We start from the raw sequence: 144179 nt of genomic DNA, 5'->3' as shown, positions 1-144179 counted from the left end.
CATTGACTCTGTCTATCCTGCTTGTTATTTCCTCATAGAATTCCAACAGATTTTTCAGTCAAAATTTCCCCTAAAGGAAATCATGCTGACTTCAGCCTATTTTATCATGCGCCTCCAAGTACCTTAAACCTTATCCTTAATAATGGACTCTAACATCTTGCCAATGTCTGAAGTCAGATTAACTGGCTTATAATTTTCTTAATTTTGCCAACATCACTTATAGAGTGGAGTGACATTTGCATGTTCCATTGCAGATTCTAGTGATTCTTAAAAAATCACAAGTAATACCTTCACAATCTCTGCAGCTACCTCTTTCAGAATCCTGGGATATAGTCTATCTGGTCCAGGTGGCTTATCCATCTTTCAGCTTCCTTAGCATCTTCTCCTTAACAATAGCAACTACAATTATTTCTGCTCCGGACATTCTCGGATTTCTGGCATATTGCTGCTATCTTCAGCAATGAATACTGACAAAAACTACTTACTGGGATTGCTCACCATTTTGTTTCCCCTGTCTCCAGCATCATTTTCCAGTGATCCGATATCCACTCTCACCTCTCTTTTGCTCTTTATATATCAGAAGACTTTTGGTATCCTCTTTTATATTGTTGGCTAGCTTAGCTTCATATTTCATTTTTTTCTTTCCTTATTACTCTTCAGTTGGCTCTGCTGGTTTTTAAAAGCTTCCCAATCTGCCAGCTTCCCACTAGTTTTTGCAACTTCTTCTTGGTGTGTATCTATCCTGCTTCTTCCAAATTGCTTCCAGAAACTCCAGCCATTGCTGTTCTGCTGTCATCCCTGCTGGTGTCCCCAACCAATCAACTTTGGCCAGCTCCTCTCTCATGCCTGTGTAGTTACCTTTGTCGTTCAAGTGGATGGGCTACAGCAGCAGATCACAAACATACACTCAGTGGCCACTTCATTAGATACAGAAAGTACATAAAAAGTGGATACTGAGTGTGAATATGTAAGAGTAGCTCATAGACACAGACAGATGGTACGTACATAAAGAGATGCTAGGCACAGGAGTTTCTGTACATATGGTGACTCTGACAGGATATGATAGGTGGTGGGTGGGTGTGTGGGGTGAGTTAATGTGTGCGGTTCTTGATCAACCTGTTGTGTATGAAAATCCCAGGAGTTCAGCAATTTCTGAGATAATCAAACCACCCTGTCTGACACTTACATCGCATTTCTGATGTTTTGTCTGAACAACAATTGAATCTCTTGATCGTGTCTGCATTGAGTTGTTGCCACATGCTTGGCTAATTAGGTATTTGCATTAAAGGGCAAGTGTACAGATGTACCTAATAAAAAGGCCACTCCAGACATTGGTGGTGTGAGTTGAGAGTGCAGATGTATTTACTGTGTTTTTGGTTATGTTCTTTATGTTTTTTTATAATGCTGTATCAGATCTGGAGTAATAATCATTTCATTTTCGTTATACTTGTGTATTGAAGAATGACAATAAACAATCTTGAATAATAAACACTCAGGAGCAAATGTAGTAAAGAATGTCTTTCTGGTTAATGCACGATCTGTGGAAAATAAAATTGAAGACGTCAGAGCAAGACTGTAATACCAGAGGAACATCAAGGACTGCTGTGTACTTCACCCCCAGCACTGCAGCCCAAGAGCTCCCTCTTCCACTGTGTGGGCCAGGCAGTGGTGTCAGCTGAAGTCAGAGGTGGCGATATTTGCTTCATGCTGTGCACTGACCTGGTGATTCTACCTCAATCCCCTGACCTGGAACATCTAGCTGTCTGTTCTAACTGCTGAAGGAGATTTCTGCCGCCATCCTGCTTGTAGCGTACATTCCATCCCTGGCATTGGAGGAGCTGAGCACCGTGATGACCAGTCATGACGCAGTGTGCCCTGATGCTTTCCCAGTTATGTAGGGGACTTCAACCAGGCCAGCTCCAAAATGTCTCTGACCAACGTTAGCGAGGACTGTAAAGGTAACATCAAGGGGGGTGGAGATACCATACAGGAGGAATGGATCATATTCAGGGATTCATCTTTGGACCTGACTGAACATACCAGACATATCCAAACTAGAAGCCGTGGATGAACCAGGAGATATGCAGTCTGTTAAGTTCTAGATCTGTGGTTTTCAAGACCAGAGATCCAGAACTCTACAAGAACTCAACACATTTTATGCATTCTTTGAAAGGGAGAAAAACACTATACTTGTGTGAATCCCTGCAGCATCTGGAACCCTGTGATATGTGTCTCAGAGACCAATGTTGAAACATCTTTCAAGAAGATGATTTTGTATGTGGCAGGACACTGTAAACCTGTGCCAACCAACTATCTGGTGTTGATCAATATAGAAGCATAGAAAACCTACAGCACAATACAGGCCTTTTGCCCCACAAAGCTGTGCCGAACATGTCCTTACCTTAGAACTACCTAGGCTTACCCATAGCCCTCTAATTTTCTAAGCTCTGTGTACCTATCCAGGAGTCTCTTACCTGGATATCTTCAATTATTCACTGCCGCAGTCAGACATTCCCACCTGCTCCCAAAGGGCATCAGTCATACTGGTGCCAACAAGGGCAAGGTGAGATGCACCTGTGGCAGTCATCCACTCTGAGAGGTTAGTCATGGCTAGAATTATCTTCTGACAAGGACCTGGACCCACTACAATTTGCCTACCACCATTATTGGTCCACAGCAGATGTCATCTCACTAGCTCTCCCTTCGACCTTAGATCACCTGCACAATAGCAATACCTACATCAGGCTGCAGTCTTGACCTCCAGGCCAGGTCTTCACATGCTGCCACTGGAACCCCTGTCTCTCCTTCCCCCACCACCACTCTGCAATCCCATCTCTCTCAGGTCCCACCATCATCTCTTGGGTTCTCCTCTCACCCCACCATCCCTGAACATCCCAAACCTCAGACGAAACCAACCCTCTTCCCTGCTCCTCCCTCCCCCTCCGATCCCAGATCTCATTCATGCCGGGTCTTCACCATTCCCTCTGACCTTCCCCTCTCTGAGGCAGAACATTCTGTCCTCAGAAAGGGCCTCACCTTTGTCCCCCTGAACCCATGAGTTCACGCCCACCACAACACTGAGCTCTTCTTCTGTTGCCTCCATCTCCAAGCTTATTTCTTTGGTAAGAACTCTCCACCCCTCACCGATGACCCCTTCTCCTATCTTCAACCCTCATCCTCTTCCTGGACATCCCGCCCTGGTCTTCTGCCTCCTCTGGACCTTTTCATTACCTACTGCTGATGGGACATCAACCATCTAGAATTCAACACTCTTCTATTCCAACATCACTCCTTCCGACCGATTGGCCTCTCCACTCCCATCACACCAATCCTAACCTCACCATCAAACCCACAGATAAGGGAGATGCAGTAGTATTCTGGCATATTGACTACCTTTCTGAGGCCCAGCACCAACTCTCAGATCCTTCCTCTTACTTACCCCTCAAACAGGACCCCACTAAGGAACACCAGACCATTGTCTCCCACAGCATCACCAGCCCTATTGACTCTGAAGATCTCCCATCCACCACCACCAACCTCATTGTTCCCGCACCCCGCACCTCCCGTTTCTACCTCCTACACAAAATCCACCATCCTGCTTGTCGAGTTAGACCCATTGTTTCAGCTTGTTCCTGCCCCACTGATCTCATACCTGCATACCTCGCCTCTGTTTTATCCCCTAGTTCAGTCCCTTCCTACCCATATCTGAGACAATTCACACACTCTGGATCTTTTCAATGATTTCAGGTTTCCTGACCCTCATCATCTTATTTTTACTATGGATCACCAGACCTAACCAATTCCCCTCCACCACCACTCTTCTCTGTCTAGTGGAATTTGTCCTCATTCTAAATAATTTCTCCTTTGGTTCCTTCCATTTCCTTCAAACAAAAGAAGTAGCTATGGGCACACACATGGATCTCAGCTATGCCTGCCTGTTTGTCAGCTATGTGGTACAATCTATGTTCAAAGCCTTAATGGTGACTGTCCCGCACAGCTCCTATGCTACATCGACAACTGAATTGGTGCTGTTTCCTGCATCCATGCTGAACTCATTGATTTCATCCACTTTGTCTCTAACTTCCACCCTGCCCTCAAATTTCAAAGTCCATTTCTAACACCTCCCTCCCTTTTCTTGATCTCACTGTCTCTACCTCTGAAGACAGTTTATCTACTCTCACACCTACCTGGACTATACCTCTTCCCACACTGCTACTTGTAAAAATGCCATCCCTTCTTTCAACTCCTTTGTCTCTGCTGCAACTGCTCTCAGGATGAGGCTTTTCATTCTAGAATGAAGGAGGTGACCTCTTTTTCAGAGAAAAGGGCTTCCCTTCCTCCACCATCAACACTGCACCTTAACTGCAACTCTTCCATTTCACGCACATCTGCTCTGACCCCATCCTCCCGCCAACCTACCATATATGTATAGGGTTCCTCTTGTCTTCACCTACCACACCACCAGCTTCCACATCTAGCACGTAATTCTCTGAAACTTCCGCAATCTCCAACTGGATCCATCACCAAGCACATCTTCCCTAACCCCTCCCCCCCAACTTTCTCTGCTTTCCGCAGAGATTGCTCCCTATGTGACTCCCTTGTCCATTCATCCCTCCTGGCACTTATCCTTGCAAATGGAACAAGTGCTACACCTCCTCCCTCACTACCATTCAGGACTCCAAACAGTCCTACCAGGTGAGCCGACACTTCACCTGTGAGTCTGTTGGGGTCACATAGTGTGTCCGGTGCTTCTGGTGTGGCCTCCTGTATATTGGTGAGACCCGACATAGATTGGGAGACCACTTCGCTGAGCATCTACGCTCTGTCTGCTGTAACAAGGGGGATCTCCCATTTTAATTTTGCTTCCCATTCCCATTCCAATATGTCCATCCACGTCCTCCTCCACTGTTGTGATGAGGCCACACTTGGGTTGAAGGAACAGCACCTTGTATCCCTTTTGGGTAGCCTCCATCCTGATAGCATGAACATTGATTTCTTGAACTTTCGGTAATGCCCCCCCTTCTCTATTCCCCATTACCCATCCTTGTCCACCCATCACCTCCCCCTGGTGCTTTTCCCCTCTTGTCTTTCTTTCATAGCCTTCCATCTCTTTCACTAATCAACTTTCCAGCTCTTTACTTCATCCCTCCTCCTTCAGGTTTCACCTATCACCTTGTGTTTCTCTCTCCTCTCCCGACAGCTTTTAAATCTACTCCTCAGCTTTTTTTCTCCAGTCCTACTGAAGGGTCTCAACCTGAAACTTCAACTGTTCTCTTTTCTGTAGATGCTGCCTGGCCTGCTGAGTTTCTCCAGCATTTTGTGTGTGTTTCTCAGGCTGCTGTTCCTTGATTAAAGCTCAGCTTTAAACACCATCATCCCTTTGGTACGAATCAACAAGCTTCAAAACCTGGCCTCTCTGCCTCCTTCTGCAACTGGCATCTGGACTTCCTCATTGGGACACCACAGTCAGTGCAGAACTGGAAATGACGCCTGCTCCTTGCTGACAATCAACACAGATGCAGCTCAAGGATGCGTGTGTAGCCCAGTGTGCTACTCTCTCTTCACCCATGACTGTGTGCTCAAATATCATCTATAAATTCACTGATGACACAACTCTTGTTGGCAGAATCTCAGATGGAGTTGCAGAGGTGTACATGAGTGAGGTAGATCAGCTGGTTGAGTTGAAGGTTCACCAAGAACCTTGTATTCAACATCAGTAAGACCAAGGACTTCATTGTGGACTTCAGCAAGGCGAAATTTAGAGTCGTCATCAAGGGGTCAGTAGCGGAAAGGGTGAGCAGCTTCAGGTTCCCGGTTGTTAACATCTCAGAAGATTTATCCTAGTCCCAACATACTGATGCAATTAGAAAGAAAGTATGACAGTGGCTATATTTCATTAGGAGTTTGAACAGATTCAGTCTGTCACTAAAGACCACAGAAAATTTCTGTGGATGCACCATGGAGAGTGTACTGACTGGTTGCATCACGGTCTGGTGTGGAGGTGGCAACGTGCAGGATTGGCAAATCTTGCAGAGGGTTGCAGACTCAGCCAGCTCCGACATGGGTGCAGGCCTCCCCACCCTCAAGGACATCCTCAAAAAGTGACGCCTCAAGAAGGTGGCATCCGTCATGAAAGACCTCCCCATCCAGGACGTAATGTACTGCCAGGTGAACTGGTTGAATTAGATACGATCACTGCATGTACCAGGCAATTAGACACAGCATTAAGCAGGCAAAGCATAGAGGGAGGTGATCCTAATGCAGGTAAATAAGATTAATATAGATGGGCAAAAATGTCAGTAAGGGTTTTGTGGGCCGAAGTACCCATTTCTGTGCTCTATAACTTTGTGACTCTTAGGAGAAGAATTAGATACCTTTAAAAAGTAGGTATGGTTTGGATAAGAGTGGAGATGAATCAATGCTTCACCTGAAATAACAATTCGGGTTCTTGGGTAGAGGGAAGTGGTGACATGTAAGAGCAGACATTGATTGGGTGAATGTCATGAGGAAGGGAGTGATTATTGAAGGTGGATAACTTAAAACAGAAATCTGAAGAAATAGAACCAGGAGCAGACTGTTAGGTCCCTGTACTCTAGCATTCAATAAAATTGAGGCTCATTCTACATTTTTAACCTGAAGTGTTAATCCTGTTTCTCTTTCTGCAGATTCTGGCTAACTTACCATGTTTCCAGCATTTTCTGAGATTAGCTTTATATTGTTCAAGTAAAGAGTTGGCAAAGATATGCATGAATGGGCTTTAACTCCTCCTAAACCTTCTAAGGTTTTGCAATAACCTTTAGCTGAATTACTCTTGTGACTACATAGAAACACAGAAAAACCTTCAACACAATACAGACTCTTCGGCCCACAATGCTGTGCTGAGCATGTACTTACAATAGACAATAGACAATAAACAATAGACAATAGGTGCAGAAGTAGACCATTCGGCCCTTCGAGCCTGCACCGCCATTCTGAGATCATGGCTGATCATCTACTATCAACACCCGGTTCCTGCCTTGTCCTCATATCCCTTGATTTCCCTATCCATAAGATACCTATCTAGCTCCTTCTTGAAAGCATCCAGAGAGTTGGCCTCCACTGCCTTCCAAGGCAGTGCATTCCAGACCCCCACAACTCTCTGGGAGAAGAAGTTTTTCCTTAACTCTGTCCTAAATGACCTACCCCTTATTCTCAAACCATGCCCTCTGGTACTGGACTCTCCCAGCATCTGGAACATATTTCCTGCCTCTATCTTGTCCAATCCCTTAATAATCTTATATGTTTCAATCAGATCCCCTCTCAATCTCCTTAATTCCAGCGTGTACAAGCCCAGTCTCTCTAACCTCTCTGTGTAAGACAGTCCGGACATCCCAGGAATTAACCTTGTGAATCTATGCTGCACTTCCTCTATAGCCAGGATGTCCTTCCTTAACCCTGGAGACCAAAACTGTACACAATACTCCAGGTGTGGTCTCACCAGGGCTCTGTACAAATGCAAAAGGATTTCCTTGCTCTTGTACTCAATTCCCTTTGTAATAAAGGTCAACATTCCATTAGCCTTCTTCACTGCCTGCTGCACTTGCTCATTCACCTTCAGTGACTGATGAACAAGGACTCCTAGATCTCTTTGTATTTCTCCCTTACCTAACTCTACACCGTTCAGATAATAATCTGCCTTCCTGTTCTTACTCCCAAAGTGGATAACCTCACACTTATTCACATTAAACGTCATCTGCCAAGTATCTGCCCACTCACCCAGCCTATCCAAGTCACCTTGAATTCTCCTAACATCCTCATCACATGTCACACTACCACCCAGCTTAGTATCATCAGCAAACTTGCTGATGTTATTCTCTTACTTTAGAAATTACCTTGGGTTATCCATAACCCTCTGTTTTTCTAAGCTCCATGTACCTGACCAGGAGTCTCTTAAAAGACCCTATCGTATCTGCCTCCACCACTATTGCTTGCAGCCCATTCCAAGCACTCAGCACTATCTGCATAAAATAACTTACCCTTGACATCTCCTCTGTACCTGCTTCCAAGCACCTTAAACCTGTGTCCTCTTGTTTTAGCCATTTCAGCCCTGGGAAAAAGCCTCTGACTATCCACATGATCAACGCCTCTCATCATCTTATACACCTCTATCAGGTCATCTCTCATCCTCTGTCGCTTCAAGGAGAAAAGGCCAAGTTCACTAGCTTAAGGTGGTACCAGATATACTTTGGAATGATTACAGTATAACGGCTGGCTGTTTCTCAGGGTGAGAATATTACACTGAGGCGCCATCTATTATTTCATGTCTATGCAGTAACAGAAGGACAGAACTGATCCAGGGTTTTGACCCACGATATCATCTATCCCTCCCATAGATGGTGCTTAACCTGCTGAATCCCTACAGCAATGTGTGATTTTGCTTCAGATTCCAGGATCTGTGGTCTGTTATTTCAGCAGCAGAATTAGTCCTGATATGGCATTCCATCCCATCTGCTCTTCATCATATCGTTTACTTTGGTGTGTGCTGATTGACCACCTATACGATGAGAATGGCTACACTTCAAAGTATGTGTCGCAACTGACTGTAAAACATACTTTTCAGTTTAATGAAAGTATTTATACATTCACTTCTAATCTTTTAGATCATCTGACTCTTCACTCCCTACTGTCCAGGAGAATAACAAAAATATAACCATATAAACCATATAACAATTACAGCACAGAAACAGGCCATCTTGGCCCTTCTAGTCCGTGATGAACGCTTACTCTCACCTAGTCCCACCGACCTGCACTTAGCCCATAACCCTCCATTCCTTTCCTGTCCACATACCTATCCAATTTTTTTTAAATGACAATATCAAACCTGCCTCTACCACTTCTACTGGAAGCTCGTTCTACACAGCTACCACTCTCTTTTTTTTAATTGATTTTTTAATGCATTTTCTACAACACTACAAAGAAATCCCCAAGAACAAAATAGGAAATTAATACAGTGCAAGGTAAACATACAATGGTAATATAATACAGAATATAATAATTGAAGAAGCACCCAAATTAAAGTCGTGTAAAGTTAGTGTCCACCCCAACCCCTGCAAAAAAAAACTCCAGACTAACCACAGCAAAATGTAGGAAATATAAATCAGAACATTTAAACCCCCAAAACTGTAAATGCAATTAAAAACAGAAGATAATAATGCCTACTACCAAAAAAAGCTCTTTGCGCTCGCCACTGTCTTTTACAGTTTAAGATTGTTCATAGGGCTCATATGTCCAAATCTAAATTATCTCGATTCTACCCTAATATTAGTCCTCTTTGTGTTAAATGTAAAAGTGGCGAGGCTTCTCTCATGCCCTAGTCTAGAGAAATTTTGGAGAGATGTTTTCTTAACTTTATTTTGTATTCTGAAGTGCCACTTAGAACATAACCCTTTAATTGCTCTTTTTGGTTTCTTGGGTGAGACAGATATACATTTGAGTTTGACTAAACGTCGAATATTATCTTTTGCTTCTCTCCTGGCCAGACGCCTAATTCTTCTTAGATGGAGAGATGTTTCCCCACCCACGCACGCTCAATGGCTTAACGATATTATGTCCTGATTAGACCTTGAAAAAATTATTACTCAATTCTTAATTCGGACATAAAGTTTCATAAGGTCTGGGGACCTTTTCTTGAATATTTTCATAACTTTCCTTTTGATTAAGTTTCTTTTTCAGTCCCTTACAGCTACCACTCCCTGAGTAAAGAAGTTCCCCTTGTGTTACCCCTAAACTTTTGCCCCTTAACTCTCAACTCACGTCCTCTTCTTTAAATCTCCCCTACTCTAAATGGAAAAGGCCTATCCATGTCAACTCTATCTATTCCCCTCATAATTTTAAATACCTCTATCAAGTCCCCTCTCAACATTCTATGCTCCGAAGAATAAAGACCTAACTTGTTCAAACTTTCTCTGTAACTTAGGTGCTGAAACTCAGGTAACATTCTAGTAAATCTTCTCTGTACTCTCTCTATTTTGTTGACATCTTTCCTATGATTCGGTGACCAGAACTGTACACAATACTCCAAATGATACTTCAAGTATATATGAGACTTCAGGAGATATTTCAAGTTGAATCATTTTAATGTAAGTGAGCAGGTCAAATAACAAATCTGTTTCTACGGTTTAATCTGTTTCTTACCTCTCCATCTTGTTTCTTATGAAGTGTTGTCCAAATGACCTATTTGCTGGATCAAGAGTGAGTGAAGAGATTGAAGAGATGAGAAAATGCAAGTTACCCCACATGGCACAAGAAAATCCTTCATGATTTCTTGTCTAACATAATCGACATCAGCTGTTAGATTCAAGAGTAGTTTTTGTACTGGTACACTCAGAGTATTATAATTATATTGAAGCAGCTGTCTCAGTGGTGTAACACTTAGTGTTGCTGCCTCACCATTCCAAGGATACATTTGATCATGGCCTTAAATCCCAAGATGTGCCTTGTAGGTTACTTAGTTTATGTTAATTGCCCGTGGTGTGGGTGTGAGGTGAGTGGTGTGGGAGCAGGGAGCTGATGGGTATATGAGAGATAATAACTTAGTATGGCAAGAAGCAGGGAATTGAGACTGACAGGAATGCTGTGACAGCTAGCAAAGACTCAAGTGACTGAATGGCCTCTTATGTCTTGAAATAATATAAGTATGAGAAATGACACCCAATTTCAAAAGGTTCATGCCATAGCATTAATTGTAGGGCAGGAATAGGATGATAGTATAGTGAGCACGATTTTGGGCTCTTGAATTATTGAAACCTCTTCTAGAGCAGGGTGACCTGTGCAAGAGGGACTGGTGGCATCTAAACTGGAGGGGAACCAAAATCCTGGCTGTGCGGTTCCCCGGTGCTACTCAGGAAGGTTTAAACTAGTTTGGCAGGAGAATGGGAACAGAGCATCAGATACCAGATCAAAAAGTGGAGGGATGGAGAAGAAGGTGGATGTCAGGCCAAATGAAAACTTACAGGAACAAGTAGGAGATATGATGGGATGGATTGATTGGTATGTATTTTAATGCTACAAGTATTATGGGTAAAGGTGATGTATTTAAAGCATAGATCAGTACATGGAACTATGATAGAGTCACAGAGTCATAGAAAACTACAGCACAGAAATAGGCTCATCTAGATCGTGCTGAACTGTTTAAGCTGCCTATTCTAATCGACCTGTACCAGACCATAGCCCTCCTTACCCCAACCATCCATGCCCCCATCCAATCTTCCCTTCAACATTGAAATCAGGCTCACATACACCACTTGCACTGGCAGCTCATTCCACACTCTCATGATGACTTCTAGTTGGATTCCCACCCAACATCAGTGGAACATGTCTGCTTGCATTCACCCTATCTGTACCCCTCATAATTCTAACAAATCTCCTCTCGATCTTCTATGTTCCAAGGAATAAAGTCGTAACCTATTCAATCTTCCCTTGTAAATTTTCTCTGTACTCACACAATACTCAAAATTAGGCCTCACCAATTTCTTATACAACTTCAACATAACATCCTATCTCATGTGCACAATACTTTGATTTATGAAGGACAACATGGCAAAGGATTTTTTATGACACTATCTACCTGTGACGCCCCTTTCAATGAGTTATGGACCTGTATTACCAGATCCCTTTGTTCTACCACACTCCTCAGTGCCTGTGTAAGACCTACCCTGGTTGGTCCTACCAAAGGGCAACACCGTGTACTTGACTGCATTAAATTCCATCCGCAATTTTTCTAGCTTGTCCAGATCCCACTGCAAGCCCTGATAGTCTTCCTCACTGTCCACTACACCCCCAGTCTTGGTGTGAAAAGCAACTTTGTTGATCCAGTTAATCATATCATCATCCAGATAATCGACATAGATGAGAAACAACAATGGACCCAGCACTGGTCGCTGTGGCACTCCATGAGTTCGAGATGCAACCATCTACTACCACTCCCTGGCTTCTCCCACAAAGCCAATGTCTAATCCAATTTACTACCTCAATTTGAATGCCGAACGGCTGTACCTTCTTGACCAACCTCCCATGCGGGATTTTATCAAATGCCTTACTAAACTCCATTTAGTCAACATCTACTGCCTTGCTTTCATCAACATTCCTGGTAACTTCCTCATAAAATTCCATGTACAATGACATGCTGACAATCCCTAATCAGTTCCTGTCTATCCAAATACTCATATATCCAGTCCCTTAGAATAACTTCCAAATAACTTTCCCACTACTGATGCCAATTTTCTGTTTATTTTTATAGCCTTTCTTAAACAGCTGAGCAACATTAGCTACCCTCCAATTCTCTGATACCTCACCTGTCACTAAGGATGATTTAAATATCTCTGCTAGGGCCCCTGCAATTTCAGCACTTGCCTCCCACAGGGTCCGAGGGAACACCTTGTCAGGCCTCGGCGATTTATCCACCCTAATTTGCTTCAAGATAGCAAACACCTCCTTGTCTGAAATCTGTATTGGGTCCATAAAATCGGTGCTGCTTTGCCTCACTTCTATAGACTCTGTGTCAGTCTCCCGAGTAAATACCGATGCAAAAAATTTTTTTAACATCTCCCCCATCTGTTCTGGCTCCACACATGGATTAGCATTCTGATTTTCCAGAGGACCAATTTTGTCCCTTACAATCCTTTTCCTCTTAACATATCTGTAGAAGCCCATCAGATTCTCCTTCACCTTGTCTGCTAGGGCAACTTCATGCCTTCTCTTAGCCCTCCTGATTTCTTTCTTAAGTGTTCTCTTGCTTCTCTTATTCTCCATAAGCACCCCATTTGCTCCTTCCTGCCTGTACCTGCTATGCACCACCTTTTTTTTCTTAACCAGGGCCTCAATATTTCTCGAAAACCAGTGCTCCCTAAACTTGCTAATTTTACCTTTTATTCTGACAGGCAGATATAAGCTTTGTACTCCCAAAATTTCACTTTTGAAGGCCTCCCACTTACCCAGTATACCTTTGCCAGAAAACAGCCTGTCACAATCCACACTTGCCAGATCTTTACTGATAACCACCAAAATCGGACTTCCTCCAATTTAGAATTTCAGCCTGCAGCCCAGTCCTAACTTTTTCCATATTTACTTTGAAACTAATGGCATTTTGATCACTAGATTCAAAGTGTTCCCCTACACAAATGTCTGTCACCTACCCTGTCTCATTCCCTCATAGCAGCTTAAGCATTACACTCTCTCATAGAAGTTCTACGTTCTGATGAAGGAGATTTAATGTAATGTTGTTGCAATTACAGAGACTTGGTTGAGAGAGGGACAAGAATGGGTGCTTGATGTCCCAGAGTTTTGATGTTTTAGAGATGATAGAGAATGGGTGTGGGATAGTTGCACTACAAATTAGGAACAATATCACCACTGCACTTAGAGGGGACATAGTGGAGGGAGGGCTCGTTCACTGAGTCTGTATGGGTAGAACTCAAAAATAGGAAGAGTACAATCATTCTGATGGGATTGTACTACAGAACCCCCAGTAGCCACTGGGACATTGAGGAACAGATACTCAGGCAGATTAAAAACAATAGGGTTGTTGACATGGGGGACTTCAACCTTTCTAATATAAATATGGAACTTTTCTTAGTTCAAGAGGTTTAGATGGGGCAAAATTTGTTAGATTCATCCAAGAGGGTTTCTTAAATCAATATATAGATAGTCCAACAAAAGGAGGGGCTGTACTGGACCTGGTGTTGACTAATGAATCTGGTCAGGTGACCAATCTTTTAGTGGGTGAGCAGTTCGAGAACAGTGACCACAACTCCTTAAGTATTGATAGCTGTAGATAAAGATCAATACGGATCTTGCGGGAGAGTGTTACATTGGAGCAGAGTATTAGGCGGGAAGTAGGGAGAGTTAATTAGGAACAGCTATTATTGAGCAAGTCCACAGCTGATATGTGGAGGGTGTTTAAAGACCAATTGCACAGAATAAAGGACAGGTATGTTCTAGACCCAAGGCAAGGTAAGAGAACCTTGGATGTCAAGAGAGGTGCTGACTTTAGTCAAGGTGAAAAAGGGAAAGAATGTAAAGTTTAAGAAGGCAGAATCAAACAGAGATTTTGAGGATTAAAAAAAAGCCAGAAAAGAACTCAAGAAGGGAATTAGGAAAGCAGGGAGGGGCCATGAAAAGTCTTTGGCAAGTAGGATTAAAGAGAATCCCAAAGCATTCTATACATACATCAAGAGCAAGAGGAAAACTAGGGAGAGGGTAGGGCCACTCAAGGATAAAGGAGGAGGGATAGGTGCTTGGGTGCACAGGATGTTGATGAGGTCCTTATAGCAAGGAGAAGGACGTGGAGGAAAGGCAGATCAGTACCAAGCACATTGATAAACTCAGGCATTTCAAGGAAAAAAAAAGGTCATGTTGGATCTCTTAAAGGGCATTAAGGTGGATCAGTCACAAGGCCTGATGGGATATACCACAGGTTATTGAGAGAGGCGAGATAGCTGGGATTTTGACGCATATCTTTCTGTCCTCCCTAGCCACAGACAAGGTCCTGGAGGACTGGTGAGTACTGTTATTCCATTATTCAAGAAGGGAACAAGGGATAATCTTGGAAACTATAGACCGGTCAGACTCACATCAGTGGTAAGGAAGTTACTGGAGTGAATTCTTAGGGATAGGATTTATGAGCATTTGGAAAACCATAGCCTAATTAGGGAGAGTCAACATGACTTTGAGTAGGGAAAATTGTGTCTTACTAACTTGATTGAATTTTTGACAAGATGATAAGGGTGATTGATGAAGGCAGAGCTGTGGGTGTTCTACATGGATTTTAGTAAGGTGTTTGACAAAGTCCCTCGTGGGAAGCTCATCCAGAAGATTAAGGTACACGGACTCCATGGTGAATTGACTGTTTGGATTGATAACTAGCTTGTTCAGAGAAGACAGAGGGTAATGGGTGAAGAGACTTATTCTAGCTGGAAGTCTATGATTAGTAGAGTTCTGCAGGGATCTATACTGGGACCTTTGCTGTTTGTGATGTATATAAAAGACATGGATGAAAAAATAGATGTGAGTTTGTAGGTTTGCAGATGATATGAAGATTGGTGGTGGTGTGGATAGCGTAGAAGACTAGCAAAGAATACAGTGGGAGATAGATCAGTTGCAGATACGGGTGGAGAAGTGGCATGTGGAGACTAACCCGGTTAACCAGGTGAATTGTTGCACCTTGGTAGGTTAAATGTAAAGAGGAACTACAAGTGCCTTAACAGTGTTGATGAACACTGAGGGATCTCAAGGCCCAAGTTCATAGCTACATAGGTTGACAGAGTGGTTAAGAAGGGATATGGCAGGCTTGCCTTTAATAGTTGAGGCTTTGAGTTCAATAGTCAGGAAGTTATATTGCAGCTTTATGTAACTCTAGTTAGATGGATAGAAAGATATATAGATACTTTATTGATTCCAAAGGAAATTACTGTGTCACAGTAGCATTATAAGTGCACAGATATAAATATTAAAAGAGAAGTAGAAAAAATAAAAGGGAAGTTACCACAAGCAGTCTAACAGGAGGGGGTCATCATATTCCTGGCATCAGGTTGACTCTTTATGGAGCCTAATGGTCGAGGGTAAGAATGACCTCATATAGATCTCTTGAGAGCAGCGCAGTTGCCTTAGTCTATTACTAAAATTGCTCCTCTGTTCAGCCAAAGTGGCATGCAGAGGGGAGAAACATTGTCCAGAACTGTCAGGATTTTCCGGAGGGTCCTTTGATCTACTGCAGCCTCCAGTGTGTCCAGTTTGACTCCTGTAACAGAGCCAGCCTTTCTCATCAGTTTATTGAGCCTGTTGGCATCACCATGTTGATCCCATTGCCCCAGCACACCAGTACAGAGAAGATTGTACTGGTGACAATAGACTGGTAGAATATATGAAGGAGAGGCCTGCATACTCCAAAGCACCTCAGTCCCCTCTGGCCTTCCAGTAAACAACCTCTGTGTTGATGCTCCGCTTGGGTCCATCATCCCGGTACTTGTAGGTCCTCACCACATCCAATTTCTCACCATCAATAATAACAGGGGGCAGTGCAGGCTTAGTCTTCCTAAAGTTCATCACCATCTCCTTTGTCTTACTGATGTGGAGCTGCAGGTGATTCAGCTTGTACCATTTGACAAATCCTCCACCAGGGCCCTGTATTCATCCTCCTGTCCTCCCTTTATACTCTCCATTACTGGTGAGTTATCAGAGAATTTCTGCAGGTGACATGACTCAGTGTTGTATCTAAAGTCTGACCCATACAGGGTAAACAGCAAGAGAGCCAGTACAGACCCCTGTGGGGCTCCAGTGCTGCCTATAGCTAGATGTAGACCTGACAAAGGGTCTCAGCCCAAAATGTTGACAGTGCTTCTCCTTATAGATGCTGCCTGGCCTGCTGTGTTCCACCAGCATTTTGTGTGTGTTGCTTGAATTTCCAGCATCTGCAGATTTCCTTGTGTCTGACTCACAGCTCTGAGGCTTCTCTTACTGTAGTCCACACAAGTTAGGATTCAAAGGAAGTGCCAATCTGTGTTGAACAGAGCTTTTCCACCAGCAATGAGGGCTGTGTGGTATTGAAGGTTGTTGAGAAATCAAAAAACATGATCCTCACAGTGCTGCCCTGCTTTTCTAAATGGCCCTGTTCAGCAGGTAAATGACAGCATCCTCGACTCTAAAGTGCCGCTGGTAGGCAAACGGCAGGGGATTGAGGGCTGATCTGACCAGGGTCAGAGGTGAGCTAGGAACAGCCTCTCATGATGTGTGAGGTCAGGGCCACTGGATAGTAGTCATTCAAGTCTTATAGTTGGCCCTTCTTGGGTACTGGGACCACACATGATATTTTCCACACAGTTAGATCACATCAGGAGTATTGCATACAGTCTGGTCACCCCATTATAGGAAGGATGTCAAGGCATTGGAGAGAATGCAGAAGAAATTTACCAGGTCTCTGCCTGGATTAGAGGGCATGTGCTATAACAACAGGTTGGACAAACTTGGGTTGTATTCTGTGGAGCTGTGGATACGGAGGGAAGATCTGATAGGGGTTTATAAGATAATGAGAGGCATAGATAGAAACTGTCAGCATCTTTTTTGCCAGGTTTGAAATGCCTAATACCAGAGGGCATGCATTTAAGATGAGGGGAGTAATTTCAAAGGAGATGTGAGGTGCCAGCTTTTTGCACAGAGTGTGTTGGATGCCTTGAATGTGCTGCCTAGGGTGGTGGTAGAGGAAGATATATTAGGGATTTTTAAGGGACATTAATGTGAGGAAAATGGAAAGATATGGGCATTGTGATGGCTGAGGGGATTAATTTAGTTGACTATTTACTCACTAAATTAACTGTGCCAGCAGGACATTGTGGGCTGAAGGGTTTGTTCCTGTGCAGTACTGTTATATGTTCTACCACTACCTAGTTCTCTATGTTTTTCTAAGACAAAAGGTATGTTCTGGTCAACTGCTTATTATGGTGTGTCCAGAACAGAAATGACCTCATTTGTTTTAAAATGCAATTTTCATTTTAATACAGTCATTTTCTCCATTTGAGTTTCAAATTTCAAAGTGATATTTCACCCCTACTCTATGGACATTTTCTGTTGCCATAGTGATGATGATGAAGCCTGAGACATTATTCAAGAGAAACATCAGGCGAATCTAGTAAGCTGCAGATTGCATTCAGAAGACACCCCCATCAAGCTAAACATGGCTGTTAGAATTGGGTAAATTATAAAGACTAGGGGCCTAAGTACTGATCCCCAGGCAGACTGTTCAAATCTTAGTACAACATATTTTCTATTCTTCAGCAAGTTTCTTATCCAATCTCAGGGTTTAGCCTATATTTATACAAAAACAAACACAGCTATGAACTCTTTTGATGATTTATTGTTAAATGCATTCCTTTAGACACACCTATGAATTTCTTTGTACCTTGGTTTAGGGATCTTTAATGAATTACTGTGAAACAGTGAAATAATCATTAAAGTGCTTAGTTAGTGAAGCTACTTGCAATTTTTATAACACATTAGATACGAGTGAAGAATAAAGCAAAAGAGGTCTGATAAGAAAAACAGTACCCAAAAATCTGTATTTAAACCACAGTGCTTAAACATGGTGTAAGGTTAATTGTCTGTGGTTTTGACCTCAGCAAAAAAAAATTGCTACTTTAATGGTGTGTGGATTGTGTAAATGCAGTTCTGGTTTAATAGATTTATATAGTACGTATATTGTAGTTGTTTAATGTTACATTGATATGACATTTTCAAACCAGATTTTTTATGACTTCTCTGTGTTAAAATTAAAACACTTTTCAAAAATCTGAATATTTCAAAATTATTTGATCTCTGGTTGATAGATCTGTACATGAAATGAGAAATGACAGAGAAACATACTGAGCAAGAATGGAAATGAACATCACACCTTTCAAATGTTGAGCATAGAGTATGGTGCAGCTAACAATGTCCAGTTATCGTTCTCTGACACAGGTAAACATAGCAAACTGTTTGTACAGTGCATTGTTCCACAACCAGGTAAGTGGATGACACATTGAAAGTTCCCTGGTTTTATTCTTGGGTGAGGGGACCATCTTGTGAGAAAGTGATCAGAATGAACCATTGTCCTTAGAATTCAAAAGAATGACAGATGAACTCATTGATGTAAATAATAACCTAAAGGACTTCAGATAGTGGAGAGTCTAAAATTAAGGGACATTATTGAGGTTTGCAAATTAGGACAGAGGTCATAAACAATTTCTTCACGCAGTGATGAACCATTGGAATTCCCTTCCCCAAAATTCATTGAGTTACAGTGTGAAAGTGGGCCAGTTGGACTAAATCATCCATGCCAACCAAGTAGCCCAACTAGGCTAGTCACATTCATCTGCGTTTTTCCCACACCACTCTAAGCCTTTCCTATTCATTTACCCCTCCAAATGTCTTTACATTGTGCAAACTCTACCTAGCTCTACCAATTCCTCTGGCAGCACGTTCCCTCTGTGGGAAAAGGTTGCTCTTCAGGTCCCTTTAAATATTTCCCTCCTTTCTTTAAACCAATATCTTTCAATTATGGACTTCTCTATCCTGGGGAAAAGGCTGTGGTTATTCACCTTATCTATGCCCTATTAATTTTATAAACCTCCATAAGCTCAGATGATATAAGGTCAGTCATGTAGCAGTTAGTGTGATGCATTACAATGCTAGCAACCCAGGTTCAATTCCTCTGCTGTGTGGAATAAGTTTCCGCACTTTCCACATGACCACACACGTTTCAAATAAAAGAAAACGTTGCCTTTAAGAAGTGCTGACTTTTGTGCTCCTGGTTAGATGTGAAAGTTTTGGAGAAGTGAAAGTTCAGTATTTATGCCTTAAACAGTATTCCTGACACACATTATATGGCCAGTAACATGTTGTCATCTGAGGAATCTTGCTGTATGCAAATTCACTACTTTATTTCTGTCTTCCAACAATGACTAGATTTCACAAAGCTTCATTCTGAAGCTCTTTGAGATTACATGAGGTTGTTAAAATGGCTAGAGGTAAATGGTATTTGAGTGAAAACAAATACAAATTAAAATGCAAAATTTTGATCTTAAACTTGCATGTGAGAAGTTGTAAATGAAATATATTCAAAGAATGTGGATTACTGCAGAAAGCAGGATGATAATGAACCAACTTTAAGACCTTGTCAGTTGCATTTGGCAATTCTTGGAAACTAACATATACCTTTAATCTAAATCTTTGTGAGTCACTAAATTGCTGTTGTTCATTCACTGGACCCCCACCAATGCCTACACATTTTTTCTTAGATGAGGAGCCCAAAACTGTTCGCAATACTCTTAAGTGTGGTGTTATGAAGCCTTACAAAGCCCCCGCATTACATCCTTACTTTTGTATACTAGTCCTCTTGAAATGAAGGCTAACATTGTATTTGTCTTACTTACCACCAACTCAATCTGCAAGTTAACCTTTAGGGAATCCTGCACAGGGACTCCCAAGTCCCTTTGCACCACTGATTTTTGAATAGTCTACGTCTTTATTCCTTCTGCTAAAGTGCATGACCATGCACTTCCCTACCTTATATTCCATCTTCCACTTCCCACATTCCCCCAATGTGTCCCCCAAAGTCCTTCTGCAGACACCTTGCTTCCTCAACACTACCTGCCCTTCCACTTATCTTTGTATCATCTACAAATTTGCACACAAAGCCATCAATTTATTCATTCAAATCATTGGCATATAACATAAAAAGGGTGGTCAAACTTCTGGCATCAAAAACTTCTCAGAGGGGACAGCACAGACTCAAACCATATAACTCGTACAACCTAAATTAACCCTATCCGGCAACTTCTTTCCATCAAATTAGGTCAACACCACGACAAAACCTTTTAACTTTTTAGTGCCTACAACTTTTCCTCCCGACTAAATTATTTTTAACTTGGTCATGGATACAGTGAGACTGGGGTTCCCAACATGGGATCCACAGACCATTTGGTTAATTGTATAAAGAAGAATCTAGAGGCACTCCTGCAATTACTCCCAAAGCTGTTATCTTTCAATATAATTCAGAATCAGAATCAGACATACTTTATTGATCCCGAGGAAAATTGGTGTTACTTTTAAAGTTTTTAACCCAAAATCTTTCTCACATTGTCTATCTTTACAAAACACTAATAGTGCCACATATCTTAAGTCTACAGTTTTCCTAACATATTTTTCAAATCCTTAATCTAATCTGATTGATATCAGAAACAGATCCACATTCAAAACTCAGTAATACCTTAAACTCTTCCGTCCTTTTATATAAATCCTGTCTTCATTACCAGATGATAAACTTTTACAATCCTCAATTTGCCGCTTATTTTTCTGTTTCCCGAAAACCTACCTTTCACTATCCCCCTTACCCAATAGCATCTCTTGTCCGTTACCTCCATCTTCTTTATCACTTCCTGACATGTCAACCATACAATCCTCCAAAATCCTTTCCACTACCACTACTCAACTCTACCCAATCTCCTTGGTATGCAGCAGCTAAAAGGAGAGCCTATCTATCACACATGCATGGTGGTCAGAGTACAGTAGTGGTAAATTCTGAGAGAAAAACTCTGAGCCACAGGGGTTGGAGATCCCTGGTGACATTGCCCTTCATCTTATACCCCTCACTCCTGCTTCCTGTTAAATGCAAGTGTGCTAAGTTCTTCACTTAGTCCATGTTATATCGACACTCAAAGGCATTTGTGATTTAAAGCATCAAACTGGAAACAGTGCACATTAATGGTGCAGCAATTAAAATCTGGAGGTGATGGAGAAGCCAGAACTAAAAGAACACAGGGATTTCACTGTGGGCTGGTAGAGACCAAAGTCATGACTTAGAATAAAACTGGAGGAATTGGAAAAGGAAAAGGAATTTTGGGATGAAAATGTTTAACCAGGAATCAGACTAGATCAGCGAGCTGAGGGGAGATGAGCAAACAAGGGCTGGGGTGAGCTGGGACAGACTGTCATGGGATTGTTGGGCAAGGTAACTAAGGAAAGATGAAGTCTTCAATGGTAGGTAAGCTAGACAAGGATAGGAACCAACAATTTTAGGTGGGTGGACAGGCTTCTGGTGTGTAAGAACATTGATGGCATGAGAATAAAGTGCTTAGCAAAATTAGAAGTCCATGTTGTGAGCACTGAATGCTATATGGTCATGTGGAAGAAATGCAAACAAATCTCTTCAACTTTTTGATCCCTGGCTGGTAGGGAGGGATTAGATATAACTATAGTTGCATTGGAAGAATTGTCCAAAGAACAGTTGATGTAGATGGAATGGGAACCGGGGACAAGAACACACCTTTCTGAAGGTGAAGTAAAGAAGAAGTGTATTATTTTGTTGTAAACTCTGGATGATCCACAAAATGCAGAAACTGGTTCAATGGAAAGTGAGAATTGGGGAATGCTATCCTTTGGCCGGGAGGAGAGTAGGGTAGTGTTGGAAGTAGTTGAAAATAGTCAACGGTTTTGTCAAATTGGTGGTGGTGTGGGTGTATGATGTTTACTGTTGGGTCATGACTTGAAGAACCAGGAGCTGTCTGGTAGTTGACATTTTCCCTTGGTGAGATAGAGATCAGTTCATCAAACCACAATACCATCCTTGTTCACAGATGCACTTAGTCCTTAGGTTGAAGGAGAAAGGTTAGATTCAGTTGGCAAAATGGAAAAATTGAGGCAGCTAATGTCACATTGGGAGATAGTAATGGCTAACTCTAGAGGTGGAGAAGCTGTAAAGCGGAGGCCCAGAAATTATTTTGTGTTCAGCTGCAAATGTCATCTCAATTTCTGTTTCTACAGTGGCTGCCTGCCTTTGAATGTTACCAGCAATTTGTGTCAGAGAGCACAATTTTTATATCTGGGACCGAAGGAAAGTGTTTTCAGTATTATTGTCAGTGCACTCATTTCAGTCTCTGTGTAATTAGCACCTATTAAATTCATCCTGACTAATACATTTTTTCAAAGATGTATTACTATCTATTGTATTACTATGTATTAAATCTATTTTATATTGACTGTCCTGTTGCACATACTATTTATTACAGATGACAGATATTCAGAGAATTACCGTGCTGCATTAGTTATCAAATACCCCCCTCTAGTGTTTAAACTATTTACTATCTCCATTCGTATGTTCTTCTTTGATACTACTGCATTGCATTATGCTCTTAATTTGCATTCAACAGCCATCACTTTGCCCAAAATATTCAGGCTTACCCATTATTATTAAGGTCAGCATTTATTGTCTATTCTAACATAGTGGTGATGAATAATTATTCTCTTTGATTTGATGACTAAATTCCTACAGTGCTGTCAAGGAATTTCATTACACTTCGGGTTACTTTGGACTGCAACTTGTAGATAGTGATATGCCCATATTTTCCTCCTTCCTTGTTGTGTACATTTCAGTTTTCATTGTACCCACTTCTCTTGGAGCACCTTAGTGTTCTGCAAGTATTTGTAGAACTAATTGACTAGTAGCTGTACCATTCTATCATTCACTGTTTAAGTGGAGTTATTCATCACCTTTTATTAAAAGTATTTATTGTATCCTGCCTAGCAGCTGCCTTCTTTTATATCTATCTTAATCGATAATCTTAAATTTCACAGTCTTTTTGCTCAAATTTTATTTATCCATAGAATGCAGATCTTGACCCCACTGCTGACCTCGTATTTCACTTTGTGCTGAGTCGTCCTCCATCATGACTTATGCCCTGCTCCATTTTAGCCAGATCTTGGACTTAACTGCTTTCCCATTTGTGCTCTTCACTGATCACATGCAAAGGGAAACATTTTCAGACTGTTTTATTCAGCAAACCGTAACATTTTAGTGAATGTGTACACTGAATCTTACAACAGCTCCCCAATTGATGTACCTTTGCCAACATTATTCATTTAATAGGCCAATGATCTTCAATGGCATGGCCATCTTGTCTAACAATTTTCTTTGCTGCATCTTTCCTGATTGCCTTTACTCCCTGTATACCCATGACTGTGTCGCCACCTACAGCTCCAATCTGCTAATTAAATTTGCTGACGATGCTACATTGATTGGCCTTATCTCAAATAATGAGGCAGCCCACAGAGAAGAAGTCATCACCCTGACACAGTGGTGTCAAGGAAACAACCTCTCCCTCAATGTCACAAAAACAAAAGAGCTGATTGTGGACTACAGGAGGAATGGAGAGAGGCTAACCTCTATTGACATCAATGGATCTGAACAGGCTGATGAGGCTGAACAGTTTTAAGTTCCTTGGCATACACATCACTGAGGATCTCATGTGGTCTGTACATACCGGCTGTGTGGTGAAAAAAGCACAACAGGGCCGCTTTCACCTCAGACAGTTGAAGAAAATTGGCATGAGTCCCCAAATCCTTAGGACTTTCTACAGGGGTACAACTAAGAGCATCTTGACTGGCTGCATCACTGAGAATTGCACTTTCCTCAATTGGAGGACTCTGCTGACAGCCCAGGACATCTGTAGAGGTGAACTTCCCACTATTCAGGACATGTACAGAGGAAGGTATGTAAAAAAGATCTGAAGGATTTTTGGCGACCCGAGTCACCCCAACCACATACTGTTCCAGCTGTTAGCACCTGGAAAACAGTACCACAGCATAAAAGCCAGGACCAACAGGCTTCAGGACAGCTTCTTCCACCAGGCCATCAGAGTGATGAACTCACGCTGATGCAATTGTATTTCTATTTTATATTGACTGTCCTGTTGTACATACTATTTAATACAGATTACTATAAATTGCACATTCAGACAAGTAACAAAGATTTTTACTCCTCATGTGTGTGAAGGTTGTAAGAAATAAAATCAATTCAATTCAATCTATTCAGTTCTTCTTACCTTGTTTGAAGCTAAATTCAAATGAATTTGAATCAAAGACAGCATCAAGTTGGGAATTGAACCAGTGTGCAAGAAAACAAACAGCGCAAACACAAAAATAAATAAATAAGCAATAAATACCAAGAACATGAGATAAAGAGTCCTTGAAAGTGACTCTATGCAGTGGTGCTAGTAAGTTAGTGAACCCTATAGAATTTTATCTATTTCAGCATAATATGACCTAAAATGTGATCAAATTTTCATGCAAGTCCTAAAACTAGATAAAGAGAATTAAATAACAAAAAATATATACTTGGTCATTTATTTATTAAGAAAAATAATCCAATATTACATGTATTTGTTGGAGAAGTATGTGAATCTCTGGGGTAATGCCTTCTACAAAAGTTATTTGAAGTCAAGTGTTCCAATCAATGAGATGAGATTGGAGCTGTGGGTTGTAGAGAAGCCCTGCCCTGAATTGTAGAGAAGCATGAAGCTGGAAAAGGCTACAAATGCATTTCTAAAGACCTGAGTGTTCATCAGTCCACAGTAAGAGAAATTGTCTACAAATGGAAAACAAACCAACTCCTGCCTGAAAGGCAACTTAGACAGCAAATGCTTTCTTATTGGCTCTTCACTTAATTCGGGAATATATCGACAGCAAAGATACATACATGAAGATGCTCTGAGACCTTGGCCTCAATACTTCTTTGTGCAATTAGATCCTGGACTTCCTCACTTGCAGACTCCAGTCAGTGTGGATTGACATCTTCCCCATGATTTTCATTAACATAGGTACACCACAAGGCTGCAAGTTTAGCCCCCGCTTTATGTTTATGACTGCGTGGCTAGACATAACTCTAGTGCCATATTTAAGTTTGCTGATGACACCATTGTCATGAACTCAATCAAAGGTGCTGATGAATCAGCATAAAAGCGGGAGACTGAAAATCTGGTTGAGTGGTGTCATAACAACATTTTACTCAATGTCAGCAATTTAAATTCCTGGATAATATTATTTCAGAGGACCTGTCCCAGGCCCAACATGTAAGTGCAATTACGAAGAAACCATGGCAGTGCCTCTACTTCCTTAGGGGTTTGTAGAGATTTAGCATGACACCTAAAACTTCGACAAAGATCTATAGATGTGTAGTGCAGAGTATATTGACTGGCCACATCACAGCCCAAAACACAAACACACTTGAATGAAAAATCCTACAAAGGTAGTCGATATAGCCCAGTCCATCATGTGTAAAGCCCTCCCAACCATTGAACACATCTACCTGAAACAGTGTTACAGGAAAGCAGCATCCATCATCAGGGACCCCCACCACCTAGGACATGCTCTCTTCTTGCTGCTGCCATCAGGAAGTAGGCTAAAGAGCCTCAGGACTCACACCACCAGGTTCAGCAACAGTTTTTATTCCTCAACCATCAGGATCTTGAACTTCATGTGCCCCATCATTGAAATGTTTCCACAATCAATGGATTCATTTTCAAGAACTTTTCATCACGTTTTCAAAATGTATTGCTCATTTATGTATTATTATTATTATTACTACTTGTTCTTCTTGTATTTGCACATCTTGTTGTCTTCTGCCCTACTTGGGCAGTCTTCCAACAATTCTGTTATGGTTATTATTCTGTAGATTTATGGAGTATAAAAGTAAAAAAAATATGACATATGTACTTTGAATATAAAATTTACTTTGAACTTTGAAAGGAAGAGAGAAGATGCCAGAATAAAAAGGTAGTAGGAGGGGAAGGAGGACAGCTAAAAAGGTGAAAGGTGAAGCCAGGCGGGTAGGAAAGGTAAAGGGCTGGAAAGGAATGAATCTAATTAGAGAGGAGAGTGGACTATAGAAGAAAGGAAGAGGGGACCTACAGGGAGGTGATAGGTAGCTGAGAAGAAGTAAGAGGCCAGAGTTGGAGGGGTGGTGATTATTTAATTTACCAATAGGAGAAATTGATATTCATGCCAATCAGGTTGGAGGGTACCCAGACAGAATATAAGGTGCTGCTCCTCCACCCTGAGGGTGGCCTCATTATAGCACATGAGGCGGCCATGGACCAACATGTCAGAATGGGAATGAGAACTGGAATTAAAATATTTGACCACTTTAACATCTAAATTACAATTCCCATTATTTTAATTCCGAAGAGTACAGATCCATTCTGCTTAATCTTTCTTACATAGAAACCCTACAGCACAATACAGGCCCTTCGGACCACAAAGTTGTGCCGAAAATGTCCTTACTTTAGAAATTACCTAGGGTTACCCATAGCTCTCTATTTTTCTAAGTTCCAAGTACCTATCCAGGAGTCTCTTAAAAGACCCTAAAGACTTAAAAGACTTCATCCCATCCCACCCCAATCTCAAGAATCAATTTAATGAACCATTATGGCACTTCTTCACTGCCTTCATTGGGGAAAGCTGATCACAACCTGGTTTTGTTACAGCCCAGATATAAATCAATTGTGATGAGGCATCCCACTACCACACACTCTTTTAGGAAGTGGACTCCTGAAGCTGAACAGGCCCTGAGAGACTGCTTTGGTACTACTAACTGGGATGTACTGCAAGGGGGGCTCTGTGGGGGCGTTGAGGAGGTCACTGAATGCACAACGGACTATATTAACTTTTGTGTGGATGCCGTTGTCCCTGTTAGAACTGTTCGCTGCTATCCCAATAATAAGCCCTGGATCACTAGTCACATCAAAGGCCTCCTAAACCAGAAGAAGAGGGCCTTTAAAGATGGTGATCGGTTGGAGCTTAAAAGAGTTCAGAAGGAACTCAGAGTACAGATAAGGGGGGCAAAGGAGCAGTATAGGAGGAAGCTAGAACAAAAGCTGCAGAAAAAAAGCATGAAGGAGGTGTGGGATGGGATGAAGATCATCACCGGATGCGGTGCAAAGCGGGGGGCGAACATAAGTGGAGATGTGGAGAAAGCGAACCAGCTGAACAACTTCTTCAACAGGTTCGACAGCTCAATCTCATCCACACCGCAGAAATCCACACCAGGCTTACTTCCCTCACAGGAAAATAGCCACTCACAGGAGACCTTGCCCACCCCCAGGATTACGGCTGCACAGGTGGAAGGTCAACTGAGGAAGATCTGTACCAGCAAGGCGGCTGGACCGGATGGAGTTTCCCCATGATTACTGACGGCCTGTGCGACTGAGCTGGGAGAACCACTACAGCGCATCTTCAACATGAGCCTAGAGCAGAGAAGAGTACCCAGACAGTGGAAAACATCCTGTATTGTCCCGGTACCGAAGAAACCACAACCAAAGGAGTTGAATGACTTCAGACCTGTTGCCTTGACGTCGCACATGATGAAGACCATGAAGCGGCTGATAATACAGAATCTGAGGCCACAAACCAGGCACGCCCAGGATCCTCTTCAGTTTGCGTATAAGGAGAAGGTGGGAGTGGAGGATGCTATCACGTATTTGCTGCACAAATCACTCTCTCACCTAGATGGGGTCAGTTGTGCTGTGAGGATTACATTCCTTGACTTCTCTAGTGCCTTTAACACCATCCAGCCCAAGATCTTAAGGCACAAACTAACGGAGATGGGAGTAGACTCTCACATGGTGGATTGGATAGTGGACTACTTGACAGAGAGACCTCAGTATGTGCGGTTGGGAGACTGTAGGTCTGACACGGTGGTCAGCAGCACGGGAGCGTCGCAGGGAACCGTACTCTCTCCGGTCCTGTTCACCCTGTACACATCAGACTTCCAATATAACTCGGAGTCCTGCCATGTGCAGAAGTTCGCTGATGACACGGCCATAGTGGGGTGTGTCAGGAATGGACAGGAGGAGTATAGGAAACTGATACAGGACTTTGTGATATGGTGCAACTCAAACTACCTGCGTCTCAATATCACCAAGACCAAGGAGATGGTGGTGGACTTTAGGAGATCTAGGCCTCATATGGAGCCAGTGATCATTAATGGAGAATGTGTGGAGCAGGTTAAGACCTACAAGTATCTGGGAGTACAGTTAGACGAGAAGCTAGACTGGACTGCCAACACAGATGCCTTGTGCAGGAAGGCACAGAGTCGACTGTACTTCCTTAGAAGGTTGGCATCATTCAATGTCTGTAGTGAGATGCTGAAGATGTTCTATAGGTCAGTTGTGGAGAGCGCCCTCTTCTTTGTAGTGGCGTGTTGGGGAGGAAGCATTAAGAAGAGGGACGCCTCACGTCTTAATAAGCTGGTAAGGAAGGCGGGCTCTGTCGTGGGCAAAGTACTGGAGAGTTTAACATCGGTAGCTGAGCGAAGGGCGCTGAGTAGGCTACGGTCAATTATGGAAAACTCTGAACATCCTCTACATAGCACCATCCAGAGACAGAGAAGCAGTTTCAGCGACAGGTTACTATCGATGCAATGCTCCTCAGACAGGATGAAGAGGTCAATACTCTCCAATGCCATTAGGCTTTACAATTCAACCGCCAGGACTTAAGAACTTTTTAAAAGCTATTATTAATGCTTTTTGAGATAGTGATTTAGATGCATATCATATTTTTTACTGAGTTAAGTATTGTATGTAATTAGTTTTGCTACAACAAGTGTATGGGACATTGGAAAAAAGTTGAATTTCCCCATGGGGATGAATAAAGTATCTATCTATCTATCTTCTATAAAGTGTAGAGAAACCAGACCTCTGATATTTAGGGTGCAGTCTCACCATTTATTTTTCTGTGATTTTCTTTTTTCCTCCCCCTACCCCAACATCTGTGGCTTTTGCACAACCTGGAGGTACCACTAAATCATGTTTGTAATTGGAAATCAGTGAAAGGAATTTATGCAAGCAAAATGTGAGCTATTCATTATTTATTGGGAATCCCCAAGAAGTCTATAGATCACTGAATATTTGAGCTTATGGCCAAAAGTTTCTTTTTATTTTAAAGTTGTGCACTTTTTAAAAAGATTCTCAGTGTGACTATGTTCCATAATCGGTTCAACTTAACGCAAATTCAGTGATTATTTCCCCCCCCCCACCCCCCAGACTCTACTGTAAGACTTTGTTTAAATTTCCTTCATCCTCTCCAACCTTGCTCTTTGCAGTTCTCCATGAAACCCACCCAAACCCATGGTCAGGAACACACTTCAAATCATTGTATAATTTTCCTTAGCTTGCCTTAGCATCCAATTTTCCCTTTGCATGTTAATAAAATTGTATATTTTAAGCATGTTAAGCCAATTATTAAAATGAAGTTACTGCAATTAGATAAGGATAGGAATGAATATTGTGTAGCATTCTAGCTTCTGCCACGTATAACATTTGGGGCAATGAATATGAATTTGGGAATTACCAGTTCTGTTGAAGAACCCAAGAACACCCAGAACCTATGGTAAAAGGCAAAAAGGACTTGTATCTTCAGGAACAAGGTTAAAGTCAGTAAAGAATTTGAAATCAATGCACATTTAAATTAAGTGATACAATTATTTAATGAGTTACAATGCCATACACTCATTATAAAAGAATAAGAATTCATAAAAATATTTTCTTTTGATACACATTTTGAATACTCAGTAAAGTTGTAGTTGGTTCCTGCCCTGAAACACACTCCCTGGGTGGTGCAACTTGCAAAGGTTTAAAACAAGTCTTACACTAAATGGCAATGTGAGACTAAGTTCCTATGGGGATGAATTTCAGAAATGTGGCTGCTAACCCAATCAGCCAAAGGACAAAGTACATCAAATTCCCAACAGCAGGCTTGGACAAGTCTTTTGAAGTTATTTCAGATATTTTTGCTCATTTCCAGCCATTGTGTAGTTTAAGGCATGTAAAAAGAAAAGCTGTATTCAATGCCAATATACAATTAGGTGAATCAACTCCAACTCCAAACTGCATTGTTTACATTTATGTACATTTAACCAAGTAATTTCAGGCTAGCAAGTCATATTAAATCACAGTTTTAAACCAAATTCAGTATTTCCCCTTGCTCAGAAATGAAGTCATAAAGAAAATGTTAAACTGGTTAGGACTGAAGATTTCTGGAGAGAGTGTGAGGTTGGCAAATATCCTGTTTGACAAAGCAAGTCACCAGGGACTGAATATCAGCAATGGTCTAAAATCATTTCTTGTGTTTCTTAACTGTTGATTTTGTTTTTCTCAGAGGTATTCCTGTAGGAAGTGTAGCAGCATTATCTCATAGTGCTCTCCAGACTCAGGGCAGCGAATACTGTGTCTCTCATTAGGGTAAATCTGTAGCAACAGGCAAGATATTTTTATTCTCAAAGCAAAGCCAAAACTAAAACACTACAGATGCAAAAAATCTTAAATAAATTGGAGCGATAATAATAAACAAGTCAACTAGTAACACAGAAAAGTAATATTTCAAAGTTAAGAAACCAATGATATGTATAGAGCCAGCACTAAGACTGTCAACACTTGGAAGGCAAGTAACATCTGTTTTCTAGTTCTCCTGATGGCTTCATAGTTGCGATTAAGGCCAAGTAAGCAGCACAGTAGCGCAGCTATGCTTCACAGCTCCAGCAAATGAAGTCCAACATTGTACCTCAGAACAGTCTCTGATACTTCCTCTGAGTCCTCTGCTTACATATTGGGTAAGTTATTTGGCACCTAGTGCACAGTGGTAGAAACTAGGGGCTATGGGGTTGTTTAGAATGTGGGGGAAAACAGATTGGATTATGATTATTTAAAAATTGGGCTCAGCTTCATAGGCAAAAGTATGTTTCTATGCAGTCTCTCTAAGCACCACATTTGGTTCCCAACCTGTCCTTCATCACTGCAGGAACTGGGGCATTTCAGTGTTCCTTATTCATAATGTGGAAGAGGAAGATAATCATATCTGTTGAGAACTACCATCTGAAGCTGAAAATTGACAGCACATAAATGTGGGATCAGGTTAACACACAGAAAATAAAAAAGGATCTCAGCAGGTCAGACAGCATCTCTGAAAATGAATAAACAGTTGACATTGCGACTGGAAAGGAAGGGGGAAGATGCCAGAATAAAAAGATTGAGGGAGGGGAAGGAGGACAAGCTGATAGGTGAAGCCAGGTGGTTGGGAAAGGTAAAGGCTGGAGAAGGAATCTGATAGGAGTGGACGATAGGAGAAAGGGAAGGAGGAGGGACACCAGGGGGAGGTGATAGGCAGGTGAGAAGAAGAGGCAAGAGGCCAGAATGGGGAATAGAAGGGGGAAGGGAGGGAAGGAGCAGAGGATGGAGCAGCAGTGTTTGACAAAGTAATCCTCAACTCACCAATGTAAAGGAAGCTGCATCGAGCGTGTTGCAAACACTAGACAACCCCAAAAGAATCAAAAAGGAAGTGTTGCCTCATCTAAGAGGATGTTTGGGGCACTGAATGGAGTGGAGGTGGTGAATAGTCAGGTGTGGCATTTCTGTCAATTGGAGTGATATGTGCCAAGAGGGAGATTAGTGGGGAGGGATGAATGGACAAAGGAATCAGAGGGAGCAAGCCCTGTGGAAAGCGCTGAGTGATGGGGGAGGTAACGATGTGTTTGGTGATAGAATCCCTTTGAAGATGGTTGATATTGCGGAGAATGGTGTGTTGGATGCGGAGCAAACACGAGGAAATCTGCAGATGCTGGAAATTCAAACAACACACACAAAATGCTGGTGGAACACAGCAGGCCAGGCAGCATCTATAAGGAGAAGCACTTTCGACGTTTCGGGCTGAGACCCTTCGTCAGGACTAACCGAAAGGTAGTAAGAGATTTGAAAGTAGTTGGGGGAGGGGGAAATGCGAAATGATAGGAGAAGACCGGAGGGGGTGGGATGAAGCTAAGAGCTGGAAAGGTGATTGGCGAAAGTGACACAGAGCTGGAGAAGGGAAAGGATCATAGGACGGGAGGCCTTGGGAGAAGGGGGGTGGGGTGGGGAAGCACCAGAGGGAGATGGAGAACAGGCAGAATGATGGGCAGAGAGAGAGAGAGAGAGAGAAAAAAAACAACTAAATATGGAAGGGGAGGAAGGGCATTAACGAAAATTAGAGAAGTCAATGTTCATGCCATCAGGTTGGAGGCTACCCAGCCGGTATATAAGGTGTTGTTCCTCCAACCTGAGTTTGGATTCATTTTGACAGTAGAGGAGGCCATGGATAGACATATCAGAATGGGAATGGGACATGGAATTAAAATGTTTGGCCACTGGGAGATCCTGCTTTCTCTGACGGACTGAGCGTAGGTGTTCAGCGAAATGGTCTCCCAGTCTGCGTCGGGTCTCACCAATATATAAAAGGCCACACCGGGAGCACCGGACGCAGTATACCACACCAGCCGACTCACAGGTAAAGTGTCGCCTCACCTGGAAGGACTGTCTGGGGCCCTGAATGGTGGTGAGGGAGGAAGTGTAAGGGCAGGTGTAGCACTTGTTCTGCTTACAAGGATAAGTGCCAGGAGGGAGATCGGTGGGAAGGGATGGGGGGGACAAGTGGACAAGGGAGTTGCGTAGGGAGCAATCCCTGCGGAAAGCAGAAAGAGGGGAGGAGGGAAAGATGTGCTTGGTAGTGGGATCCCGTTGGAGGTGGCGGAAGTTACGGAGAATTATACGTTGGACCTGGAAGCTGGTGGGGTGGTAGGTGACGACAAGGGGAACCTTATCCCGAGTGGGGTGGCAGGCAGATGGGGTGAGGGCAGATGTGCGGGAAATGGGAGAGATGCGTTTGAGAGCAGAGTTGATGGTGGAAGAAGGGAAGCCCCTTTGTTTAAAAAAGGAAGACATCTCCTTTGTCCTGGAATGAAAAGCCTCATCCTGAGAGCAGATGTGGTGGAGACGGAGGAATTGTGAGAAGGGGATAGCATTTTTGCAAGAGACAGGGTGGGAAGAGGAATAGTCCAGGTAGCTGTGAGAGTCTGTAGGCTTATAGTAGATATCAGTAGATAAGCCGTCTCCAGAGATGAAGACAGAAAGATCAAGAAAGGGGAGGGAGGTGTCGGAAATGGACCAGGTAAATTTGAGGGCAGGGTGGAAGTTGGAGGCAAAGTCAATGAAGTCAACGAGCTTAGCATCCTGTCTCATGATCCTTTCCCCTCTCCAGCTCTGTATCACTTTCGCCAATCACCTTTCCAGCTCTTAGCTTCATCCCACCCCCTCCGGTCTTCTCCTATCATTTCACATTTCCCCCTCCCCCCACTACTTTCAAATATCTTAGTATCTCTCCTATCAGTTAGTCCTGATGAAGGGTCTCGGCCTGAAACGTCATCAGTGCTTCTCCTTATAGATGCTGCCTGGCCTGCTATGTTCCACAAGCATTTTGTGTGTGTTGTTGGATGCAGAGGCTCATGGGGTGGCAGGTGAGGACAACAGGATCTCTATCTTTGTTAAGGCAGTGGGAAGGAGAATTGAGCATGGATGTCTGGGAAATGGAGATGTGGGTGACGGCAGCATTAATGGTGGAGGAAGGGAAACTCTGATCTTTGAAGGAGAACATCTCTGATGTCCTAGAAGGGAAAGCCTCATCCAAGGAACAGATGTAGTGGTACAATCTATAAATGTTGTCCCCACAAAAATGTGCACTCTCAATCTACACTCTCATTGTTTTTGTTAGAGTCTGGAAATGAAGGCTTCTGAATCTAGTAATAAGGTGTTCTTTGAAAAAGTTGCCAGTATCTATATAACAGTGCAGAAAAATTGTGATATTTTACATCATCTCTGAAAGACTGACAGGAGTTGGCATTTTTCATTTTTGCCCATTTACAGAACGCGACTTTCTGGTGCTTGTGTTTATTGTCCATTCCCAATTGCAGTTGCAAAGGTGACAGTGTGCTATTTTTGGATTTGCACTAGTCCTTCCGTTGGTGATGCTTCCAATACTTTTTCAGCGGGAAATTCCAAGCTTTAGTCAGTAACAATAAATGAAACCTGATTTGTACATCTCCATACAAACAGGTAAGAACAAAGACAGAATATGATAAAACTGGGACCTGTAATCTAATCTGTCTTTTCACTGCTCAAGAATACAAGGCAATGACTTCAGGTATTAGTGTTTCAATGGGCATTTTGACTTTCCTTTTCCACAGATGCTGGACAGAATATTTGCTGCTTTGGAAAGCTTCACTGGACAGAGATATTAAAAGTTCCATTTTAATTAATGGAATAGAAATGTTAAGGTCTCTAAAAACCGGAGTGATGAGAAAAAATGAATAGTCAGCATCTTGTAATTCATTTAGCTAGACAAATAAATCACAAAATGTTTATAGAGTCACAGAGATACAGCTCACAACAGGTCTGTCAACCCACAAAGTCCAATTGACCATCAACCACCCATTTATCCTACATTAAGCACTTTTTAAAATAAAAACAGAAAATGTTAAAATCTCAACAGGTCAGGAAGCATCTGTGGAAAGAAAAACAGTTCAGGTCCAAGACACTGGGGGTTAGAACTGGGGGGATAAAAACATATGCAGTTTATTGATTTTCACAAAATGTTGTCTTACCTGAAGCTGATATGGCTTTCCAGCTCTAATTAATTGTGAGACTAGGAAATTTGTGTGGAAAAAGTGCACATTTTCATCTAAAAATCCATGCAGAATCAACAAACGATTGGGCCTAGATGAATAAAGTACAGATCATTACAACAATATGCACAAATTCAAAAAACAAAATGCCCTCTCCTAATGCTGGATCTGCTTTCCCGTGGATGCTGTCCAAAGTACTTTCCAGGCCAAAGGATTTTTCACAATCCACTGTTAACACAATTTTGAATGTGACTAACAGAGCAAGTATAACAAGGTTATTTTTTAACCTCTTGTGGAGACAAAAATGTGTTCAATGTTCAACAACCTAGGAATGAAGCCAAGCTAGGTTGCTGACAATTCCCTCTTAATACACTTCGATTTTAATTAATTACACAGATTATTCAAAGGCACTTAAAATAATTATGAACAATAAACTCTCAAATTAAAACAGTCTATACTGCAAATTACAGAAACTTAACTATTGCTTATATAAAGAAATGTTCTGTAATTGTGACTAAATATACAAATGTCAATATATGCTTTAGCCTGAGGTACAATAAAATTTATTAATGGACTTTCAACTGTTCGGGAAGTTAACACCAATGATAGCAAGAACCTTACATGGTTTACGCACTATACAGATGAGTTCCAAGAAATATCTTTAGATGGTTGCCAGAGTTTGAGGGAAATCACGATTATTAATTGAAATCAACTAATGAATGCCATCCACAAACTCCAGCTGTTATCAGCTACATAATGATTTAAATGATTTTCAAATTTTATTTTAGACTAGAAGGAAAACAGTTAAAAGAACACAAATATTAAACTAAGGGTCCCACCCTTGTAGTTCACATTGGTTGATTTATTATGAAAATATTGCAGCCAGAGTGGAGATAACTGGGCAACTCCCCTTTGCATCAAGTATAATAATCACTCTGTCTGAAGGTGAATGACCTTTATCTGCACCTTCACCACTAGATTTTTCTGGAGAAATTACTATTTCCAACTTTGCTGCAGTTTTTGCTTACTCAAACTAAGTTATGTTCTGAACAAATTGGCAAACTTCTCTCTACAACAAACTGTATGCTAAGATTTGGATACCCCACCCGACCTCCCAATTGTTGGCTGACATGCTGTTGTCAATAAATGCTGCTACTTTCAGCTCATTTCAGAAGAAACTCTACAAATGCTGACATTTGTGCAAGCAGGGCATATTTAAATAATCCATCATCCACTCCCTTACACAAAAATGCATTAAGAGAAATATATATTCAATTGTTATTTAGACATCTTAAATATATGGAGCATAAAGCAAAGTGCTAGAAGAATACAGCTGGCCAGGCAGCGTCTGTGGAGAGAACAGAATTGCCGCTGTTTCAGATCAAGACTCCATCAGCATCTCAACTTGAAACATAGACAGTTCCTTTCTCAACTGATGGAGTTCCTCCAGCAGTTTGTGTTTTTCTTAAAACAGATTAAAGCATTTGCAGACTCGTGTCTCCACCTTGAGTATATACATTTGTTGTGACAATGAATCCAATGACCACTGGGCTTCGATGCCATGGAGGCATGAAATTGCAGGGTAGATGAGAACCTGAGAATTATCTCAAATCTATTAAATTTGATATTGCTACTGGTATCAAGAGAACACAAGCAGATAATAACTATTTAATTCTACACATTTCTTCTCTGTTGTGGCTATTTTTATTTATCTATAATACAGGCAATTGCAAAACACCCTTTTGTAAAGGATTCAGTAATTTTTACCTGCAGTTTAAAAAGCACAAAGCATAATATTCTTAATATAAGTATTTGTATGTTTGCTGCACCCAGTTGCGTTTTGTTCTGTCTCAACAAAACTCTTTATTTAACCCCACTTACTGAAAGGATTTCCATTCAAACCTTATCTTTTTTCAGAATCCGCTATACTTCCAATATTTTGCTTTAGTACAGAGGTACCCAACCCAGGGTCCACAGACCTCTCGGTTAATGGCAAGGGTCCATGGCATAAAAAAAGCTGGGAACCCCTGCTTTATTGTCACATTCCATAAATGTGCCTTTTCCCTTCATCTCATCTACCCTGTACTAAAGATCTTGTTTTGATATAGAGATGCTCACTTTGTATACAAGACCCAAATCCAAATTATTTCTTGTAAACTTACCCGAATGATAAACACATAATATTTCATGTTAAAAATTATACCTGCCATAAGATAACTCAGTTTGACATTTATGTCGTAACTTACTTGCAGGAGAAATTTGGATAAACACTAGAGAAAATAATACAACACACAAAATACTGGAGGAACTCAGCAAGTTAGGCAGCATCTATGGAGGGGAATAAACAATGAACATATTGGGTCAAGACCTTTCATCTTGCTGATTGTGAAATGCAATGGAATACAGGGAGGGCATGGTGCAGGAGTAGTTGAAATCTCACGCGTATAAATGTTGATAAAGGTTGCTGGGACAAAATGTGTCTGGTTTGAAAAATAAATTACTCACTCATTTGGTAGTTTATCAACATGTAGCGCCACTGAACCAGCTTCATAACCCTGTTGATTATTTTCTGGGATGTCCATGTAACGCTCTGTGTAACCAGTGTCGTAGGCCATCCAGACTGTGACTGGGGCACCAGCTATGGCAATCTACAAGGTATTAAGGTACACTATGACATCTGGGTAACGCATCATTATGAGGTGTAATATCCCTGATATCCATCAATCATTTCCATCAAAAATCATCTGCTTTTTAAAAAAAAGATTCACATTGCATCTAGTCCTTTTGCTCTTTCCCCTATATATTCCTGTTATTGTCTTTCGACATTGGAAATTGTTTTCTCGTTATGAGCTGAAAAAATTACCATGCTTTTATATGCCCCATCAAGTCCCTTTCCAATACTGCTTAAAAGTGGAGTACTTTAGTGCTTTACTTCAGTTTGATTTTTTTGTATGATACTCTTTCAGATTGGAACTGCTCCAGTACATTTTGTACAGAATTATTACAAAACCCGTGCGTCCTTCCTAAAGTGAGGTGTTCAGACCGGAATAAAAATCCAGTTATAATCAAACTAATATTTAAACCTTTATTTTGTTTTAGTGCTCTGGCTTTTGTACTCTACCTAAACTCCAGTATCCAAGACACCGCATTAAATGATTTGTTAGCCTATTTTCCACATTCCTAATTTTAAACAAAAGCATTTAATTCCTGTTGCACCACTTTGAAATTTGTACCATTTATCACGAGTTCTTTTAAATATCTCATTAAATATGATTTTGTTGAAATCTGTACACCTTACAGGGAGAAAGTTATAGATTCAAGCAGAAGTACTTGATAGGAACAAAGGGAAGACAAAAACTCAGAAGCAGAGTGGTTAAATGCATAAATGAACTTGATGTGTACAGTTGTGAGAACTCAAAATGATTTTAGATTAAAAAATAGGAAAGTTAATATATTTTGGGCATGAGAACAAGTTAGACGTAAGTGGGTTTGACCATGATGAGCTTGGTTGGCTTCATTTGTCTTTCGTCATTAGCACATTTAGTATTCAACACAGTTGTCAGATTTTGCATAACTGTCCTCACCTCACAGCTGTTTTTGTTATTTCAGAACTTCAGCATCAGCAATTTAAAAAAAAATTCATTCAACAGCAATGCAAGCTAATGACTGACTCCACTACCCCGTTGAAGAAAATGTTGGCTCAATGATAATGGCATGCAGTAGAATTACAAAGGTGGACATTTTGTAAATAGAGTTACTAGGTGTCAGTAGTCTAAAAATTAGCTAATGTTACCCAGTGTAGTCAGCAGATGGTGTTTAGTAGGCAAATAAGAGAGAAAAAAAAGATGATTAAGAGGGACTTTGAGCAAGAAGAGAAACCATTATTGATGGAACCAAGAGTTGAAATAACATGCGAGATGAAAGGAAGAAGGAAGCAATCGGGTGTATCAAATGCTATGTAGATCAAGGATAATGAAGATTAATGTATCTTGGCAAGAGTTACAGAAGAGTTTGGCAAGAATGAATATGAGTGTAGCAAAAACTACTCCAGTGCTGAAGATTGCTGCTTTAATACCATTACCATCTGCTGAGAAGGAAATTATGGCATCAATGCATAGTGTCAGTCTTTAATGCCATGATTGCAGAAATACAGTTATTGACTGATTCAAGTTTGCTTGTTTTATATTTCACAGCCTACAGCAACTTCCTGTAAGGCAGAATGGTGGGCTAATATTTGCTTTTAGTCTAGCCTATCATCAAATTCATTCTGGTCAATAACCACGACACTCCATTGTCTCAGACCAGTGTACACGTGTGGCTTTCTCCATTTGTATTTTAAAGGACAAAAGAACTTTCCAAACAGTAAAATTACCAAGGTGTTTAAATTAGCATCTTGTGAAAAGTGATGTAGAGTTAGACAGAATACAGTGACCTAGATCAGCAAATATAAACAATGCACTTTGCAACTGGTGCTGGAGTTCTGATGTTATGCTCTGCTTACACAAAAAGAATCTATGCATTTGATTCAGTCCAGATAGTGTTTTCATTACCTTGAAGACTTTAGGCTTGTGTATCAAACCCATGAGGGAGAGGAAACCTCCATACGACCAACCATGGATGGCAACTCTGTTAAGATCAATGAAGCCATACTTCTCTGCAACCCACTGTAATCCCTCCACCTGATCTTCAATCTCTACCTGGCCCTATTGGAAGAGAACAGCAAATGGTGACAGAAGACTCGTTAGTATTCCAAGGTTACGAGCACAATATCGGAGAATAAGAGCAAAACCATTATCATTGCTATAGATGTCCCAGCTCTTTGGTGGAAATGAATTAGAGACTAGTGGGGTTATTAAGTAGCAGCAAATCACTGAAGGCCCAATAACATGGAAGTACTGAAGTGAGTTATAATTTGTTTAATTTAGCAAGGTTCACCTCTTCTCAAAGTATTTATTTTGCAGAATTATTTAAACTTGCTGTTCAATAGTAGATGTCATAAAAACTGTCAATACAAGATTCCAAAATTAAGTCAGGCATGTGGAATGACCAGTCATAACCTTCAAAAACTGACCTCAGTGTTTGGGGAATAAAACATTAACTAAAGAATTATTTCCTTTCAGAGGTTACAAAAAGAGGAAAGCAGAGACCTTTTTTTTAAACCACACTTTGATTGTAATGGGGGTCTGGAACTCACCAACTGAAAAACTGGCACAATTAGTAGAAGTGCTCAAAACATTTAAAATACATTTTGATGTGTACTTGAAGAACTGCAACTTGCAAAGACAAGGACCAAATGCCGCAAGGTAGGATAAGCCTGGGTATCTCTTTTTGAGCAAGTAGAAGCAAATGATTTCCTATTTTTTAAAAAAATGATGTTCAGACTATTATTTCTCATCTCATAGAATTAAGAATTTTGCCATTATATGGAAAGATGTGCTAGATAGACTAATTGACTTTTCTTTGTAATTAGGCAAGTTCAAAATGTGCACTGGACTCTAGACTGGCAAGTCTGATTACAGGATAAAATACTACTGTCTCTTCCAATATAAGGGGCATTAAATCAGCAGTCACTTTCAGAATTAGGTCTCTCATTGGCATCATTAGCACAGAATATTACATTGTAAGTACAATATTATAGGGTAGCAAATCATGAACAAGAGAAATTCTGCAGATGCTGGAAATCCAAAGCAATGCACACAAACTGGTGGAGGAACTCAGCAGGCTAGGCAGCATCTATGGAAATGAATAAACACTCGAAGTTTCGGGCCAAGACCCGTTTTCAGGACCGGAAAGGAAAGGGGAAGAATAAAAGGTGGAGGTGGGGAAGAAAACAGGATAGTGAGAAGGCGATAGGTGAAACCAGGTGGGCAGGAGAGTAACGAATCTGATAGAAGAGCAAAGTGGACTGTAGGAAAAAGGGAAGGTGGACTGACCCAGGGGAGGTGAAAGGCAGGTGAGGAGGCAAGAGGCCAGAGTGGGGAAATAGGAGGAGGGGATGGGAGGGAATTTTCTTTTAACAACAGGAAAAATCGACATTCATACCATAAGGTTGGAGACTACACAGATAGAATACAAGGTTCTGCTCCTCCACCCTGAGGGTGGCCTCATCATGGCACAAGACGAGGCCATGGACCAACATGTTGGAAGGGGTATTAAAGTGTTTGGTCACTGAGAAGTTACATTTTTGGCAGATAGAGAGGAGGTGCTCAACGAAGCAGTCTCACAATTTATGACAGATCTCACCAATGTAGAGGAGGCTGCATCAGGAGCACTGAATACAATAGACGATCCCAGCAGATTTGCAGGTGAAGTGTTGCCTTACCTGGAAGGTGTGCTACACCTGCCCATTCACCTCCTCTCAGGGCTTCAAGAAGTCCTTATAGGTGAGACAACACTCCACTTACACATCTGCTGGGGTTGTCTATTGTGTCCAGTGCTCCTGATGCGGCCTCCTCTACATTGGTGAGAACCGTCACAAATTGGGGGATCACTTGCTCAAGCACTTCTGCTTCATTTGCCAAAAGTGGAATTCCCCACTGGCCAAACATTTTTATTCCAATTCCATTCCCATTCCAACATGTTGATCCATGACCTCCTCTTGTGCCGTGATGAGGTGGAGGAACAACACATTATATTCCTTCTGGGTAACCTCCAACCTGAATACTGATTTCTCCTTCCAGTTTGAAACAAAATTCCCTTCCCCTCCCCTCTTCTGCTATTCCCCACTTTGGCCCCTTACCTCGTTTCACTTGCCTATCACTTCCACCTGGGTCTTCTCCTCCTTCCCTTTCTTCTATGGTCCACTCTTCTCTCTTCAGATTCCTTTCTCTCCAACCCTTTACCTTTCCTACCTACCTGGCCTCACCTATCACCTTCTAGCTATCTTCCTTCTCCTACCCCCACCTTTATATTTTGTCATCTTCCCACTTCCTTTCCAGTCCTGAAGAAGTGTCTTGGCAAAAACGTTGAATGTTTATTCATTTCCACAGATGCTGACTGACCTACTGAGTTCGTCCAGCAGTTTGTGTGTGTTGCTTAATATTATAGGTAGACACTTTAATATTTGGCACAGTAAGGCCAGTATAAAATTCCACTGTCATAATTATTTGCCAGCAGAAGCGATAGATCTTGATGATGAATGTTCATAAAAAGGCAATGCCAACAGAGGTCATATCCCCACTTGATTGATTAAATTAACTAGAAAATTTGTATCCACTATAATCTGAAATGAAAATCACCTGAATCTTGGCTACAAGTTACTTGTATAATATTAGTGCAGTGTGAGCCCAATGTTTTAGAGATAATTCAAACACACAATGAATTATGGAAATGGATCATGTGGAAATGTAAAACAGTTGCACTGAGGTACATTCCGAAGCTAAAGCACCTGAACATTGTGGGGACTAAATACAGTAAATGAAGTTGGATTTTGTAAATAGTCATCTTGGATTTGCTTAGGCTGATTCGCTGCCTGTTACGAAAATATTTTAACTTTCTGAGAGTTGACACCAGCTTCTTAAAGCAGCACACCTGTAAATCAAATCACTGTGGGATGCAGTATGATAAATTTGTTTGTAGAATAGAGAACATTTAATTCTGTGGAAGGACAACCTGATACAAAATACTGAGCTTTTTCATATTCCAGCTAAATATGAAGTCGAGAGAGAAATTCTACCCTTAATAAAAAGAAACACTGATACAAGTAATAGTTTAGAGAAGTGCTCAGATTAGTGCCAAACTGGGAGTAAATCTTTGTCTTATGGAGAGGTTTGCTAGTGGACGTGTGACTGTTGTTCATCAAATCTTGCATATATCCAGTTTATCAAGTTTATCAGACAAAAGTTGGGTGTTCTCTACTGCAATGAGAGTCATAGCCAGCAGTTTAGAATTGCTGAAAAAACTTCAGACCAGAAAAGGCAGATCACATCTTAGAAATTACCCAAAGATAGCATAATAAATTCCATGGAGCAAGGCAGAGTATTACAGTTGCACTAACAGGTGGGTCGTCTTTTAAGACTGTGATATGTCTGTGCGTCTCATTTTCAAAATCAAGTAAGTATCACTTTCAGCAAAAGAGAGCTCCCAGCATTAATAAGCAGTGTCTGGGGAACCTTAACCTTTGAGAAAATATCAATGTCTTCTTAAGAGTGACAGTTTTAAAATAAAACCCACCTATAAATTATAACAAAATGGCAGGTCTAGACATGCCCAATTAAATGCCACTTTAAAATTAATAGATAAAAGTACAATACCATTTTGTTTTTGAGGGAACCTTCGAACAGAAGACCACGCTGGCAAGATCCCCTGCCATCGATCACCACTACTGCATAGCCAAGTGATGCCAGTGTATTCAGCCTCAAATACTTTATTCCTTTAAATGAGTTGTTCACCAGCTGTACCTACACAACAAGGAAAACAATTCCAGTCAATATTTTATCAGGCATGCAAAACTAAAGATCTCCACCAACAGTTCCATTGTTGAATGCATAACACACACTAATACAATGGCAACTTAATAGGTACTTGTGGATTAAGGCTGGCTGTGAGTTCTGCACTACAGACGGGGACCTTGACGAATGTGATGTCATTATAGAATAGGTTGATATGCTACAACATGTCCATATTAAGAAAGAGATGCTGGATGTTTTGAAAACATTAGGATAAATTAAGTCCCCAGAGCCAGGAGGGATACACACCAGGTTACTACGGGAAGCAAGGAAGGAGATTGCTGCACCTTCAGCGATGATCTTTGTGTTCTCACTACCATAAGAGTCGTGCCAGAGATTGGAGGGTAGCAAATGTTATTTCTTTGCTCAGGAAAGATAATAGGGAATACCCTGGGAATCATAGACCAGTAAGTCTTATGTCAGGGGTGGGAAAACTATTGGGAAGATTGTCGAAGTGTTGACAAAAATCGACATGTGTAATTACTTCTGACATATTTTATTCCAACAGGAAACAAATGCCATCATTGTATTATAAGAATAAACCCTACCCCCAAAACGTAATAATGTACAACATAACATGTAACATACATGGCAAACTTAACCCTATCAACAGTTTGGGTGAAATCTACGGAATGAAATTAAGGAGTCCCTACAAGATTCTTAGAGATATATACAAGCATTTGGAGAAACATAGTCTGATTAGGAAAAGTCAACAAGGCTTTTTCAGTGTTTTGGGGGGGGGGTGGGGGGGAGGAAGAGGGCGGGTCTTATCTCATAAGCCAGAATTAATTCTTTGAGGAGGTGACAAAGTATATCGATGAAGGCAGTGCAGTGGAAATCTGGAAAAATATGAAGTGATGCACTTTGGAAGTTCAAACTTGAAAGCAGAATAAGAGGGGGATGATTGATAAGTTTGTGGCCTCAGGTATAAGGGGTCAATTTCAGAAAACCTAGCACATTTATTTTTCAACGTGGTCCCCTCCTACATTTACACACTTAGTCCAGTGGTCGTGGAGCATACGGATCTTGGACTTTCAGAAAGAGTCCACAGCAGGGGTGATTGATAAGTTCATGGCCTAGGGTAGAAGGGAATGAGTTATACAGCTCTCGTTATATGTACATGCAGGTCAACTCTTTGAGTGATTATGCAGAAAGTTTGAAGTTAATAACATCTCCTTCTACCTTAGGCCACAAACTTATCAATCACCCCCCCCCCCCCCCCCCCCCCCGATGAGTTATTAACTTCAAACTTTCTGCATAATCACTCAGAGTTGAACTGCATGTGCATGTAACAAGATGAGGGCTATGTAGGAAGGAGGGGTGAGACTGATCTTGGAGTAGGTTAAGGGGATTGCCATAATATTATGGGCCATAGGGCCTGTTGTGTACTGTATGTTCCTGAAGACTATCAATAATACTGCACCAATGCACAAATTTTCGTGAATTACTTCAGGAATGGAAAATAGTGTCTGGATGAGATGTTTGATCCAGTAGAACAAACAGCTAGCGAAGAAATAATGCAATACAGAGATAAAAATATCTCACTGGGTGAAATCACACTTATAGCTAATTTAACAAACTAAACAAACATTGTCACTGCAACTATGCTCCTTTTATGCTAAGAATTATTAAACTTCCACTGAGATGATTTGATAAACCTCCATTGTAGATCTCAGATCTTTCCAAACCTTTAATAAATGCATTTGCTATTTTAGCGAAAGGAAGTTGGAAGAAGGGTGTGTTAGAGAATAGGAATCGTCACATTGGACAAGCTATCATAATTGGCATCTTTTATAGACCTGCAGGATGTTGTTAACCCAACACATCATTTCATGGATTTTGATTAAATCCCTATGTGAATTGTTTTATCAATAGCATATTAAATATTAATAGCAGAGAAAATTTTGTGCACTTTGACCAATGACATCAAACGATAAAAGTAGACTGTAAATTGGACCTACAGTACGGATTTTTAAAAAATCACCTCCAAAAAGGCAGAAGACTTGCAAGCTTAAAACTTTAAAAAAAATTTCCAGAATCACAATGATATACAAATTCATATCAAAGTGTGCGTACACCACAAAGCTGGTGAAATAGATGTGTTGTCAGGGTAAAATTCATTATGAGCACTGTGTGAAGTGGTGGAGAAAGGTTGGGTTGTGAAGCACAGTTGAGATGGAAAAGACAAACAGTAAACTTGTCACGGAGATAGAATGGAAACTGCCCAAGAGCAGCTTGACCAACTACTCTCACCATTATCCATCTGCCCAGAAAACTAATGGAAATAGAAGAATGCAAGCACATTAATATAAGACCGTGGACTACCTCAAAAGGTGTATAAATCCCAGAGGCACCATGGGAGCAGTTCATCATTTATGATAAGAACTGTCACAAGTCATATCACTTGTCTATAACATTATGCAGTCAAAGCCAAGCTATTGTTGCAGATGCCATAAAAGACTCCCAGACCCAATGTGAAAATTGAATGACTGGTCTTAGCTGTTGTATTCCGAGACAAAATACTGTCACTGAAACAAGCACTCACAGTGCAAACTGCGCAAGGATTCATTATGGAAAATATAATTCATGGAAAGTCTGAACTAACCTACGGGTGCAAATTGTACAGCACAGTTAAAATCAAACTTAGAGATTGACACAATACAGAAAATCATTCAGCCTATTCTGTATGTTCTTTGAAACCACCATCAAATTTGTCCCTTTTGTCTCAATTCTGAGGAAGTCACTTGGTCACTGCACATTCATACATAAATAATCTGAGAACCCATTCTTCTGGAATGAATCGGAAATGAATCACGAATCATGCATCTATCAAACCTGGATAAACAAATCAGTTCCTTCAAAATCCTGGAACATCCTATCTAACAACATGGGAGTCTGACATGTTCAAGAGAATATCCCAACACACATTCAAGAAAAATAAGGAATGACTAATAAATACCAACTGTGCCGGCAAAATAAATTAAAAGAAAAATGTACCATTTCTGAAACTGATTTCAACAACATCTTTCTTTGGTTTTCTTCAACGTTTGTACTTTGATTTATTTTAAAAACACTTTTTAAAGTTTACCACTTAACTAAAATAAAACAGCTATTATAATTACGACTAATAGTTTAGTAATTGTCTTACCTGTGGTCCTCCATAAACAAAAAGGACCGTGGGGTGCTTGTGGGCTGGCTGCAGGTTGTGAGGTTTATAAAGCATGCCATACAGTTTAAATCCAGATTTACTATGGAAGCTGAAAATTTCAGGTGGCACATAATCAGGGGGGCAACCTTTACAAAATAAGAGAGAGAAGTTCAAACAAGAAACAGGATTACAAGCCAGGTGATCACAGTTTTATATGGTTTTAGATACCAACATCACTGGTAAACTCATTGTTCAATGCCTAGTCAAAATTCCCTCCAGTCAATCATAGGACTTGCAATTGATGTTCCACTAAACAACTACTAGACACTATTCCAAACCTATCTTTGCTGAATTGTCATATATTAGGTATGGAAGAATTAAGACTTTTAATCTGATAAAGAACTGCTAGGTTCTTTATTTTTAATTATTAGACATTGATGTATCTCAGAAATACATGCTGTGGAAGTCAAATAAACCTAACGTCTACACAGAATCAGCTCTGAAGGATCCAGAAACTTATTCTGGAGTGAAACATCACATTGCATGAACAAGTGAGAGAAGGAGCCCACATATCCCCTTAAGCCATTTAAACATTGAACAAGATTGTGGCCAAATTTAAATCTCAATTCCACTTATTTTGCCCAATTCCCAGTGATTTTTTCAGTTTCTACATATCTGCTAATTCCAGTCTTAAGTATGCTCACTCAGTCACTCCAGACACAAAAATCTTTGAAGAAATGCCTCCTTAAATTAGTCTCAGAATAACCCTCGGGAAGTACCAGTGCCTTTGTTTCCCTTGGTAAGAACTAACTAAGCATCCACATTGTCAAGCACCTTCAGAGTATTATGTTTCAATCAGACTTCCTCTCATTATTCTGAATGAGAATATTATCCATTTTATTCAATGTTTCTTCATGGGACTTGCCTACTCATTTCAGGAATAAGTCACATGAATTTTCACTGCATTGCTTCCAAGTACATCTTTCTTACGATAGGGATCAAAACAATACACAGTACTCGAGATGTGGCTGCAACAAAGCCATGCATGACTGTGACAACATTTGCAGTCTTGTATCACGCTCCTTGCAATATGCACTGTATGCCTTTCTAACTGAGTACCTGTCTGGCCTTGATTTACTTACATGGCTAAATCTCAGCAAAATATTTCATTGTCATTTGCAAATTAAAAGATATAAAAATGCTTCCATTCTTACAATCTAGTTGAATAACCTCACTAGAAAACTTCTGCTTTATGAAAATGACCTTGATATTTTTCTTCAGCCTCTGAGTCCTGAGTCATGGGTATATTTGCTTTACTTTGTGGTGGTTATTAGGGGCCAGTGCCTTTCATCTGTTGGTGTACTTCTGCATGTGTTTGTTGTAAGAGGATGTTAGGGAAGGACAGGGGTGAAGGCATGAAGAGCCAGGGCAGGAGACACAAAGCCTCTGTTGCTCCCATTGCAGGGGGCTGGACCAGCTCTCAAAGATGTATGGTGACTACAGGAGGAAGTAGTTATTGACTGAAGACTATTGAGGGCACTGATATAGAACAAAAAATGTCAGGCAGCATTTGTGGGCAGAGGAACAGTTTTCACAGAATCAGATCTTGACAAATGTTTACTGCTCCAAGCATGCTTCTGTTCCAGCATTTTCTTCTTTATTGTTGCAAATTTCCAGCATCTGCAGTTTTAAAATTTTCATGGCAGGTATTTCTGTCACACAATGATTAGGAGCTGGCACACATACCACATCAGTGTTTCAGTGACCCAGGACTAGTCCTGATCTCATGTGCCGTCATGTGGATTTGCATGCACTTCCTGTGACCATGGGGGCTTCCCCTGGGCGTTTCCTTCCACATCCTGATGATGAGCAAATCAGATTAATTGGCCATTACAGACTGCCCTGTTAGGGAGTGATGAGTTAATCACCTCCATAACAGGGCAATCTGAGGAGAGTTGATAAGATTGAAGGAATAAAAATAGGAATGTAGGATTTCTGTATAGATGGACACTTTGCAATTGGCTTGAACCCAGTGTGTCCAAGTGCTATATAATTCCAGTCAGTCCATTTTGCTCTCCATCTGCCACATTCAAGCATCTCACCAAATCCCCTTTGCAGCTTAATTTTGTATTTTGAACTTTCAGAACACTTGGGCACTTGACAATTAACCCTAAATACATTTTTCTGCTACTCTGAGAAAAGCTTGAACTGCAAATCTCTTTACAACTACCCCATCCACCTTGCATCTCAAATTAATACTCCCTAATATGACAATTCCATCCTGGGAAGAAGACCCTGACCACTTATCCTGTCCTTGCCTCTAATAATTTTCTATACTTCAACCAGATTGCCCTTCAGCCTCTGACACTCCAGAGGAAACAATCCTTCAAACCAAGCAACATTCTGGTGATCTCTACTGCACCTTCTCCACAGCATCAACACTTTTCCTGTTGTGTGCAACCAGAACTGCACAGTATTTCAAATATAGCCTACCTAAATTTTAGCTGTTCAGGCAGCCTGTACAGAGTGAGAAAAAACAGTTGACGTTTTGTACTGAGCCCCTCATCAGGACTGGAAAGGGAGGGGGAAGAAGCCAGAACAAGGAGGTGTGGGGAAGTGAAGTAGTACAAGCTAAAAGGCGATAGGTGAAGCCATGCGAAAGGGAACGGTAGGTGGGTGGGAGAGAGGGGTGAAGTGAGAAGGTGGGAGGTGATAGATGGAAGAGGTAAAGGGCTGAAGAAGGAATTTGAAAGGAGAGGACAGTGGACCATGGGTGAAAGGGGAGGAGGGGCACCAGAGAAAGGTGATGGATAGTTGAGAACAGAGGGGTAAGACGGAAACCAGAATGGGGGATGTACAAAGAGAGTAAGGGAGGGGGGAGGAATTATTGTAAATTAGAGAAATCAAAGTTTGTGCTGTCAATCTGAAGTCTACCCAGATTGAGTATGAGGTGTTGTTCCGACAAACTGAGAGAGGCCTCAGCATGATTGTAGTAGAGGCCATGGACTGACATGACAGAGTGAGATGGGAAGTTGAAATAAAATGGGTGGCTACCAGGATTCCTGCCTTTTGTGGCGGATGGAGTGCAGGAATTCCTCCAGCATTTTGTGTGTGTTGCTCTAGATTTTCCAGCATCTGCAGAAAGCTGTGCAACTAAAATTTATGCAGCTGCAGCATAATTTGCAGAATTTTATATTCAGTGCCCAACTGATGAAGGCAAGCTTGCTGTATACCTCCTTTACCTGCTTATCAATGCATGGCCACTTTCAGAGAATGACGGATGCACCCCAAGATGTCTGTTCATCAATGCTCCTGATGGTCCTGTCATTTACTGTATGCTTCCCTCTTTTGTTGTTCCTCCCAAAATGCAACACATCAGTCATATTCAATTAAACTCCATCTGCCATTTCTCTGCCTATATTTCCAACTACTGTACACTTTGACAATATCCACAATTTTCCTAAATTTTTGTCATCTGCAAATTTAACAATTAGCCCACCTATCTTTCCATTCAAACTATTTGCATACATATCCTTGGATGGTGTATGATGAGAATAGACGATCTCAGCAGCTCAGCCCTTGCCTCCCACAGTATCATGTGAGAGGTTCCACCTGGCCCTCAGCTCTTAGCACCTTAATGTTTAAAGAGCCCCAACACTTCCGCTACCAGTAAAGCATATTCCCTGGTCGAGTCAAACCAGTGGTATCTATGTGGACTGTCATAAATGGATCCGCCAATGTTTTCACCAGCAATGAGTTGATGTCCTTGAAGATATTTTCCAGCAACCCAGCTTGCAGGAATTGTATCAACTCCCCTCATCACACTGTTACAACAAACTATCACGTACCTTTTCAATTCACCACTCACACTCCACTCTAGGTAACTGACCTGTACTATAGCATTGCTGTCTCTCTCATTTGCAGTTGCATTAGGGAAAAGTGTGTATTAAAACTGAAGTTCTCTTCCCTCAACACTACCACAATTTTATTTTATTTTGAGTTTATTTGGAGATATAGTGCTGAATAGGCCCTTCCGGTCCTTTCAGCTGCAAGCCCAGCAATCCCTGCCAACCCCGATTTAACACTAACCCAATCATAGGACAATATACAATGACCAATTAACCGCTACCCTATATCTCTTTTGGGGGGTTGGGGGGGGGATCCACACATTCTACAGGGTGGATGTACAAAACTCCTTACAGTGGTTGCTGGGTTTGAACTCTGAAACCCCAAGCTGTAATAGCTTCACGTTAACCACTATGCTACCATTGCCAAGATGGACACCAGAATGACATTATCATGCCCATTTCATTTCAAAGATTTCTTCTGTGATATTAAATTGCAACTGGAAAAAAAATACAACTTATTGCTTTCTGTACTAAATTAGGCTAACTTCAGATTATTCTGCTCCAACCTGTACTTTCATTTAACTTCAAGCTGATAAACAAATCTAGCAGTAAAAATAGACAAAAATGACCAGGACCTTAAGGACACCTAACTCATAACCCAGACAACAGATACTACCTAATTTCAACTTCAGTCATGCATCTGTTATTACAAAGAGCAAACTTATTGATTTGCAAGACTTCAAGGTGACTGCACTGAGAACCCAGGAATTACTTGCCTCATGTCACTGAATTTTCAGCTGTTTACCGAGTGTTAATATTTTGCAGAATCTCATATCTTCAAAGATATGTGGTCACAGCAGCTGGCTATGCACTTTTGATCTGATAGTACGTTAGTTGTAGATTAACCATTGATCCACAAATTTTCAACATGATCTAATTTACATCTCTTGGGAAGTTATTATATTGAGTAGCATCAATTCACCCATCAGAAGATTTTTCAGTGCTTATATCACAAAGATTTTACATTATACATACTTGTATTCACCGTAAACAAAGCTAAATGGTAGAATTAGTAAATAATGTTTACTTATTATTTGACAAAATAATGAAGTGCTTAATTCAAGGGGTTCTGCCACTGAAATTTGTTTTGCAGGATAAGAAACTTCTCATACAGTTAATTAAAAGAAACATCTACACCATTCATTTTTCACCAATGGAAGGAGAAGAGAAGGATATTAGGCAAGCTCAGTCTTAACATCCTTGCCACATCCAGTCTGTCCAGGCCTTTCAATATTCAATAGGTGTCAATGAGATCCCTCTCCCTTTCTACTAAATTCCAGTAAGTATAGGCCCAAAGCCATCAAATGCTCTGCATATGTTAACCCTTTCATTCTCGCAATCATTTTTGTGAACCCTCTCCAATGCCAGCACATCTTTTCTAAGAGGCCCAAAACTGCTCACAATGTTCCAAATACAATCTGACCAATGCCTTGTAAAGCCTCAGCATCAGTCCTTTGCTCTTATATTCTAATCCTCTCAAAATGAATGCAAACATTGCATCTTTCTTCCTTACTAGACTCAAGCTGCAAGTTAGCTTTTAAAGAATCCTACAAGAGGGCTCCCAAGTCCATTTGTACCTCTGATTTTTGAATTGTTTCCCCATTTAGAAAATAGACTTTGGCTGTGTCAAATGCTACTTTCTCTCTAGGTAATCCTAGACAGCCTTGAAGATGTTGAGATTATGGCTCTGTGGAGGCCACGTGTTTGCGGGTCACTAACCTGCTCTAGAATGAAGTTAGAACCAATGATATGCCTCCCTGATGGTATTGCACAATAGTTGAGAATCTGCTTGTACTTCTCCGCATTGAAGATTCCATTAATTCTTCACAGATCACCAACTCTATTTGCTGAAGTGCAGCTCCATACCTACAGGGAATCTCCACCATGCTTCACCATTGCATTATGCCAATGCTGCCTCCTGTTTGAGCCAAAATTTTCAAATTTTGACTCAGCAGTCCAGGGCACTTGCTGCCATTATTCAGCACCCCAGTCCTTGTGTTTTTGCATAGGTGAGTCTCTTGGCTTTGTTTCCACATTGAAGAAATGGCTTTTTGACAGAAGCTCTTCCATGAAGACCACTTCTGACAAAACTTCTCCAGACTATAGAGGGGTATACTTGGGTTCTAGTTGTTTCTATGAGTTCAGAGCTGATAGTAATGCTGGACTTCTTCCAATTTAAAAGGACATCAGTTTGATGTATCTCTCATTTGCTGCACTCAGTTTCTGTGGATGACCACTGTGTTTCTACTCCACAAATTTTCTATTTCTTTGTGCTTCTTCAGAAGAGCTTAGACACAATTTTTGAAACTCTTGTCTGCTGTGAAATTTCTTCTTGGGAGAGACTTTGCTGATGTAGGATAACCACCTTGAGTCTTGTTGCTATGCTCTCTCTTGTCTTGGTCTAAGAATTGACGATTTGTAGATGAAACTGTCACATCTGCCACACCTCACCTTTTAATTTGGTTGTCCATCGCCCACTTTGATTCCTTCTACACCTGTATCTGTTTCAGTTAACCAGTTTCGCTCATTCAACTCATTATGTCATTGATCATTAGCTGTTTCTTATCTTTGTTTAATCTTGCACCGGGCTAAATACCAATAAGGTGATGAGTTTTAGTTGGTCTATTACATATTTTTGGTCTATTAGACTTTCTTTAACAAAGTACAAACATTTCTTTGTAACATTTAATTTTTTGGAAAATGGATGTTTGCAAATGTAATCACGAAGAAAATCTGTGGATGCTGGAAATCCAAACAACACACACAAAATACAAGGCGTAATCTTCACAAGTAAAGTTTGGTGGAGAGGATGGAGGAAAGCAGCCCAAGTTACCTGTTGACCGTTGAATCTACCCATTAAGTATAGGACTTGGATGGCCATGGAGGTTTTTGGAGTTTGCTTTTGCAGGAGCATGCAAAAGCTTATGACACTTATGTCAAAAAAATTCTGGAAATGCTTGTAGATCTTCATTTCAGCAAGGAATCAATTAAAGTCAACAATTTTAAAAAATATGAAACATTTCCATCAGAAGTTTCTTGGAATCATTGTACTATGTGGATTTTATTTTAGGTATGTTTTTAGTCTCCATACTTAAAAATTAGAGTTAGAGATTGGCAGGTACGACATTATGGAGATGTGGTTGAAAACAGATCATAACTGGGGACTTAACATTGAAGGATTTACCTTGTATCCAGAGGACAGGAAGGTAGGCAGAGGGGATGGAGAGGCTCTATTGGTAAAAAATTGAATTAAATCCATCGAAGGATGCACCTTGCATTGAAAGGTCAGGCAGGTAGGCAGAGGGGTTGGAATGGCTCTATTGGTAAAAATGGAATTAAATCCTTTGAAAGTGGGGACAAAGGATTGGAAGATATAGAATACTTGTGGGTAGAGTTAAGGAAGTATAAGGGTAAAAATACCTTCATGGGAGTTATATACAGGCCTCCAAACAGTAGTCAAAATGTGGGATATAAATTTCAAAAGGAGATAAAAGGCATGTAAATAAGGACAATGTTACAATAGACATGGGGGATTTCAATATGCAGGTCGATCAACAAAATCAGGTTGGTGCTGAATCACGAGAGGAAATTTGTAGAATGTTTGTGGTTGAGCCCTCTAGGGAAAAGGCAATTCTGGACTGGGTGCTGTATAATGAGCCAGATTTGAATAGGGAGCTTAAGGTATAGGAACCTTAAGGAGCCAGTGATAATAATATGACAGAATTCACTCTGCAGTTTGAGAGGGAGAATCTGAAGTCACATGTATCAGTATTACAACGGGGTAATGGGAAGTCGAGTCATGGGAGAGGGGCTAACCAAAGTTGATTTGAAGGGGACACTAGATGACGGCAGAACAGCAATGGCTCGAGTTTCTGGGGTAATTTGGAAGGTGCAGGACAGATACATTCCAAAGATGAAGCATTCTAGAGGACAAAGCAACTGTGGGTGACAAGGGGAGTTAAAGACAACATAACAGCAAAAGAGATGGGAATATAATATAGCAAATATTAGTAGGAAGTTTGAGGATTGGGAAGCTTTTAAAAAACCAACAGAACGCAACCAAAAAAAGGGGAGAAAAAGTGAAATACAAAGGTCAACTAAACAAAGAAATCAAATAGGACACCAAAATTTTCAGACTTATGGTATAAAGAGTAAAAAGGAGATGAGAGTGAATATTGGACTGCTGGAAAGGTAGTAATGGGAGTCAAAGAAATGGTGGACTAACTTAAGTACTTTGCATCAATCTTTGCTGTGGTAGACAGTGTCATTATGCCAGTAATTCAGCTGTTGGGGCAGAAGTGAGTGCAGTTGCTATTACTAAGGAGGAAGTGCTTGGGAAGCTGAAAGATCTCAGGTCAATAAGTTACCTGGACCAGATGGACTACACCTTATGGTTCTGAAGAGGTAGATTAAGAGACTGTGTAAGCATTAGTATTGATCTTTCAAGAATCACTAAATTCTGGAAAAGTTCTGGAGGACTGGGAAATTGCAAATGTCACTCCACTCTTTAAAAAGGGAGAGAGGAAGAAGAAAGGAAATTATAGGCCAGTTAGCCTGACTTCAGTGGTTGGAAAGATGTAGGAATTGATTATTAAGGATGAGGTTTCAGGGTACTTGGAGATCATGAAGATGGTAGACCAAAGTCAGCATGGTTTCCTTAAGGGGAAATCTTGCCTGACAAATTTGTTGGAATTCTTTTAAGAAATATTAGGCAGGGTGGTAGATGTTATTTACTAGGATCGTCAGGCCTTTGACAAAGTAGCGCACATAAGGCTGCTTAACAAGGTAAAAGTCCATGGTATTACAGGAAAGATGCTAGCATGGATTGAAGATTGGCTGAATGACAGAAGGCAAAGTGTTGGAATAAAGGTGGCCTAGCCTGGTTGGCTGCTGAAGACAAGTGGTGCTCCGCAGGGGTCAGTATTGGGACAGCTTTTTACTTTACACAGTACTATGTAAAAGTCTTAGATTATTTTATATAAATGTTGTTTTAGATGTTTATTTTTGTCTTCAACATTTGTATGTTAAGTAGAAAAGAGCAAATTTTAGGTTTGTAGATACACACAAAACGCTGGAGGATCTCAGCAGGCCAGGTAGCATCTACGGAAAAAAGTACAGTCGACGTTTCGGGCCGAGGCCCTTCGTCAGGACTGCAGAGAAAAAGCTGAGGAGTAGACTTAAAAGGTGTTGGGAGGGGAGAGAGAAACACAAGGTGTTAGGCGAAACCTGAAGGGGAAGGGATGAAGGAAAGAGCTGAGGTTGATTGGTGGAAGAGATACAGAGCTAGAGAATGGGGGAGTCTGATAGATGAGGACAGAAGGCCATGGAAGGAAGAAAAGGGAGGAAGAGCACCAGAGAGGTGAGGAGATAAGGAGAGAGAGGAAAAAGGAGATGGGAAATGGTGAGGGTGGGGAGTGGGGCATTACCAGAAGTTCCAGAAATCGATGTTCATGCCAACCGTCCAGACTTAGACCCTCCTCTCTCCAATTGCAACCTCACTTTCCAAATGCTCTGCTCTCTTCTCTTCTCCGTCCATACCAATCCCAACCTCACCATCAAACCCAGAGATCAGGGAGATGCTGCAGTAGTCCGGTGGACTGACCTCTACCTGCCAACTCTCAGACACCTCTTCTTACTTACCCCTCAAACAGGACTCCACTAAGGAACACTTGGCCATTGTCTCCCACAGCATCATCAACCTGACTGACTCTGGGGAACTCCTTTGTATGATCTTCTTTTTGTAATCAACTATGCCATTACAAAAATAAGTTACATAGTGACCAATGATATTAAAAGCCTAACAATATCTACTGCAATGCAAAGACTTATTTCCTTTTGGGCACTTACCTGAAGCTTCCATCATACTGGCACAGAATTCTGGCTCTTTGTGCAGGTGGTCTTCTTCCGGGCCTGTCAGTCTGTATACGTGGACACAGGGAGGAGTGCTGACATTACTGTAATGGCTGATGAACATGTCAAAGTTCTGAGGAAAATTTAAAGAGATAATTCAAGACCAGGTGAAATTCATTGGTTTATACATTTGATAATATATAAACAATATTTGGTGATATTATTTAAAAATAACCAAATTTCCTACTCTTTGGATGATAAACTCATTTACAGATCCAAAGATTCCAATACTAGGGATAACAACCAATGGCATTTTTACTAATAGTTTACTTAATGGGTAGCTTAGACTGAGTCAAAATGTCATCACCTTAATCTTTCTAAAAGTACCAATACCACAAATAAATCTGGACCTGGAATATGCTAGAGAGCTACTGATATCCAGGGAAATTTTTTTTTTTTTTTTAAAGTGTCAAGTAGAGGTAATGTTATGTTCAAGGTTAGTCACAAATGTTAAAGGAAAAATACAGACAAATCGCAGAAATCCCTGCTTTCTGCCTCAGGGTATTTAAAAAAAGGTGAAAATTATATATTTTTCATAACTCTTGGAATCATTCCTTCCCCTCCTCCACCTGTCACCTTTCCCAAAACTCTCAATTCAGAAATAATCTGGATTTAAAAACAGTAAATATCACTTCATCGTAAGGAAACAATAACAATTACATGCCAAATGGTCTGAAATCAATTATGAAGAGACTTCAAAAATCCATTACTTGAATCAAATTAAACAATTATTGCTGAATGCCTCTGACCAGCTCACATTTGTAAAGGTAAGTCATGCTCAATAAGCCGAATAGTTAGACAATCATTTTGTGTTTTATATTTGTAATTAATTTACATCACTTTATAGAGAACTGTTTTCACTTTGACACGAAATAATCTTTTTTTGAATCACAGTGGATTTAATTTGGCTTTTTTGACACTGATCAACAATGTTGCAAAAGAATAAAACATGAAAACTTCCGGGGGGGGGCGGGGGAAGAAATACCTTTTAGAGGCACTGTATATGGTTTTGGAGCTATACTCAGCCACACAGTCACAGGTGTAAAGCAAGTAGAGCAGAGTGCTAAGTATATACCTTGGGGTGCTCCTGTGCTGATGGAGATTGTGGAGGAGATGCTTTAGCAAATCTGAACTAAGTGGGGTCTACAAGTGAGCAATTGCACAAGGGGGTCTTGGAGTTTACTTATTAGTTTTGAGGGGATGTGGTGTTAAATGCCAAGCTGTAATCGATAAAGAGCATCCATTTAGATGTATGCATCTTGGCTATCCAGATGTTCCAGGGTTGTCTGAAGAGCCAACAAGATAGCATCTGCTGTAGACCTCTTGCTTTGGTAGGAGAACTGGTGCGGATCCAAGTGACCATTCAGACAGGAGATGATATACTTCAACACTAACCTCTCAAATCACTTCATCACAATGCCACTGGGCGATAGTCATTTAGACGAGTTACCAACTGCTCTTCTTTGGCACTCATACAACTGAAGCCGGCTTGAAGCAGGTGGGTACAACACACTGCCAGAACAAGAAGTTGAAAATATCCATGAATACACCATCCAGTTGGTTGGCACAGGTCTTCAGTACTTGGCCAGGTACTCTGTCTGGACCAGTTGCTTTCCTTGGATACACTCTCTTGAAGGTAGCCCATGATCATCTTCAGATACTGACACCAAGGTGTGAAATGTTTCCACCTGTTCTGATGGTCAAAGCAAGCACTAAAGGTATTGAGCTTATCTGGAAGCAAAGCCCTCCCCTATGTCATAAGATTTAGCTTTGTAGTTGGTTATGGCATTCAAACCCTGCCATAGCTGTCAAGCATCCCTCATTGATTCCAGTCTAGTCCAGAACCTCCACTTTGCCCACGAGATGGCTTTCCAGAGATCACGTCTGTACCTCTTGTAGTATTCTTGATCTCCAGACTTGAATGCTTCTGATCTGGCTCTGAGCTGGATCCAGATTTCACTGTTCCTCCAGGGCTTCTGATTGGGGAAAACCCTGAATGATTTTGTGGGGACACACTCATCCACAGCTGTCTTAATAAAGTCTAATGATCCTAGTGTATTAATTCAGATCTTCAGATGCCTTCTTGAACACAGCCCAGTTCACTGACTCAAGGCAATCCTGTAATCGTTTCTTGGCCTCCCAGGACCACCTCTTGGTTGTCTTGATTTCTGGAGCTTGCTGCTTAGGCGCTGACTGTAGGTAGGTAGCAGGGTACAGCCGAATGAAATGACTTGCCAAAATCTTGGGTGGTGAAGGTCCTTAATGATGGATGCTGCCTTTTTGAGCCATCACCTTTTGAAGTTGTCCTCGATGGTGGGGAGGCTAGTGCCCATACTGGAGCTGGCTGAGATTACAACCCTTTGCAGTTTTTTCTGATCCTGTATAGTGACAACCCCATACAAGATAGTGATGCAACCAGTTAGAATACTCTGAATTTGCTAGTCTTTCGTGACATACCAAATCACTTCAAACTCCAAATGAAATAAAGTTGTTGATGTGCCTTCTTCGTAACTGCACCAATAGGTTTGGCTCAGGTTAGATGCTGACACCCAGGAACTTGAAACTGCTCACCCTTTCCACTGCTGATCGCTCTATAAAGACTGGTGTGTACATTCCCTCAACTTCCCCTTCCTGAAGTCCACAATCAATTCCTTGGTCTTACTGATGATGAGTGTAAGGTTGTTGTTGTGTCAGCACTCCAATAGCTAAGCAATGTCACTCCTGTAAGCCTCCTTGTCACCATATGAGATTGTGTGTCATTGAGAATTTATAGATGGTGTTTGCCACACAGTCATGGATGTAGACAGAGTAGAGGCTTGGGGTGCACCATTGTAGACTGTCAGGAAAAGGAGATGTTACTTCTGATTCGCACTGGTTGTGGTCTGCCAATGAGGAAGTCAAGGATCAAGTTGTAGAGTGCCATAAAGTGGCCCAAGTTTTGAAGTGTATTGCTTAGTACTGAAAGGGTGATGGCAGTGAATGCTGAGTTATGATGAATAAGCAATAGCCTGACATAATCTTATCATGGGATATTTCAGAGGGGAAAACATAACTGGAGTCTCGAAGACAAAATTTAAGTAGCTTTCTGCAAACAAATGAATGTATGTAAATAAACATAAGATATTGCAGATGCTGGAAATCCAGTGCGACACTCACAAAATGCTGAGTCCCTTCAGCAAGTCAGGAGCAATCTATGGAAAAGAGTACAGTCGATGTTTCAGCCCAGACTCTTCGGCAGGACTGAAGGGCCCAACGTTTTGGCTTGAAACATCAACTGTACATTTTTCTATCAATGTTGCCTGGCCCGCTGAGTTCCTTCAGCATTTTGTGTACATTGCTAGAAATAAGCAGTTGACGTTTTGGGCTGAGACTGTTCATCGGGGCTGGAAAGGATATGAAAGAGTGGGGAAGGGAAGCAGTAGAAGATTGCAGGTGATAGGTGAAACCAGGTGGAGGAAGGTGGATGGGTGGGATTAGGTGAGAAGCTCGAGGGTGATAGGCAGTAAAAAGTGAAGGGCTGACAGAGGAATCTGATAGGAGAGGAAGAGAAGGAGAGGCACCAGAGGGAGGTGATGATAGACAAGGGAGAAGAGAAGGGCTAAGAGGGAAGCCAGAATTGGGAATGGGAAAAGGGAGGGGGGGGGGGGGGAAGAGAAGAAATGACCAGAAATGAGATGAGTCAATATTCATGCTATCAGATTGGAGGGTACCCAGACAGAATATGAAGTGTTGCTTCTCCAACCTGAGGGTAGCCTCATCATGGAAGTAAGGAGGCCATGAACATATCGGAATGGGAGAGGGGATTAGAATTTAAATGGTTAGCCATTTTAATGGAAATCCTGTTTTTTGCAGTCACCTTCCAGCTTGTACTCCATCCTCCCACCTTCTTATTCACATTTCTTCCCCTTCCTTTGTTGTCCTGATGAAGGTTCTTGGCCCAAAATGTCAATTGTTTATTCATCTCCATAGATGCTGCCTGGCTGTTGAGTTCCTACAGCGTTTTGTGTGTGTTGCTCTGAATATATGTACATTGTTTTTATTTAACAAAAATAAAATGCAAGAATCATTTAAACCTGATCTTGTACTACAAATACCGCCAATCTGTATGCATTTGAGAAAATGTCTACGATTTCTTGTAACAATACAAATGATTCATGAAACAGTAGCTTCATCAGAATTTGAACCTTGGCCCATATCATATCAGTAATGAGGAATGCTAAATATAAAACAGACCACAAATTAATCTTCTCTACTCAAGAACTGAGGTGAGGGTACACTGCATAGGGCATTACTAATGCTGATAAAAGGAGACAGATCAGAAAATGTAGATTGAAGGAGCTCCAGGGAATCAAGGAATTACAGCAATATGAACATGAATTTAAAATAAATCTGTGCAATACTTTCATCTGATTGCTTAACCCATATGTATTAAATTATATTTTAAGGTATCTAATTTGTTATTGACTTCCAGAAGTAGTAAAATAAGTACAAGTGTTTTCCAAATCAGTATGCCCATCCAGTTCAACCCTCACTTTTGTATTGCATGAGCTGATAAACTGATCATTCCCTTTTTGCTACTTGTTGAATAAGAACCTAATTATTTTAATTTTCTTCACCATTTACTAAGTATCCAGAAGTGAAAACACACACCTGACTCACTGAGCAGCTATGCGAGAAGCCAGCTTTCGTTAGTTGAACTATTTCCCCTGGAGATTCATAATTTACCACATAGAGATGATGCTCTAATGGAGTGTCCTTCGTAGCTTGGAAATAAACTAACTTTGTAGCCTCATTCACCCAGATCTAGAAAACATAAGAAGGACAAATAGTATGATTGATTAAAGCATTTATAAAGTTATGAACAGAGTTTTAAAGCAGCAGTGTGTTTATACTAACTGAAGTTATCACAGGAAATCCCACAATATTCCAGTTTTAATATTCAGTGGTAGTTCAAGACATCATTTCTTATGTAACACATCTGTAAATGATTTGTACTTTACCCATCATCTATTGCACAGCTCAAAACAATCTCTCTAGATGTAACCAACAGCTATTAAGAATTTTTTCGATAACTCAAGAAATTACCACATGAACATTCTTAGGTCATAAACATCCTACGCTCCTATGGTCACATTGCTTCTTGTGTTTTGTTAATTTCAAGCAAAAGAACCAGGAAACTCAAATGCAACGATTTCTTTGATTCACTTGTCTGTAAGCAAGGCTCAGACAGGAATAATACTCAGTTCAATGGGATGAGAAACCACCCTGGCCTTCAGCTCTGAACCACCACCCAGTAATACTTGCTAAAAACAAAGATGTGGCAATTCGAGGATTGATTCTGAGGAAAAACAAATCTCCATCAGTTACTACCAACTTTCCCATTATCAAGGCGACTTGAGCTATTGGAGCAAACAACTAATTCCTTCAAATGAGAAGAAAAATCTTGGAAGATAAGCAGAAATCAGTAAGCATGCATGTGCAAAAGGATGGATACTTTAATGTAAACAGTTCTCTGAAGTTTCAGCTTGAGCTTTCAATTGTAAATTATTTTTGATAAACCTACAAGGAGCAAACACAGATGGTAACAATGCTGATAGCAATTTAAGTCCTGCAACTAGAAGTATCCTAGTTTGATATCGGACATCAGAAACTGAAAATATTGTTTATATGAAATGCTCAAAACATTTTAGTGAACATTAAGCTTTATATAGAGCCAAACTGTTTACATTCTCTGTTGGTGATTTGTGCAGTTAGTTGACCTCGGCTGGGGTGAAAACAAGGTCAGTACAATTGCCTCATCTGCATTTCTCCTTAAAATTATTGACCTTTTTAGAAATCTTTAAGTAAATTTAGACTACTCTTCATGTCTTCATTAATGTAGTGCCCAACATTACAAAGGAAAAAAATATAATTTTCAATTACAGTATGTTATCTATGTGTAAATGGCATTGTCAAAGAATTATCCTTTCAATTCTCATATGCTCACTGCTTATGTTTAAAGGGTGGCCTTTCATTGTCAATAGACTCCGAGTCACTTATTTTTCTTCATTTATATATCATTTCCTATTTGCATCAAAGGTACACAAATAGACTGCACGGAGGTGGGCTTATAAAAAGGATATGCATTATTGGGCATCAACTTGCCTTTATTTGGCCAAGACATAATACATAACACCTCAAAGGTAATGCTAGAACTGAATAAAACACCAGGTAGCCTCAGCTTGATTACTGATGGGATTTTGGCTTTCACATTTCATGAAGATGGAGTGATTGTACAAAAGATGGTATAAATACATTTAACAGAGCAGAAATTGAGTTATAAAGCAGGACTAGCTGGATATAATTTTTTTACGAGGGCTGATTGATAAGCTCGTGGCCTAAGGTAGAAGGAGTCAATTTTAGAAAACCTAGCATATTTATTTTTCAACATAGTCTCCTCCCACATGTACACACTTAGTCCAGTGGTCGTGGAGCATACGGATCCCTTCTTTGTAGAAGTGGTCCACGGCAGGGGTGATTGATAAGTTTGTGGCCTAAGGTAGAAGGAGATGAGTTATTAACTTCAAACTTTCTGCATTATCACTCAAAGAGCTGAACTGCACGTGCATGTAATGAGAGTGTCTTGGACCCCCAGGTGGTCCAAGCAGGGGTGATTGATAAGTTCATGGCCTAAGGTAGAAGGAGATGAGTTATACAGCTCTCATTACATGCATATGCAGTTCAGTTCAACTCTTTCATTGGAACTGCAGTAAGTTTGAGATTAATAACTCATCCTGAACTTATCAATCACCCCATGCTGTGGACCACTTCTGAAGGTCCAAGACGCCGACTTCCACAAAGAAGGGATCCGTATGCTCCATGATCACTGGACTAAGTGTGTAAATGTAGGAAAAATAAATGTGCTAGGTTTACTAAAATTGACTCCTTCTACATTGGGCCACAAACTTATCAATCACCCCTTGTAAGAATAGAGGAGGAAGTAAAGATGTTAAGTTTACAAAATAAAAAAATAGGAAGCCCCTTTTTAAACTTAGCCTTGCAGCTAATAACTTGGCATTGTTTAAAAGGCTATAGGCAGATAAATGAGAGGAGTTGTTTATATTCAATTGACAGCTTGCAAAGTCGATGGCGAAGGCAGAAACTACCACAGCATTTAAATATCACTGCAAAGGCACTTAAAAAGGTATAACACACAAGAATATAAACTAAGAGTTAGGAATGAGACTAAGTTTTTTCTTCCCAAATGGAGCAGACACAATGGGTAAATGGGTTTTATCTGTGTGATATATTGCTAAAATTAAGTGAACAATGATTACTTGAAATTATGACTTGATTATTTGCAACATTACGGAAGTAAAAGCCAAAAGCTTCAACAGATGAAAGAAAATACTTTGGGGTTAAAGTCTAATTATAATGGCATCTAGTTTATAATTAATTCACTGCCTTACTATCATACTCATTAGCAAAGTCATTTAGCTTCATAACCCATCCAAAGTAAGCTTACCCTTGAGCCATGTCTTGCAAGAACCTCCCACTCACCACTAGTTAGTGCAACCTCCTCTTTGATTGGGCATTTAAAATCATCTGAAAATAACGAAGGAATAATTAGTTGAAGGCAATGGTACAACAAACAATATTACACAAAGTAGTCAGCAGAGAGAGAAAAAAATTAAGGCATAACAACAAATGATCTATAATTAATTTTCTTCATTTGAAGTCACCCATGGTTGCTTTGGCAGTGTGCTTTGGGTTGTTGTCCTGCTGAAAGATGAACTTCCTCCCCAGTTAAAGCTTTCTGGCAGGGGCTAGTAGTTTTTATCCAGGATCTCACTGTATTTAGCAGCATTCATCTTCCTATCAATTCTGAACTGATTTCTAGTCCCTGCTGCTGAAAAGCATCTTCCACCAACCTTTACAATAGGAACTGTGGTGCCTGGCTGGTGTGCAGTATTAGATTTATGCCACATGTACTGCTTAATGTTGAGGCTGAAAAGTTCCACTTCAGTCTCACCCAACTACAAGAATGTTTTGTACATCTTTACAGCATCTTCCAAGTGATGCTTTGTAAAGCTATTAAAGGCAAGAATACGCTTTTGTTCTTAAAATCAGGTCTTCTTCTTGCTATTTAAGTTAGTTAAAAGTCTGTCCCGAGCCTTACAGACTCATCAGGCCAGTGCTTATGCCTGCCTCCGTGGCATGGAGCAACAGAGTACGAGACTCCCCCACCCCCACTCCCAGGATAGGACATCAGTCTATCATGAGATTAAGCCCCAGCATTTTGCCAGTACCCATTTTCAGCTGAGTGGATTGGAGCAGTGGGTGGTTAAGTGCTTTGCTCAAGGACACAACACACTGCCTCAGCTGGGGCTCGAATTCACGACCTTCAGATCGCTAGTCCAAGCCTTAACCACCCGCCACTTCTTCCTTGGTACTCTTCCATAAATACACTTTTTATGCAAGGTCTTAAGAGATTGTGGAGCTAAGAACTTCATCTCCAGTTAGTTGAAGCTAGTTGAAGACCTATACACCAACACAACAATGGTAGAAGTCAGCGAGGAAAGGGTGAAGCCATGTCGCCAATTCTCTTTAACATTGCCACGGACCCACTTATTGACTTGTGCAGTCAGTCTTCTCTGGTGACTAAGTTTAGATGGGCAGCCTGACTTAGGCAGTGTAGCTGTGATTTCATATTTTTTTCCCACTTTTTCATGATGAACTGCGAGGTATGTTCGGTGTCGTTGAGATGGTCTGGTACCCCCTTCCCCAGAATTGTGCTTCACTATTATCAATTCCCTGACTTGTCTTGAATGCTCTTTTGTCTTAATTTTGGTTTGGTCTGATGAAAATCTACCATACTGTTGGAACTTACAGAAAGAGGGTGTATTTATTCTTATGAACTCATTGAAAAACAGATGATCCTGCAATTTTATACAACAAATTGGGTGAGTTGGTAAGGTAATATAGTATATTGCACCTGAAGAAAGTTAGTGCAGTAATCACAAAGGGGGTGAATACTTTTTCAGCCTCACAATTTTGTTTTTAAATTTTTAGTAAATTGTTGACAGGTTTTTGTTTTTTAATTTTGATTTGATATGATACATGATATTTATAAGCTCAAAAAATCCTACTTCAATATATTTTAAATTTTTAAAAAAATGAGACAGCAAAATGTGAAAATATTTGTGGGGCTGAATACTTCTTAAAGGCGCTGTACAATTGATGGGTCTGTTACTTAAATTATATCTGGCTATAATTTTCAGAGACCCTTGCCATCTTTCTAGGGAGATCTCTGTCCCAGTTGCACAAAGATGGATTTGATGCACGAAATAGCTGTCTCCACTTTATTTTTAATGTTTTGAGTCAACAACCCCTTTCTGATGACAGATCAATTATTAAAATATTAACTTCCCTCTCCATAGATATTACTGTAAATCAATTTGGCTTGTTCTTTTTAAAATTTTAATTTCCAGCATTTAATGTGCTTTTTGTAGCATTTTTTGCTCGTCTTAAAAGATAGAAAAAACACTACATACAGAACCATGCAAATGTACAGGTGGTTACGGAGAGGAGAGTGTTGAGTGACAGCAACAATCTTTTGAAGGTGAAAAGGAAACCACCATTAAAAATAGGAAGAGATCTTAGAGATAACTGTGCAAAAAATCTCATCGTCAGAGCAAGTACATCAGAAACAGAGAGAATGAGTGCAGGGGACGGACAGAGAGGAAAGAGGTACAGTTGAGATAGCTGTGGGCTTGAAATGAATGTTTGTCACTAATCTATCTCTCAAAATGGAGATAGAGCTACAAGAAGAAGAGTCAGAAATGAACCATGTGAAGGTACGAGCCATATAGAGATCAATACAAAAGTTGATTCATCAATGTATTAGAAAAAGAACTGAGGGAATGAACCAGATATGGACTGAAATAAGGACATTCTATGAAACCAATGAAGATACCTCCACATTCTCGGTCAGCTGCTGAGATCTAATGTGACATAACACTGACCATTTCTAATGGTCAAAGCCTAAAACTAAGGAAAGCAGAAATAAACATACTAATCCAGACAAGCATAAAAATGCACTATAAGAGAAGTTCACTCAGTACCTGGCAACCGCACTTTAACTTAAAGACACCACAAACAAAACCAAATATCCTTCAACAGTTCCTCAATATGGCATGCTTAAAGTTGTAACACAAGATAAATAGTTGGAAAAAAAGAGTAACAACTCACCTGGACCCGGACTGAATTGCTTTGCCCACTGGTAGCAGCCTCGCTTTAAAACTGATGTCATTCTATATAAATGGCAGAATCCAGTCTGTGATTCATTTGCCCAAATAAAAGTCAATTCATCATCTCTAGTTTGTACAAAGGGATAAAATATGTCATGCACCTTGGAGAAAGTGGGAAATGACAATTAATCAACTTAGCAGCCACCTGGTAATAATTCAAGAAAACATGAAATCACAGATTATTTACCCCACACCCAAAGTACAGTGCACAAATGTCTCAATGCCAATTCGAATTAACTATTCAGCCTAAGTGCTTCCTTGATCCTCAAATGTAATCAACTTTCCAAAAACTTTACGTATTCACCCTCACATTGCCACTATTTGATACAGTACTGCTGCTTTAAAAAGGGCAACACTTCATTTACTGAGCTGCTCTTCAAACATTAGCCAAAATCTTTTGACATATTTAGAATGAGCAAGCATGAACATCTACTGCATAATCACCCTTGTAGGCAAGTGATTTGAAAATCTGATATCCTCCATTATGCCTCTCAGGCTAGGCTCCTTATTTATTGTCCTTACTTACACAAACCAAGATTACAATCAGATTCAATCTTGTAAGTTCAAGCTATTTGAATCACTTCTCAAATGTTAATTCCAAATTAATTCATGGTATGTTTAATAAAGAAAAAAATGTTTCAAATGGTCAAAAATTACCTTAAGCTGTCTGCTGGTATTTAACAACATTATTGGTAACTACCAATGACTAGTGAATTTTCAATAATCAATCACAAACTGTTTTACATCCTTACGAATGGGTATCTTTTTAACATTTATTTTCCATTTCTAAGATGTATTTAGAAGAGATTCAGAAATTGCCTGTTGCTAGCATTATTAATTAATTAGTTCAGGATTCTTTGTACTCATTCTTGGCCATACATTTTTAATCTAACAAAGATAACTCTGCAAAATACTCTTCAACTTCTACACCCATACATCTATTAGGGGGTCCCATACAAAATGAATGTCAATTTTCCATTCTTAGTTGATATGGATCAGGAGAAAACATTGATGCTTAATGATTCAGCGCTGGAAGACATCTTTATAGAAAACATCCCATTCACCAACACTAACATATCATTTACTGAGAAAGTATATTTCTTAGGAACTTCATGGACTTACATTTATCCAAATCTCAGTGATTTCTTCATAAATAATGTGTGGATGAACATTTTCTGGTACAGCCTCCAAAAACTTAATCCGTTCATTTTCATCCTTGGTTAAAGGAATAAATAATAAAGTTGGGATCAGTACTAAATGGAGTCTCTGTTGAGGGCGATCTAGTAACACTGCCCAGGCACTGTAACAAAGAGGAGAGAGAAGAGACAAGTCATTCACTACTGCTTTCATTGGAATAAACATTAAGTGCTAAGTTCAAGGCAGCAGGCTCAAGATAAAAGGGCACTTCTGAGTTACATATTCTGTGTCCTCCAGATGGCAGTCTTTGTAGGCTTCAAAGGAGACTCCATTGTTTAAGAATGCAAATATTGGACTACATGGGCCTTAATGTGAAAGCAGATTCAAATGCCCTATTTTCAGAAATAAACACTGCTATTATTTCTGCCAGTTGGGTCGATTTTTTTTTGCAGGGGAAAGGCACAGCTATGATGGATAGAATCTTTGTTAAACCTCCTTTTAACTGCACTCTCAATGAGATGCTTATGTGGTACTGGGCAAATTAAATACAAATCAACTAGTCTCCTAAAGCCAGTTAAGTCAAGTGATCAGAAAAGTAACTGAGCTGCATGGAAGACAGGTACAACGTATTTTGGGGCTTTGAGAATTACACTGGTCTCTTCTTGCCCTTTACTGCTTGGATGATCTTTTTATTTACTCAATTATTATTATTTCACATCTGCATTTTCTTTAAGCATCAATATTTAGTAACCCACAAAGAAGGAAACGTACAAATTTCCATCTTTTGTCCATCCAGCCCGCGCTATGTACTCAATGCCAGGAAAAAGAATTTCAAATGGCTGAACCAGCTCTTTGTCTTGTGTACTCAGGATCTACAAGGGAAGAAAACAATGTATTAGAATAAAATACATATGATACACATCAATTAAATTCCATCCCTGAATGTCACTACGCTGAGTGTAATACATCCAAAGTTGTAGATGGTACAAAAATAAGTCAGCAAGCTGTGGGTGGAACCAAAGGCTGTGCAAAAGGATAAAGGCTAACTGTACAGGTATAAATGCAGGGAAGTGAGAGACTCTTATTTTGGTAGCAAAAACAGAAAAGCAGATTATTTTATGAGGGGTGATTGATAAATTCGGGGCCCAAGGTAGAAGGAGTCAATTTTAGAAAACCTAGCACAATTACTTTTCAACATAGTCCCTCCTACATTTACACACTTAGTCCAGCGGTCGTGGAGCATATGGATCTCGGACCTCCATAGGTAGAAGGAGATGAGTTATAGATAGATAGATAGATAGATAGATAGATACTTTATTCATCCCCATGGGGAAATTCAACTTTTTTTCCAATGTCCCATACACTTGTTGTAGCAAAACTAATTACATACAATACTTAACTCAGTAAAAAATATGATATGCATCTAAATCACTATCTCAAAAAGCATTAATAATAGCTTTTAAAAAGTTCTTAAGTCCTGGCGGTAGAATTGTAAAGCCTAATGGCATTGGGGAGTATTGACCTCTTCATCCTGTCTGAGGAGCATTGCATCGATAGTAACCTGTCGCTGAAACTGCTTCTCTGTCTCTGGATGGTGCTATGTAGAGGATGTTCAGAGTTATCCATAATTGACCATAGCCTACTCAGCGCCCTTCGCTCAGCTACCGATGTTAAACTCTCGAGTACTTTGCCCACGACAGAGCCCGCCTTCCTTACCAGCTTATTAAGACGTGAGGCGTCCCTCTTCTTAATGCTTCCTCCCCAACACGCCACCACAAAGAAGAGGGCGCTCTCCACAACTGACCTATAGAACATCTTCAGCATCTCACTACAGACATTGAATGACGCCAACCTTCTTAGGAAGTACAGTCGACTCTGTGCCTTCCTGCACAAGGCATCTGTGTTGGCAGTCCAGTCTAGCTTCTCGTCTAACTGTACTCCCAGATACTTGTAGGTCTTAACCTGCTCCACACATTCTCCATTAATGATCACTGGCTCCATATGAGGCCTAGATCTCCTAAAGTCCACCACCATCTCCTTGGTCTTGGTGATATTGAGACGCAGGTAGTTTGAGTTGCACCATATCACAAAGTCCTGTACATGCAGGTCAGCTTTTTGAGTGATAATGCAGAAAGCTTGAAGTTAATAACTCATTTCATTCTACCTTAGGCCATGAACTTATCAATCACCCCTGCTGCGGACACTTTCTGGAGGTCCAAGATCCATTTGCTCCACAACTGCTGGACTAAGTATGTAAATGTAGGAGGGAACTATGTTGAAAAATAATTGTGCTAGGTTTTCTAAAATTGACTCCTTTTACCTTAGGCCATGAACTTATGAATCATCCCTCGTAAGTGGGAGACCTGCTGTCTGGTTGACCCTGCACAAGGAACAATGTCAGCATTTAAGCAATAGGAAAACAAATAGATTATTGGCCATACAGTAGTACAAAAGTAGAGAAGTCATGCTGTAGCTGTAGATGGATTTCGTGAGACCGAACTTGAAGGTTCTTAGGACATTCTTGGGTTGGCTGAAATCAAGGATCACTGGTTTGATTCCTGTGATGAGGGAGATGTTTTAGAAAGAACAATCGAGTGGGACGTCTTATCCTCTGAAATTTAGTAAAATGCTAGCCCTAGCCCTCACAAAGTTCACAAATCACTACTAAAATTTTGAGATAAGGAATAAAACTTGCTCTTACAGAATTAGTGTGAAAAAAATAACTATATATAACTTTTATTCTAACTTCAGGTTTCTAGATGATGCAACTTTTGTGTTAAGGAAAATTGTGATATAGACAGCATAGAAAACTGTTTTAAATCAAGCAAAGTAAATAGTTTACTGCTGTGAGGAGAAAATATGGTGGAAATATAAACCCCATTTCCAGAAAAGTTGGGATATTTTCCAAAATACAATAAAAACAAAAGTCTGTGATATGTTAATTCATGTGAACCTTTATTTAACTGACAGAAGTACAAAGATTTTCAATAGTTTTACTGACCAACTTAATTGTATTTTGTAAATATACACAAATTTAGAATTTGATGGCTGCAATACACTCAATAAAAGTTGGGACAGAGTTAAAATAAGATTGAAAAGTGCACAGAATATTCAAGTAATAACACCAGTTTGGAAGACTCCACATTAAGCAGGCTAATTGGTAGCAGGTGAGGTATCATGACTGGGTATAAAAGTAGCGTCCATCAAAGGCTCAGTCTTTGCAAGCAAGGATGGGTCGTGGCTCACCCCTTTGTGCCAAAATTCGTGAGACAATTATTAGTCAGTTCAAAAGGAACATTTCCCAATGCAAGATTGCAGAGAATTTAGGTCTTTCAACATTTACAGTACATAATATTGTGAAAAGATTCAGAGAGTTCAGAGACATCTCAGTGCGTAAAGGGCAAGGTCGGAAGCCACCGTTGAATGCGCGTGATCTTCGAGCCCTCAGGTGGCATTGTCTAAGAAACCGTCATGCTACTGTGACAATTATAGCCACCTGGGCTCGGGAGTACTTCAGAAAACCATTGTCACTTAACACAGTCCATCGCTGCATCCAGAAATACAACTTGAAACTGTATTACGCAAGGAGGAAGCCATACATCAACTCTATGCAGAAACTCCGGCGAGTTCTCTGGGCCCGAGCTCATCTCAGATGGACCGAAAGACTGTGGAACCGTGTGCTGTGGTCAGTTGAGTCCACATTTCAGCTAGTTTTCGTAAAAAACAGGCGTTGAGTTCTCCGTGCCAAAGATGAAAACGACCATCCTGATTGTTATCAGCGAAAGGTGCAAAAGCCAGCATCTGTGATGGTATGGGGGTGCATCAGTGCCCACAGCATGGGTGAGTTGCATGTATGTGAAGGTACCATTGACTCTGAGGCGTATATTAGGATTTTAGAGAGACATATGTTGCCATCAAGGCGACGTCTCTTCCCGAGATGCCCATGCTTATTTCAGCAGGATAATGCCGGACCACATTCTGCACGGGCTACAACAGCGTGGCTTTGTAGACACAGAGTGTGTGTGCGCTTGACTGGCCTGCTGCCAGTCCAGATCTATCTCCTATTGAAAATGTATGGCGCATCATGAAGAGGAGAATCAGACAACGGAGACCACGGACTGTTGAGCAGCTGAAGTCTTATGTCAAGCAAGAATGGACAAAATTTCCAATTGCAAATCTACTACAATTAGTATCCTCAGTTCCAAAACGATTAAAAAGTGTTATTAAAATGAAAGGTGATGTAAACATGCCTCTGTCCCAACTTTTGTTGAGTGTGTTGCAGCCATCAAATTTTAAATTTGTGTATATTTACAAAATACAATTAAGTTGGTCAGTAAAACTATTGAAAATCTTTTCTTTGTACTTCTGTCAGTTAAATAAAAGTTCACGTGAATTAACATATCACAGATTTTTGTTTTTATTGCATTTTGGAAAATATTCCAACTTTTCTGGAAATGGGGTTTTGTCGGATGCAGGTCAGGCAACAACTGTGGAAATAGAAATAGTCAATGTTTCAGGCTAATTCTTTGTCAGATGCAACATTTTCTGGTTTTGTTTCACAGCAGTTTCCTTTTCAGCTATTTTCATGGGAAAAAATAATTCTCTGATTATCTGAACTGCTCAATACAAATACAAATGTCCAAGCCATCCAATATACCACCTTCAAAGAATTACTCACCGCCCCATGGTTGTCTGTTTTGAACTCAGATAATTTAAGGGTAATCTTGGGATTCTTGCTCCCTGTAAAGACAAATTACAATATCAATTATTTAAACTAATAAAGTTGTTGATTCTGTTTATACTGTAGTATTGTTTACAAGAGTACATTTATCCATAGACAAGGCCAGCATTTATTACCTATAGGAACCCATGCTGCTTTTGAAATGCTACAGTCTTTCTGATGAAGATAGTCACATGACAGAGTGAAAAATCAAGTCTCAAAAAATATTGGATTATTATACACAAAGCAATTTGCAATAAAACAGCTAAAGTTTCTGCCACTTACAGGTATTAAACCCATGGTTCAACAGATTGCATCAAAGATTGATAAAAGCAAAATAGATAATTGATTTGAGTTCTATAGTAAGTTTCAGAAGTTACATTTTAAAAATCTTTTAGACACAGATGTTAGAAAAAATGAAGTTTCAATTTTTAAATATAGTTCTCACAAAAACTTAAGTTTTAACATTCTCTAAAAAATGAGAAAAATGTTAGAGAACATTAAAGCAAAAAAACTTAAGTACATAATACAGAAATTTCAACATACCTTTTTAGTAAAATATACCTATGTTTTTAATTGCATTAAGTGTTACAACACATCACTAAGCATCACAGCAACATCTGTCTTCCACTGCAATACAGACTTGGCAGTCTTCACAGAATCTATTCTATAGGAAAATTATCCCTTTATAAACTTCATTACAATATTAATGACACTAAATCAACACCGAGTGTTTTTCATTACAGTGTTTTGTCCTAGTAAATGCACATTCAAGAGTTTGAACCCATCAATATTTAAAAATAAATTGCATCTGCCTGGGCTATTTGCTGCTGGAACCTGGTGTGCACCTTGCCTTCCTTGCTGCAGCATCAGGAATTTGGCATGAATTCCTCATCCTCCACTGGCACCTTTGTACCACCTTCCCCATATGTTCATACACCTACCTGATACTGTGGTATCTATGTTGGATGTGACTGAAATTGTCAGTAAGATGAACACTGCTGTTAGCCCTTCTTTTCTCTCGCCTAGACATTTCTCTTTGGTTGAGTGTGTCGCTGATCTGACAGTGCTTGCAAAGGCTCAGTACTAACAGAGATGATAGCTGCTTTCCACACATTCAGTGAGAGGTAATGGGAAATCTGGACATTCGGCTACCATATTTGACAGCTGTTTTACGTCCCCAGTAGTGGCTCACACTTGTGCTGAGCAATGTACAGTCCCAAGTCCCAAATTTCAACATCGAGCAGGCCCGTCATTTGCCCCAGCCCTCTCCGACAGTTTCCCCATGGTGCACCATGACAGACACATTGCTCCAAGGATGCCAGTGAAGAGTAGGGACCTGCACTATTTCCAGCGTAGGATTAGGAGTGCTGGAATATTCCAGTTTCAGGTATCTGGCACAATGCATCGACAAACATCTAAATATATTATTCTTCCTCACACTGATTCCACTACTGCACACAATCCTAGGAACCAACACCATGTACAAGTGCAATAGTATATTGTTTCAGATTTACGACACCTCAGCTTTTTAAAGGAAATCATTACAGATCCAACTGCACAAATCTGGTTGCCTAATCCAAGGAGTAGCTATTGAAAACATATATACTATATTATTAAAATTTATATAGTAATCATTATTTTTTAAGAAGCCAATATATTTCTAACCTGTTCTTGGGTATCTATAGGCATCAGCTTTCCTCTCTTCCAATGCAGGGGACGGGACATGAATGATCTCCACTTCTGATTCATCTACTTCTTCATACAAGAGATAATAAGTTCTCACACCATCTGAATCTGAAAGGCAAATCAAAAATGTTTTTATACAAGTCAAGCTGACTGAATATTGCACTTGGCCTTAGACAGCTACAACAGAGTCTTCAGTTAAAAAAAACAAATGAATGAACCAGTTTATATAAATGATCTTTGAGTATGGGATATCATAAATGATTTTTAAAATCTGATTAAATACTTATGAAAACACTTTTCTCATTTAGCAAGCAATTTTTATGCAAAGTTCCGCAAACAGCAAAACCTATCAGTCAATTTGTTTTAGTGATGTTGGTTGAGGGTATAAGCTGACCAAGAGAGCTCCTCTCTCCCAATAAACATTGTATTCCTAAGTAGTTAAAGTGTACTTTAGTTATTAAAGGGTGTCTGGCATGAGTCTCCAGGTATCTACCACATGGTCTGAGTTGTGGGGAAATGGTGGCTCAGATTTAGCATGAAAATATTAAAACTTCCCTCCTAACTCTGAGCAATTTTGGTCTTTTCATGCAGCTGTCAAAATCGTCAATTTGAAGTCAGCAATCTACAGTCATTTTAATTAGATTAATATAATTCAACCACCCACAAGTATACTATGGCTACAAGAGCAGGTCAAAGATAAGAGATTTCAGATTTGAGTAACTCATTTCATAATTTTCCAAAGCCTTTCCATTAATTACAAGACATGGTACAAGGCAGGAACAAAGGAACACTCTCCAATTTTGCATATGAATGTGATAACAAAAATACAAAAGCCCTCAAGATAGACTGCCTGATCAACATACAAATACCACCTTAAACATTCATGCCAATATTTACCAATGCACTGTGGCTACACCTGGTGTTATTTACAGGAAGCATGGACCAACCCACCAAGACCATATGGATAGCATTCACTGCCTAGAAGTAACAGAGCTGTAGACACATGGCACATGGGAATATCACCACCTTCAACCCACATATTAGTCATTCTGCCATTGTCATCAGGCCAGAATCCAGAGCTACCTCTTAACAGCATCCTGGAAGACCCTTCAGCACAAAGTACACAGCATTTCAAGAGGATTGTTCACTACCATCTCCCCAATTATATCTGAACAGGAAATGCTAGCTTTGAAAGAAACATACACAGTTTACAAATGTATTAATGTTAAACCGCATTATTAGTTTCCAGATTAATGAGGAAGGAAGCAGTGCTGTTTAGCTTTGGAGAATCAAGTCAGGCAAAGGGATGTGTTGCAGCGCAGTAGTCCCACTGGTCAAACGGAATTCATAGTCAGATGAACCAGTGTTAGCCTACTGCCTATGAATTCATATCTAGATTTGGATTATGATGTAATTTCAAAGTTGATTGAGGAACTACAGTTTTCAAGGAAGTATTTGAAGGGCTGTCATACAGCACAGAAACCTGTCCTTCAGTCCACCATGCCCATATTACTAATAAGTATATATCTATACTAATCCTATTTACCAGAACTGGGTCCATAGCCTTCCATGCCTTGGAGATTTGAGAGGTTGTTCACATGCATTTTAAAGTTTGTGGCAGAACCTGCTTTTACCAGCTTCTAAGGCACTCTGCAACCACCCTGTCAATGAAAAAAAAACTTTCCTCAGATCCCCTGTAACCCTCGTACACCTTTACCATCTAGTTTTAGATGTTTCTATTAGGGGGTAAAGATTATACACATCATTGTATCTTCATCCCTCAAATTTGTACATCTCTCAGGTTTCTCCTCAATCTCCTCTGCTCCAAGGATAACAAACCCAGTCTATCCAGTCATTCTTTGTAACTGAAACAATCCATCACAGGAAACATCCTGGTAAATCTCCTCTGGACCCTTTGAGGTCAACCACATCCTTCCTAGGATGTAGTGACAAGGCCACACACAATATTCCAACTATGGCCTAATGAAAGTTCTATACAGTTGTATCATAACTTCCATGTAATAAAAAATGAAACAGAAAATAATTATCATATTTAGTTAATGTTGAACAAGCATTTATTGACTAATATTAGAGAATCATTGCTTTACCTTCATTTCCTGTAGGACACCACCAGTAACCTGTAAACCTGTCAAATTCTTCCTGTATTACAAAAGTTGCTACTCCCGCAGATTTGGGATCGTCTATTACATTAGGCAAACCTGGAAAGCAGGTGATTGTCTTGATCAAAACACAATCTCTATACATTTCAATATAAAAGAACATTGTCAATAGCTCAACATGTCTTTCAGTTATAATTCTACAACCATCTGTTGTATATTTTAACCTAGAGCAAATAAGATCGACAACTACCAAACTGAAAGTCACCCACTGCCAGTCACTCCAGTTCAAAAAGTAAAACTTTTAAAAGGCATTTTGCAAGTTTAAGTGTTTGGAACATTGTCTGCTATACAGTGCTATAAATTTGATTTTACCAGAGATTTCCAGGCAGTTGAACCGTATATTGTTCTGAGCACACAGACCAGGTTTATTTCATGACTAATGTAGATTCCAGCAGCTGATTAGTAATATTTACTTTGAGTTAGTAGGTAGTTTGTGCTCCATATTACAACTTGATCAATTCCAAACAGACATTCAGTTACAATGATGGACAAAATTCCTCAAGGACTAAGGCACTAGCTAACCTTTTTACCTGATGTGAAAACCAAAAGGTCCGCAAGTATGCTTGTGAGCCTTGATGACAAACCTGGTGAAAATGTTTAACTTAAAAACTGTTATGCTGAACCACAACAGTTTTTTGTCAGAAGCACGTGCTATTAAAAGGCTTCAGAGAAATTCAATTTGCAGAGCCTTACAGGGGCTATACATATAATATGGAAACAAGAGAATGGTTAAAAAATGGGTAATTGATGTTGTTGCTGTCAAGTGTACAAAATAAAGTAAAGAGCTTTGTTTGTGTGCCATCCAGGCAGATCATGCTACACACAAGTACATCAAGGTAGCTTAAAGAATGCAGAACATAGTGTTGCAGCTAAAGTGTAGTGCAGGTAAACAAAGTGCAGGGGCTGCAACAAGACAGACTGGGAGATCCAGAGTTCACCTGTAATACACAAGAGAAGTTGTTCAGAAATCTGATAAGAGTGGGACAGAAGTCATCCTCAAGTCTCATAGGACATACAAGCTTTTGTAATTTCTGCCTGGTAGGAGAGGGGAGAAGGGTGAGAGAGGTCCTTGATTATGCTGGCTGTTATACCAAGGCCATTAGACAGAGGCTGAGGAGAGGGGTCCAGTTTGCGTGATGAATTGGACTGCAATTCACAACTTTCTGCAATTTCTTGCAGCCAGGGCAGAGCTGTTGTCATAACAAGGAAATTGGATTCAACAAGGGCAGGTTAGATAAGCAGATGAAGGTCAAAGCACGAATATTATGATGGACTTTTAAAAAAAAAAGTAAAAATAGTTTTTGATTGATTTAAAAAAATAGTAAAACAGATTTGCAGGAGGTACACTTAGACATGAATTATCCATATGGATCAACAGGGTCTAAAGACCTCTTCTGTAATAAAACTTTAGCTGTAACTGATCACTGTTGAGGACATTTGATAACATTGATAATACCATTAAACCTAGTTCCATCATCCCTTTCCCACAGCCCTCAGTCTTACAGCTCTTAAAACAGACCTGCAATAGTTGCAGAATAACCATGAACATATCCCATAGAATAATTATCAGACGTCAAACAGGAAACAGGAGAAAACACAACGATATATTTCCTCCAATTTAGAATGCTGCAGAATGTTGCAAAACCAATCCCCAGATATCTTTCCAACATTCATATAGCACTGCAAACTTACTAAGCAATGGCAGATTGTCATACCTTTATGGCAAAATGTCAATCGTTTCTCTTCACCAGTTACAATGTTTGATATCCACAAGTCATTATTATTTATAAATGAAATGAAAGATGGATCTCCTGGACATATCTTGGGATCCATTCGAGGTCCTGAACATTGTGTCTTGATCTCTACTGGCTTCATTGGCGATATCTATAAAAGAGACAGGGCTAGTAAAGAAAGAATACATACCACTCATGATAGCAAAGCATTTTGCTAGCTACAGGTTAGATATAGGTAATAAAGAACGAATAACAACTTTACTTAGGAAAAGACGCCAAAATATGAAATAATATTTCAGCTTGTCAGAGACAATTTAATGATGCTTTATTATTGCTCCACTCATTTTCTCCTTTTCTCTCCCCAAAGGTACATCACCTTAACCAAACGACATTCTTAATGTTTGACTCTAAGCATTGAATAAGAGCTTATTCAGTTGGTCCTCCCCCAGCTCTAGTTATCTAGCAAATCAAAGCCATGTTTTTATCTCCACTAAATCCGAGCAACTGTTGCTGACGTAAACAGTTAAGATATAAAGCCTTCCTGCTTGCAAAGGTCAACATCAAAAACTAAATGCTATTTTCCTCAACTTTGAGAGACCAAAATAGTTCATTTGTTCACCACAATACTTGGGAAAACTCGTTTTTAAATTGTCTGACCCTTGCTTAAAAGAAAAACTCTTCACAAACTAGCCGAGACATCACTTGTTAGTGGACTATTCAAACATGGAGGGCATTTCAACTCGACCTAAACCCATCCTCTAGACAGGTCATCATGATCTACCTGGTCAAAACACAAAGACACTATGGTCAAGAAATCTCACTAATGTTTCTACTTCCTCAAAAAGCTAAAGGAATGTGTCATGTTGCGATTAACCCTAACTGATTATGCACCATAAAAAACATCCTATCTGGATGCATAATGGCTTGGTATGGCAACTGTTCTGCAAGTGATGCGAGAAACTATAGACAATTGTGGACACAGCTCAACACATCATGGAAACCAACCTCCCCTCTATGGACTTTATCTACACTCTCACTACCTCAGTTGAGCAGCAAGCACAATCAAAGACTCCACCCACCCCAGACATTCTCGCCTCTCCACTCTTCCATCAGCTGGGAAGACACAAAAGCCTGAACGCACGCACAATCAGGCTCAAGGGCAGCTTCTATCCTGCAGTCATAAAAACTATTGAATGGTTCCCTAACACGTTAAGATGGACTCTTGACTTGACCTTACAATCTACCTCAATATGATCTGGTACAACATTATTTACCAACACTGCACTTTCTTTGTAACCGTTACACTTTTTTCTGCAATCTGTTATTGTTTTACCTTGTTCTACCTCAGTGCTCTCTGTAAAGACCTGATCTGTAAGGACAGTATGCAAGACAAACTTTTCAGTGCATCTCAGTACATGTGAGAATAATAAAGCAATTCCAATTCCATGAGCCAGGACTTACTTAAGAGGATAGACAATAGGTGCAGGAGTAGCCAGCACCGCCATTCACTGTGATCATGGCTGATCATACACAATCAGTACACTGTTCCTGCCCTCTCCCCATATCCCTTGACCCCGCTATCTATAAGAGCTCTATCTAACTCTGTCTTGAATGCATCCAGAGACTTGGCCTCCACTGCCTTCTGGGGAAGAGCATTCCACATATCCACCACCCTCTGGGTGAAAAAGTTTTTCCGCATCTCTGTTCTAAATGGCCTACCCCTTATTATTCTTAAACTGTGGTCTCCAGTTCTGGACTCACCCATCAGCAGGAACATGCTTCCTGCCTCCAGTGTGTCCAATCCCTTAATAATCTTATATGTTTCAATCAGATCCCCTCTCATCCTTCTAAATTCCAGTGTATACAAGCCCAGTCACTCCAATCTTTCAACATATGACAGTCCCGCCATTCCGGGAATTAACCTTGTGAACCTATGCTGCACTCCCTCAATAACAAGAATCTCCTTCCTCAAATTTGAAGACGAAAACTGCACACAATACTTCAGGTGTGGTCTCACCAGGGCCCTGTACAGCTGCAGAAGGACCTCTTTACTCATATACTCAATTCCTCTTGTTATAAAAGCCAGCATGCCAGTAGGATCTAGCAGGAACTTTTGATTATTATTACTCTTCCATCACTCAAGAGTCCAATTGTGGGAATCCTATCACTAGCTCAATAGTTAACTGTACTGTTGGTTTGATAATATACAGCACAATTTTCTAAGTTAATTCACGCTTCGCTTTCTTTGTTCTCATTACATACCTAATACACACTTGATATTCAATCATTCATACAGAAGCAACAAAACACAGCAATGTTAATTCTGTAGTTGACACAGTAACTTGAAAACTTTAATACAAGGCACAAAAATAAATTCAACTACAAATTCTATTAATAAGCAGTCAACTACACTACTATGTTAAGTAAGGTACACAGTGTATGCAGATGTAAGAGATCAGGCAATCTGATCCAATATTCAATAGCTCCAGTAACCTTGTACTTACATTAAATCCATTTTTCCCACCATCCTTGCAATAAAAAAGACTATTATTAGCTTGGAAGAGGAAAAGCCCACTATCCCTGTGGTAGTCGTATGAGGTAATGCCAAATGTTCCAAGGCGCTTCCTTTCACGCAGAAGCTCCTCTTCACGTGAGTACATCCCATGGTGTGGCGTGGCCTGTATAACCACAAAACAAATCAACTCTGCAACAATTCCCTAAATAACATTCCACAATTATAAGCTTTACCAATATTAAATTATTCTACTCATAACATTCCCCAAATCAGTCTTGTCATGTGCAAAAAGACATGAATAAATTAAAGCAATAGACAGAATGCTGAATACAGTGTAGAGGAGGAAAATGATTTGGAATTTGAAAGCCATCTGCATTTAAATTATATGAACCAAGATATAGCTATTTATACATTAAAGGTAACAGAATGACAATGTGAAGCCACAAGCACAAATTAACCTTGTGAGAATTAAATTATTCCGCCAGGCTGATCTAAAGAGTACTAAATCTAAAGACAATTGGCCTCACAGAATTATTGGATATGATCCAACACTCTGGGGAAACCAAATAGGTGCAATTTTTACAGCCCTACTGAAGGGAAAAAAAAGCTGATTGAAAACATGGCCATTATTCATTCTGTTCTAACCTTTGTGTAAAAGCATACTGATAACCAGAAATCTAATGGAAAATGTTTAATTTTCTATATCTATAAAGTAGATATAATTTAACCCCGAAGAAGGGTCTTGGCCCAAAACGTCAACGGTTTATTCATTCCCTTGGATTCTGCCTGACCTACAAAGTCCCTCCAACAGTTTGTGCATGTTGCTTTGGATTTCCAGCATCTGCAAAATTTTACAAATTAATCCAGCCGGCATTGCCTCAAGCGATTAATTGAGAGCCATTAGTAAATAACAGGTTCCCAATTATCTTAACAGTAAAATGCTGAGCAATACAATGATTCCAAGATGAGGGAAATATGACTGATTGTGCAAACTGTTCCAAAGGTCCCACTTGGAGACTGAAATCCAGAAAAAGCATTGCAAAATGCCGTGAATCTATACTGGAAAGGATCATAAAATCGTCCTTTTACATGGTAACCTAAAGTACACCATGAAATAAGCAATTTATAAATAGATCAAAATCAGGCTTAATATCAGTGGCATATGTCACAAAACTTGTTTTGCGGAAGCAGTACAGTGCAATGCATAAAAATATAGAGAATACAAATTATATATAGTTAAAAAATTAAATAAGCAGTGCAAAAAGAGCAAAAAAAAAAGTGAGATAGTGTACATGGGTTAATTGCCCATTCAAAAATCTGATGGAGGGGAAGAAGCTGCTCCTAAAACACTGAGTATGTCTTCAGGCTTCTGTACCATCTCCTTGATGGCAATAATGAGAAGAGGGCATATCCTGGCAATCCAAGAAATATTAGATAAATTCAAAGTGATCATCAACTGCAAGAAGAACGAATATATGGTTGTCACAAGGAAGAAATAAATACCAAAATGCAAACTGAAAAGTGAGCAATGAAACAATTAAACAAAATGGAAGATCAACTATTTACAGAGCATAACATCTAACAGTAGTGCTGACGTTGAAATCAGAAGAAAGACTGGGATTGCTGAATGAAAATTCGAGCATTTGAGCAAGATACTAAAGAATAACAATTTCATTGGGTGTGAAACCCATTGCACACTAACATAAGAAAGTGAATATTGGACAATATCAAGGCAAAATGAGGGAAGACTCGAATCTGTAGGTGTATTTTTTGAGAAGAAAGATGAAAATACTGTGGAAGGACAGAGTAACAAATAAGAAAGTGTTTCAAAAAGATGGAATAAGAGAGCTGATATTATCAACCAAGAAATGGCAGCTCAAATTTCTAAAACAGAAACTGAAGAAAGAAGCTCGACCATCTTGCAGTGACAGGAACAAACGATGGAAGAAAAAGTTGTGGTCGACGTCTCATGACATTCATGAGTTACATCAAGGGAGAGGCAAAGGTTTTGGAGAGCTTATTAGAACATCTCAAAGATAGATGGAAGACCATGATCACCCACGTCATGACACAGCACATGATGATAAATCATGCACAAAGTCCTAAGTTTATGATTTTCTGTACTAAACAAGTAATATCTACTGCACTTGATGATAAAGTTTAACAGTTTGTGAGACGTGGAATATGTTGAGATTATAATATTATTCTTAGATATTTTTGATCCTAGTTTTTTTGAACATGGTTTGATAGTATTCCCTATAGTATTACTACTATTGCAAATCTGCTCTTCACATTTTAACAATTTCTATACAGCCAATCCTTACAGCAACAATGTCCAAGTATGTTTATAGTGAACCATTAAAAAAAAAAGGAAATACAAGAAATATGCTAATCACTCCAATGACTAGGAAACAGATTAGGTCATGGATTTATGAGCAGATCCTTTGTCAGCACTTCTTCAGGTGCTGGAGGTGTTTCGAGGACTTGTGTATTTCAAATGCTGAATGTGTATGGGTATTTATGACTTGCTGTACAGGTGAATTAAAAGGCAACATATGCAAAGAAAAGCATTAGTTTCACACCCATGACAAGAATATTACCACTCAACTCATTTCATTTTAATCACAGATGTACTGTGATGGCAAAATGTGCCAGTTGTAAAATACACAGCAGTTACTTGGCAAAGTTACTCTGACAGCAACTCCTGAACCAACAGCTTCTATCAGCTAGGGAGGAAAAGGAAGCAGGTACATTGGGAGATAGCATCACCTGCAATTTTCCTTAAAGTCGTACTCAATCCTTACTCAGAAATTATTAGCATCCCTTGACTATTTCTGGATCTAAATCCTGAATCTCCCTATTCAAAGGTAGCTGAATAAAATTAAGATAGGCAAAAGCATTTTTATTGTCTTTAGGAGTCAAAAAGGCATTAATATATGTATCATGTTACCACACACCAGTCAGGAATACATTGTCAAAGATTAAATATTGTGTCCATGGAAAATTTAATTAATGACTGGCAATTTAAAATAATAAAGACAAAAAAAAAGACTAGTCAACATAAATAAGGAACTAGGCTTATCATGCTTTAATTGCTGCTTACCCTGCCTTGTTCAGCTAATGTTTAAGAACACTATGTGAAGTTTCCAGATATATATAGCATATGAGGGTATCAAAGCTTGACAGCCAAAAGCGATTTGTTTCAGAAACTGACTAAATAATTTAAACATCTAACACAAGCAAAAGAAAACACAGGTAATTTTCTCTTAGCAAATGGTTATCAATGTCATAGAGCAGCACAGTCATGTAGCAGTTAGTGTAATGCTATTACATTGGGTTCAGATCCAACTGTTGCCTGTAAGTAGTTTGTACATTCTCCCCATGATAGCACAAGTTTCCCCTGGGTGCTCTGGTTTCAAAGTTCAAAATAAATTTTTTATCAAAGTACGTGTATGTCACCATATTCAACCCTACTTTTATTTTCTTGTGGAAGAAACACATAAGAATCAATGAAAGACAACATCCCACAGGGCGGGCAACAACCAATGTGCAATAAAAAACAATCTGTCCAAATACAAAAATAAAGTGGAAAAAAAGTAATAATAAATAAGCAATAAATATCGAAGAGACCTTGAAAGTGAGCCCAGTTCAGTGCTGGGCAAGTGAAGTTATCCCTTCTGATTCAAGAACCTGATGGTTGAGGGGTAATAACTGTTGCTGAACCTGATGGTATGAGTTCTGTTGCTGAACCTGGTGGTATAAGCTCCTGCACCTTCTTTCTGATGTCAGCAACGAGAAGAGAGCATGGCCTGGATGGTGGGGTCCTTAATGATGGATGTTGCTTTGCTGTGACAGCGCTCAGTGTAGATGTAACACACACAAAATGCTGGTGGAATGCAGCAGGTCAGGCAGCATCTATAGGGAGAAGTGCTGTCGACGTTTCGGGCTGAGACCCTTCGTCAGGACATAAGTATAAGCGAGTAGAGCAGGAGGCTAAGCACACAGCTTTATGGTGCACCTATCAGTTTGCAGACTGGAGTTTGCAAGCAAGGAAATCAAGGATACAATTGCACAAGTAGGTATTGAGGCCAAGGACTTAACTCTTATTGAATAGTTTTGACTGTTTAGAATGAGGGTTTCCTCCCGCATTGCAAGGACGTATGTGCAATTAGGTTCATTGGTCACATGGGCATAATTGGGTATCCACGAGCTTGTTTGGCCAGAAGGCCTTGTTACCATGCTTTAAGATTCTAAATCTAAAATTACTCATAGTCTTGTTTCTAGTGGCAATCTATACATTTGACAGGAGAATGAAAGATGTAATCAAAACATTGTCAAGAAATCCCTTCTCCACAGAGTGCAGTTTCAAAAAAATCCTTTTGAAATTACTCCATGTCTGGTTTCCATTCATGTTCATTTGCTGCATAATTGCAGTTTCCTATCTATTCTGTTGTGAATATAAAATTAGGACCAATTATTGAAATAAAGTACAGGGTTGACTCACAAATAAAGTTTCAACAGTATATAATAAACTATCAGGTAATGAATATACTGCCATGACAATAGATTTAATTCATGTTTCAAAAGGAACAAAGGTTAAGTTGATGCAAAATTGGTAAAGGAGTGGTGGTGAATGTCTGTTTTACTGACTGAAGTATCATGCAGCAGTGTTCCATGAGTCAGTGATGCAAAAAAAGCTGAAGATGACAACAATAAACAACCTTAAAATCTGCGGAACTCAGAATAATTTGGTGAATTGGCAATATTTACAGCACGTGGACTTTAACAAAAGTGTGAAATGATGCATTTGGAGCGAAGCAATACAAAGCAAATATGAATGTTAAATACAATTCAGTAACAGAAAGGAGGGGATTACTACATGTGGAGTTAATTTTTTGAATGTGGCAGATCAAGGCGAGTCAACTGTTAGAAAGGTAATTGGAAAATATGACTTTAATCAAAGAACATCATCAGCATTCTCTTGGAGTCAAGCAGGAATTTTCACAATTTTTTTGATTCAAATGGATCAAGTGGGTGAGCAGTTTGTTCCTTTACATCTGGGATTTTCATGCACAACAGTCTGTAGAGTTTACAGAGAATGCTGTGATAAATTAAAGACACCCAGTAAGTGGCAGTTCTGTGGGTAAAAATGCCTTGTTAATGAGAGGTTAGAGGAGAATCACCAGACAAGCTGACAAGAAAGCAACAGTAACTCATAACCATGGCAGTACAACAGTGGTGTGCAGACGAACATCTCTAAACACACATGTTGAACCTTGAAGTGGATGGACTATATCAGCATGAGACCATGTACATATTTTTTGTATCTAATAAACTGGCTACTGAATGTACAACAGAGTGAGAGGAGCTTCTTCAAATTGGTCATTACCTCTCTGAGATAATCTTGTTCTTGGTCACTGACTCTCAGGGTCTGATGTTGGTACTGTATCATTTAAAAAAAATCACTAATTAAGTTTGCTCAAGCGACATATCTTAGAAGGTTATCTCAAAATTCAAAGTCAATTTATTAATAAAGTACATTTATGTCACCACATACAACCCTGAGATTTTTTTCATCTCAGATACAATGCTGATCCATTCTGAATAAATATACCAATTTTAAACCATGTTAACATTTTCCTCACCCAAGATTCACTTAAAAATAGACAGAAATACAAACAAAATGATTAAGTACCAGGACCAGACTATTCACTGCAACAGAGATAAGCCATGCACATGATGCAAGAGTTTTTAAGTTTATAAACATAGTAATACTTGTTTTGCTTGAACATGGAGGTGGTGATGAAGATAATGTATATAGTTGTGAACAGTATTTAAGATGCTACATGGGAAGTGTCATGAGTAAGGCAGGGGTCACCAACCTTTTCTGCACTGCAGACCAGTTTAATATTGACAAAGTTCTTGCAGACCAGCCGAATGGAGTGGGGGGGGGGGGGGGCGGCGGGGGTGTTAATCATGTCAACTATAAGTCACTTATAAGTGGCTAATACACTCAATTTTGTTTCTAACAGGGTTTATCTAACAAATTTAATATTAAACACACAGCGCATCTTTCCCTCGCATGAATATAGTGATAAGTCAATTATAACTCACATAATAGCATAACATTTTAAATAACGTTTGGATATTAAACACACAGCGCATATTTTCCTCGTATGAACATATAAAATCATTGCAACACACCAGTGAGAGGTCAAGGAGGTCCCTGTACCAGGGCCGCAACGGTTGTAGTCTGGAGAGAGCAACCGACCGAGTGAGGAGTGCAACAGGGCACATGCCCGCCACCCCCATGTAGGTAGGTAAGATCTATCGGCCGACAAAAGTTTGGGTCGAGGGATGACTTTCAGCAGATCGCAGCGAGGTAGCTGCTCTGCTACTTACGAAACCCTGAGCCCGAAATTAGGTCGTTTGCGAATATTTTAGCACCAGATTCCCCACGAACATTTGGTGTGCGAAACAGGTTTGGAGGCAGTGCCCATTTGTTTGTGCTCCAGGCCAGTAGCAACGGCACTTCTCGTCAGCCGCATGAGGCGGCCCGTTACCAGAGGCCAACCAGTGATCCCTGGCGCTAGGGTATTGCTGCGTTTAGGCGACTGATGACCTCGCATGCGTTCAAGTTCAACAGTGGACATGACAGGGAATGAGAAAAGGTGGAGCTGCCTCATATCATTTTATAATCGCCAAATCATATCGTTTTCAGTGGTTGGGGACCACTGGAGTAAGGTATAAAGAGAAAACAATATAGCTACTTCAACTTGGAATCTGTGCAACACAGTAACAGACATTACCTCCTTTCAGTTGAGGTAGAGACTTTAACAAGAACATCTAAACAAGTTTTCTGAACATCCACGCTCACCCCATCTTCCTGCTGCCTTAATAATAGTAAACTACTGGCTCTCTCCATCAAGTACATCTTGCTCTTATCCATCACGCCATGAGCCTCCGCATCCAACACATCATCATCTACAACTTCTGCCATCTCCAAAAGGATCCTACCACCAACCATATGTTTACCCTCTCCCCTCCACTTTCCGTAGAGATTGCTCTCTCCATCATTCCCAAAGTGCCACACCTGCCCATTCACCTCCATTCAGGGCCCCAAAAAGTCCTTCCAGATGCAACAACACTTCACCTATGAATCTGCTGGGGTTGTGTACTGTGTCCAGTGCTCCCGATGCAGCCTCCTCTACATTGGTCAGACCCATCGTAAATTGAAGGACTGCCTCGTTGAGCTCCTCCACTCCATCTGCCAAAAACAGAACTTCCCAGTGGCCAAACATTTTAATTCCCATCCCCGTTCCAACATTTCGTCCATGGTCTCCTCTTGTGCCACAATTATGCCAACCTCAGGGTGGAGGAGCAATGCCTCCAACTTGATGGCATGAATATTGATTTCTCCTTCTGATAAAATTTTTTTCCATTCTTCCTTCTTCTACTTTGCATTCTGGCCTCCTCTTCTCACCTGAGTCTCCCTTTCTCCCATGGTCCACTCTCCTCTCCCATCAGATTCCTTCCTCTCTAGCCCTTTATCTTTCCTACCCACCTGGCTTCACCTATCACCTTCTACCTATCCTCCTTCCTCTCCTCCCATTTTCTTATTCTGGTGTCTTCCCCCTTTCTTTCTAGTCCTGAAGGAGGTCTAGGCCTGAAACATTGACTATTTATTCATTTCCATAGATGGTTCCTGACCTGCTGATTTCCTCCAGCATTTTCTAAGTGTTGCTTTGGGTGTCCAGCACCTGCAGCCTTTTGTGTTTAAAACAAGTTTCAATCCTTTTGAGGAAAAAGTCTTCTCATTTCATATTACTCTAGACATCATACAACTCCATGCTTTTGCATCTAGTTCTATTTCATAATAAACAGTGAAAGCAAGGAAGATCACTATGCAGCTAATGTTTCCCCATACAATCTTCCCTCCTATTGCCATAGACCGGCAACATTACATTACAAGAATAGTGATAAATTGCTGCCTTAGCACTTTGTGACGCTCTGCATTAAAGGTTTAAAATATTCATGGTCACAAGGATGGTCCTTCAGTCCCCCAAATAAGTGCCAATTGTCAACCAACCTGTTTCAGTAACTCTATTTTATTCTCTGTACACTCCCATTGATTCCCTCAGATTCTACCTCACTTACACACAAAGAGCAATAAGTACTGGCCAATTAATCAACTCTCTTTGGGATATAGGTGGAAATTGGAGCACCTGGAAGAAATCCATGCCATAACAGGGAAAATGTGCAAAATCCAACACTCAGGACCCAGGGTCAGAAGTGAACCACAATCACTGAAACAGTGAGGCAGCAAATCTACTAGCAATACCACTAAGGCACACAATGTCATCAAGCCAGAAAGCTTTCACTGAATAAAAGACTCACCTGAAAATGATCAAGCATTTGTTTCCAAGACAGCAGCAATAAGGCATCCTTCCGGACCTTTTTTGGGATTTCAGAATACAAAAGAGAGTTCTCTCTACTCCCATAAGGCATCCCTATATATTATATATATAAAAATTAAAAAAAAAAGCAATTTGCATTGTTAATGGACAAAAATATGACAATTAAGTTGGCCAGCTGATGACTGAAACAAATGTTTGTAGTAACATTTTTGGCAGGATCTCAGCAGTGTGCTGTTAATGCCCAGCTATTGTTTCATTAGCACACTGGTTCAGTACCAAAAAAATACAAAAAATCTAAAGGAAATTAAATAAATTTAATTTTGACCAATACAAGTGAACATCACCTTAGCCTTCTCTAGTCCAAGAACAATTCCTGACTCTCCTAACCTGGTTCTATAGTAAGTGACCATGTGAAGTGTACTTGCTCTTTCAATTGCTTTTATCATATTTCCTACACTCAAAGTTGGTATTAACTTAACTCAGCTGGTTCTTGATCACTCCAGTACAGGCAGGCACTATGGCTTAATGATCACTCAAACTGTGATTTTTCACTATAATGCCACCATGGGCTATGTCTTTGACTTATGAAACTATTTTCCACTACACTCTGCAAACTGGAACATATGTAATAAAATTCACATTCTGCATTTCATCCAGACTTTGCAATTTATGACATTTCTGTTGAAATTTTTCCAGCTGCACTACTCTCTCATATACTGTATCAAGGAACAACTTTAAATACATTTCCAACATTTTTGGAGCAGAATAATTCAGAAAATTTCAATATGCTGGACAAATACATTCTACTACCCTATGTATATGTGACAATTCAGTCAGCCAACTGACTCCAAATAGATACACAATGGTTTTAAATTACGGACAATTTTCTTCCCAATTTACCCCAGGAAAATTAAACCATAGAAAACTACAATGAAACAACAAGCTCCTACTATGTTATAATCAGAAGGAGATTTGCATCCCATCACTTTATCCACTGGAAGGTCAACAATAACCTAAAGCTGACTGCATCATGATTTCCTGCAGCTTGAGTCTTTTCTTGATGTGTGGTTTAACATTCTGATATTATCTAATACTTACCCAAGTAATACACACGATGGGAATGGTGCCCAGATTTATCATTTTTTGGAATGAACTGGAAATCATGAGGTGCTTTGTTAATGACAATGCCAGGGTACTTCCTGCTGCTGTGGATAATCTCTCTGAGTCCATCCCAAGTGTGCTTCTCAACGTAGAACGGTGAGGATTCATCTTCCATATCTTCTGCTACTGTGTTTTCGGACAGTGTTTCTACTGTGGCCATCTCCTCAACCGTTGCTACACAGCTGAATCAATTCAATGTCACAAATGAAAACAAAAAGTCTATAATTGCACAGTGTAAAAATGTACATTAGTATATAGACATTTTCATTGCTTGATACATCAGAAATTTTTTATTAAACATTTAATTTACACAGAATTAAAAGAATAAAATTCAAGTGTTCATACTGAATAATTTCAAACTACAAAGGCACTCTTGTTCAACTGATGTCCTACAAGTGTTATAAATGCAGTACACTCCATTCAGAAATAGCCTCTAAGAGTCCGTAGATCAAGCTCCATCTTGTAAGTCCAATTGTGAGAGATAACTATATGGCAGACTATCATCTTGATGAATGAAACAGAGATTAGAGAGCATTGATCAAGAGGGGATTCAGATCATTTTCATTAGCTGGAAACATTTGTGATTTATTAGAAATCATAAATGTATTATTGTCTGTAATAAATCTAACAATGGGAATAGAAATCCAACACTTACAAAACTAGGGATAAGCAAGAGATTAAAAAAAAATCAGTGAAACAATGAATAAATTTGCAAATGTGTTTTACAACCTCAGGACATCCCAAAGCGCTTGACAGCCAAGTACTTTTGATGCGCAGTCACTGATGTAATGCAGGAAATGTGGCATAAATGGGTCATAGTGATTATGTTTTTTAATGGTACTGAAAAGGGATTAAATATTGGCCAGAACTTCAAGAAATTCCTCTTATTTGAATAGTGCCATAGGATCTCAACATTTATCTCAAAGACCAGGACTCAGTTAAATATGGCACCTGACAATACAGTAATGCCACAATACTGCATCAATCAGCAGCACTAAACCTTGGAATGGGACTTGGACATACAACCCTTCGATTCAGGCTGACATCCATGTGCACCCTATTTTCAAAAGATAAAAACAAAAAGACACACTCATGTATGGTCATTCTACACCAGGATTATAAGTGGAATTTAGCTATATTTCTGCTCCAGCACACGTGACATGAGTGAAAATTTTGTTTTGTATGTTTACTACATTAAGACACCTTATAATTTATTTAAACCAGTAAGGTATTGAAATTGTAAATACTATACAAATTAAAAATGATCTTTTCACATAAATTTACAGAGCGAATATTCTGAGCAAAATCTTATATCTTGGATCATTAACAATTACAGAGAAAACAAATCTAAGTAATGAGAAATTTCTCTTATCTCCTTATTTTAGCCTTTTATAAAAAAAATATTTACCATATAAAATTATTGTTCTTAGTGCCAGGACCAAGTTCCTCACTGTGTTGCCATCTAGTAAATAAGGCGAGTGTGCAACTTTCGTTTGATGTACTGAAACCACGTTGACAATCAGCTGTTCGATGTTTCTTTCAGTTTCTCAGCAGATGATTATCAGGGAGATTTTAAGTACAGGAAATCTTCATATAAGCACTTCCCTATAAAGTCAGCAATTTAAATAAATAGTTACAGCCAAGGAACCTCCAGCTCTCAGCACTTTAAAAATCTGAAGCACTGTACTTAAAGACTACATCAACTATAAATTAAGTAACTGTGTGGGAATGTGCTCACTTCTTCCATTTTCATTTTGTACATGTAACCACAAAACAAAATCAGAACACCTCCTGGAAACCATCACGTCTCCTACTCATCTTACAACCGAACATCATCAATCCTATCTATAAAGCAGAATCTTTTCTTCCTTTCCAATTCTCTGCCTGTTTCTGAAGGCAGTGGTTTACACTATCTTAACATTTCTATAAGTACTGGAAACTATCAGATATCTTATCCAAATGAACACCAGCTCAAAAACCAGGAGAGTGAATAGCTGCTCACCTTATGTGGCATTGTTCAAAGAACTTTGGAATCTAGCACCAGGACTGTGCTGTTTCAGTTGCTGACCTGATCCGTCTATTTAAGAATAATTCTTCATCTGATTTTATAATACAGCTGCATAGGTACTATCTATGGAATTCAATTTACAATAGTTTTATATTCATGAATGCATTAATAGATCAACACTTCTAACAAGGAAGAATGCTGTATACATCAGAATATAATGAATTTCTCTCAGAACTAAAACAATTTAGAATACAAAAATGAGAACAATTACTACTCAAGCCTATACACTTCAGTAAGAATTGCTGAACCACAAACAGGAGTAAGAACAGATAACCCTGAATTGCTGATGCTAATGGTTGTGGTCCCAATGCTACACCTACTGAACTCAACTAACACAGCACAGACCAACAATTAATCAGTCCCAAGATAATCGATGTAATTATACACTTGAACACACACTATACTAACAATGTATAAAAACACTATATAGGGCGCCATGCTAGAGTAGTAGTTAGCATGATGTCATTATAGCTCAGGGCATTCCTCAGTTCAATTCTGGTGTCATCTGTAATGAGTCTATCCATCCGCTCCGTGGAATGCTTGGGTTTTCCCTGTTGCTTTGGTTTCCATCCACAGTCAAAAGATGTAACAAATAGGTGAAAGGGTCATTGTAAATTGTACTGTAATTAGGTTGAAATTAATCAGGTTTGTCAGGGATCACCCTGAAGGGCCAGAATGGCCTAAGCCTTGTGGTATTGCTAAATAAATAAAATAAACACTATACAAAATAGAATACTTTCTTCGGGGAAAAATAACGTTTCCTGGTTATAATCAGAATACTTACATCCTACAAATTTTAGGAATAACATTTACTATCAGAGCAAATCCAAATGATTTGAATAAAAGCAGCTCTTAATTTTGTGTTGTATATTGGTATCGAGGTAAAGTGGTACAATGCTGCTCTCCAATTATCATATTAGGACAGGCCACAGTCCCAGGTTTGGGCCATTGCATATTGTAATTTCAGTGCAAGGTGAAACCACATCGCAGTCAGTCAAAATCTGAATGCATCTAAATGCTGATCACACACAGTTAGGAATAATTCTTAAAGAGTATCAGCAATAAGGAAATGAGAGCAGCAAAAGAAAAGCAAAGAATAGTTCAACAAGATGTTGGCCCATGTCAGGAATAATAATTATTGTAATAAGATTAGCGATGCATGAACCTTCTAAGAGAAGAAACCTTTATTACTGGTAAATACTTCCAAAACATTACAACAGTGGCAACACTTTATTGGCTGCAAAACAATTTGGGATATCTGGTCATAAAAGACAAAAGTGCAGATCTGAATTCCTCTCCTGTTTTCAACAAAGTCTGTGCTAAAATGACAAATTTGTGCTAAAATTGTTTGAAACAAGTAGCATCGAATTAAGAGTAAACTGCATTCCTTCCAAAATAAAACAAGAAATAACAGTACGTGAGTCAATCCCACATTCCTGCTCTACCATACATGATTCTGACTGACCTTTCACCTCACTACCTCTTTCCTGACCACTGACCGTCTTTAAGACTGAATAGACTCAGGGAGTGCACTATTTTGAAGCTGTAATCCAGTCAGAGAAAATGTTTTCCACCACATTCATCCTGTCACATCCCAGTTATTGATGTTTCATTGAGATTACCTCTCATTTTCCTAAATTCAAAAAACAGTGGATGCAGTCTATTTCACCTTCTCTGAGGACTGCTCCCCCACTTCGAGATCCAATCTGGTGACTTTTGTTGTAGTCTATCACAAGTACATTCATTCTGGGTGGGAGACCAGAACTGTATCTGACCAATCCTCTACTGTATATAGTTCCACTCCATATACTCAAATCCTCTTGAATAAACACCACAGTAAATGCCTTCCAAATCTTGCTGTACTTGCAAATTAACATTCATTGATTTGTTTACAATGAAACTTAGGTTTCTCTGACCTATAACACATTTCAGTCTCTCACCATTAACTACTGGCTTTTTTCTCAACAATCATGATTGATAAGTTTTCCACATCTTCAACCTTTTTCTTGGACATATCACAATTCAAGCCTCCATGCAATCTTCTTACAAACCATGCTGCCATCCAGAATTGCACATTTAATGAAGCTGAATTTATTACACTTGATATCCTAATACAAATCATTGACACAGACTGGGAACAACTCACATCTGAGCACTAATCAGTGCGGCAACCACAAACTTCCAGTCAAAGCCGCCAGAAATAACCTATTTATTCCCATTGTTTTTGACTCTTAATCGATGCATGCTAGTACATTACCTCAAAGTTTTGATTTATAACCTTACAGCACTTTGTGAATTACTAAGTGAAAGTAGAATAATAAATTACTCTGGTAGTTTACTTTCACTTAATTTCTTGGTGCTGCTTTGATGAATTGTGAAATGTTTCCAAATACACTACATCTGCTTTCCCCTCCTTTTCTATCCCAGAAGTTACAAACTCAAATACAAAAACTAACAGATTACCAACTACGATTTATCTTTCACTGATCTAGCTTGATTTTAGTAATCCCATTAGTATTTTCTCAGCTGATCTCCTACTGGTTTGTAGTTCCTCAATTTCGTTTTCCTGCCTGTTACATTGTGGGGTTACATTTACTACATTCCATTTTCTGAGAAGATAGACAAACTCTGAAGTTAATGGAATACTGCAGTAAGATCTGTGGAATTTTGAAATGGTTAAAAAAAAATGCATCCACCGTCTCCAAGACCAACTCTTTCAAAATTCTGGGATACACAATATTAGACCCTATGGTTTACAGACTTTCAGCACTGGTGGAAAAATAGGATTTAGAGAAATTAATGGACTTAGTTCTTTTACTCCTTATTCACTGTAAACTTGAACTTAGCAGTTTCAAAGTTTCTCTTCTCCCATGTGGACAGAAGCAAAAAAAATAATTGTGTAATTTTCCCACCATTTCCTCCTCCTCCTAACATGCTTTGCCCTGTCTGAGTTTGTAAGGAATCCACATCAACTTTCATTGATATTTTTCTTTTCCTTCATGGCCCCACTCAGCCCTCTTAATTCCTTGTTTAAGTTCTTTCCTCTTCCCTTAACATTCATTAAGGTCTTGTCTGATTTCAGCTTACATGTGTTTTCTTAAAGTGTCACTTGTCATCCAAGGTTCCCAAACCTTGCCATTGTTGTCTTTCAACCTCACAGGAACATGTTTGTCCTGAGCTGTAACCAGTTGGCCTTTAAAAGACACCTGTGCCAGATAGTTCCAAGTTTATTGTCCTTCAACTGTACACATGTATACCAACAAAGACAACAATATTCCTCCACACCAAGATGAACACAGTACATATAACACATAAACAGACACGTAACACAAAGATGTACATTAAAAAGTAAACAGTCTAATGCTGCTGCTACTTTATGCACGAGGAGACCTGGGTGGTGGCAGGGAGTTCAGTAGTCTTATGGCTTTTTTTTGGGGGGGGGGGGGGGAAAGAGAAGATATCCATCCTGTCAGTTCTTTTCCTAATGCTATGGTACCTACTGCCTGATGGTAGGGTGTCAAAGATATTATTCCATCGATGGGAGGGATCACTGACAATGCTAGCTCTCCTGATAAATATCTCCAGTGGGGGGAGGGGGGGGTGAGAGACCATGATGATCCTCTCAACAATCCTTTGTAGGGTCTTGTGGTCAGATGCTTTGCAATTCCCATAAGTTACAATGATGCAGCTGGTCAGGACACTCAATAGTGCTCCTGTAAAAACTGGTTAATTTTTGGGGGGGGGGGGGGAGGAGGAGAGGAGGGGCATCTCAATCTCCTCAGAAAATGGAGATGCAGCTGTGCTTTTTTGAGAGGTGGTGTCAAGGGACCAGATGAGATTGTCCATTATGTGCATTCCCGGAAACATGGTGCTCCTAACTCTCTCCACAGAGGACCTGTGCATACGTTCTTAAAAGTTAATCGTGCATTACAGTCCACTATCGTCTTTTTGGTCTGACCACATTGAGACTCAATTTGTTGTGCTTGCACCATTCCACCAGCTGCTTTAACTTCTCTATGTATACTGTCTCATCACTGATGAGGTCAACCACTGAGTCATTAATGGACTTGATGATTCAGTTTGAACTGGATCCAGCAATACAGTCATGTGTCAGCAGTGTGAACAGCAGTGGGCTGAGCACACAGACCTGGGCAGGGCCAGTGCTCAGCATGATGGAGCAAGGATTGTTTCTGCCAGCATGGACTATCTGGGGCTTTTCTGTGAAGTCCAGGATCGAGCTACAAAGAAAGATGTTGAGACCCAATAAGGACAGTTTACCCACCAGCTTCTGAGGGATGATCATATTAAGCATTGAGTTGAGGTCAATAAACAGCATCCTGATATACGAGGCACAATTTTCCAGGTGAGACATAACAGAATGGAGGGCACAGGCTACGGTGGACCAATGTGAGCGATAACCGAATTGGAAAGGATCCAATGTGGCAGGAAGTTTTGATGTGATCCATAACCAGATGCTCAGAGAACTTCATTATTGAGGTCAGTGCCACTGGATGGTACTCGTTGAGGTAGGTCACCGTCACCCTCTTGGACACAGGGATGATGTTGGCCTGAGGGGACAGTGGACTGTTTCAGACAGACAGTGAAGATGTCTGTTAGAACCTCGGTTAACTGGGCTGCATAGAACCTCAGCACCTGACCAGTCAAGTTATCGGGCTCTGCAGCTTTATGTGTGTTGACCCTGGCTAGGGTCTTCCTCACATCAGCTGTAGCCAGACAGAGTGCCTGCTCCTTGGGGGGAGGTTGAGGGTCAGAAGGGAAGGTGAGCCTTCTTTGCCAGCACATCACTCTATGCATCAGAGTGTAAGACATGTAGCCGATCAAGAGAGGTGTCACTGTCAATGACGTGCAGAGTGATCTGAATGCTCTGTCACATACGCTTCATGTCTTTGGCTTCACAGAAATGGTTGTATATTCTAGACATTTCAACCTCTCACTGCTATGGGCAGAAGCTCCCACTTGCTTCAAAAAGGCAACAATTGTACCACTGCTAAAGAAGAATAATGTGGGCTGCCTTAATGACTATCGCCTGGTAGCACTCACATCAACAGTAATGAAATGCTTTGAGAGACTGGTTATGACTAGACTGAACTTCTGCCTCAGCAAGGACCTGGACCCATTGCAATTTGCCTATCGCCACAGTAAGTCAACGGCAGATGCAATCTCAATGGCTCTCCACATGGCTTTAGACCACCTAGACAACCTCAACAACACAAACACCTACGTCAGGATGCTGTTCATCAACTATAGCTCAGCATTTAATACCATCATTCCCACAATCCTGATTAAGAAGTTGCAGAACCTGGGCCTCTGTATCTCCCTCTGCAATTGGATCCTCGACTTCCTAACTGAAAGACCAGTCTGTGCGGACTGGTGATAACATATCCTCCTCGCTGACGATCAACACTGGCGCACCTGAGGGGTGTGTGCTTAGCCCACTGCTCTACTCTCTGTATATACATGATTATGTGGCTAGGCATAGCTCAAATACCATCTACAAATTTGCTGATGATACAACCATTGTTGGTAGAATCTCAGGTGGTGACGAGAGAGCGTACAGGAGTGAGATATGCTAACTTGTGGAATGGTGTCGCAGCAACAACCTGGCACTCAACGTCAATAAGTTGAAAGAGCTGACTGTGGACTTCAGAAAGGGTAAGACGAAGGAACACATACCAATCTTCAGAGGGATCAGAAGTGGAGTGAGTGAGTGAGCAGCTCCTAGGTGCCAAAATCTCTGAGGACCTAACCTGGTCCCAACATATTGATGTAGTCATAAAGAGGGCAAGACAGCGGTTATACTTTATTAGGAGCTTGAAGAGCTTTGGCATGTCAAGAAATACACTCAAAAACTTCTATATTAATATGGTTAATATTAACGTGGAGAGCATTCTGACAGACTGCATCACTGTCTGGTCTGGAGGGGCTACTGCACAGGACTGAAAGAAGCTGCAGAAGGCTGTAAATCCTGTCAGCTCCATCTTGGATACTAGCCTACAAAGTACCCAGGACATCTTTAAAGAGCGGTGTCTCAGAAAGGCAGCATCCATTATTAAGGACCTCCAGCACCCAAGGCATGCCCTTTTCTCACTGTTACCATCAGGTAGGAGGTACAGAAGCCTGAAAGCACATACTCAGCAGTTCAGGAACAGCTTCTTACCCTCTGCCATCCAATTCCTGAATAGACATTGAAGCTTTGGACACCTCATTTTTAAAAAAAATATACAGTATTTCTGCTATTGCACATTTTAAAAAATCTATTCAATAAGCATAATTGATTTACTTGCCTTTTCATTATGTTTTATTTTATTATTTTTTTTCGCTCTCTCTGCTAGATCATGTATTGCATTGAACTGCTGCTGCTATGTTAACAAATTTCACGTCACATGCAGGTGATAATAAACCTGATTCTGATTAATCCTGTTTTGCCTTTCTGATGGCACGGGTCTTGCTGACCTGAGAGCTGTCTTATTCCCCAATCTGAAGGCAGTATCGATCTCTCAGCCATGCTCAGTAACAGTGATATACTCAGTGCAGTTCTCTATGCAGCCAGTCACAGAGCTCACACATTCATTGATGTTAATACAGGGGTCACCAACCTTTTTTGCACCACGGACCGGTTTAATATTGACAATATTCCAATATTCTTGCGGACCTGCCGACGGGGGACGGGGGGGAGGGGGGGCTGTTAATCACAACCAGAGTATAGGTGATAAGTCAACCATGTCACTTATAAGTGACTAATACACTCAATTTTGTTTCTAAAAGGGTTTATCTAATGGATTTAATACTAAACTCGCAGCACATATTTTCCTCGCATGAATATAGTGATAAGTCAATTATAACTCACTTATAAGTAAATAGCATCATAACATTTTAAGGTTTGTATATTAAACACATAGTGCATATTTTCTTTGTATAAACAGATAACATCATTGCAACACACCAGTGAGAGGACAAGGTAAGGGCCGGAAGTCCCCATATTGGGGCTGTGGCGGTTGCAGTCCGGAGAGAGCAACTGACTGAGCGAGGAGTGCAACAGGGTGCCGCCCGCCAACCCCCCCCCCCCGTAGGCAGGTAGGATCTATCAGCTGATAAAAGTTTGGCTCAAGGGATGACTTTCAGTAGATCACAGCAAGGTAGCTGCTCTGCTACTTACGAAACCCTGAGCCCAAATTAAGTCTTCTGTGAATATTTTAGCACTGGGTTCTTCACGAACATTCAGTGTGCTAAACAAGTTTAGAGGTGGTGCCCATCTGTCCCCGCTCCAGGCCAGTAGCAACGGCACTTCCCACCGGCCGCATGAGGCAGCCGGTTACCTGAGGCCAACCAGTGATCCCTGGCGTGAGGGCATCACTGCGTTTAGGCAACTGATGACCTCGAGTGGGTAATGACTTCTTGTGCATTCAAGTTCAACAGTGGGTGTGACAGGGAATGAGGAAAGGTGCAGCTGACTCATATCGATTTATATCGCCAAATCATATTGTTTCCTTGCGGCCTGTTACTGGTCCGTGGCCCAGTGGTTGGGGACCACTGTGTTAATACATAGCTCATACATAAAACCACCTCCTTGAACATGTTTCAGGTTGAGGACCCTACATCATGAAATAGCATTTACAATCCCTCCCAAGCAGCTACTTCCAAATATTCTTTCAATATAATACATTTTAAATTCTTCCCACATTCTCATAATTCTTTTCTGATTTTATCACTTACAGGCAATTAAGGTCATTTACAGTGACCAGTTAAGCTTTATTACCATAAACCTGCTTTCTTATTCTCCTGGCTTCTATTTTGGTTATGCAAACTGAAACACCTATGTTTCTGTTCCCATAGATACTGTGTTCAGCCTGTGTAGCTTTTTGCTGAATGGGCTATTTCACAGTATACATCAAGGCACCTTCACGTGTGCTCCACTCTTGCTCAATTATTCAAAATACAATCAGTTAATTATGAAGGGAATGATCCAAGCCCAATTGCAAACTCAAATTCACCAGTGCACCCACCGCATATAAACACAAATACAAATGATAGTGCAGCTTACTCCTCCATATATTTGCTTCAGATTCACTAAAGCATGTACACCTAAAAGGATTAAACAGACTCAAAAGCCTTTTCATACATTATAGCATTGACTTCTATTTTCAGTTATAAGGTTATGACATTTAATTATGGTTCTCATGCAACTCCTGTCACTTGTGTCCTGACCACAAAAGTGACAGCCTACGTTGTGATGGTGGTGTTGCTGAAGGGTCTGCCTATACCTCTTAGACTCATGGCTAGCCAATTCCAACCCTCTGAACTGTTGCCCTTGCTTATCAATCCATGCTCATCGATCCACGCATGCATTCACCCTATGCAACATCTTGGTTTACTGCTCTGCTCTGGGAGACAATGGAAGAGGTGGGGTCTTAATTATGATGCTCTCCACATATTTTTGCTAACTAATTTTTAAAAATTGCTGCCTTCTTGTCATAGCACTGTTTCAAGAAGAATAAATATATTAAGTCAAAGGTGATAAGTAGTGGAAAATCAGCAAGCAACTATGGGATATTGAAGTTCCAGCAACCATCCTAATGAAAATTCTGTATTATAGATCTAATGCATCAACAATATAGAATGCCCAGCAAAGATAATGGTTCCAACATCAAAATTCCACTGTATTTTTCTTTAAAGAAAAGATACATGGGAATGATTAAATCCCCAGGATTTCAAGTATAGGTGTCCCCTCCTTTACAAAGGTAGAGCATTCTTATGAAACCTTTCTTAAGCCGAAATGGCGTAAAGCAAAGAACCATTAATTTATATGGGAAAAATTTACGTAAAAGCAAAAATCCTCTTTGTAATGCCAAACTAGGTTACTAATGTAGGTCTTTTGTAAAAGCAAAGTGGCATAAAGCGAACATTCGTAAAGCAGGGGACACCTGTAATGGTTATAAAGCACTGTTTCATTAATATGGTTCTTTGTATTTTCTGACCTACCTCCCACCCCACCAACCACCATCAAAATCCATTTACCCGGTAACTGCAGTCAGTGTATCTTTCATACTTACAGCATGGACATTCTCCAGTGGTTTACTAAGTTTAAAAATCTCAACTTTGAAATGTTCTTGCTGAGTCACTGGATGCCACAAACAATCCAGTAGATATACAATCTCAGATCAGCTCAGTATTGTTTAACATCTCAGAAAAATACTGTTATCCTGGTAGAATCTCAACAACTTCAGAAGTCAAGGAGGTTAATATTTAAGTAAAGGGAGGCGGGGCAACCATTATAGTTACTTACCTTTTACAACTTTCTGACGGATCTTCAAGTTTAATTTTCTTTACTCTATGCATTAACAGGCTAAGAAGCCTTCACCAAATCAGTGTTCTACAAAAACAAAACAAGTGTTTTAATATCTTGATATTGACTGGATCACAGCCATGCTATTCAATCATTCCCATATCATTACTTGTGGTATTAGTATTCTCCACTGCTGTTCATTAGACAGAATTTTGACCATAAGATATAAGAGCAGAATTAGACTCATCTAGTCTGCTTTGCCATTTCATCATGGCTGATCCATTTCCATCTCAGCCCCAATCTCCTGCCTTCTCCCTATAACCTTCATGCCCTGAATAATCAATTTATCAACCTCTGCTTTAAATATAACATAGCCTCCATAGCTGTCTGTGGCAATGAATTCCATGGATTCACAATTCTCTGGCTAAAGTTCCTCCTCATCTTCGTTCGATCACCATAGGAAATGTCCTCTCTAAATGCTATCTATCGAGGCTTTTCAAAATTCGATGTTTCAGTGAGATCCTCCCCTCATTCTTTTGAATTCCAGTGAATGTAGATCTACAGCCATCAAACACTCCTCATATGATAAGTATTTCAATCCCTGAATCATTCTTTGATCCCTCTCCAATGTCAGCACATCCTTTCTTAGATAAGGGACGTAAAACTGCTCACAATGCTCCAAGTGAGGCCTCACCAGTGCTTTATAAAGCCTCAACATGACATCCTTGCTTTTACATTCTAGTCCTTTCAAAATGAATTCTAACATTGCAAGTTGCCTTCCTCACCACCGACTCAACCTGCAAATTAATCTTTAGGGAATCCTGGGTGAAAACTCACAAGTCCCTTTGTACCTCAGTTTTTAAAAAAAATGTTTTCTCTCCATTTAGAAAAGAGTCTACGATTTTATTTCTTCTAGCAAAGTGCACTTCCTGACACTATATTCCATCTGCCACCTTATTGCCTATTCTGCTAATCTAAGTCCTTCTACAGCCTCCCTGCTTTCTCAACACTTCCTGCCCCCCCCCACCCATCTTTGTATCATCTGCAAACTTGGCCACAGAGCCATCAATTCCATCATTATAACCAAGGAATTGATTGAACAGTCCTCATTGCGGGATCAGATGAGCAGTTTCAAGTTCCTGGGTGTCAACATTTCTGAGCAAGTATGGGCCCAACATATCGATGCAATTGCAAAGAAGGTATGACAGTGCAGTGACTATATTTCATTAGAAGTTTGAGGAGACTTGGTATGTCACCAAAAAGACATTCGCAAATTTCTACAAATATACTGAGGAGACAATTCTAACTGTTTGCACCACCAACTAATGTGGAGGGGCCACTGCACAGGATCAGAAAAAGCTGCAAAGGGTTGTAAACTCAGCTACAACATGGGCACAAGCCTCCCCGGCATCCAGGGCACCTTTCAAAAGGCGATGCCTTAAAAAAACATCAAGACTCCCATCTTCTCAGTGCTACAATCAAAGAGGTGGTACAGGAGCCTGAAGACAGATATTCAACATTTCAGGAACAGTTTCTTCCTTTCGGTCATCATCAGATTTCAGAACCATGAACAGTTTCCCAGCATTTTATCCTGTTTTTGCTCTGTTACACACACATATATATATTATACACATATACACATAATGTAATTTGTAGCCTTACAGTTTTTATTACCATGTATTGCAGTGTACTGCTGCCACAAAGCAATAAGTTTCATGAAATAAGCTGATGATAATAAACCTGATCACCTGATTCTGCACATATTTTAATAATCAACCCTACAGTTGGCCATCTATTTGTCATGTACTATTAAATTTGGGTTGTTTAATAAAATGTCATCACAGATCCCTTAAGCTCAGCATTCTCAGGTGCACATCATACTTTTTATCTAAGTAAAAGATTAAACAAGCCCAAGCATATTTGTTCTGAACGCTCCAGACAGAGTTTGAGCAATTCTGAAGAAATGTTGCAGCTTATGGAATGTTTGCTTTTATTCGTCAAGGCTTTGAGTTCAAAAGTCAAGAGGTTATGTTGCAAGTTAAAAAACTCTGGTTAGACCACTTCTGTAGTATTGTGTACAGTTCTGGTCATCCCACTATAGGAAGGATGTTGAGGCTTTGGAGAGGGTGCAGATGCCTGATTTAGAGGGCATGTGCTGGACAAACTTAGGTTGTTTTCCCTGGAGTAGCGGAGGTTGAGGGGAAATCTGTTAGAGGTTTACATGATTATAAAAGGCATAAAGAGAGTAGACAGGAAGTATCTTTTTCCTAGAAGTGTCTAATAACCAAGGGGGTAAGTTCAAAAAAGATGTGAGGGTTAAGTTTGTTTTTTTATTCAGAGAGTGGTGGATGCCTAGAAGGTGCTACAGGCTTTTAAGAGACATCTAGATAGGCACACAAATCTGGGGAAGATTGTGGGTTATGGACATTGTGTAGGAAGGAGGTTTTATTTTTTGAGAGCTTTTGAGTGTTTTTTTAAACTTACTTTTTAGCTGGTTTGGCATAACATTGTGGCCCCAAGGGCCCATTCGAGCTATACTGTTCCATGTTCTATGAATATTTCTCCCTTATTCACCACAACCCAAAGATTAGCTGATTTTTCGCAGTACTTGGTCCATTCTAGATAAAATAACAATCATGTTTACCCTTTATGATTAATTTATGTAGACCACTTAGGGTTGAGAGAGAGACAAATATACTCATTTGTCCACACTGTAGTACAAGGAAATCAGTTTTAATCTTTGTGGGCTATAAGGATGCAAAAGAACGTTAATACTAGACACAAAACTTAAATTTTTATCGACCAAATTTATCAAGGAATACTTTACATAACCGTGACACTGGTTACATTGCACATTCTTGGAGAACAAAAGTTAGTACCTCAAGTAAAATATAGAAATAGTACATTCAACATTTCTAAAGTAAAGAACACTTACCAATGACTACTATCAAGCACGAAATAGATTATCTGAAACAATGCCTTTTACGTCATAGTCAAAAACAACTGGATGTTGCAACCAATAGCATTCTCAGAATCTGCATCAAAACAAATGAGAAATGATAAGGTACCTCATTATATTTTACTTGCTTACATAACAGATCATTGACTGTAGGAGCTTGTAGAGTGGGCCAGTTGTTTGGTTCCCTTAATTTGAGGTTGAAAGAGGCAATGTAAATCTTTATTCACCAATGCCAAGAAACATGTACCCTGGCAAAATATTCCGCTTAGCAGCTCAGCCTGCAGTTAGTTCAAATGTTATGAGTGCCACCATCAGAAAAGAAACATGCTTCCTTTAGCATGGCCATAAACACTTCTGTTTTTCCTTGAGACTATCAGACTAACTATCCTATTACCCTGCTCAGATCTCTTCAGCAATCAGAGCATTCAATTGAGACCAAAACTGGTCAACGGCTGGTATTTTCCTGTAATGACCAATACAGATTTTAAAGAAAAGAATTGTCTGCTTCATACCCACCATAACGGCACATTTGCCGAACATTTATGAAAAATTTTGTTATTTTCTCCTTCCAGAATTTTTGAATAAAATTGAAAGTAGAGAAAAAGGACATCCAGTGGTTAAATGTCAGACTACTAATTCAGAGAACACAAGCACAAATACAAGAATTTAAATGCATTTTATACAAATTTCAGTTTTCTGAAAAAAATGATCTTCAATGAGGGTGACCTGAAAAATTTAACTGGTTTAACAATGGGAAATTTAGTTTATCTGTATTGCCTATATCATATATGTCAAACTCAAGGCCCGCGGGCCAAATCCGGCCCACGGTGGAATTATCTTTGGCCCGCGAGATAATATCTAATTACTATTAAAGCTGGCCCCAGTAATCGAAGCGCCTGTGGCGTATGATATGGCTAATGCTGAGTTTATTCAGGTACCAGGTTTTCAGTGTTTTTAGTGTTTATTCGGCAGTCTTCTTCATAAGAAACGGAATTTGTAAAGTGAAACACTTTGTAGTTATAGCAGAGACTGAGACACATGAGAGCAGGCTGAAAAAACGGAGGCAACGAAAGCTGCGTTCGCACGCGTCTGACTGATCCGGCCTGCATGAAGCTGCATTTTGCTCAATCCGGCTCGTGACCTAAAATGAGTTTGACACCCCTGGCCTATATGGTGCCTGCAAGTTCTCCCTGTGACCACGTGAACTTCCTTACTTCTTTCAAGGGGTCTGCTATTCTTCAAAAACATGTGGTTCTATAGGTTAATTAGCCACTGTAAATCACCTCTAGTGCTTACACAAGTGCTAGAATCTGGGGCAACTGATGAGAATGTGGAGAGAATAAAAAAAATCACAATTAATGTAGGATTGGTGTAAGTGGTCAGCATGGACAATGAACTGAAGTACTGTGTCTGTGTGTTTATGTCTGTCCTTTAACTTAATTTCTGTCCAATTTTAATAAGATTGATAGCTACCCCCCTTGATGAAACACTTGGCTCCTTCAAGACTCTTCAAGGGACAAAGAGGAATAAGCAAACAAAAATGGTAGCTCTGCCAGTGAATTCCACATGCATAATTTGAGTTTCTCTAGTTAATAGTATCCAGGGGATGAATCCATGGTTGGCAAGATGTTAGAGGGCAGTGAAATATCAGCTTAAGAAATTAGAGAAGATGCACAGGAAGTACTGAAACCTAGAGCGTGCTGCCAGCACTTTCTATTTTTATATGCTTTTATCAGCACTTGCATTTTGTTTTCAGTGTTAGTCTGCATGAGCAGCAACAACAGCTGCAACTTAGAAGCTATGGAATCTTATGGTCAAGGACAACCTACTGCAAAGTGTTAAAAAATCTGATTTTTCTAAATAACATAAACCAAGGACTATTTGTGGAAACTAGAGGGACAAATATTTTTGGAACAAATTATGAGGGGGCAAAAATAATGTTATTCTTTTGGCTACAGGCATAGGGACTTTTCAAAATATTCACTTGAAAATTAAAACTGGAGATTTTTTTTGCAAAAAATTAAAAACAAAAAAGCTTGACTGATACAATGAACATTTGTTATTCAACTCAAAACTACTTTACAGTGTACAGACAGCAGGGCCTTTGACAAGAACAGTTTGACAGAAGGCAGTTCTCAAATATCATTACTGAAAGGCCATAATGGAAAAAAAAAGATCAATAAATAAAACATTCTGCACAATTTTCTCTTTAAATCTATGAACAAAACAAATTCAGCTAATGCTTATTCTAACAGAATGATATATTTTGAAAAACACTGATTTTGGCACAAATCCCAACAGTGTACAGCAATGACACATTTCTAATGTGATACAGCAAGTGACACTGTTTTTTCATTTAAATGCTTAAAAGAATTCGACTTTTTAAATCAACAAGCTACAAATGTTGAAAATAGGGAAAAACATTGCTGCATCACAGATTCTGTTGCGAGAGAAAAAAAATTAACATTTCAGAACAATGACTTTTACCAGAATCCAAGACTTTTAAAAAAAATGAAAAATCATGAAAAATTTGGCTTATAAAATGTATCAAAGCTAAGCTTCCCAACTATTGCCATGGAGGTCAGCAAATGATCCCAACATGAGAATAAGAATGGATCAGCGCTCCTCTTCTTGGTTTCAAATTGAATACATCGAGAAAATTTTGCCACATATATCCCAGTTTTGTAGCAACTACTTACCAGGGGTTGCTGGAAATAATTTACCGTGTGTTGCAGCTGCAATGAAGAGAATGGAACTGGAAAGGATCCTGCAATAAGTGATATGGAAATTCCAGATGTCATTCTCTTTACTCCTACTAATCTAAATGGATATTGGCCAATCACCTAGTTTCTGACTATTTGGAATTTGATCTTATTCTGGAACAGTTTTGGTCTCCCTACTCAGGAAAACATGGAGGAATGGAAGAATGCTACACTGAATTCAGGAATTGCAGACTTGCTCTATGAAGAAAATGAGAGGATCAGGACTGTATTCATTAGTTTCCCTTCAACCATTAGGCTACTGAACTGGCATGGATAACTTTACTCACCTCTACACTAAACTGATATCCTGAAATCTACTGATCTGCTTTGAATGAACATAATGGGTGTGTTTCCACAGCCAGCTAGGATCAAGTGTTGTGAAGGCACGCTATATTCTGAATGAAGAAATTTCTCCATACTAAGTAGCTACCCCTTAGTCTTGACTGTCCCTTCTAGTTTTGGATTCCATATTCAAAGGAAACATCCTTCCTGCACCTGGCTGATAAGCTGATAAAGCCCTTTAAGAATGTTGTAAGTTTCAATGTGATCTCCTCACATTTTCAAAACTCAAAAGTTCAAAGTAAATTTATTATACTCACAAGAAAATAAATCTCAGGGTCACTATATGCTTCCTATGCATGCTAATGCACTAAGCAAATTCCACAATCTATGGACTCACTTTCAAGAACTCTACAACTCATGTATTTCATTAATAAATCACTTACTTGTTTTTATGTTGATATTCTATTTTTTTCCATATTTGTTCAAGTTTATCTTGTATACATTGGTCACTTATCAGTATTAGGCTATCGTTTCTCCATTGATTCTATTGCATTTCTTTGTTTGCTTCCTAATGCAGGCATTCACAGAACAGTGACCCTGAGATTTATTCATTGTTCATTCAAAGCAGATCAATAGATTTCAGGATATCAAGGGAACCAAGGGATATGCCAACAGGGCGAGGAAAATGCAATGAGGGCAAGGATCAGGCATGATTTTGATGCACGGTGGAGCAGGCTCAGAGTCATATAACCTACTCTTGGCCCTCTTCCTTATGTTCCCAATTCTTATCCTTTGCTTATACTCAAAGGTGGTGTGATCCTGACCACCAGCCAAATGAGGGAGGAGAGAAAATAAACCTGATATATATACAGGTGCACAAGCCAAAGATCATAAACAATAACAAGAATTCTGCTTTCCAGAATTTCAATCAATAACCATGAATTATAGGGAAAGATTACACTGACTGTTTCCCTAGAGCACAGGACTGACCTAAAGGTTTATAAAGTCATGATCAATATACTGTACAAGGTATGTTGTCACAGTCTCTGCCCCAACCCCCCTTCCCAAGTAGATGATACTAAAGCTAAAGTACGTAGGTTGAATGTGAGGAAGGAAAAATTTAAAGGAGACCTGAGAGGCAAGTTTTTCCAGTAGTGGGTACAGGAATCAAGACGCCACAGGAAGTAGCAGAGGCAGGTATAGATTTCAAACTAGCTTAAATGGGAATCTTGGGTCAACAAGGATGATCTGGGCAGAATTTGCATGCTAAATAACTCTGTAACATTCAACATGGTGTAGAACTGTATCATTAAAATTAATGTCTGTAAACTAACTCACTCCCGGCTAATTTAGTACCACTTAAGTAGGAAGTAATGTCAGTTATAATACAGATGACTGAAGTAGCTGGCAAAGTGCATGGACATGCATTAAAATCTGCACTAGCCAGACAGAACAAAAATTGCAACAGGCAAGGACAGACACAGACCTCAGAGGGAGGCGATAAGCTCAAGCAAAACAGTAAATCAACACTGCATATCATCTTAAGTACAGTTGGACTTCCTTATCCACTGGGATACCAAAAAACGCAGATGCTCAAGTCAGTGGACTTTAGGACCCAGCGGAGCTCGCGACTTTATTTAACCTGTCTCAGTGCGGTGGACTTTAGGACCCGGCGGAGCTTGGGACCCGCCGCCCACAGTGTTTCTGTTCTGGAAAAAGATCACAATTGAAAATAAAGTGGAAATGATAAAGCGATCGGAAAGAGGTGAAACGCCATCGGTCATTGGAAAAGCGTTAGGCTACAGTCGGTCAACGATCAGAACAATTTTAAAGGATAAAGTGAGAACAATGGAGCATGTGAAGGCCCTGCCCCGATGAAAACTACAATTATTACTAAGCAACGCAGTAGTTTAATTATTGAAATACATATGTTTCTTAAGTGTTTTATATGCATATAAAGGTAAGATATATACTATATACTAAGACAAACAATAGACAATAGGCGCAGAAGTAGACCATTTGGCCCTTTGAGCCTGCACCGCCATTTTGAGATCATGCTTGACTGACGCTAAATAACACTGGATGTACCTGTTCCGACTTAGAGAATTTCTGTTTTTTTTATTCCCTATGCACATCCTCCTGAATACTTTAACTCATCTCTAGATTACTTATAATACCTAATACAATGTAAAAACAATGTAAAAAACAACAATGTAAATAGTTGTTATACTGTATTGTTTAGGGAATAATGACAAGAATAAAAAGTCTGTATATGCTCAAACAACAAGTGTTGGAGAGAGAACTTCCAGGTTTTTCTGATCCGCGGTTGGTTGAATTTGCACATGCAAAACCTGCAGATAAGGAGAGCCGACTGTATTAAGATGTGCTTATGAACTTTACAACCTCAAACTCTTGCTGAATCAAGTATGCACAAAGTTCAGGATTTTAAAAATCATTCAAGCTTTGAAAATGCAAGTAACACTTATTTGGTATTTTTCCCCATCTTCATGGTGGCTTGGACAATTAGTTTTTCATGTAGATTTGACAAAACAGACTAGGAAAGCCTCAACTTTAACCTAGGATCTTTGACAAAACATCAGTGACAATAACTCCAACCAGCAACCCCCCCAAAGGTAGAAAGAAAGTCAAAGAAAAGGTGCCTAGATTCATAATACGCTTACTTCCACTGACGTGTGCAGGCCAGAGGTCTTGTGAGAGCACATAGTCACAGAGCACGTCTGAACAATCAGTCAATTAATGAGGAACTACAGGCCTAGCAACATGAGTCGAAACGTAAGAGCATAAGACAGTAGGGGTAGAATTTGGCTATTTGGCACATTGAGTCTAGACCACCATTGGATCACGACTGATTTATTTTCCCTCTCTACCCTATTCTCCTGCCTTCTCCCTGCAACCTTTGACTCCCTTACTAATCAAGAATCTCTCAACCTATGCTTTGAATATACCTAATAACTCAGCCTCCACAGCCATTTGTGGCAATGAATTGCACAGATTTGCCACCTTTTGACTAAAGAAAGAGAAGCCCTTCTATTCTGATGCTATGCCCTCTGGCCCTCGACTCTCCTACTATTGGAAACATCCTCTAGACGTCCTCTCTATCTAGCCCTTTTAATATTCAAGATTCTCTCCATTCCACCCCTCCCCCACCAATCTTCTAAACTCTAGTAAGTCCAGGGGCCCAGAGCCATCAAAACACTCCTCACACACTTTGTTGGAAGAAATAAACGGGCAGACTATTATATAGATGGGGAGAGAATTCAAAATGCAGATACAAAGGGACTTGGGAGTTCTTGTGCAAGATTACCTAAAGGTTAACCTCCAGGTTGAGTCAGTTGTGAAGAAGGCAAAAGCAATACTGGCATTCATTTCTGGAGGTACAGAATACAACAGCAGGGATGTGATGTTGAGGCTCTATAAAGCACTTGTGAGACCACACTTGGAGTACATGTATTGTGTGCAGTTTTGTACTCCTTCCTTTAGAAAGGATACACTGACATTGGAGAGGGTTCAGAGAAAATTAATGAGAATCATTCCAGGAATGAAAGGGTTATGTACGAGGAATGTCTGGCAGCTCTTGGGCTGTATTCCCTGGAGTTCAGGAGAATGAGGGGGGGATCTCATAGAAACATTCCGTATGTTAAAAACCTGAACAGATTAGATATGGTAAAGTTATTTCCCATGATAGGGGATTCTAGGACAAGAGGGTGTGACTTCAGGATTGAAGGACGTCAATTTAGAACTGAGATGCGGAGAAATTATTTTGTCAGAGGGTGGTAAATCTGTGGAATTTGTTCCCATGAATGGCTGTGGAGGCCAAGTCATTGGGTGTATTTAAGGCAGATAGGTAGGTTCTTGATTAGCCATGGCATTAAAGGGTATGGGGTGAAAGCAGATGAGTGGGGATGACTGGAAGAATTGGAACAGCCCATGATTGAATGGCATTCTGAATGGCCTACTTCTACTCCTATATCTCATGGTCTTATATTTTAACACTTTCTTTCTCAGGATCCATTCTCATAAATCTCCTCTGGACCTTCTCCAATGCTATCACATTCTTTCTTAAATATGGAGCCTAACTGGCTTACAATACTCTCAATGTGGCCTGATCACTGCCTTTTAATGCCTCAGCATTACATCTTTGCTTTTATATTCTAGTTACCTTGAAATGAATGCTAACAATGCATTTGCTTTTCTTACTATCAATTCAACCTGCAAGATAACCTTTAGGTTAGCCTGCACTAGGACTCCCAAGTTCCTTTGTACTTCTGATTTCAGAATTCTCTTCCAATTTAGAAATGAACTAAGCTTTTATTCCTTCTAGCAAATGCATGACCATACACTTTCCTACTTCACCACTTCTTTGTCATTCGACTAATCTGTGAATGTCCTTCCACAGACTCCACTTCAACACTTTTTTACCCCTCCACCCATCTGTGTATTATCTGCAACATTCATCACAAACTTGTCATCCAGATCATTAACACATAGCGTGAAAAGTAGTAGACACAACACTGACCAACCTAGCTAAGTTACCAGCAGTCAACCAGTAGAGGCCCCATCAATTCCCACTTTTCACCTTCTTCCTGTCAGCCAATCTTCTGGCCATTCTAGCATCTTTACTGTAATACCATGGGCTCTTATCATATATAGAAACCTCATGTGTGGCACCTTGTCAAAGGCCTTCTGAAAATCTCCAAGAGGAAAAAGGGCAGAAAATGTTAGCTAGGTTGTTTACCTGCAGCAGTCCATTAATAACATTCCTATGTAGACCAAAGCATAGGATTAATTTAATTTCCTTCCTATTTGTTCTCTCCCATAAATCAGAACCACACAAGTGACCCTCACTGAATGAGTAATTCAGGATGAGATATTCCTGATAATTTCTGACTCCTGTTTTTGACCCTTCATCTTGATTTATTCTTACACACAGCACTAAGTATAGGGTTTTGGGCATTGCTTCTATGTTGATGACTGCCTTGTGTCATTCTCCTGAGTACAAAGTGGTGTCTGTCCATCATGACCTAGCATTCATTTGTGCTAAAGGTGGCTTTCGACTCACAAAGTGGATAGGCAACAGATATAATGTGCTAACTGGGATACCAGAAGAACAAAAAGTGAAAGACATGAAAGATTTGAATTTCGATCAAGATATACCTTTAGTGGAGAGTGTACTTGGTGTGCAATGGTGCATTCAGTCTGGTACTTTCAAGTTTAAGATCACGATCTGAGATAGACCACTCATCAGAAGGGGAATCCTCTCCAAAGTTAGTTCCATCTATCATCCTCTAGGAACCTTGAGTCTGGTAGTGCTATCTTCTAAGAAGTTTCCATAATATCTATGGAAGTAAGCTTGTCTGGGATGACACTATACCAACATCAGTTGCTCATGAGTGGACAAGCTGGCTGGAAGAACTCTGCCAGTTGAAAAGCTTCAAGGTTGTTTGATGTTTGAAGCCCCTGCAGTTTGGAGAAGTTACTACTGCAGTTGCACCACTTTTCAGATGCAAGTGAAGATGACCATGGAGCAGTGCTCTACCTATTTGTTGCACAACATGAGCTCTCAGATGCAGTGCTTTTATCATGGGAAAATCTTGGGTAGCTCTGTTGAAATCAGATTCCATCCCTTGTTGGTTTGCCATCATAGCTCACTATTGCTATGACGGCAAGTCGTTTGGAATCATGCAGCGACAATAGTTGTTCTGTGCTGAAGTACATCATGAATGAAACTTTCAGGTTCTGAACCTTTGTTGCAAATAGTTTTAGAGTCTCATAGGCACCTCAAAGGAGGTGTGTAAGCATTTCAAGCAACACAGCAGATGTGGCCTCTGAAGCGCTGAAGGTGAAAGCATTCCTGAAGAATGAAACATGTGTCAGGGCCTCAGTATCTTCTTCGAGCTGAAAGGGAATGGCCTGTGAATCCTGAATGTTTTGGCCAACTCATGCTAGATGATCCGGAAGTCAAGAGGAGGCTCACATGGAGAAACATGGGAGAGATTGATCAGGTCTATGCAAAAGATCTTCAATTCCATCATGAAGGTACAGAATCTTGACGAAGGGTGTTTCCACACAATCCTTTGCGAGGTAGAGGCTAATCAATGGTCACCCAATTACTAAAGCAACCTCAGGACTTATTGATTTGGAAGCACTAATACCCAAGCATCTGGTGCTTCTGAAGACCGCACCATCACCACCTGGAGAGTTCCAAAAGGAAGGCATTTATGCTTGTCGTAGATGAAAGCAGGTCCAATACATGTCAAACTTATTTTGGAAATGGTGGACCAAAGAGTACTTACCACAGTTGCAGGAACGTCAGAAATGGTCAGGTTTAAAGTACAATTTCCTTCCAGGAGACATTGTGCTTATAGTTGATGACACAGCGCCTTGAAACTCATGGACTATGGGAAGAATCATTCAAGTATTTCCAGTCGACAATTTATTCAGTAGGTGTGCATCAAGATCAGGACCAGCTATCTGGATAGGCCTATAGCCAAGATCTGTCTTTTACAGGAGGCAAAGTTTTGAGGAGCTAAATGTCTGGAAGCTTCATGACCTTGACTTGACAGGGAGTGGTGGTAAAGATCACTCTGCAACTGGGCTAAGTCCTGGTAACCTCTGACCTTTGTTACATGACTTGAAGAAAGAGGACTTTTGGAAAAATGTTAATATGTTTATCATTAAAGATTTCACATCTCCTATCTCTATAGGATGTAGAAATAATCCTATTTAATAATTAGGGGCTGGGATGGAGGAACTATGTAATTATTTTCTGTCCGTATTGTATTGTGTTGCGTATTTATTGTTGTTTACAGTAATTTGTCACGTGGGTTGGAGGATGGTAGAAGCACATGAGTATAGTCATAAAGTCACTCTGTGTGTCATTTGTTTTAAGTTCGAGACAGCCAGGAACATGGATTTTTTGTTGTTGACTGCTATAGTGCTAATTTGATTACGTTAACTTCACATATTTTACGACTCTAATTTCATAAATTTTAAAAATTGCTGTATAAGATAGTTCATCTTTGTTGGTTTTGTAACAAAGGATCAAGCATACTTTTTTCGATTTGAAGCTCAGTTATTTGGAAGCTTGTCATACAATGTCAAATCCCTCACTGTCTCTCAGCAGTTTTGGTTTGTTTTTCCAAGTAACCGCTACACTTCCTATAACATAGTGACCAGAAAAGTGTGCTCTAACCCGGATTTTTTAGAGATGCAACATTACCTCAAGGCTCTTGGACTCAATCCCCTAAAGAAGGCTAAAACACCACACACCTTCTTAACAACCCTATAAACTTGCTCAACAACTTCGAGAGATCTATAAAGCTTGAACCACAGGAGCCACTGTTCCTCAACATTGCTAAGAATCCTATCATTAACTTTGTATTCTGCCTCCAAGTTCATCTTTCCAAAGTATATCACTTCATACTTTTCCAGGCTGAAATCCATCTGTCACACCTCTGTCCAATTCTGCTTCCAATCAATGTTCCATTATAACATTCTACACCATCCACAGCATCACCAACCTTCGTGTCATCTGCATCTAACCCACCCTTCCACTTCCTCAACTAAGTTACTTATTTAAAAAATCACAAAGAGCAGAGGTCCCAGAATCAATCGCTGAGCAGTGAACTCCAGGCAGAATACACTACATCCACAATTACCCTCTGCTTTCTATGGGCAAGTCAATTTATGAATCCGCAAGTCACATTTCCCTGGGTCCCATGTCTCCTGACTTTCTGAATGAGCCTACCATGAGGAATATTATTAAAGGCCTTACTAAAATACTTCTAGAGTACACAAAGCCCTTTTGATAAATCCTAAATTGTGAAAACAGAGGAATCATGGTAGAAAAATAACAGAAATCTTTGTATTTGGGCAATGTTTTCATATCCAGTTTAAATTATTCAGTGCTATTTATTATGAACTCCTATTTCCTCCAGTTCAATATCTACAAATGTATATTAAAATGAAAGAAGTGCATCAGCTATTACCAGATAGAAATACAACAAACTATATTTTTCGTTCCTTAGTTCTTCTCAAGTCATGACAACTAGCAAGTAATCTGTTCAAGAAATTCAACCATTGATACTCCCAATCCAGGAGATCCTGAAAAGTGCATAATTAGCCCCAGGTGACCAAAATTAATTTTGCCCTGAAAAATACCCATAGCTGTAATAATAGGATGACCATAATGAGCTAGTTATGGTCACAAGCAGAGTAAAGGTTTAAGGAATGTATATAGCTTGTCTTGGGCCCTGCATCCATTAAAGACATAAGAACCCTACGAATCTTTACAAAAGGTTTGAACAAGTCTTCTTCTCTAAGCACCTGGTAATCTCCCTCAATGACAGAATTCAAAAAAGAGCCTCCATTTCAGGATTTTGGTGTTGGGCATGCAGATAACTTGGCCAGCCCAACATACTGTGAACACCATGGCAATGTAGTGGTTGGCACAATGCTATGACAGCTCTGCGTACTGGAGTTCAAACCTGTGGAATGCATGGGGTTTCTCCAGGTGCTCCAGTTTCTTCCCACAATCCAAAGATGTGCTGTTAGTAGATTACTTTGTCATTGTAAATTGTACCATGATTAGGGTTAAAATAAATTACTGGGGCATGGCTCAAAGGGATAGAAGGGCTTATTTCCAGCTGTATCTCTAAATTGGGGTTCCCAACCAGACGTCCATGGAACCCTTGGTTAATGACAGGAGTCCATGACATAAAAAAGTTGAGTACCCCTGTTTGAAATAAATAGCCAATTGAGAGTAACTAGGTGAACTGGGGAACCTAAGAGACAACAACAATGTGAGTCAATTATTAATCTACTGAATTTGGAGTGATTTGTGAAGATCATTTCCCCAAAGCCTTGATATGGCTTCCGAAGTCAGTTTAGGTCTCTGAAGTATATATATGGACAGACATTGCAGTCTGGTAAACCATGTCTTAGTTCTTGCTTCCCATCAGTTCTGAAGATCAGATTCATTTGTTTTTCTATGGGAAATCTGTTGGAGAAGAGATGCAACATTGCAAAAAAGATTGAGGAAAATATTGGACAAAGTTCTACATGGAAGGTTAGTTAAGAAGGTTCAGTCGTTAGGTATTAATGCTGGAGTAATAAAATGGATTCAACAGTGGCTAGATGGGAGATGCCAGAGAGTAGTGGTGGATAATTGTTTATCGGGGTGGAGGCCGGTGACTAGCGGGGTGCCTCAGGGATCTGTTTTGGGCCCAATGTTGTTTGTAATATACATAAATGATCTGGATGATGGGGTGGTAAATTGGATTAGTAAGTATGCCGATGATACTAAGGTAGGAGGTGTTGTGGATAATGAGGTGGGTTTTCAAAGATTGCAGGGAGATTTATGCCAGTTAAAAGAATGGGCTGAACGTTGGCAGATGGAGTTTAATGCTGAGAAGTGTGAGGTTCTACATTTTGGCAGGAATAATCCAAATAGAACATACAGGGTAAATGGTAGGACATTGAGGAATGCAGTGGAACAGAGAGATCTAGGAATAACAGTGCATAGTTCCCTGAAGGTGGAGTCTCATGTAGATAGGGTGGTGAAGAAGGCTTTTGGAATGCTGGCCTTTATAAATCAGAGCATTGAGTACAGAAGTTGGGATGTAATGTTAAAATTGTACAAGGCATTGGTAAAGCCAAATTTGGAATATTGTGTACAGTTCTGGTCACCAAATTATAGGAAAGATATCAATAAATTAGAGAGATGCAGAGACGATTTACTAGGATGTTACCCGGGTTTCAGTACTTAAGTTACAGAGAAAGGTTGAACAAGTTAGGTCTCTATTCATTGGAGCGTAGAAGGTTGAGGGGGGATTTGATCGAGGTATTTAAAATTTTGAGAGGGATAGATAGAGTTGACGTGAATAGGCTGTTTCCATTGAGAGTAGGGGAGATTCAAACGAGAGGACATGATTTGAGAGTTAGGGGGCAAAAGTTTAAGGGAAACATGAGGGGGTATTTCTTTACTCAGAGAGTGATAGCTGTGTGGAATGAGCTTCCTGTAGAAGTAGTAGAGGCCAGTTCAGTTGTGTCATTTAAGGTAAAATTGGATAGGTATATGGACAGGAAAGGAGTGGAGGGTTATGGGCTGAGTGCGGGTAGGTGGGACTAGGTGAGATTAAGAGTTCGGCACGGACTAGGAGGGCCGGAATGGCCTGTTTCTGTGCTGTGATTGTTATATGGTTATATGGTTAATGACACAGGCTTGTTTAACGCCAGTCTTCACTGAAATTGGCTCTGTTGTAGACCCAGTTAATATCATGGTTTGCTCAGTCTTGTGGAGATGAATTTCTCCAGCTGGCCAAATTTGAGGAAGGAGTTCCACGATCAAACCCTAGAATTTTTTTTCAAAACAAATGCTTTGATGAAGTTGAAAATGGCATGAATAGTGGCTGGTGCTGATGCTCTCAATTTTCTTGGCATTATTGTGCATTGAAAATTTTGTCCACTCTATCTCTAGGTGGATGAAATAGACAATGTGAATTCAGGAGCTATTTTAACAGTAAGTTAAAAGATTTCTATAATGCTTTATGACTGGGAGCCTGCTACACACATGATTTATATGCAAATTTTTATAATTCATAACAATTAGTTCTATGTGGCTCTCACAACCCTAAATTCAAGGGGGAAATCTGTATATTTATTATCGCTCTAAAAAAGAAACTTAATTCACAGCTGAAGCTCTCATCTCCACCAACTGATACTACACATAGCATGATTCAAATTCACTAACTTTATGGCAAGAATGCCACCTCCATGACAAATACTTTTCTCTCACTGGATACTAAACCCGTGGCCATGATGGTGTATTGAAATATGGAAGCCTTGCTAAATTTTGTTTACTTTACATTTAAAAGCAACATGCCAAGATACTTCATAAACACATAATGAAACATGAAAGAATGCTAATGCGAAGTTGTAGAATGGACGACCTGAAGTTTTGGTCAAAGAGCTATGTTTTTATTTTCAGAAGAATATTTGGCAATTGAGTGCAGGGACATAAATACTTCAATATGTCTCAAACCTACAGTTAACGAAGACAATTTTGAACTATCACTGCCATAATAGTTGGCACAGTAACAGTACATTGTAGTAATGACCAGAAACTTTATTTTAATGTTAGTTAAGGAATACTTTCACAGCCCCTCTTTGAAATGATTCTATGGAATCTTTTATATTCATCAAAAAAGGCCAAGAGTTTATGTCAGAAAAACAGCATTACCAAAAGTTCAGCAATTCCTCATTGGGAATGACAGCTGGATGCGTGCTCGTTTCTCTAGAGGACTCAAGTCCACAATTTTGTGACTTATGTTGTGAATGTTCCCACTGAGCCATTAAAGTGCATACTTATCTCAAGCAAGTACAAGTTTGCATGTCCTCTCTATGCATCTGAATAGATTCTGCAGGATAGTACAAGAAAGAATCTGATGCAGGTAGCAGATCACTCGTACCTCCATCTGCACCACTATCTCCTTCCTATACTTTTAGCAAGTAAGTGTCTATTTGTAAATTCATGGTGCAAGCATCATGAAGCTGTGTCAAATTAAATGTGATTAAATAATACAAAAAAAATTGTTTGAAGGTGCATCAAAAAGCAAAATTAGAGAAAAGGAATTGAAAAGACAATGAGTTTAGTTTTAACAAAAGTTTTATATGAATTGTGTAACTAGACATATTTAAGAAATTTATTCCATTTTACAACAGAATCTGAAAGGATGATACACTCAATGTGGAAAGAATAGCAGCAGAATTAGGGTGGCAAAAAACAGATCCTGAAACCTGACACTAACAGGAAATTTTGCGAATACTTAGGGCAGGCAATATTTGTAGTAAGAGATATTCCAGAGGCTGCCTGGTCTGCTAAATATCCACTGTTTCATTCAGAAGTAGATAGCTTATTGAGCTGTTAGAAGCACAATGGTGTATACAGCTGCCTCTGAACCTAAATGATTTTCAATGATTTACTAAATTGTACTGAGCTGTCACTTGCCTGTATATTCAACAAAATTAAAACAATGATGTGCTAATGGTTCCTACAAATGCCAAGCAACTTACACACATTACCTTAAAAATGCCACTGACAATGAGTAAAAAAGAAATAATGTAAAGCAAACTTTCCATTATCCTTGAAAATCGCCTGTAAACTTACATTATGAAGTTTCAACAGAAAATGTCACGAGCTCCATCTGACAGCATTAACACAAGAAACCAAAATGTGCAGTAAATGCAACTATCATTCATGGCTGATTGGCCCAAACAAACAAGCTCAGTCTGTCCGGTCAATTAGTATTACCATATGACCATTGACCCATATTCCCTGCACAAGAAGACTGAAAAAAAATTCTTTCTCTACTTCAAAGCATGCTTATTTATTGAACCTTTCAAATTCACAGTGGTTACACAAACAAAATTATGGCTAATAGTCAAGGTACAAACCCCAGAAGCAGATACCTACAAGTTATCAGAGGCAATTTATTTCACTTCTGGCACAGAAACCGCTGCATGTCAGCTGCTCATCATCTGAACATTTGCCAAATGGAACAATTTACTGCAGCTGCCTTTCTTTACAATGACTGGAACATAATCAGTGGAGAATGACTACACATACATGACATTTGTACAACCCTCTTGATAATATAAGATCGAGGATGACCCAAACTATGTGAGTCACACAGAGACACAAACATGTGTGCACTTAAATACTAAATAGAAAGACCTTACTTGTTATTTCAGATCACCAATAAATGTAAAGTTTACACTTAATGCTTTCTCTATTTACTCACCCAATTTCAATTGTCACTGAATAAAGTTTTCACAAAGAGCCAACTCAAGAGTAAACCATTTCCATGATAGAGAAAAAATGTATGTGTAATTTCAAACAATGGACATGGAGAATTCTAACAAGGGACATAGAGTCCCTTCTAATGTGTTAGCAGGTCTGAATGGAATGCATTGCAGTATTCGGAGGGAAATAAATTAAAAGGTACTGTTGACAATCTTATAATCATTCTTAGATAGAGAGTTGGTGGCAAAGGAAAGGAGAACTGAAAAAAATTATTTTTGTAAGTGCAAGTATAAACCCAGTAACTGCAAGTCAGTCTGTGTAATGGGAAATCTGTTAGAGGTACAATCCCAGAGCAAAATTTGCAGTAGGATGTGTGGCATAATAAAGGAAAACCACAAAGGATCTATCAAAGGACCACCTCAGCATCAGCAGAGTATTTTGTGTTATCTATCAAAGGACATTGTGCAATGATCAAACATCCCTTTCTCTGACCTGACAATGAAGCATCTAAAGATGGTCAGCTTGCAGTCTCGCCCTGAGGAACTCCTGCTGCTGTGAATCATATCCAATAACTGGCCCTGCATGAAGTATAAAAAGACAAACCAGTGGAGGAATTCAGGTCAGGCAGCATCTGTAGAGGGGAATGGACAGTCAATGTGTTGTATCAAGACTCGTTATCCAGACTGAGTTTGCATGAAGTATGACCAGCCAAACAATGGTTTTCCTGTTCCCCACTTCTTCAATTTTACTGGATTCCTTGATGATGCACTTGGTCAAAAGCTGCCTTGATGATAAAGATGATCTCTCTCACCTCGCCACTGGAATTCAACTTGGTTGTTCATGCTTGGACAAAGGCTGTAATGAAGTTGGAACTGACTGAACCTGGTAAAAAAGCTTAGAAACACTGAATGGCAATTGTCAGAAGACATAAGAGAGAATTGGACCAATCAGCCCATTGAGTCTGTTCCACTGATTTTTTTTATCCCTCTCACTTGATAATCAACAAGATGGTTGGTATTAAGTGTAAAATAAGCATAGCCATTAGCGGTATGGGCTGTAATCCGGTGAAACTGCCATGTACTTGCCTATCCATTAACATTATCAGTGTCCACTTACATTCTGTCAGTATTCTTACTGTTTCTAGGATCCCCCCCCCATGGGCAAGTTTTGAAAATGATATCCAACACACAATACGTTAATGCTTCAGGACTTTGTCAGGAAAAATTGTGAAACCAGCACCCAATTTCCAAACCAGACTCTTAAAATATGTTCACCACTGTTGCTTCACTGTTTATCTCAGTTTTGAATACCTGTTTCTGCTGTCCCTTTTCTCTGGTCTACACAAGTTTCAATATTACTGTTTGTATTTAGCAGCACTTCAAATGTCAAGTGTTTCTTAACACTGGTTTTTATTTTGGTTTTGTAGCATCCTCATTATTCTGATGTGTTGTTTATCAAAAGTTTTCCGAATGTCCATATAGAAATACCAACGGCATGCCCTCAGCGGTATTCCCATTTTTAAAAATCTCAATTTCCCTCTGCAGATGCTGCCTGACCTGCTGAATTCCTCCACTGGTTTGACTGTGGCTGCTGCATAAAGTATAAAAAGACATCTTTGGAAATGATTCATATCAGCAGTGTAGGACTGCAAATTGAACATCTTTAGGTGCTTCACTGTTAGGTCATCAAAAGGAATGCTTGATAATTGCACAAGTACAGTTTTACTCATAATTGTTTATTAAATGGGACAGTTCATGCCTGCATACAGCAAGACTCAGGTAGCATTCAAGTATGAACTGATAAATGCAGTAACTTTGTGTCACACAGGTACTGGGAAACAGTATTACATCAAGCCCCTCACATTCAACTATTTGGTAATGTCATCATTAACACAACTGGATTTGCCACTTCCATGTTATGACATCAAAAGGTCAGAAGCTGAGATGCAGCAGCTATTGATTCACCTCCTGACACCCCAAAGCCCATCCACCATATCCAAACCACAGATCTCCATTTGCCTGGATTATTGCAGCTCCAGCAACTCTCAAGAAACCTTTTACTATCCAGTTCAATACAGCTGTTTTGCTGGCTATTGATCTACCAGTAGAAGTGTTTGCTTCCTCCATCACCATTCACAATGGCTGCAGAGTGCACCATCCATGAAACACATTGCAGTTACTCACCACAGCTTTTCCAACAGGTGTTTGCAAACATACAACTGCTGTTACAGGATGAGAACGGTACCAGATTCCCTGCCGAGTCACACACTACCCAAAACATACAGTGCCATAGGGTACAATTCCACCTGAGTATATGATTCAGGAAACTTTTTCAGCATCCAGAAAGGTCACTGTAAGTGCTACCTTTGTTGGCACCACTCAGACCCTACAAACAAACGTAGAAAGTTTAATACTGAGAAGCACAAATATTTTGATGGAAATCTCAAGAGGCAGTAAAAGGGAATCCAAAAGAGAGAAATAACACTGAATGCATGTACTCGTTTTAAGTGGCAAGGTAGCTTGAGAAAGCAACTACAAAAGCACATACAATGAACAACTGGAATCACCAAATTTATAATGTGAATGCCTTAGAAAGCATCCATAGATTTATCAGAAGGATCCCAAGTATATGGGAGTGGAGAAGCAGAGATTACTTTCCTTAAACAGTAAGCTGAGTAGTGACAGATCTCTTCAAAATCATCAGGGTAGAGACAAAATAAAGAAAGATAAACCATTTTCCACTGACAGAGGATCAAGAATTAGAGGGCACAGTTGTGTGATTGATTATCAAGGGATCCAGGGATGACAGATGGAAAAATCGTGTGTGGAAACAGGTCCTACAGCCACAAAGTCAATGCTAATCACCAAGCACCCATTTGACAAATCTTACATTATTCATTTTTCCCTATCCTATTTTATTCCTCTACGTTCCACAAATCCTCACAGATTCAACCTCCTAACTGCACAATAGGGGCAACTTACAGCAGTCAAATAACCACTCAACCATCAATGTCTTTGGGCTGTAGACGAAAACCAAGCAGGCATGGAGAGGACATGCAAACTCCACACAAGCAAAGATCCCAGAGGTCAGAACAAGACAGCAGCTTTGCTTGCTGAGCCATTGTGCCATCCCCGATCATTTTCACATGAATAGTTATGATCTGGACACCTCGTGCTGCAAACTTGCTTCTTCCTCACAAGGGAACAATCCAAAAATATCATTCTTCTGACCTTTGTTCTATGTCTTGTACGCCATCTACACGTTATATCATCGAGGAAGGCTTAGAACAACATGAATACGTGAAAGTCAGCATGCATTGCAATACAAGTTACAAGATTGATAAAATCTGCATTATTAAAGAGGTAAAATGAACAATTATAAGACTTCCAAACAACCGAGCCCAAGAAAACTGTTCTTTGAAAACTCCAGTCAACTGAGGTGCAGCCAAATAAATCTGGAGGGATGGTCCTCCACTGGCCATTCATGCTTTAAAAGGGAGAAACTGCTGAAGACGAGGTCTGATTTACAACGCAATCATCGCCTGTATGTAGAGATCCCTCAAGACCCACCAGACTCCTTTTAAAACCGCATATCATAAACAAGGGCTGTTCTTTGGAGAATAGTCCCACACCCTCCCCCTCACAGGGCACGGGTAACGGGTGTGGGTGGGGGAAGATAGCGGCTGGACTGGGCCGGGTTTGCACCACCACAGACCCCTTTTGCTACAAGTTTCAATATGAGGGTGGCTGCCAAGGCCGGCATAGGCCGCTTCAGCTGCCGGGGACCCCCGCTTAGCACACGAACTGAGCCGCAGGGCAATTCTGATGCGCAGCTTCCGGCCCGGGGGACTGGGGGCCATGGGCTCATGGGCTCGGCCCGACTCCTCACCTTAGGAGCATCAGCACCGAGGGTTCGCCGCTGCCCACTCACCTTCCACGGAACTCCTACAATAACGCAGACTCCTTCATCAACTTCATTCAAACTCACGGCGGCACTCAGCGCCGGCAACCCACACTGCCGCAAACTCGGCCTTTCATCCCGCGACAAGGCAGCGGTGGCCGCAGGATCATCCTGAACCCGCAGAGAGGCGGCGCCTCCCGCGGCTCGGAGTACCTACAGCGCCCGTTGTAGCCCGGAGTCAGCTGCGGCGCCTCCCGCGGCTCGGAGTACCTACAGCGCCCGTTGTAGCCCGGAGTCAGCTGCGGCGCCTCCCGCGGCTCGGAGTACCTACAGCGCCCGTTGTATCCCGGAGTCAGTTGCGGCGCCTCCCGCGGCTCGGAGTACCTACAACGCCCGCTGTAGCCCGGAGTCAGCTGCAGCGCCTCCCGCAGATCGGAGTACCTACAGTGACCTCTGTAGCGCGGAGTCAGCTGCAGCGCCTCCCGCAGATCGGAGTACCTACAGTGACCTCTGTAGCGCGGAGCCACCTGCAGCGTCTCCCGCGGATCGGAGGACCTACCTCGCCTACTGTGGGTCGGTAACAGAACCTGGATCACTTAATCTGCAATTGCAGTTTACAGCAAACCACAAACACAAGAGATTCGGTAGGTGCTGAAGATCTTGAGCAACATACATACAAAATGCCGACTCCTCACCTTAGGAGCATCTGCCGCTGCCCACTCACCTTCTCACCCACTCACTTTGAGGAACTCAAAGTCAGGGAATAAACAGCTAACGTTTCGGGCCATTATCACCATTCAGGGCCTGCCCTCATCTCAAAATCTAATGGCGGAAGGGAACAGTTTCTCCCCTCCACCATTAGGTTTCTGAACGGTGTATGAAACAATGAACACTACCTCACTATTTTGTTCTCGTGTTGAACTACTTGTTTATTTTATACGTAGTGGATTCCCGTTAGTTGGGACACATCGGGAACGGTATATTTTGGCCCAATTAAGCGGCTGCCCAATGAGGCGAAGTTTCATAGTTTAAAAGATACAATAAGACAAACTGCCGTTTAACTGAGTAAAAATTGTTTATTTACATTAAATACAGAATAAATTAGAATACTACTAGTACTGGTGTTTTTTTGTTCTATCTGACAATGACTGAAGAACTGAGCGGGAGAACCTGCTCTGTGGCAGTTCCATTCTCTCGACCTGGAAGTGCGGGTCGAGTGGTACGAGTTGTCCTCATGACTGGGGTCTTCCTTGGTTGCAGTGGATGACTGTGACTTTTTCTGTACCTTATCATCTGCCTCGCTCTCCAAGTAAAAATCTTCTTGCCAAAAAATGGGCAGATGAAACTAGCTGTCCTGACGAAGGGTCTCGGCCCGAAACGTCGACAGTGCTTCTTCCTATAGATGCTGCCTGGCCTGCCGCATTCCACCAGCATTTTGTGTGTGTAGTTAGATGAAACTAGCTAGCTGGGCATGGCAGTTGGCAAAGGCCAGCTGGACTGAAGGAGCTGATTCCATGCCGTATCAGTCTCTACACTGTTTCAGCAAACTTGGAATTTCCACAAAGCTTTGCAGGACTGCTTTCCTGGCCATTCTATATCACTATTGATCTTATCCACCCAGTTAGCTGGCCGCTGACTTCTCCTGCTAGGATAGGCATGTTCCTATCTCGCCTGTGTAGGAGGCTCGCCGGCTACCCACACATGGCTTAGCCTGCCTGTTGAAGGGTGGGTTGCTGTTTTGTGCAAGACACTACTTGCAACCAGGTGAGCTGACTATCCAGTGGGGACAAATGGAGGGTAGATGGCGCATAATGTCCCTTCTGCAGAGGTGCTACCCCATACACCCAGGTCACAAGTATGCTCAAATTATCTGGCATTCCTTAAGACAGTAACCTCATCGCATTACGAGAAATGCTATTAATGCAATGCATCCCCACACACATGCTCCACACTTCTCACTACAGCACTAATTCACTCAATCGCGAGACTGTCTTAATCAACAATTCTGTTTTATGTGCTGCACTCGACACTGCTATAGTAAATTGGTTTATCAATGTCATTTGTAATGAGGTACGTTGGGAAACTTGTCTTGCATACACCTCATACAGATCAATTCATTACAACAGTGCACTGAGGTAGTACAAGATAAACAATAACAGGATACAGAATAAAGTGTTTCAGTTACAGAGAAAGTGCAGTGCTGGCAGACAGTAAGGCACAAGGTCATACCATATCAGGGAACTGTTCAGTTGTCTTATAACAGCGGAGTGCAAGCTGTCCTTGAGGTTGTTGCTACATAATTTCAGGCTTTTCTGTCTTTTGTCTGGGAAAGAAGAGGCAATGTCCCAGGTGGGTGGTATAGGTGACTTCCTCCTCCTTTTCTGACATGAAAAGTCACAAAATCAAACAGTTGAACTCTAGTACTGTCCATATTTTTCTCCTCTTTCACTTTCCTCTGATCCCTGTCATTCTCTACAGTTTCACCTTTAGCCAGATTTTCATCATCCTTTGCAATTTCTGTCAGCTCCAACAGTGTTCCACCATCAAACACATTTTTCTTCTCTCTCCTTTAAGAATGTTGAAAGATCGTTCCCTGGTCTGTTCTTCAGTTGCCACCAACCAGTCTTCAGCTTGGGACATTTTCCCATTCATTGACAGGAGATGGATCACAAGTGTCCTCTCACCTCATCCCTTTTGAACATGAAAAGACTTAACCATTTCTGCCAGGTAAAGATTCACTTGCACTTTTTTCCAATCTAGTGAACTGCATTTGCAGTTCACAATCCAGTCTCCGCAACGGTGGAGAAATGGAACACGGTTTGGGAGACAGTTTTGCAAAACACCTATGTTCAGACAGCAGGGGTAACCCTGAACTTCCTGTTGCCTGCCACTTTAATTCTCTATCCGTTTCCCACTCTGACTGATTGGTCTGTGCCCTTCTGCACTCTTATTACAAGGCCCAAAGTAACCTGGAGGGCTAATGTCACATCTTTTCTCTGGCTGTCAGAACCGACAATGGCTCAGATTTTTCTCCCCCTTCTTCACTGGCACAACCTCATCTACTATTTACAACATATCACACTTTTTTTTTAATCACATTTAACAACTTATCTTTGGAGCAACCCTGGCCTCAGCCTGTCACAGATATTCCATCTGTCAACTTCTCTGGAACTTCTTTCTCTCTCTCTTCCCAGTTCCTATGAAGGCTCTTTGATCTGAAATGTTATCTGTTTCCCTGTTTGCATATGTGTTTCTAGCATCTCCAGTTTTAGATTCATAAGATTCCGTTAATTATCAAAGTATGTATGAAGTTCACAACCCCGAGATTCGTCTTCCCCACAGATAGCCATGAAACGAGGAAAGCCATGGAACCAGTTCAAAGGATAAGCATCAACCCTCATCCCACGCACAAACAAAAAAAACCAAATTGTGCAAATGGCAACAAAAAAAGCAAAAGACACAGAATATTAAATGCAAAATCAAAAGAGTCCAGGCACATTCAGTTCAGCTCAGTGTTCATTACCTGCAGGCCGGCCCGATTCAAAATCACCCAAAATATCAACAAAAACCGGCGCAACCGGGTAAGCTGTACAGCATGGAAACAGACCCCACAGCCCGATGTGTCCATGCTGACCAAATCACCAGCCCGAGCTAGTTCAATTTGGCTCATATCCCCCTAAATGTTCCTGTCTATGTAATTATCCAAATGCTTTCTAAACATTATTCTATCTGCCTCTACCACTTCCTTCGATATCTCCTTCCATACATTCACATGCCTATGGGTGAAATAATTGCCCCTCAATTCCCTTTTAAATCTTAACCCTCACTTTAAATCTATGTCCACTAGTCTTGAGCTCCCATACCAGAGGGAAAAGAATTTGGCTATTCACCCTATCGATGCCCCCCATGATTTTATAAACTTTTCTAAGGTCACCACTTGGCTGCCTGCACTCCAGGAAAAAATAGTCCCAATCTATCTATCCTCCCCTTTTAACCCAAGCCCTTCAGATCCAGTAATGTTCTCAAAAACTTGGATCAACAGTGGTGTTTATAAGTGGAGTGATCTTGACAGATTTGAAAGAGGTAAGACAGTGCCTGAAGAAAGAGAGGCATCTTCAAACTTTTCTGGTAGAGAAAGGAAGGAAAGTTAACTACCGTAGATTCCGGATTTTAAGCCGCTACTTTTTTCCCACATTTTGAACAGCTTTGAACGTTGCGGCCTTTAATACGGAGCGGCTAATACATGATTTTTTTCATGCCGCCTCGTAAACATTTTGCCTCATAACAGTAGACCAATAAAATTGATGAGTAGTTCACAGAGGTCCAATGAAATTGTACGATAAATCAAGCGCACTTTCACAATTAAATTATTGTAAATCAGTCATTTGTACTCACCCTCATCAACATGGAAAACACTCGAAGCATTGTGCTGCCTTATGGCAGTTATTTAGTTTATAATATTTTCGCTTAGTAATTCATTTTCTAGTTAAAGTTAGAAGAGTTTTAACTATATTTGTTTTCTGTACTACATCGCGGGATGCTATGACGTCACACCCGGTTTCGCGGTGTCTTGTGGGAAAAATGCCGTTTGCGATAAACGGAAAGGAGGGGGTCGAGCGGCGGAGCGGCAGTAGACCCGAGCGAAACGCTGCTTTTAAGTTAAAGGCAATCAATAACTTTTCCTGGTAGGCTGCAGTATATATATTTTTTACCAGTCGTTAGGAGATATTGGAATGTTGTTCAGTAAAGAAGTATACGCAACGTATATTTAAAAGTAGCCGCGTTACGGGCACGGTTCGAAAAAAAGCATTTGCAATATGTATTTGTTTTTGTTACCATATGGATTTAATTAAAAGTTAAAAAATCCTCACGTGTAATATCTTTCTGTGTAAATATCTCATATTACAACGTGGGACACCTGCGGCCGAAAATCCGGTGCGGCCTAAAATCCGGTGCGGCCTTTACAATTAAAAAATTGATTTTATTTCTAAAATTAGAGCCAGCGGCTTTTAATCAGGTGCGCTCTGTAGTCCGGAATCTACGGTAGTTAACAGTTTAGTGTGAATAGAGTTTGTGAATGCAGTATCTGTATGTTTTGGGAGTGAAGAAACTCCAGATTAACATGAAAGGAGAAAAATATATTTGCTTTTCATCAAGCTCGTATCACATGAGTTGCTTCATCCAACATTGTAAAATTCTACAATTTAGTAAACCTTTTGGTCAAGTTATAGTTTGCATAGAAAGCTTTCATTTTGTCTTTTGGAAACTTGCACAGATTTTGTCATTCAACATTCCTCTATCTCCTTTCACAGGACAGCAAGAATAACAACATGAAATCACAACACACAAAATACTGGAGGAACTCAGCAGGTCATGTAGCATCTATGGAGGGAAATAAAAAGCCAACATTTCAGACTGTACCCCTACATTAGGACCATGCTCAAGATTTTCAGCATCTGCAGAACCTCTTGTGTCTGTGAACATGAAATCTCAGCCAGACAACCAAATGGATGGGGACTCTGAAACACATGGAGCAGATTAGTGAACAGTGACCACACTGAAATGATAGACCTTATCAACATAGAAAGGTAGAAGCAGGATGTGAAAATATTATTAAAAGTATCATGCTCAGTTTTGACTTACATACCAACAGAATGCATCAGGGGATCATCATTCAGTCTTGTACCTCTATCTGTACCTCACTCTGCTTATGTCCCCCAACACACTGCAGGGAACCCCCAAAACCTCATCCTTAGGAATGGACTCTAACATCTTGTCAACCACTGAAGTCAGACTAACTGGCTATAATTTCCTGTCTTTTGCCTTCTTCCCTCCTTTTACAGTGGAGTGACATTCGCAATTATCCAGTCTTCCAGAACCATTCCAGAATTCTTGAAAGATCACTATTAGAACTTCCATGATCTCTTCAGCTACCTTTTTCAGAATCCTGGGGTGTAGTCCATCAGGTTAGGTGACTTACCTGCCTTCAGAACATTCAGCTTCCCAAGCACCCATCCTTAGCAATAATGACTACACTCACACCTGTCCTCAGACACTCTCGAATTTCTGGTATACTGCTGGTATCTTCCACAGTGAAAACTGATGGAAAATACTTACTCAGTTCATCTGCTATTTCTTTGTCCCCCCATTACTACCTCTCCAGAATCATTATTTGGTGGTCTGATGTCCAGTCTTGCTCACTTGTAACTGAATAAAATGCTTCCTAATTTCAGTTCTTAACTTAAGACTCTGGATGAACTGGGTGATGTAATCAACATGCACAAAACAGCACATCCTGACGCCTTCCCCACCATTTAGGGGGATTTTCACCAGGCCAGCTTGAGAAAGTCTCTAAATAATTATTACCAACAAATCACTTGTCATACCAGAGGAACACACTGTTACACCACCAGAATAACACTTACCCATGCTCATACTTTGATCACCTGACTATACTTCTTCTCCCTGAGTATAGGCAGAGACTGAAGACTGCAGCACCAGTAGTGAGGACCAAGAAGAGGTGGGCAAGGGAAGCACAGGAGCACTTTGAATTGGTTTGAATTGTTTTGAATTGGTGGACTGGATTGTATTCAGGGATTCATCTTTGAGTCTGAAAGAGTATGCCACAGCTGATACTGACTTCATTAAAACCTGTGTGGATGAGTGTTTGCCTACAAAAATTGACTGTACATTCCTAAATCAAAAGCTGTGGATGAACCAGGAGGATCACTGATGGTGAGATCTGTGGCATTCAAGTCTGGCAACCCATGACTGTACAAGAAAACCAGGTACAACTTGTGGAGGGCTATTTCAAGAGCTAAGGAACAATTCCGAGTGAGGTTGGAGGCAACATTGGATGTACATCAACTCTAGCAGGGTTTGCAGGCCATTACTTCCTACAGAGTGAAACCCAACATCATGAATGGCAATGCAGTTTCACTCCCAGACGAACTCAACACCTTCTATGCACGCTTTGAAAGGGAGAAGAAAACTACAGCTATGAGGATCCCTGCAGCACCTGGTGACCCTGTGATCTTTGTCTCAGAGGCTGACGTCAGGCTATCTTGCAAGAGGGTGAACCCTCGCAAGTCGACAGGCCCTAATGGAGTGCCTGGTAAGGTTCAGAAAACCTGTGCCGACCAATTGGCGAGAGTGTTCAAACATATTTTCAACCTCTCATTGCTACAGTCGGCAATTCCCACCTGTTTCAATAGGGCAACAATTATACCAGTGCCCAAGAAGAGCTAGGTGACCTGCCTTAACAACTGTCATCCAGTAGCGCTCACATCTACAATGATGAAGTGCTTTGAGAGGTTGGTTATCATTTGAACAAACTCCTGTCTCAGCAAGGACTGGGACCCACTGCTTATCGCCACAATGGGTCTATGGCGGATGCAACCTCATTGGTTCTTCATGCAGCCTTGGATCACCTGGACAATACAAATACCTATCTCAGGATGAGAATTGACTACAGCTTAGCGTTTAACACAATATTTCCTACAGTTCTGATTGAAAAGCTCCAGATCCTGGACCGTTGTAACTCCCTCTGCAAGTGGGTCCTCAGCTTCCAAACTGGAAGACCAAGCAGTAGAGGCTACCTCAGTAAATATATTTAAGACAAGGCTGGATAGATTTTTGCATAGTAGGGGAATTAAGGTCATGAGAAAAGAAAGGTAGGTGGAGATGAGTCCATGGTCAGATCAGCCACGATCTTATTGAACAATGAAGCAGGCTTGATGGGCCAGATGACCTACTCCTGCTCTTATTTATGTTCTTATGATGAATTACCATCTTTGGAGTTGGACATGGTGTCATTGATATTGCCACACTAGAGGTGATTCGACCTTTGGTTTTGGCTTTCCTTCCTGTGAGAACCAGCTGAAGTTCAGCTTAGGACAGATTCGCAAAAACCTGGTGTCACAAAGAAAGCCCTTTCAGTTCAACTCAGAGTTAACAAGTGGCCCTTGCTTCCATTATAATCATCCCTGTCAAGTATTGCTGCAACCTCTCCTGTAAGAAATTCAGGTGTCATTTTTTAAAAAATTGGATAGGTATATGGACAGGAAAGGAATGGAGGGTTATAGGCTGAGAGCAGGTAGGTGGGACTAGGTGAGAGTAAGCGTTCGGCAGGGACTAGAAGGGTCGAGATGGCCTGTTTCCGTGCTGTAATTGTTATATGGTTATAAGAAGTAAATATGTTTCATTTGACTTCATGGACGATCCAGTAGCATCTCAACCAAATGGTGACTTTCTCTCATGTCCTCAAAAATAAGGCTGAATTTTCTTCCTTGTGTTGGAGGACAGTGATGGTCGGGCTTCAACTCACCAATCTGATTCCACTGCAGTCCTGGACTAAGGTCAGAATTAATTTCTCAATCTGGGTAACTAGATAGAATCCCTGGTAGCGAACAGGAATCTTTGCTTCTACTTAATGGGATGTGCAACAACAAGAAGAGGCCAGAAGGGAGGGGTAAAATGCCACTGACATTGTTGAGAAGATGCAGAACATTCTCAGGGCGTAGCGAGAGAGTTTCAAGGAACTAGAAACTGTGGTTCATATAACATCCAACAACAAGTGGAAGATAAGGGCAGAGGTCCTACAGTCAGAATGTCAGCAGATAGAGAGGAAGGCAAAATGGAGGGCTTCAAAGGATTACCCTCGTGGTTTAGTTCACTGTGCCTGCCTTTTTGTCGGCTGCGTGGACTAGTCTATGTCCTAAGCCTACACTGGTATCCATCCCCCACTTTTCCTATGCTACATCGACAACTGCATTGGTGCTGCTTCCTGCACCCATGACAAGCTCATCAACTTTGCCTCCAACTTCCACCGGGCCCTCAAACTTACCTGGTCCATTTCTGACCCCTCCCTCCCCTTTCTCGATCTCTCTGGAGACAGCTTATCTACTGATGTCTATTATAAACCCATAGACTTTCACAGTTACCTGGACTATACCTCTTTCCACCCTGTTACTTGTAAAATGCCATCCCCTTCTCTCAATTCATCTGTCTCTGCTACATCTGCTCTCAGGATGATGCTTTTCATTCCAGAACAAAGGAGATGCCCTCCTTCTTCAAAGAAAGGGGCTTCCCTTCCTCCACCATCAACATTGCCCTCAACTGCATCTGTACCAATTAATGTACGTCTGCTCTTACCCCACCCTCACCTACCACCGCACCAGCATATAATTCGGCAGAACTTCCGCCATCTCCAATGGGATCCCACCACCAAGCACATCTTTCCCTTCCCACTACTTACTGCTTTCCACAGGGATCGCTCCTATGCAACTCCCTTGTACATTCGTTCCTCCCCACTAATCTCCCTCCTGGCACTTATCCTTGCAAGCAGAACAAGTGCTACATCTGCCCCTACACCTCCTCCCTCACTACCATTCAAGGCCCCAAACAGTTCTTCCAGGTGAGGCGACACTTCACCTGTGAGTCTGTTGGGGTCATAAAAGTGTGTCTACTGCTCCCGGTGTGACCTCCTGTATATCGGTGAGACCTGATATAAATTGGGAGACTGCTTTGCTGAACATCTATGCACTGTCCACCAGAAAAAAAGGATCTCACAGTGGCCACCCAATTTAATTCCACTTCCCATTCTGATATATCAATCCATGGCCTCCTCTACTGTCGCGATGAGACAACACTCAGGTTGAAGGAACAACACCTTGTATTCCATCTGGGTAGCCTCCAACCTGATGGCATGAACATTGATTTTTCGAACTTCCAGTAATGCTCCTGCCCTTCACCATTCCCCATTACCTTTCCCTCTCTAACCTTATCTCCTTTCCTTCAGATTACCTCCCTCTGGTGCTCCTCCCCCCTTTTTCTTTCTTCCATAGCCTTATGTCTCCTATTAGATTCCCCCTTCTCCAGCCCTATATCTCTTTCACCAATCAACCTCCCAGCTCTTTACCTCATCCCTCCCATTCCAGTTTCACCTATTACCTTGTTTTTCTCTCCATCTCCTCTCCCCACCTTTTAAATCTGCTCCTCACTTTTTATCTTCAGTCATGCTGAAGAGTCTCGGCCTGAAACATCGACTGTATTCTTTTCCATAGATGCTGCCTGGCTTGCTGAGTTCCTCCAGCATTTTGTGTGTGTGGCTTGGATTTCCAGCGTCTGCAGATTTTCTCTTGGTTTTTTTTTCTGTTGTGGATTGTGAGGCTGGAGGAGGGAGCTTGTGGAAGAACATGAAATGTACTAAGGTAATACAATAGGCCAAATGAATAGGCCACTCATCCCATCAAACTTTTCTTGCCATTCAATATGATGGCAGATCTGCTGTGGGCCTAACTGTCTCCTCTGTACCAATGCCCCATACCCCTCAGTTCCCTTATCTTTCAAAATTAAATCTATTGCCTCTTTAAATACCTCCCATGATCCAGCATCCATGACTTTGAGACCATCTTCTGTGGGAATAAGTTCTTGAGCATCTCGGCTATAAATGACTAACCCCTTGTCACTATTCTTCCTTGTTTGAGATTTCCCCATTATTAGAAACATTTTTACATCTCCTCTACCCTCTGATGGTCTTTTATGTTTCAATAGAATCACCCTCATTCTTCTAAATCCAAGGTATTATACGTAGTTCTAATTACTCTAGCTTCTTTTGATAGGAAAGTTCTCTCCTTCCCAAAATTAGCCCTGTGGACAGCCTTGACTGCCAGTATATCCATTATTTTTTTAAAAAGTGGACCAAACTGCACAGCACTCTGGGAACAGTGACGAAATTTTCCTTGAGATTTTAGTAAATTGGGACCTGATGAAGGTCAACAAGTACGTGGGTCATGGGAAAGTACAACGTGGGCATAGAAGTTTATGGAGGATAGAATCTAGTCAAGAATGTTATCAGAAACCTGCATCAGGAAATGTATTTAACTCCTGGTGTGCGAACATTTATCATAATGTTATCCCAGCTTTTCATGAGGAACCAATGGATATTTTTAAGTTGAAATTTTTCTTGGGTTTCTCAAGGTTAACCCATGGACATGAGTTACATTAGCTGTTTTCTCTATAGTGCCTCTGCAGTATGACTGACTGTGGAATTTACCAAAATAGTAACTTGTCAAGGTGTTAATAAGCTCAGAATGTTTCATCAGAGCCAAAATCTAATTAAATCAAGAAAGAATGGAATAAACAATCCAAAGGGACAATTCAAAAGAGGAAGGTCTGTAAAATCAACTTTCAGGGGCGCAATTCTTTAACAGATTTAAAAATCTACAAAAGAGAGGTTTGGGGATGAAGCCATGCAAACTGCAATGAATCTGTGTCCTGGTGCGAACAATTTGTATAGATGGAGACATGCTCTGTTAGATGCTGTCTGGCTTGAGGCGCATTAGAATGACGACTAACTGCTAAAAGCTGCATATGATTGCTAAAATGCAAAGGCTGTATATTGTTGCTGTACTTAATAGCATATAATCCTATTATTTCTTGTAATATTTTATGTTATGCTTTAGGCAGTGTTTTATATTTTATCTATTGTAGTGTTACTTAATTTAAATAAGCCTTTAATAAGAGATTTGGGTTGGGTTTCCCTCAACCTTGACTAGTTTTAACCTAATCAGACAGGTTCAGGCTTAATATGAAGAAAAGTTATTAGGGATAACTACTCACAGTTGGAATTATGAAACATAGACAAATGTGTCAGAGTGTATGCAGTAGGCAGATATCTTACCCAGAACAATTATAAAAACCAAAGCTAAACTCGAGTAAAATTCAACAGAAAAGTTGTGCAAGTCATTTTGGATTGGAGCTAAGGTCTAGGAAAGAGAAGTTTTTAACTGGGTTAATTGCTTTGGTCTTTACAATATTTATAATATTTAGCAGTAGGATTAATTAAAACTGCAGAGGCCAAAGAAAGAGTTGCTGAATAGTTGGGGCTGGATGCTGTTCTTGTTGATGATATTGTGAACTAATGACATTTTATGTAATAAAACTGAGAAGGATCCAAGGAGAGATCCTTGATGGATATCAGAGATAATATTCCAGGTACAAAACAGAAGCCACTTGGTTACGTCTAGATAACAAAATAGACTGAGGCAAGTAACACACAGAAAATGTTGGAGGAACTCAACAGGCCACGCAACATCTACGGAAAAGAGAACAGTCGACGTTTCAGGCTGAATCCCTTTGGCAGGACTGGAGGAAGAAAGCTGAAGAATGGATTTAAAAGGTGGAGGGAGGGGAGAGAGAAACACTAGGTGATGGGTGAAACTGGGAGGGAGAGGGATGAAGAACTGAGAAGTTGATTGGTGAAGGAGACAGGAGGCCATGGAAGAAAGAAGACAGAGGAGGAGCAGCAGAGGGAGGCGGGCAAGTAGATGAGATGAAAGTAGGAAAAGGGGATGGGGAAATGGCAAAGTTGGGGTCATTATTGGAAGTTCGAGAATCGATGTTCATGCCATCAGGTTGGAGGCTACACAATAAGGTGGTGCTCCTCCAACGTGAGTGTGGCCTCATCACGACAGTGGAGGAAGCCATCGATAGACATATAGGAATAGGAAGTGAAATTAAAATGGGTAGCCACTGGGAGATCCCACTTTTTTTCTCTGGCGGACTTGGTGCTTGGTGAAGCAATCTCCCAATCTACGTCGGAGTCTCACCGATATACAGGAGGCCACACCAGGAGCAGTGGACTCAAAGGTGAAGTGTTGCCTCACCTGTAAGGATTGTTTGGGGCCCTGAATGGTAGTGAGGGAGGAGGTGTTGCGGCAGGTGTAGCACTTGTTCCGTCAGGAAGATCAGTGGGGAGGAACAAATGAAGAAGAAGTCACGCAGGGATCAATTCTTGTAGAAAGCAGACAGTACGGGGGTGGCTGGGAAAGATGTGCTTGCTGGCGGGATATGGCGGAAGTTTCGGAGAATTATGTGCTGGATCTGGAGGCTGGTGGGGTGGTAGATGAGAGCAAGAGAAACCGTATCCCTGGTATAGTGGCAGGAGAATGGGTTAAGAGCAGAAGTGTGTGAAATGGAAGCGATGTGGCTGAGGGTAGCATTGATGGTGGAGGAAGGGAAGCCCCTTTCTTTGAAGGAGGAGGACATCTCCCTTGTTCTGGAATGAGGTCTCATCCTGAGCAGGTGCAGCGGAGTCAGAGAATTTGCGAGAAAGGGATGGCATTTTTCAAGTAACAGGGTGGAAAGAGGTATAGTCCAGGTAGATGTGAGGGACCATGAGTCTATAATAGACATCAGTGGATAAGCTGTCTCTGAAGATAGTGACAGTGAGATTGAGAAAGGGGAGGGAAGTGTCAGAAATGGACCAGGTATATTTGAGGGCAGGGTCAGTGTGGAGTTTATCCTAAATTTAGGAAATGCAGGAATAAACATACAACATGTTCCCACAGTGATGCTGTGATAGTGATCAGATTATCTGTTTTTGTAATGTTGACTAGAGATAACTTTTGTTCTGAACACTGTACAGAACCAACCCTCCTGCAAAGCCTTCCCATTATTAATCCAATTTAACCTGTAGGGTTATTTATATCTATCTGAGAGAACAGTTGGGCCCTCAGTTTTAGTTTGTCATCTAAAACACAGCACAGTCAGCATTGTGTACTGCATTGAGGCATCAACCCAAATTTGATTCTCAGCTGTGGGAATTGGGCACAAATCCTTCACTCTTTCAATTTAGAGGAGAAAAATGTCTTGGATACAAATCAATTTAATTAGCTTTATCCACTCCAACTCCAACTCTCCCAAACTACTTCTGATTAAAGGCACCCTTCAGAAATATTAACTTTATTTTTCTCTTTGTAGATACAGTTGAGCCCACAGAATAGTTCTGTATTCTCTCATTATTATTCACACAATTTGCACTAGTTAAGAATTAGGATAGAAAGACATGGTAGACTGTCATTTCTAAAAGACATCTTGCTTAGTTATCTGAGCAGTTACGAGGCACTGAGAGTAATTTCCCTAGATTGCATCAGGTAGCCTAGTCAGTGCTGGTAGGCCATGATTTTTTTAAATTGTAATATAATATAAATGGACTTAAGCATACATTGCACAATTAATCCCAATTTTAAAACTTGATGACGTGAATGCCAGAGCCAATTTGTTGCTAACAGTTCAGGTTGCTCAGATGATGGTCTGCTCTGTGCTGTATGGCAGACTATGACTTGTTGTTAAACTAACAGACAAGAAACAACAAAATCACTAGTCTTCCAAACAGAAGTGAGCCACAGATCTTGATCCAACAGGTTCAAATAATTAAATTCACTTGCTGCAATGAAGGTAATCTGCAAGACATAGAATCAGAATCCGAATCAGAGTCAAGTTTAATATCACTGACATATGCCATGAAACTTGTCGGCAGCACAACAGTGCAATACATTAAAAAAAAATGATGCGAATTACAAATAAGTAAGGAGTGCAAAGCAGACAAAGTATTGTGTGATGGATCAATAACTGAACGCAACATCTTCTGATTAAAATATTTCTTCCAAGGTTCCATTTAGTTACCATCTTCTAGGTTTGGAGATGGAGCTGTAGTGCTGTAGACTGGGATTGAGACTTGTTGTGTAACACCCTGTACAGTGTGAGAGCTGAGCTTTATCCCTGCACTTGCAATATGATTGCTCTGTGATTTATCCATTGCTCCTTCTACAGCATCCGTAGCATTTTTCTATTACATTAGTTAATACATCAGATTCCTTGAAATAGTTGTCATCCAATTCCACTGAGCAAAGTTATTATGAAATACCTCTTCTATTGAAATTATCTTTTTATTCTTTCTTCTAGATAAAGCAAATAGAAATGAGCAGATAGCCAGATTGCTGATAACAAGGTAGCAGCTTGTTTGAGTATACCAGGCTTGATTCTGCTGGTAGGCCCTTGATTAGTTCGGACTGTGACCGGACAGAGAGAGAACTATGGAGTGCACAGGTAGAAAACTTATTTGCAATTGAGAAGTTTTGAAAAGATCCATTTTACATTCTTCTTTTGATCTTCCAATGTCAATCAATTAGATGAGCGATCACTAAACATAAAGCAGTGTGTGCTTGTTCCCAAGACTTTGTGCCTGTTTCATGCATTCTTACAGGAGTATTCCTTGTCTATTTCCATGTATTTGCATCAGTGATTGCATGATCTTGTGTTCCTTTCCATATTTGTAGTTAACTTTATTTTCATATAAACAGCTACATTGATTTATTTATTCTATATTTGGCCTAAAATATGTATTCAAGGACATAGCCATGTGTGTATGTGCTTCTTTATTCTCAGACTGAGCTGTTCCTGCTTGCGTGCACCTCTTGTTTGAGCATACGTACAAATGATGTCAAAAAATGCATAGAAAGTGAGCCAAATCTAGAGTGGTCAGAATGTGGAGACACTAGATGGGGATCATTTGGGATGAGTTTGCCTTTCCTTGGAGTGGATGAAGTTAGTAACCTGTAATCCCCATTTTTCTTTCATAAAAGTGTAAAGGAAATGTTTGTGATTTTATCGGTACCCTGAGAGTAAATGACAATAATTCTTTTTATAGAATGAAGCAATATAGCGAATGTGAAGCTGTGCTTGTGAAAATGCACAAAAGTGAAAGCAGCTAATGACTACAAACTGCTACAATCACATATCACTATGGAATTATTGACAAAAGAGCAAATTATTCTGCAGCTGAGAATCAGAAAATCTGTGATCAAGTTATTTCTGTGCAGATCAGATGTCAAGTATTAGAATGCCAGTCTATTGCTTGTGAAAAACCAATGAAAGCTTGCATTAATAACTCCAAACATGTCTTTAAACTCAATTCAGCTTTTTCCTGCAAAAAAGTCAGTACATGGCAAATTAGCTGAGAGCTAATATGCTGGATACATACATAACTGTTCAAATATGCACATGCACTGATGCATTAATGGTGTTCATTGATAAGATCAAGCTTGGTGTGATGATTTCAAAGTTCAATAGCCTGCCTGACCACTATTTTAAGGCTCCATGTGAAGGAGGGTAATTTGGGATCGGTATCTACTGTATGTACCAAAGAAGGGGGGAGAAAAGAAGCTTTTAACTTTGAGTTTATTTTAGGAACACCCCCCTTATAATCTAAGTAAGAGCCTGGACTATTTGCTTCATTGTTCTGTTGAAAGATAAACACCTTGGAGCTATAAGGATTAATTCCTGCCTTTGTAGCTGTAGTCAGCCACATATATTCTGCTAACATTAAAAGTAGTGAGAATACCTACTGATGACAAATTGCAATGTACCTGTTTTTCTAGACAACAACCATTCTTGCAATACTACTGTTGCTAAAGTCAAATTGCCTGAAGAATAATTGTGAAGACCTTGGCTTTGAATTGTCTATTCTGCCTACAGCAGCAGTGATTAAAGAAATATATCTAGATCATTACGGAACAAAAAAATGTTTCAGCAATTCATGAGTCTATAGATATTTAGTGGAATCACAATTCTGAGTGTGACTGGAGGTGAGATTGGGAAGAAAGACTAAAGAGGAACTGGTGCTCCGCATCATCATACCAATGTCAGTCTTGCTGTGTGGAAATGCTGTCACTCAGTCATTAAGGATCCTCAGAAAGACCAACATACTGGACTAAGGAACACACAGTTCCAAAGGATATAATTTAATGATTACCACCTCTACTTGGCTCATAACAACTGTTACATTCAAAATTGGTTCAGATTCTTATTGAAAACTGAAAATTCACATGTATTTTCCATTCCAGATGTCAAGTTCATAACAAACAATAAAAGGAACAATCACTGCTGAAACAGGGCAGAAGGGGAGGGTAGTAAAATACCAGTTCAATTTGAGACCACGGGGGGGGGGGGGGGAGGGAATAATTTTTAAACTAATATAATGCATTTTACATTGGCGATCTATCTTTATGTGGTTCTGCATCTTCAAAAATAGAACTGCTGATTTATTACTGGAACTAGTAAGGAGTGGGCTTGTCTTTGTGTAGTGCATGAAAGGCGAAAGGAGGCACAATGCAATTCCCATTAGTTATGGGATATAATGTCTCTTTCAAAACTTTTCAGGATATGTGAGAGGATTCAAGATCCCACTTGACTTCTGGTGAAGACCTCCTGTCACTTTTGAGGTGCTCACTATTCTGTAACTCTGTATGTATGCTCCAATTTTGCAACAGTAATAACAATAGTACATTGCATGCTTATTGACATCTCTATGAGCTCTTTGACTTCCATGCACTAGTGTATCATTGAGCAGGTGGGTTACAATGCAGTTTACCAGAGCATGCTACACATACAGAGCTTCCTCTCACTTCTCATGATTAGTTATCAATCAAAAGCAATTGCTTGTCACATAAAAAATTATATGCCATAAAATATAATTTCCAAACATCCCCCACTTCCAACCTTCATGTTAAGTAGATCTTATCCAAGTGGTGTTTTGGGAAGATTTCATCATAAATTCGGTCACTGGTTATTTGGCAATAATCACTGCTATTAAAAATAACTCACTACAAGAAGTGCTTCAAGAATAGGAAGTTGCCAGACAACCTTATTATTTAAGAGGCACATGAAAATGCAGATGCTGGTATCTGGAGCAACAAACAATTTACTGGAGGAACTCAGAAAGTGGAACAGCACTTGGAGGGGTGGAAGGACCTGTTGGCATTGCGGGTCAAGACCTGATTTCCTGGTGCAGGGTTTCGATGAAAAACATTGACAATAACTTTTCCCCCCACAGATGTTACTCAAGCGTCTTTGTTCCTCTACCAGGTTAATTGTTGCAAGCTTAATGTTCAGCTCAGGAGTATCATATCATGGCTTGAAATACAATGGAAGGGTCAAACATTGTTTAAGTAACAACTATTGGCCGCCGTACCCTGAGAAGGAACTTCACTGTGGGTCACCACGCCGTGACTCTGAAGGACATTGTGCAAGGACAGGGTCTGTCGATGATACACTCTTTCTGGCAGAATATCATTGTGACACCTGGAGATGGATCTATATGGAAAGGGTGAGTAATTAGTGATTAAGGCGTTAGCTGTATCTTTGAAAAAAATAATGCTGATATTTATCAAAGGTTGCAAAAGAAGGAGGAACTTCCTTCAACAGAATGTGACATTGTTGACAAACTCATAAGACCATAATACATAGGAGCAGAATTAGGCCATTCAGACCATTGAGTTGTTCTGCCATTCCATCATGACTGATTTATTATCCCTATCAATCCCATTCTCATGCCTTCTCTCCACAATCTTTGATGCCCTGATTGATTATCAATCTTCGCCTCTATTATACCCAATGGCTTGGTCTGCACAGCCACCTGTGACTGTGAAGTCCATGGTTTCATCACTCTCTGGCTCAGGAAATTTTTCCTCATCACTATCATAAATGGATGTCTCTATTCTGAAGCTCTGCCCTCAGGTTCTAGATTCACCCACTATAAGAAGCATCCTCTCCACACATCCACTCTATCTAGACCTTTCAATATTCAATAGAGTTATAGGAGATTCCCCACTTCATTCTTCTAAACTCCAGTGAGTACAGTCCCAGAGCCATCAAATACTCCTCATATATTAATCCTTTTATTCCTATGATCATTCTCGTGAACCTCCTCTGGGCCCTCTCCAATGCCAAATAAAGGGCCGAAATCTGCTCATAATACTTCAAGTGCAGTCTGACCAATACCTTATAAGGCCTTAGCATCACATTTCTGCTCTCATGTTTTAGTCCTCTTGAAATGAAGGCTAACATTGCCTTTGTCTTCCTTATCACTGACTCAAGCTGCAAAGTCAACATTTAGAGAATCCTGCACGAGGAATCCCAAGTCCCTTTGCACCTCTGATTTTTGAATTTTGACCTCATTTAGAAAATAGTTCATGCCTTCCTTCCTTCTACCAAAATGCATGACCATACACTTCTCTATATTATATTCCATCTGCCACTTCTTTGTCCATTCTCTGAATCTGTCCAAGTCCTTCTGCAGACACCCTGCTTCCTCAATGCTACCTGTCCCTCCATCTATCTTCATATCATCTGCAAGCTTGGCCATAAAGCCATCAATTCTTTCAAATCATATCTGTATAACATGAAAAGAAGCAGTCCCAACATCAACCCCTGTGGAACTGACAACCAACCAGAAAAGACCTGTTTATTCCCACTCTTTGCCTCCTGCCAGTCAGTCAATCTTCTATCCATGCTGGTATCCTTCCTGTAATACTATAAGTTCTTGCCTTGATGAGCAGCCTCATGTGCAGTACCTTGTCAAATGCCTTCTGAAAATCCAAATCAACAACATCCACTGACTTTCCTTTGTCTATTCTGCCCGATATTTCCTCAAAGAATTCCAATAGATTTGTTAGGCGAGATTTCTCGAGAGAAACCATGCTGACTTTGGCTTATTTTGTAATGTGTCTCCAAGTACCATGAAACCTAATCCTTAATAATAGACTCCAACATCTTTCCAACCACTAAAGTCAGGATAACTGGCTTATAATTTCCTTTCTTCTTCTTTCCCCTTTTCTTGAAGAGTGGAGTGACATTTGCATTTTTCCTGTCCTCCAGAAACAATCCAGAATCTAGTGATTCTTGAAAGATCATTACTAATGCCTCCACAATCTATTTGGCTACCTCTTTCAGAATCCTGGAGTGTAGTCCATCTGGCCCAGGTGACTTACCTACCTTCAGACTTTTCAGCTTCCCAAGAACTTTTTTCTTAGTAATAACAATGACACACACTTCTGCCTCTGGCACTCTCGAATTTCTGGCATAAAGGTAGTGTCTTCCACAATGAAGACTGACACAAAATACTTGTTAATTTCCTCTGCTATTTCTTTCTCCTCCATTACTACCTCTCTAGTGTCATTTTCCATTGCTTGATCCACTCTCATCTCTTTTACTCTTTATATATCTGAAAAACCTATTGAATCCTCTTTGATATTATTGGCTAGCTTACCTTCATACTTAATCTTCTCTCTCTTAATAGCTTTTTAATTGCCTTCTGTTGGTTTTTAAAACTTCCCAATACTCTAACTTTTCACTAATTTTTGCTATATTATATACCCTTTCTTTT

At 40.3% G+C, this 144179-nt stretch overlaps 1 protein-coding gene and 1 long non-coding RNA gene across 5 annotated transcripts in view; both read right to left on the bottom strand.

Moving 5' to 3' along the window:
* Window positions 1–29796: 29796 nt before the first annotated feature.
* Window positions 29797–124371, bottom strand: dpp9 (dipeptidyl-peptidase 9). 4 transcript variants are annotated; one of them, XM_073068785.1, is made up of 24 exons: window positions 124202–124371; window positions 104381–104480; window positions 101446–101532; window positions 91482–91678; window positions 90011–90255; window positions 88893–89005; window positions 85885–85938; window positions 80485–80658; window positions 77963–78131; window positions 76176–76286; window positions 74047–74175; window positions 72337–72398; window positions 68430–68530; window positions 67644–67821; window positions 66463–66622; window positions 63737–63816; window positions 60883–61035; window positions 56170–56305; window positions 46415–46560; window positions 43072–43218; window positions 39370–39522; window positions 37325–37467; window positions 34799–34910; window positions 29797–30581 (listed from the first exon to the last, which is right to left on the bottom strand). In XM_073068785.1, exons 5-24 carry the CDS (start codon window positions 90231–90233, stop codon window positions 30489–30491), a joined length of 2637 nt encoding a protein of 878 aa, XP_072924886.1. In that variant the 5' UTR covers window positions 90234–90255; window positions 91482–91678; window positions 101446–101532; window positions 104381–104480; window positions 124202–124371; the 3' UTR covers window positions 29797–30488. The 4 variants fall into 4 exon arrangements, with proteins under 4 accessions (XP_072924886.1, XP_072924882.1, XP_072924883.1 ...); XM_073068781.1 differs by lacking the exon at window positions 91482–91678; XM_073068782.1 differs by lacking the exons at window positions 91482–91678; window positions 124202–124371 and adding an exon at window positions 120764–120782.
* A 16658-nt stretch (window positions 124372–141029) lies between these two features.
* The window catches only part of LOC140740393 (uncharacterized), an 8884-nt gene continuing 5734 nt past the window's right edge, over window positions 141030–144179 (bottom strand). The window contains exon 3 of the long non-coding RNA XR_012101840.1: window positions 141030–142108. This is a non-coding gene — a long non-coding RNA (uncharacterized lncRNA). The remainder of the gene's footprint in view (window positions 142109–144179) is intronic.

The sequence above is a fragment of the Hemitrygon akajei genome, chromosome 16 (assembly GCF_048418815.1).
Source record: "Hemitrygon akajei chromosome 16, sHemAka1.3, whole genome shotgun sequence".
Classification (NCBI taxonomy): domain Eukaryota; kingdom Metazoa; phylum Chordata; class Chondrichthyes; order Myliobatiformes; family Dasyatidae; genus Hemitrygon; species Hemitrygon akajei.
The sequence above is the reverse complement of the archived record's forward strand: the minus strand, read 5'-3'. Positions and strand labels throughout refer to the sequence as shown.

Excerpts from the sequence above, each read along its gene's own strand:
- dpp9 (XM_073068781.1), bottom strand. The coding sequence starts at position 101,498 with ATGCATAGAGTAAAGAAAATTAAACTTGAAGATCCGTCAGAAAGTTGT. Across the intron at positions 68,531-72,336 it reads AAACAGACAACCATGGGGCG|ATCCTGAGTACACAAGACAA; the intron begins GTGAGTAATTCT and ends CTTCCCTTGTAG. Across the intron at positions 39,523-43,071 it reads GTTCCCTCAAAAACAAAATG|GGCCAGGTAGAGATTGAAGA; the intron begins GTATTGTACTTT and ends CTCTTCCAATAG.